Source organism: Scyliorhinus torazame, chromosome 17 (assembly GCF_047496885.1).
Source record: "Scyliorhinus torazame isolate Kashiwa2021f chromosome 17, sScyTor2.1, whole genome shotgun sequence".
Classification (NCBI taxonomy): domain Eukaryota; kingdom Metazoa; phylum Chordata; class Chondrichthyes; order Carcharhiniformes; family Scyliorhinidae; genus Scyliorhinus; species Scyliorhinus torazame.
This window is the reverse complement of record NC_092723.1, coordinates 159996834-160115745: the sequence shown is the minus strand read 5'-3', so window position 1 is coordinate 160115745 and position 118912 is coordinate 159996834. Positions and strand designations below refer to the sequence as shown.

The window sequence follows — 118912 nt, the reverse complement described above, 5'->3', positions numbered from 1 at the left end:
ACAGCCGGGACTGAGGCGATCACAGCGGAAGGTCAAAGCCCCCGACAGACTCGATCTCTAATTCAACCCGTCCACTTCACCCCCGCCGGACTCTTTTTTAACAGGGGGTGAATGTGGTAAACCACTGTATTATATTGTACTTACTGTTCTTACTTATTATACTTACTGTTCTTACTGTTTGTTACATGTCTGGGTTTGTCCCTGCTGGGGCTCCGCCCCTTGGGCTCAAGTATAAAGGTAGCTAACCCCCAGCCCTGCCCTCATTCTGGGACCGGCTGCCAGCAGGTATCTTTTAGCTGATTAAAGCCACAGTTTACTCTTCCAACTCTCATCTGTTGTTATTGATGGTACATCAGGTCACGAGTTTGGAAGATGCTGTCAAAGGAGCGACTTTGTCTATTGGCTGCAGTGCTATTGTGGGGTTAAAATTTCCCCTAGAAAGTCATCTTGATTTTTCAGGCAACATTCATATAAGCTTCTTTTGGTGCCTTGGTGTGGATCAGCACTTGTAAGAACTAGATGGAAGAATTCCACTTTCTCTTGACCAAGGAGAAAGTTCCAATGATTGGTTAATATGGTAATATTCAACACAAATGGCAAGATTTAAATAATTCAATAAATTCAGATTTAAAACAATAAAAATTTATTCTTACTAAATGCATCCAAATTACACATAAAAACTGTGCAAACCATCTCCATTTCATTAGTAAGTGCTTGCTGATTCGCAGGAGTGCACTGCAGTTATTATACAATCAATGGTGCCAAGCTAAGATTGTTAACATTAACAAACATGTTCTGTGAATTACATTGCTCTGAAGTATTATTTTTAAAATGATGACAGGTGAGAGAAGTGCCTCATGACATTACCATCAACCAATAACCCATGACTACATTTCAATCGGTTGTGCGTTAGTCATTGCCCCTTGAATAGGCTTTTCAATGGTTTAGTAAAGTTGTCATGCTTTTTTGGGAGAGGGTACTTCATGGCACTTGCACTCACAAAGCCAGGATCATGCAGAGATGAATACATTATTCTCACACTAGGCGGGCGTAGCGTGGGGCTACTTGGATAGGACAAAATACTTCCTCTTCAAGCAGTGGCCCTTGGACTTCTACAGCTATTGAAAATGGAATTGAGACCTCAGTGTCTTGCACAGCCCAGGAACTGGCACAAGTTGCCTTGACCACCTTTGTTATATTGCATCACTGCTGAAGGGCTGAAGGCCTAGGATGGGACCCGTTTGCTGTTGGGTGACAATCTTCAGATGGATTGGTAGACTGAGGTCTATGCCTGCCTGTTGCTAAAGATCCTCTGGCACCTTTTGAAAGGCCAACATTCCTTCCTTAACCAATAGCACCAAAGTTAATGAGACACAACCTTACCACAAAATGATCGTGTACATTACAATCATTGCACCTTAAAGTCATTCATAGGGCAGAATTTTCCCAAATTTGTCAAGAGTGTCAAGTTATGACTGAAAACTGTGTTTCCAGAAACACAGCTGAGTTTTCAGACTAGATTTTCTGGCAGTTAGTTCCCAGAAAATCTGGGGGTGTGGTTTACGCCATTCCTCAGGCAAGGCCAGCCTCACATAAAGTGGGACACCATCTTTAACAGGCTGCATTTGAAATAAGTTCCCCAACCCCCGCATGGATACCGAGGACCACCCCACAGTAGTATTGGAGGGGGAGGGGGGCTATCAGGCTCCCACCCCCCCTCCCAGGCAGTCTCCAGTTGGCACTGCTTCATCAGTAGCCTATTGGCACAGCCAGGGTGTCTGGGGCAATGCCCTCAACCCCAGGCCTCTCCACACCCCCGGTTTGGTCATTACGACTGGTTTCCACTTTTGAAAATCAGTAGTGACGTCACACTGCCAGGTCGGGGGGGAGGATCCATCGTGGGCGGAGGCTATGACGAGAAGCCATTTAGTATATTTAAATCTATTTAAATGATTGGAAGTCAGGTTCTGGGCGTGAACCTGATCACGTCACCAGCGGGGGGCCAAGGATTATCTCAGACAGAGATCACGCTGGCACAAAACCCGTTTTGGCCCCATCGAGATTTAGCAGTCATAGATGCTTTGATACATTATGGTACTATAGATATATAAATATTCGCATCATAGGGATGTGTGAAGGGTCAGTAACATCCATCATGGACCTTGTAACCTCTCTGCTCTGCAGCCAGGAGGCACTAGAGGCATCTGTAAACTAGCGACACGATGCTGCTATTCAATCAGATGTGTCACTGTGTTGTGCATTTATAAGCAAACCCAATTTGATAAATTTGTTTTTGCAATCACAGTGCCCCTTTAGCTTGTAACTGCCCAGCACACATTTGCCCACACCCTCGATCTTTGTAAACATAACTGAAATATCTGAGTATGCTGCACTGCTGTCTCCTTTTGGTGAAGAATGAGAGGTGCTTTGTAAAAAAAAAACTCACCATAAAAGGGCAGAATCAGATGCGATCAATAATCATAAAATTCCACTTTCTCTACAAATAGCCCTAACCTTCTCAAAGAATATAAAAAGTGCTGTCAAAGTCAGCTACGTGCCTGCAATAATATTACCGCAGACAGCTGATACAGATTAACACAGACCCACTACATTACAAGAATCATAGAAGTACAGCATAGAAGGAGGCTGTTCAGCCAGAGTTTGCACTAGTTCTGATCATTCACAACGCACTCAAAGCAATGATGAAAATACAGAAGAAGAAATTCCAAGCATCCTGCACAGGCACAAAAGGAAGACATTTGACATTTAGTAAACTATAACTGTTTTCCCCCCCCCCCCCAAAATGACATTAACAAGTAACAAAGGTTTATTCTTCCATCATGGCCCAAGCTTCCTCTGCCCGCTCGTAGTACTGATTGGCGAGTCTTCCCTTCATGTCTGCCATTGCTGAATCTGCTGCTTCTGTGAAAAGGTCACCTGAATAGAACAGCATGCAAAGCACAAAAGTTAAACAATGTAAGAGGTAAAACATTGACTTAGTGAATTTAATTGATGAGCAGGATAAGTGGCTGGCTCCGTGGGCCCGGCTAATTTTTGTCACCATCAGTTGTTTCCTAATAAAAGCGGTACCTGTTAAGGATGTTCGTGACTGAAGCGGTACCTGTTAAGGACGTTTCTGACTGAAGCGGTACCTGTTAAGGACGTTTCTGATTGAAGCGGTACCCGTTAAAGGAACGTTCCTGATTGAAGCGGTACCTGTTAAGGACGCTCCTGATTGAAGCGGTACCTGTTAAGGATGTTCTGATTGAAGCGGTACCTGTTAAGGACGTTCCAGATTGAAACGATACCTATTAAGAACATTCCCGACTGAAGCGGTACCTGTTGAGGACGCTCCTGATTGAAGCGGTACCTGTTAAGGATGCTCCTGACTGAAGCGGTACCTGTTAAGGTCGTTCCTGACTGAAGCGGTACCTGTTAAGAGCATTCCTGATTGAAGCGGTACCTGTTAAGGATGTTCCTGACTGAAGCGGTACCTGTTAAGAGCATTCCTGATTGAAGCGGTACCTGTTAAGGACGTTCCTGACTGAAGCGGTACCTGTTAAGAGCATTCCTGATTGAAGCGGTACCTGTTAAGGACGTTCCTGACTGAAGCGGTACCTGTTAAGAGCATTCCTGATTGAAGCGGTACCTGTTAAGGACGTTCCTGACTGAAGCGGTACCTGTTAAGAACGTTCCTGATTGAAGCGGTACCTGTTAAGGATGTTCTGATTGAAGCGGTACCTGTTAAAGATGTTCTGATTGAAGCGGTACCTGTTAAGGACGTTCCTGGCTGAAGTGGTACCTGTTAAGGATGTTCTGATTGAAGTGGTACCTGTTAAGGACGTTCCAGATTGAAACGATACCTATTAAGAACATTCCCGACTGAAGCGGTACCTGTTAAGGACGTTCCTGATTGAAGCGGTACCTGTTAAGAGCATTCCTGATTGAAGCGGTACCTGTTAAGGACGTTCCTGACTGAAGCGGTACCGGTTAAGAACGCTCCTGATTGAAGTGGTACCTGTTAAGGACGTTCCTGACTGAAGCGGTACCTGTTAAGGATGTTTCGGATTGAAGCGGTACCTGTTAAGGACGTTCCTGACTGAAGCGGTACCTGTTAAGGACGCTCCTGATTGAAGCGGTACCTATTAAGGACGTTCCTGACTGAAGCGGTACCTGTTAAGGACGTTCCTGATTGAAGCGGTACCTGTTAAGGATGCTCCTGATTGAAGCGGTACCTGTTGCGGACGCTCCTGATTGAAGCGGTACCTGTTGCGGACGCTCCTGATTGAAGCGGTACCTGTTAAGGACGTTCCTGACTGAAGCGGTACCTGTTAAGGACGTTCCTGACTGAAGCGGTACCTGTTAAGAAGGTTCCTGACTGAAGCGGTACCTGTTAAGGACGTTCCTGATTGAAGCGGTACCTGTTAAGAACGTTCCTGACTGAAGCGGTACCTGTTAAGGACGTTCCTGACTGAAGCGGTACCTGTTAAGGACGTTCCTGACTGAAGCGGTACCTGTTAAGGACGTTCCTGATTGAAGCGGTACATGTTAAGAACGTTCCTGACTGAAGTGGTACCTGTTAAGGACGTTCCTGACTGAAGCGGTACCTGTTGAGGACGCTCCTGATTGAAGCGGTACCTGTTAAGGACGTTCCTGACTGAAGCGGTACCTGTTAAGAACGTTCCTGATTGAAGCGGTACCTGTTAAGGACGTTCCTGATTGAAGCGGTACCTGTTAAGGACGTTCCTGATTGAAGCGGTACCTGTTAAGGACGTTCCTGATTGAAGCGGTACCTGTTAAGGACGTTCCTGATTGAAGCGGTACCTGTTAAGGATGCTCCTGATTGAAGCGGTACCTGTTAAGGACGCTCCTGACTGAAGCGGTACCTGTTAAGAACGCTCCTGACTGAAGCGGTACCTGTTAATGACGCTCCTGATTGAAGCGGTACCTGTTAAGAACGTTCCTGACTGAAGCAGTACCTGTTAAGGATGCTCCTGATTGAAGCGGTACCTGTTAAGGACGTTCCTGACTGAAGCGGTACCTGTTGCGGACGCTCCTGATTGAAGCGGTACCTGTTAAGAACGTTCCTGACTGAAGCGGTACCTGTTAAAGGACGTTTCTGATTGAAGCGGTACCTGTTAAGGAACGTTCCTGATTGAAGCGGTACCTGTTAAGGACGTTCCTGACTGAAGCGGTACCTGTTAAGAACGCTCCTGATTGAAGCGGTACCTGTTAAGGACGCTCCTGACTGAAGCGGTACCTGTTAAGAACATTCCCGACTGAAGCGGTACCTGTTGAGGACGCTCCTGATTGAAGCGGTACCTGTTAAGGACGCTCCTGACTGAAGCGGTACCTGTTAAGGACGTTCCTGATTGAAGCGGTACCTGTTAAGAACGTTCCTGACAGAAGCGGTACCTGTTAAGAACGTTCCTGATTGAAGCGGTACCTGTTAAGAGCATTCCTGATTGATGCGGTACCTGTTAAGGACGTTCCTGACTGAAGCGGTACCTGTTAAGAGCATTCCTGATTGAAGCGGTACCTGTTAAGAACGTTCCTGATTGAAGCAGTACCTGTTAAGGACGCTCCTGATTGAAGCGGGACCTGTTAAGAACGTTCCTGACTGAAGCGGTACCTGTTAAGAACGTTCCTGATTGAAGCGGTACCTGTTAAGGACGTTCCTGACTGAAGCGGTACCTGTTAAGAACGTTCCTGACTGAAGTGGTACCTGTTAAGGATGTTCTGATTGAAGCGGTACCTGTTAAGGACGTTCCTGACTGAAGCGGTACCTGTTAAGAACGTTCCTGACTGAAGTGGTACCTGTTAAGGATGTTCTGATTGAAGTGGTACCTGTTCAGGACGTTCCTGACTGAAGCGGTACCTGTTAAGAACGTTCCTGACTGAAGCGGTACCTGTTAAGGACAGTCCTGACTGAAGCGGTACCTGTTGAGGACGCTCCTGATTGAAGCGGTACCTGTTAAGAACGTTCCTGATTGAAGCGGTACCTGTTAAGGACAGTCCTGACTGAAGCGGTACCTGTTAAGGACATTCCTGATTGAAGCGGTACCTGTTAAGAACGTTCCTGACTGAAGCGGTACCTGTTAAGAACGTTCCTGATTGAAGCGGTACCTGTTAAGGACGTTCCTGACTGAAGCGGTACCTGTTAAGAACGTTCCTGACTGAAGTGGTACCTGTTAAGGATGTTCTGATTGAAGCGGTACCTGTTAAGGACGTTCCTGACTGAAGCGGTACCTGTTAAGAACGTTCCTGACTGAAGTGGTACCTGTTAAGGATGTTCTGATTGAAGTGGTACCTGTTCAGGACGTTCCAGATTGAAACGATACCTATTAAGAACATTCCCGACTGAAGCGGTACCTGTTGAGGACGCTCCTGATTGAAGCGGTACCTGTTGAGGACGCTCCTGATTGAAGCGGTACCTGTTAAGAACGTTCCTGACTGAAGCGGTACCTGTTAAGAACGTTCCTGACTGAAGCGGTACCTGTTAAGGACAGTCCTGACTGAAGCGGTACCTGTTGAGGACGCTCCTGATTGAAGCGGTACCTGTTAAGAACGTTCCTGATTGAAGCGGTACCTGTTAAGGACAGTCCTGACTGAAGCGGTACCTGTTAAGGACATTCCTGATTGAAGCGGTACCTGTTAAGAACGTTCCTGACTGAAGCGGTACCTGTTAAGGACGTTCCTGACTGAAGCGGTACCTGTTAAGGACGTTCCTGACTGAAGCGGTACCTGTTAAGGATGCTCCTGATTGAAGCGGTACCTGTTAAGAACGTTCCTGATTGAAGCGGTACCTGTTAAGGACGTTCCTGATTGAAGCGGTACCTGTTAAGAACGTTCCTGATTGAAGCGGTACCTGTTAAGGACGTTCCTGATTGAAGCGGTACCTGTTAAGGACATTCCTCACTGAAGCGGTACCTGTTAAGAACGTTCCTGATTGAAACGGTACCTGTTAAGGACGCTCCTGATTGAAGCGGTACCTGTTAAGGACATTCCTCACTGAAGCGGTACCTGTTAAGGACGCTCCTGATTGAAGCGGTATCTGTTAAGGACGTTCCTGACTGAAGCGGTACCTGTTAAGGACGTTCCTGACTGAAGCGGTACCTGTTAAGAACGCTCCTGATTGAAGCGGTACCTGTTAAGAACGTTCTTGATTGAAGCGGTACCTGTTAAGGACGCACCTGATTGAAGCGGTACCTGTTAAGGACGTTCCTGACTGAAGCGGTACCTGTTAAGGACGTTCCTGATTGAAGTGGTACCTGTTAAGAACGTCCCTGATTGAAGTGGTACCTGTTAAAGACGTTCCTGATTGAAGCAGTACCTGTTAAGGATGGATCAGTGTCAGCTGTCATGTCCTCCCTGCTGGTTTCTTTACTTGTCTCTCTATCACCCTCTTTTGTCTTGCACCAACATCATTTTTGTCATTTTTGTCACTTGTGCCTCCCTCTCAGACACTCCCCCTTTTGCTCTTTCTCTATCCGGTACTTGTCCAAAAGCTGTTCATCTCTAGCATCTTCTAGTTCAGGTGAAAATGCATCAACATGAAATGTAAACTCTTGTTTCTCTCTTCACAGAAGCAGTTACGATACAATTAGTTTGTGGCTGGAGGCAAACAAGACCATCTACCTCAGACTTCGTCAAACGTACATGCAACAGGAACCTCGGGCAGCTTATGGGACCACGCTGAGGCAGCACAGTGGTTAGCACTGTTGCTTCACAACGTCAAGGTCCTGGTTTCGATTCCCGCCTTGGGTCACTGTCTGTGCGGAGTCTGCACGTTCTTCCCATGTCTGCGTGGGTTCCCTCCGGGTGCTCCGGTTTCCTCCCACAAGTCCCGAAAGACGTGCTTGTTAGATGAATTGGACATTGTGAATTCTCCCTGTGTACCCGAACAGGCGCCAGAATGTGGCGACGAGGGGCTTTTCACAGTAACTTCATTTCAGTGTTGATGTAAGCCTATTTGTGACGATAAAGATTATGAGATTCCATGAGAGGGAAGTGGCAGAAGAGCAGAACAACCCTCATGATTTAGCTAGCTCTTCAAACTTCTCTTCTGTCAGTTATTGATTGTGAACACTTTTACATATCTGTAGCCTGACTGTTGATAAAGCCTCTAGAAAACCAAAACACTTTCACATTTATGCGATGAATGTAGGAATTTCAGATATATTATGTGGCGTATTTGGTGCAGTATGGGTTAAAAGTTTGGGACTTCCGGTGGCGACATGTAGGTGGAGGTTGCACGTTAGGTGGTGGAAAGAAGGGGGTGAGCGAAAGTCCGCTGACGAGTGAGGCTATGAGTCCTGCAGGAAGAAAGGGTTGGGTCGATGGGTGGGGCCGCTCCACTCATGGTGGAAACTCTGACCGAGGTGATGTTGGTAGAGTTCGAGAAGCGGTTTGCCAAGCATATGGAGAGAGATGGTGACTGCAATGAAAGTGTGGGTGGAGGAGGCAATTGCCCCGGTAAAGGCGGCAGTGATGAAGATGTCAGTCGAGGTGCTGGAGCAAGGGGAGAAGTAGAAGGGGGTGGAGGAGGCATTGTCACAACACAGTGACCAGTTCACCTTGATGGGCGAGGAGTTGCGGAGGTCAACAAAGGGCTCAGAGCTAATGTGGAGGACCTGGAGAACAGGACAAGGAGGCAAAAATCTGAGAATCATGGTTCTGCCCGAGAGGGTGGAGGGCCGAGGCCGACCAACTTTGCAAAGATGTTTGCGGAGTTGATGGGGGAGGGGGAAGATCCCTCCCGCTACTTGGGCAAGGCACATCGGTTGCTCAGGCCGAAGCCTAAAGCAAATGAGCCAACAAGGGCGGTTTTAATCTGCTTTCACAGGTTCCATGTAAAGGAGCTGGGCGAAACAGAGATAAGAGGTGAAGTGGGAAGGCATTGGTATACGAATGTACCAGGACCTGATGGCAGAGCTGGCAGGAAGGCAGGCGGTCTTTGGATGGGTGAAGGCGGCATTGTATGGCAGCGGAGTGAGAGTTGAAATGGTCGACCCTTTGAAGTTGAGAGTGAAGCACAATTCAAGGGATTTTCATTTCAAGGCGGCAGAGGTGTTCGTTATGGCTGAAGAACTGGGACTGAGATGAGGGTTGGGATTTGGACGGTTGGTGGGGACAGCGATTGTTTCTCTTATGGAGAGTTTTTTAAAATTTCATTGGGGTTTTGTTTCCTGAATGAGGGGGTTTTGTTTACATGTGTTTTGGTTTTTTTTCTCGATGGGTGCGGTTCTGTATTGTTCCTTGGTTTAAAGGACATGGGTTTGGGGGATTGGGTTGCAGAGAAGGAGATGGGGAGGAGGGGAGGCTCTGGCAGAGGCCACAGGTTGGCTGGTGAACAGGAGTATGGTGGCGGTCGTTGGAACCTGGTCAAGCAGGTTTTGATGGACCTGGGAGGTGTGAATGAGGGTGGGGTGGGGAGAGAATCGATACTGGGGGAGATGTTTGCAAGAGGAGTGGATTGTGGGGGGGTGAGAGAATCGATACTGGGGGAGATGTTTGCAAGAGGAGTGGATTGGGGGGGGGGGGAAAGAGAATCGATACTGGGGGAGATGTTTGCAAGAGGAGTGGATTGGGGGGGTGGGGGGGGGGGGGAGAAAGAGTGAGAATCGATACTGGGGGAGATGTTTGCAAGAGGAGTGGATGGGGGGGGGGGGTGAGAGAATCGATACTGGGGGAGATGTTTGCAAGAGGAGTGGATTGGGTGGGGGGGGGGGGAAAGAGAGAGAGCGCGCGAGCGAGAGAGAGAGCGCGCGAGAGAGAGAGCGCGAGAGAGAGAGCGCGAGAAACGAAAGGATGGGGTGGGCCTGGCCAGATGGACAGAGCTGGGGTAATGGTGTTGGCAGATAGGAGGGGTTGGGAGATCTTCAGTCAGAATGGCAACATGGAACATTAGGGGATTGGTGAAGAGAGTTTTCATGCATTTGAAGAGTTTCAAAGCTGATATGGTGATGCTGCAGGAGACCCATTTGAGCGTGAAGGATCAGGTGAGGCTTAGGAAGGGTTGGCTAAGTCAGGTGTTTCATTCGGGGTTCAATAGTAGGGCTCAGGGGGTGGCGATCTTGGTGGGCAAGAGGGTGAGGTTTCAGATGGAGAAGGTGGTGGTGGACCGGGGGAATGTACGTGATAGTGATAGGTGCTTTGTGGAGGGGAGGTTCGTGGCGTTGGCAAGCTTATATGACCCCAATTGGGGTGATGCAGGGTTTGTGAAGAGAGCATTGGGAGCCATCCTGTATCTGGATACCCACGAGTTGATAGTAGGGGTGGGGATTGGAACATAGCATTGGAACCGAAAGTGGACAGGTCCCAGCCACGCTTGTTGACCAGGGGATTGGACCCGTGGACATTTTTATACCAAAGGAATCGTGAATATTCATTTTCTCCCTGGTCCACAAGGTGTTTTCGAGGATTTACTTTTTTGTGGTGGGAAAGGTGCTGTTGGCTGGGGTTAAGAGGTCGGAGTACTTGGCAATTGTGATCTCGGATCACGTTCTGCATTGGATGGATGTGGTTTTGGAGAAGGGGGCAGCCCAGAGGCCGGGGTGGAGAATGTATGTGGGGTTGATGGCGGGCCGGAGCTTCTGGGACAAGGTAGGGAAGGTGATTGAGGAGTATGTGGGGTTTAATTGCACCCGGGGGGGGGGGGGGGGGGGGGTCTCATGGTCGGTGGGCTGGGAGGCTCTGAAAGCAGTGGTGAGGTGATCTCGTTTAAGGCGGATAGGGATGAGCCGGCTGTTCAAAGGGTTGGAGGATGTCTGTGAACGATGTGGGAGGGGCCCCGCAAATCATGTTCATATGTTTTTTATAATAATCTTTGTCACGAGTAGGCTTACATTAACACTGCAATGAAGTTACTGTGAAAAGCCCCTAGTCGCCACACTCCGGCGCCTGTTCAAGTACACAGAGGAAGAATTCAGAATGTCCAATTCACCTAACAGCACGTCTTTTGGGACTTGTGGAAGGAAACTGGATACAATTTGGAGAACGGTGTTTAGCGCCATTTTGGGGATTCTACATGTGGATGTGGCGCTTTTCCCCTAGGAGCCATACTCCAGTTGTCGGACCGGCCAGAGTTGCAGGCAGGTGTGGGGTAGATGTTTTAGCCTTTGCCTCGCTGATTGCTCGTAGGCAGGTCTTGTTGGGGTGGAGGTCAGCTTCTCCATCCTGTGCCTCAGTGTGGCAAGGGGACCTGCTGGAATTTCTGACCCTGGAAAAGGTGAGGTTTGCTCTGAGGGGGGCGAGTGATGGGTTCTACAATTGTTGGGGTTCGTTCTTCATGCATTTTTGGGAGTTGGTTATCATTAGCTGTTGGGGGTGGGGGGTGTTTGGGTGGCCTGGTGATTTTGTGGGATTCTTTTGTATTGTAAAACTGTTGAAAATTTGTAGAATAAAAATACTTTAAAAAAGGTTAAAAGCCTGGGTCAGGGCGTGTATGACTGCTGCGGTCATGTTTTTAAAAATCTTGTTTTACAAAAGCAGCAGACACTTTCGCTACAGAGGTGCAATTAAAGCATCGTAAAAATGAAAATATCATACAAAGTTGGCTAATGGAATTTTGTTTCTATAAAAGAAGGTTCCCTGGTGAGTAGAGACATTGGGCACGATTCAGCCACCGTGTTGCGCTCGGCAACACCCGGGATGGGTCAATCCCGGGAGAGGCCCAAATTGGACTTCATACGAGGCTGATTGTAAATCACGTGACTCGCTATACATGGCGCGATCTGGATCATGCCCTCGCCATACTTAAATGGGCCATTTGGATCATTAAAATATATGCAACGATCACAACGCCGCTGTCACCGGTGCCCGGGAGTCACCGGCCACACTGGTGAGGCCTCAACCTGGCGCCAAGTGTACTGGTCCAAGTGGAGACCAGTTGTGATTGCCACTCGGGGGTCTCAGAGGCCATTGGAGCCCCCCAGGTGGTTGGGGACAGGGCAGGATAGTACCCTGGCACCTGGGCAGTGCCAATCGGGTATCCTGGCAGTGCTAACCGGTCACTGTCCAGGTGCCCAATGGCACTGACCAGGTGATGGGCTGACATTGTCAAGGTGCCAGGTTGGCACTGCCAAGGGTTGTGGCCTTATGGGGGCCATGCCCAAGAAAGGGGGACCCTCAGCGACCCCAAAGCACGGCGCCGTCACTTGGTTTGGGGGGGGGGGGGGTGTGTAATGTCCATGCCTATGAGGGTTAGGGGCATTTCTCATGGGTGGGGCCCCTCAAACTCACTGAGAGACCGGGACACCCTTTCAAAACGGTGTCCCGATATCTAAGGAGCCGGTCTCACCAGCGAGTTCAGCTTCCCACTGCAGAAACAATTTCTGGACCGGGGTGAAACTCCCTAAGGCCCCAAAAATTAAGTGGGTGAATACCAGTGTGAATCTCACCCAAAAGGCCAGCGGGAAACACCCGACAAACCCGCCCAAAATTACACTTCAAAATATTCTGGTTGAATCACGCCCAGTGTGTTTAACTTTGTATGCTGATATATAGTTCATTGGAGGAGCCAGGGGTTGAAGCAGTCATGTGCTGAGTTTTAGAGTTCAGTTTTGATTTGTCGGTTTCTCTCAAAGTAGTTCAGTTAAAAAAGATTTTGCCTTTGAACATAACTGTCGTTTCTGGAAAGGTTGGCAGGTCAAATAGTAGTTTGACACAGGTAAGAATCTGCAAGCTGGTTCCTGAATGATCTCTCTCAAAGCAGTTTATCCGAAACATCTCTTTACAGCAAGTTTTCCTGTCTGCTAACTGTATTTAAAAGTGGATTTTGACCTGACATGGGTTTTGCTTGAGTGGAGATAAAAGATAACAGTTGGAAATTAGTGTTCCATTTCATTGCTTTGTTTTTTAAATTTAGAGTATCCAATTCAATTTTTTCCAATTAGCATAGCCAATTCACCTACCCTGCACATCTTTGGGTTGTGGGGGCGAAACCCACGCAAACACTGGGAGATCATTTCATTGTTAAGCATTGTTTAACTGGCAGATCTAAGCTATTTTCTTTATTATGTTAATGTTAGTTTATAACTATTAGTAATAACATCTGTTTTAATACATCATAACCCTATTTGTGCATGGAATCACTCCAGGAGTAAAGTATCCTGTTCTCACAGTCTTACAAATTAAATTAAACATTGGAGTTTCTGTCCGGTATCTTAACAACTGTTGGGGTCTGGTCCGGGATCGTAACGTTCACAAGAACGTTGAACAAAGATATGTCAAATATCAAAACAGCAACAAATACTGGAAACACTGGCAATTCACAGCAGGTCAGATGGCATCTGTGAAGTGAGTGGAGAAGGATTACTTTAGTGTAGACTCTGCTTCAGAACTCAGACCAGTGCTGAAGACAGATCTACACCCAATCCCCTACTGCCACCTCAGATTCTGTGGCAATTCTAAATTGTGTAGCTATTTTTGTCAAATAGGTATTACACAGCATAAATTTCCAACAGGCTCCAAATTTAACAGCACACATTTATATAGCATCTTTCACGTAGTAATACTAGGACAGGTGTGCAGAACCTTGATCAAAAAGGTAGGTTTAAGGGAGCACCTGAAAAACATTCACCTGAGGAAGGAGTTGTGCTCCGAAAGCTGGTGATTCGAAACAAACCTGTTGGACTTTAACCTGGTGTAAGACTTCTTACAAAAAGAGAGAGACAGAGAAATTTAGGAGGAGAATCTCAGAACTTGGGGCCTAGGAAGCCAAAGACATGGGAACTAATTGTTAGGTGAAGGAAATTGTAGATGTATCAAAGGCCATAGCTGGAGAAGTGCAGAGTTCTCAGAGAAGTGTAGGGCTCTAAGAGGTTAGTAATCGAAGTTTAAGAAAAGCTTACTTCAGAGTAGAAAAATAGCAGTTGTATAGACTTACACATCTGATTTTGTGACATAGTGGTACGGTAATGTCATCAGACTAGTAACCCAGGGACCAAGCTAATGCCCTGGGTGCATGGGTTCAAATTCCACTATGGCGGCTGGTAGAATTATTTTTCTTAAATATGGAAATAAAGCGAGTCTCAGTAACAGTGACCATGAAATTATCAATGATCGTGGTAAAAACCCATCTGGTTCACTATTGCCATTCAGAGAAGGAAATCTGTCATCCTCAGGTTTGGCTGACATGTGACTCAAGGTCCATAGAAATGTGTTTGACTCTTAATGACCCTGAAATGACCCAGCAAGCCATTCAGTTCAAGGTCAATTAGGGATGGGCAACAAGTGCTGCCCTTGCCAGCGGCACCCACATCCCATTAAAAAAAGAAACCTGATGTCAGACAGTGGCCATTTTAGTTTATTTCCTGCTCACTTTGGTAAATGTCGATATATTCATTTTACCTGCTTTCTGTGGGTCTGGCTCCACACCAAACCCTCCTGTCATGTGGATCTCTGCTTTTCGAGCAAGGAGACAATACTTAGGTTCATCTCCTGTGCCATCATACTCTCCACCTTCATCATAATCGCTCATGTTTAGAGCAGCAGTGTACCAATGTAAAGCTTGCTTCCAGTCTTGAGTTCTGCAATGCCAATGGAAAAAAGCTGCCACATTTACACATGGATAAGGAGGCTGCGATAAATGAAGACCCCAGTGTGGCACTGACCCAAAGGCCAGAATTATTCTTGTTCCAATTAAGGGGCAATTTAGCATGGCTGATAGAATCTACCTTTTTGGTATATAACTACCTTTTTAAACAAGTTTAAAGGAATAAATGACCCAAGATTTAAAATGGCTTCTTAAAATGGTTTGTTAAAAAACCACATTTCAAGCATGACAGTAAAAAAACTGCTGAATCCCATGAGAAACATCAAGATAATGAGGCCAGACAGACCAAGGACTTTAAGTGTCTGGGCTATATTGCCAGAAACATTTTCATGACAACGGAGAAGGCTTCATGAGAGAGACGTATTTCAATCACCCCATATTAAAATTTGATGGATAGACATCTCAATCGAATTGAATTAACTGTGTAATTACTTTAACCCAAACACAGCCAGAAAGGGGAAAGACATTGGTGATAACAATAACCTTAAAAAGTACGTGCCGGTTTTGAACAATTAATTTCGGAATCATCTTACTTAATTTCTGAAGCTACTTTCTGCACTTCCGCTGTGAACTGCCATTTTGTTTATTTTCTTTTTTTTAAAAAAATAAACATTTTATTGAGGTATTTATGGTTTTATAACAATAACAGAAGAAAAAATGTACATACAAATATAAACATAGTGCAAAAGCCGTCTTCCTCCCTCACAGGTCCCACCTTTTCTAATCCCCTACTCTAAACTAAACCAAACCCCTAAGCCTAACCCTAACCCTAGCTGCTGACGGTTCATTTTCCCTAAAGAAATCGACAAACGGCTGCCACCTCCGGACAAACCCTGACGTTGACCCTCTCGGGGGGAACTTGATTTCTCCAGACAGAGAGAGCTAGCCCTGTCAGTTAACCAGGTCTCCGACTTCAGGGCCTGGAGTCCCTCCAAGCTAATAATATCCGTCTCCGGGCTACCAGAGAGGCAAAGGCCAGAACGTCTGCCTCTTTCTCCTCCTGGAATCCCGGATCTTCCGACACTCCGAAAATCGCCACCTCTAGACTCAGTGCCACCCTTGTTTTTAACACCTTGGACATGACATCCGCAAACCCCTGCCAGAATCCCCTAAGCTTCGGGCATGCCCAGAACATATGGACACGGTTCGCTGGTCCTCCCGCACACCTTGCGCACCTATCTTCTACCCCAAAGAACCTGCTCATCCGGGCCACTGTCATGTGAGCCCGGTGAACGACCTTAAATTGCATCAGGCTGAGCCTGGCACATGTGGACGCGTTAAATCTGCTCAATGCGTCCGCCCAGAGACCATCGTCTATCTCTCCTCCTAACTCCTCTTCCCATTTGTGTTTCAGCTCCTCGGTCTGCGAGACCCTTGCAGACCCAAGGAGAATGAACTCCACACTGACAGTGACCCAGGGCCAGGATTCGAATCTGGGTCCTCAGCGCCGTGAGGCCTTTATTAGGTCTCCAAGTAAACATGTCTCCTCGAAGGAGAACAATCCCAGATTATCAACGGCTTGATCCCTAATTTGTGCTGACCCTCCATGGCCTCACTCCTCCCCATCTCTGTAACCTTCTTCAGCCTCTGTGATCTCTGCACTTCTCAAACTCTGATTGTGTTAATCTCCCACTTCCTTTGCCTCATTATTGGCAACGGTGTCTTTATCCATCCAGGCCCAAGCTCTTGAATTCCCTCCGAGTCACAGACAGACTCTCGGCGGTTGTGGCAAGGACTAAACAGCATAACGTGCTACAAAGCGAAGTCGAACAGTATCTCTGGCAGCAGCGCACCCCTCCCCGATGAACTCAATGCATTCTATGCTCGGTTCGAGCAGGTAACCAACAAACCGCTGGCGAGTGCCCCAGCAGCCCATAATTCACTCATACCCACCATCACAGCTTCTGAAGTCAGATTGGCCTTCCTGAAAGTGAACCCTCGGAAGGCGACGGACCCAGACGGGATCCCTGGTCGTGCACTCAGAGCATGCGCGGACCAGCTGGCAGATGTGTTCGCGGACATCTTTAACCTGTCCCTACTCCACTCCGAGGTCCCCACCTGCTTCAAGAAGACCACCATCATACCGGTACCAAAGAAGAACCAGGCAACGTGCCTCAATGACTACCGTCCAGTGGCCCTGACTTCAGTCGTAATGAAGCGTTTCGAGAGGTTGATCATGAAGCGCATCACCTCCATACTCCCAGAATACCTTGATCCACTGCAATTCGCATACCGCTGCAACCGATCCACATCAGACGCCATTTCCCTGGCTCTACACTCATCCTTAGAGCATCTCGAAAACAAGGACTCCTACATCAGACTCCTATTTATTGACTACAGCTCCGCCTTCAACACCATAATCCCACCCAAGCTCATATCAAAGCTCCAAAACCTAGGACTTGACTCCCCACTCTGCAACTGGATCTTCGATTTTCTGACCAACAGACCACAATCAGTAAGAATGAACAACAACACCTCCTCCACAATAGTCCTCAACACCGGGGCCCCGCAAGGCTGCGTACTTAGCCCCCTACTCTACTCCCTCCACACACGACTGCGTGGCAAAACTTGGTCCCAACTCCATCTACAAGTTTGCTGACGATACGACCATAGTGGACCGGATCTCGAATAACGACGAGTCAGAATACAGGCAGGAGATAGAGAACCTAGTGGAGTGGTGTAGCGACAACAATCTCTCCCTCAATGCCAGCAAAACTAAAGAGCTGGTCATTGACTTCAGGAAGCAAAGTACTGTACAAACCCCTGTCAGCATCAACAGGGCAGAGGTGGGGATGGTTAGCAGTTTCAAATTCCTAGGGGTGCACATCTCCAAAAATCTGTCCTGGTCCACCCACGTCGACGCTACCACCAAGAAAGCACAACAGCGCCTATACTTCTTCAGGAAACTAAGGAAATTTGGCATGTCCACATTAACCCTTACCAACTTTTACAGATGCACCATAGAAAGCATCCCATCTGGCTGCATCACAGCCTGGTATGACAACTGCTCGGCCCAGGACCGCAAGAAACTTCAGAGAGTCGTGAACACCGCCCAGTCCATCACATGAACCTGCCTCCCATCCATTGACTCCATCTACACCTCCCACTGCCTGGGGAAAGCGGGCAGCATAATCAAAGATCCCTCCCACCCGGCTTACTCACTCTTCCAACTTCTTCCATCGGGCAGGAGATACAGAAGTCTGAGAACACACATGAACAGACTCAAAAACAGCTTCTTCCCCACTGTCACCAGACTCCTAAATGACCCTCTTATGGACTGACCTCATTAACACTACCCCCTGTATGCTTCATCCGATGCCAGTGCTTATGTAGTTACATTGTATATCTTGTGTTGCCCTATTATCTATTTTCTTTTATTCCCTTTTTTTCCCATGTATTTAATGTGGGCCGAAGGGCCTGTACTGCGCTGTAATGTTCTATGTTCTATCTGTTGAGCTGCTCGCAGAAAAATACTTTTCACTGTACCTCGGTACACGTGACAATAAACAAATCCAATCCAATCCAATCTGGAGCCTCTTGGTTTCTTCCCTCCTTCAAAATGCTCTTTAAAATCCACAATTTTAACCATTTTGTCACCCTTTTGGTTTATTATCCTTTTTATTGCCATTACGTTTGGGACGTTAGACACTAAATAAAGCAGCAGGCGGCGCAGTGGTTGGCATTGCTGCTTCACAGCGCTGAGGATCTAGGTTTGATTCCGTCCCCGGGTCACTGACATGTGGAGTTTGCTCGTGTTTGCATGGGTCTCACCACCACAACCCAAAGATGTACAGGGTAGGTGGATTGGCCATGCTAAATTCCCCCTCAATTGTTTAAAAAAAGAATTGGGTCATTTAAATTTATTTTTAAAAAAGAAAAAAAGGCACTAAAAAAAGTAAGGCAATCTATCATTGGGTAATTTGATCTCAGCTGAGCCTGTAGTTAATAGTCATGAATTGTTGCAATGGCTCTGGGCTAGGGGATGGGTAAAACATAATCAGCCTAGATTCATGCCTTTGATTGATGCTAAGCAGACTCAGCTGACAAGTACACAGACATTGGGAGAGACAAAGCATTGAGTTTTCCAGCCGGGTTTCAAGGTTCAAATAGCCTGTCAACTCAACGTTCTGTCTTAGGGCAGCACAGTGGCACAGTGGTTAGCACATCTTCCTCACGTTGCTGAGGATCCGGATTCGATCCCGGCTCCCTGTCCGTGTGGAGTTTGCACATTTGCCTGCAACAGTTCTGGACTCGCCAACATTAAGGGCATTTAAATGGTCATTGGATAAAAATATGGATGATAAATGGAATACTGTAGAAAGGCTTTAGATTGGTTTCACAGGTCGGCGCAACATTGAGGGCCGAAGGGCCTGTACTGCGCTGTAATGTTCTATGTTCCCCGAGTCTGTCTGGGTCTCATCCCCCACATCCCCCAAAAAATAGATGTGCAGGGTAGGTGAATTGGCCATGCTAAATTGCCCCTTAATTGGGAAAATAAATAAATGTTTAAAAAACTTGGATGTTCTGTCCCACAGATAGCAATACCAAAGGTTAATCAGCCTTGCCAATTCCCTTAAAACACCTGGTTGGGTTGGGTTGTTGGGGGGGGGGGGGGGGGGGGGGGGGGGGCAGGAGAGAAGTAGGTCATGTCCCAATTGTTTCTTTTACATAAATAGAAAATCAGTTACAGTGGAGGAAGTGTGTGAACTGTATGTCCTAAAACCGTACAACTTATAAATAGATTCTCCTTATTTAGTTTAGTCAGGCACCCTACCAAAACACAGTTTATAGTCCAGATGATTTTGTTTATGTACATTTGTCCCAATAGTATAATACAAGGACCGGGAATAATCTTGAAGCTGCCTAAACTACACCGACTATGGGCAGCACGGTGGCGCAGTGGATTAGTCCTGTTGCCTCACGGCGCCGAGGTCCCAGGTTCGATCCCGGCTCTGGGTCACTGTCCGTGTGGAGTTTGCACATTCTCCCAGTGTTTGCATGGGTTTCGCCCCCACAACCCAAAGATGTGCAGGGTAGGTGGATTGGCCACGCTAAATTGACTCTTAATTGGAAACAAATGAATTGGGTACTCTAGATTTTTTTTAAAAACTACACCGACTGTACAGCAGCAACTAGTTCACACAATTCTACACATATGTAGGGCTTCCACCGCACTTCCAATAAAGTTATGGCAATGAAGCAACGCGAAGGAAATTCGCAGCCCAGCCGCATGAAGAGTGTTCAATGCTCCTTGCTGACTACAGCACTTTATAGAATTCCTCACTTTACCGCATACCTCTCTCATTCTAACCGACTGATTGATACATGTTTTAAGGAAAGGTCTGTTTGATCAGGTCTTCATTTGTTAATGTTAAATGAACAAACCTCCTCCCTCTGTACTCTCCACTTTGTTTCTTGTTTCGCCAAATGCCATCAGTTACCGTCTTTCCCTTTCATCCATTTATTCAGAGAATTTTGGTTTCACCTCTCTCCCCCCAAACCCCCCAGCCACCCAGCTTTCTCCTTTCCGGCAGTTTCAGAAGCACTGTACCCTCTCAGGTACCTCGCTCAAGAGACCAGTTTTCATGTGCAATTTCAGATGGTGAGTGCTGGCAAATTATGTGACCATATCCTGCTTATCCAGTTAGTGATCCGATGCCTAGACTTTCAAGCAAATATATATACATAATTTAGTTATATTCAAACAGAGCATATGAATATTAATTAAACTCCACACTAATCTTTTTCAGAGTCGCTCAACATGAGGAAAAAATAGGACTCATTCATTCTCTGCAAAGCTTCGCAATGTTTCTGGACCCCCCCCCCCCCCCCACCCCCTCTCCCTGCATTCTGTTCCAATTAAACAGGTTTTTGCAACAAAATGACACTGTTTTCAGTAATAAAACATGGATAGAAAAAAAGAGGTGCTGTACCTGTTGGGACTCAGACTGATGCCAGTATCAAAGGCTCGAGCTGATAGAATCATGGATGGACGATCTCCTGCTTCGGCACCCATCAATAAGTAGTCAAAGCCACACTGCCGATTCTGTTGAGTATCCTATTCATAGAATTATAAATTTGTTTTAATTGATCTTTACAAATTTACATGGAGTTACTTCAATTCTAAAGCACAGAAACAGGCCACCTGGTCCAAAATGTCCATGCTGGCTCCACTTGGAACAATGCTCAGACAACAACCCCCCTTCCCCTTCTCTCCAACCCCCTCTCTCTCTCTCTCCCCCCCCCTCTCTCTCTCGATCCACCCCCCCCCCCCCTCTCTCTCCCACTCTTCTTTCTCCTCCCGTCAACCCCATACTGTTTATCTCTCCCTCTAAAATCACTATGCAGAATCCTATCGGACTGATGTCAGGATAGTCAGCAGTGAGAAGGAATGGGTGTCAGGGAAGGTGAGCCAGGGAGTGGGGTGTGTGTGTGTGTGTGTGTGTGTGTGTGTGTGTGTGGGTGGGGGTGGGTGGGGTGAAGAGATTGTGTGGAAGGGCGATTGTGAGATTCAACCACATTGCTATGGATCTGGAGTTATGCGCAGATTTCCTTCCCCTAAAGGGGATTAGTGAACCAGATGGGTTGTAACAATCTACAATGGTTTCATCAGAATTTTAATTCCAGAATTTTATGGAATTCAAATTTTACTATCTGTCATGGTGGGATTCAAAGCCGAGTCCCCAGATTTGATCTGGATCTCTAGATTACTAGTTCAGTGAAAATACCACGACAGCACCACCTCCCCTTGTTGTTCCACACAATTAGGGCTCATGGGACTAGGGTACTATATTAGCATTGGGGTGATTAACCAACAGAAAAGTGTCATTTTCAGAATGGCACTTCATAATAATCTATTCTTCTTCTTTAGTGTCACAAGTAGGCTTACATTGTTAACACTGCAATGGGGTTACTGTGAAAATCCCCTAGTCGCCACACTACACCACTTGTTCGGGTACACTGAGGGGGGGATACAGAATGTCCAATTCACTAACAAGCACGTCTTTTGGGACTTGTGGGAGGAAACCGGAGCACCCGGAGGAAACCCACACAGACACAGGGAGAACGTGCAGACTCCGCACAGACAATGACCCAAGCCGGGAATCGAACCCGGGTCCCTGACACTGACGGAACAGTGCTAACCACTGTGCCGCCCTACTTTGTAATTAGTACAATACTTAAAGGATCAGTGTTTTGATCACAGCAATTTATAATCTATATCAATAAACCAGACTAAGGGTGTAATAAAACCAGGTTTGTTGATGGTGCAAAGTTAGGTATAAAAGCAATCGTGAGGAGGACACCAAGAGGCTCAAAAGGAATATGAACCAATTAAGTGATTGGGCACGAAGTTGGCAAATGTAGGATAATGTGGAGAAGTGTGAAATCGTCCCAATTTGATGGGAAGAAAGGAGGACTTTTTTTTTTTTTAATGTGAAAGATGAATAAAATGTTGGAACCCAAAGGGATCTGGATGTCCTAGTACACAAAATATAAAGTTAAATAGCATTTAGTGGGCTATTAGGAAGACAAATTGTATGTTAATCTTTAGCAGAACTTTCCCAAACTGTGGATTGCAACCCCCAGTGGGATCATGAGACGAGATTTTGGAAACTCCTTGGCATCAGTGACTGTCGTGGAGCTCAGACCGAGTGCTAACGGCTGCAAGGGTCCATTAAATACTCTGTTTTCTTTCTATTTGTAGGCATGGTTTTAACAGACTGACATTTGAGGCCCGATTGCTGCTGCAAAGAAAGTCAGGTTTTCTTTTACCACCCATCCTCCTGCGAACAGCTGAAGACCACCACCCACTATTCAAAAACTCTTGTACCTCCCAAAATCTAGGGTCATGCAAAATCTGGGGCATTAAAACAGGGTCACATTGAGAAAAAGTTCCGGATGCATTGCTTTACTGCAAGGGGTTTGCAGTGCAAAAGAGGAAGGAAGTCTTGCATTGCAGTTACAGCTGGAATACAGTGTACAATTTTGGCAGTACAATGGCGAGCTCTGTTGTCTCAGTGCCAGGGACCTGGGTTCGATTCCAGGCTTTGTGACTGTGTGGAATTTGCATTCCAAAGATGTGCAGGTTAGGTGGATTGGCCATGCTAAAACCACCCCATAGTGTCCAAAGATCTGTAGGTTAGGTGGGGTTACAGGGATAGCACGGGGGAGTGGGCCTAGGTAGGGTGCTCTTTCAGAGGGTCACTGCAGACTCGATATGCTGAATGGCCTCCTTCTGCACTGTAGAAATTTTATGGATTTTTATCTAATGACGATATACCTGCCTTAGTGGAGGTGCAACAAAGGTTTATTACATTGATTCCTGGGATGAGAAGGTTAACCTACAAACTTCAATTCTTTAAGAGTTTATGAAAAACAATCTCATTGAAACATATAAAATTGTTAGAGGACTTAACCGGGTAGATGCTGATTCCCCAGGCAGAGAGTCTAGAAATAGAAGCTGGTCTCAGGATAAGGAGACAATCATTTTGGTGGGAGATAAGGAAAAAATCTTCAAAGAGTTTGAATCTTTGGAATACTCTACCCCAGAGAGCTGTGGATGCTCAAGACATAAATAGATCAACTTTTGGATGCTAAAAGAATCAAGGGATAGGGCAGGAAAGTGACGTTTATTCAAATGATCGGCCATCATCTTGCTGAATGGCGTGTTCGAAGGGATTGCATCATCTATTTCTGTTACTATTTTTTACGTTGCTAAATTCTTTTCCCACTCATGTTATCCCTTAAATCATGCACTATTAATTTCACCCTCTCCTTGGCGTAACGTGCTCCACATTCTAACCTCTCTGGATTTTTTTTTTATTTTTTTTATAAATGTTTTATTGAAATTTTTTTCCCAAACAACAATTTTTCCCCTCTTACAAAGCAAACGCAACAATAACAATACAGAAATTTTAAACAATACACAAGTAACAAAACCCCTTTATCTTTGACCTAAACTAAACCCCCCCTCCCCCCCCCCCCCCCCCCTCCCCCTGGGTTGCTGCTGCTGGTCATCTGTCTTCCCTCTAACGTTCCCCTAGGTAGTCGAGAAATGGCTGCCACCGCCTGGTGAACCCTTGAGCCGATCCTCTCAGGGCAAACTTTATCTGCTCCAGTTTAATGAACCCCGCCATATCATTTACCCAGGCCTCCAGTCCGGGGGGTTTCGCCTCCTTCCACATGAGTAGGATCCTGCGCCGGGCTACTAGGGACGCAAAGGCCACAACGTCGGCCTCTTTCGCCTCCTGCACTCCCGGCTCTTCCGCAACTCCAAATAGAGCTAACCCCCAGCCTGGTTTGACCCGGGCCTTCACCACCCGCGAAATCACTCCCGTCACTCCCTTCCAATACCCTTCCAGTGCCGGGCATGCCCAAAACATATGTGCGTGGTTTGCCGGGCTCCCGCCACACCTCCCACATTTGTCCTCCACTCCAAAGAACCTGCTCAATCTTGCTCCCGTTATGTGTGCTCTATGTAGCACCTTAAATTGAATCAGGCTAAGCCTGGCGCATGAGGAAGAGGAATTTACCCTGCTTAGGGCATCAGCCCACATACCCTCCTCTATCTCCTCCCCTAGTTCTTCTTCCCACTTTCCTTTTAGTTCGCCCACCGACTCCTCCCCCTCTTCCCTCATCTCTCGGTAAATCTCTGACACCTTGCCCTCTCCGACCCACACCACTGAAAGCACCCTGTCCTGTATCCCCTGTGTCGGGAGCAATGGAAATTCCCTCACCTGTTGTCTAGTAAATGCCCTCACCTGCATATATCTCAAGAAATTTCCCCGGGGCAACTTATACTTTTCCTCCAATGCTCCCAAGCTCGCAAAAGTCCCATCTATAAATAAATCTCCCACCCTCCTAATTCCCAACTGGAACCAGCTCTGAAATCCTCCATCCATTCTTCCTGGGGCGAACCTATGGTTGTTCCTGATTGGGGACCCCACCAGGGCTCCCCGCACCCCTCTCTGTCGCCTCCACTGTCCCCAGATATTCACCTCTCTGGATTTTTAAGAAAAACTTTTCTTGAATGGTCAGAAAGAATAATCCTCTACGGTATGGAAAGACCCAGCAGTCAATATTCCATTTTTTTTTTAAAACAATGCTCGTGACCAGAGGAGAGTCCTCCATTTCAGCAGATAATGCCATGCATAACTCTGCTTTACAGGTATCTTGTTGTTGATAGAGTAACAAACATACCTCCACAGTGACATCTGTTAAGATTTGATGAGGCAACTGCAGATAGATTAGGCCAAGTGCAACAATTGCTTCCAGTTCCCCACAAAGTGCAGCATGTTCAAGATGGAAGATAGCAGACTTGCGATCCCATTCTTCCAGTTTATCACAGAGTCGACCAGCCTCATGATAACGTACCATAGCCAAATGAACCTGTATGGGAAATGTAATTAATTAGCTTGTGATTTACAGCAAGACAGAAGACAAACAAGGAAAGGCAAGGGTGTATGGATTGTTCCAGCAAACAGCTGTTATAATTGTTCCAAACACACAAGTTAAAGTTATAACAATTTATTTATTTATAAATTTAGCATACCCAATTCATTTTTTCCAATTAAGGTGCAATTTAGTGTGGCCAATCCACCTACCCTGCACATCTTTGGGTTGTGGGGGCGAAACCCACACAAACATGGGGAGAATGTGCAAACTCCACGTGGACAGTGACCCAGAGCCGGGATCGAACCCGGGACCTCGGTGCCATCAGGCAGCAGTGCTAACCACTGCGCCACCATGCTGTCCTATGATAACAATAAGGAAGGAAAAGTCATCCGAGTCAAGTTGAACTGTATGATTGAGGACAGTGACTGGGTGATCATAATCTAACTCTGTACACTGTAGCAGAGAGAAACGATTGAAGAAAATTGTGCAAACTTGAGGTTAATCACATCCACTTTCATAACTCTTCAGTTAGACATGGAGATTGATATGGTAGTTGACCTATAATCCCCAACCTCCCCAATATAGTGCTATGGAAATGAGGTAAAGTTAAGGGTGAGAATGCAAAGAAAAAGTGACTTCATCCAGGCCCGCAACAAGAGGAGGAGCAGCCAACAAGGTCCCAATACTGTACCACTGTATCATCTGGCCTCTAAGAAACACATAATCGGGGTATATTGTATCTACTTCCACTCATCGAGCTCCTTGCACACAATGTTGTGCTTTATATTGGTGGTCTGGACTCTTAAATAGTCTGTACCAATAACCAACAATATTGCAACTTGCGTTGCCTAAATACCATTTATCATACTGAACGGTGCAAAATAGACTCCTCAATCTTTCGACCAGAAGATTCCCTGTTGGAATTACCTTGCCCAGTATTGACTTCCCTATTTTCTTTTCCTGCTTGATGGCATTTAGTCGCTCCACCTCAACTGCGACACAGGAAGGCCGATGCATGTAAGCCCTGGACGTGTGGTATTGATTCCATTTGTCTTCGTTGTGGTGATCCTGAATGATAAGAATTACACTCTACGTAAATGCAGTGGCTTTGAATTTCTGTCAACAAAATAGATCAGCCTGCACATTGTCAATCTGCATATAGTGAAGCATTCATTCATCAGGTTTAGGAAATAGATTGCTTGTTTTACAAGTTGTATCCTGTGCACTGCAGACCTTTATTGCAATCACATTTACAAACTCAATCACAGCGTAAAATCATTTAATTTTCAATTGTCTAAGCCAGCTATTCCATACCCATGACATTAAATGAACCTTCTGCTTTCACAGATTCAAGTCAAAGCCCTACAAGCTCCAGAGCGAGTCCAATAGCCAGGCTAGAATAAGCAAGTGTAATTTCAGGGAATTATTTGGATTATAACTATTTTCATTAATTTTCTTCCTCCCTCTTTTGCAGGAGCCAGCTGTGGCTGTGACACAGTCACATAAATATCAATAACTCAGGGCAGCACGGTGGCGCAGTAGTTAGCACTGCTGCCTCATGGCGCCGAGGATCCGGGTTCAATACCGGCCGTGGGTCACTGTCCGTGTGGAGTTTGCACATTCTCCATGTGCCTGCGTGGGTCTTACCCCCACAACCTAAAGATATGCAAGGTAGGTGGATTGGCCATGCTAAATTGCCCCTACATTGGAAAGTTTAAAAAAATAAAATATAAATATAAATATCAACTCCTGGTAACTCCACATTTGAACGTGGAAGTGGACATTAGTAGGCTACTTGAGAAAATAAGTCCTGTACTCACATAGCATCTACTCACAAGCAATTCTTACGAACCACTGGCTGTTTACCCCTTCCCTGACGAGTGGAAACAGTTGTACCACTTCCAACTCCAGCTAAAAATTGGAAACTCAGAACAGACCAGGGATCAAATCTCAAACCTGCACCTTCTTGGCCTGCATCGTTTACACCTGGTGCTGCTTATACCTAGTGGGCAAATGGGGGAAACCTTCCGCGCCATATCTGTATAAATCATGCATTATTATTAAAATGCACACAACACAATAAAATGCAAGAACCAAGCAATCATGCATGATCACCGGCTGAATCCTATGACTGCGCCTGAGGACCGTTAAGGGTTGTTACATATTGGGGTTTGCATTTTTTTTTTTTTTTTTAAGGTAAAGAAACATAATTAAATAAAAAGGAAACTTTCAACAAAAACATACATATCTAATGCATCAAAGGGACATATTGTACACTGGAAGAGAACTGAAAGTCACAACAGATGTTGATGAACGAACCCTTCGGGTGACATACAGCACTACATACCCTTCGAAGACTGTCTTCATCGGATTCGCAATACCTTCGCATATTTGCATCAATCTAAACAAAATTGTAAAAAAAAAAAAGATCACACACAGCAGTGGCAGAGGCTTCTACAAATACATTTGGTTGCAATTAATATTGAACATATTCTCTAACAATATAAGGTGTGTACTATAACACTTCTTAATCTACAACATGTAGGTCAGCACTTGTTAACTCTTTGTGCAAGAAACGCTTGTTTTAAAATGGAAGTTATTAATTATGACCACAGCAAGTGCTTCATTTAGGAGCTGTTATCCCAAAGTTATATAATTATGCGTAACTAATAAATCAATGGATTCTTGATGTTTGGAACAGGAGGACACCATTCAGCACCTCTAACCTGTTTCACCATTCAATTTGATTGGTATAACCTAGCAGCTCTGTTTCCATAACCCTCAATCTTCTTGCCTCACTAAAGTCTATCAAATCTCAGGGTTGAAGATTTTAATTTAAACCAGAGCCTCAACAGCTTTTTTGGGACAGCTTTACTGTAATTCATTTGTTGTTGCAGTTTTGAAATTCTGCAGCATAGTCATTATAAAGGTGGGATCTGGGAGACCCTGTTGAAACAGCAGACAATGTGGATTTGAAAGGGATGATATTGTTATACAAAAGGGGCAGTGTGGTGGTGCAGTGGTTAGCACTGCTGCCTCACAGCAATGAGGACCCGGGTCACTGTCCGTGTGGAGTTTGCACTTTCTCCCCCACAACCCAAAGATGTGCACAGTAGGTGGATTGGCCATGCTAAAATTGCCCCTTAATTGGAACAAAAAAAATGTGGTACTCTAATTTTATTTTATTTTTTTAAATATAGTTGCACAAAGTCCATAGCACAGGAATAAGCTATTCAGTCCAGCGAACCTGTGCTAGTGCTTGCACTCCACACAATCCTCCACTCACTACTCTTCCTCTCACCCTATCAGCATAACGTTCTACCTCTTTCTCCCTTGCATATTTATTTAGCTTTCCCTTAAATACATCTATGCCATTTTCCCCAGCCGCTCCCTGTGGTATGTTCCACATTCTCACCACTCTCTAGGTAAAGAAATTTCTCCTGAATTCCCCATTGGATATATTGGCCGGACCTTTCTGGCCTTCATGCCGGTGGGATCTCTGGTCCCGCTAGCAGTGCACCCAAACCGCGGGTTTCCCAGCGGCATAGGGTGCATTCAACGGGAAACCCCATTGATAAAGGTGGGACCAGAAGATCCTGCCGCTGGCCAATGCGGACCATCCTTCGTGGCTGATTGTGTGGAAATCCCGCCCATTGTGACCATCTTATATTTATGCCCCCTAATTGTGGACATCCACACCACTGGGAACACATTCTCTACATTTATTCTATCTAACCTTCTCATTATCGTTTATTATGGTAAGTTGCTCATTACCCGATCTCCAGGTTCCCCTTCCAGTTCACTCCTCCGCTCACTGGGGCATCCACTATCACCACCGTTTTCAGACATCTGACAGCAGAACAGGAGAACTGTTACAAAGCAGGCTCAGGTAGTCTCCAAAACTATGCACTGAAATGGTTATGTAACAAAGCAAGGCAGGCGGTCAAAAAGGAAGTTAAACTTTATTTTGAGATAGTACAAAAGGCTGCTTTTGCTGCCACAGCCGTGCTTTCAGAGTTATATGCTGATGGCAGGCCCAGGTTAACATTTACCATTTTATAGACGGCAATGTGCAGCAGAGTGCATGTGCGCTTATCATTGTCCCTGGCTGCAGGAAGAGGGAATGGTGTTAATTTCTATCCTGGACTGACAGTAATGGCTTTTGGAAACTCCTTTACAGGGATAGAAGGATTTGCAGGCGGGGAAAATAAGACAGTTTCCTTGTGGGATATTTTACTGCAGTTCTATTGGCCAGTGTTTCAAACTCTGTCTCACTATGTAACGCAAGACTTTTGTGTTTATGGAGGCTGCGCCTTCCCTCACTCAGCTTCCTGGAGCCGCGCCACACACACAGTAATGTAAATGGATTGTGAATTACTGCGAATGTTAGACCATATTGCCTCTCCTCATTCTTCCTCCTTCTCCCATTCAGAGTTCCAGGCTGCAGGCTCCAACAGTGACATCATTGGATTTCTGCGCATGCGCAGACCAATGAGAATGCATAGATGGGTATCAGTGGCCATATTGCATTGGCAGGAGACACTTGAGCACAAAACGTGGATGTACAAAAACATCTCCTTAGAGAAAAGTACTAGCAACAGTTAAATATAAACCTGGTTTTAAAAAACTAATTTGTGAGGAACAGGACAAGGTAGACATTAGTTTTATCATTCCACAGCACCAACTGAATGTGAATAAAATGTCTGACTGGAACCAATATATTTTGGCCATTTACTTTCCTTTGATTCCACAGAATTCCTTTTGATTCTATATCAAATGGATAATGTATGGTTGTGAATGAATATACCATAACATAGAATTAATTAAGATTGCAGATAAGTTGCACATTCTCCCAGTGTTTCACCCCCACAATCCAAGCATGTGCAGTGTAGGTGGATTGGCCACACTAAATTGCCCCTTAATTGGAAATAAAAATTGGGTACTCTAAATTTATTAAAAAAAGATTGCAGATAAGTAAAAGAAATTGAAAGGCTGAAGCAGAGGCCATGTTAATCGCATACATTACAGAGATACCTGAAGTTGTTTCTAAAAAAGAGATTACATGCAAAACTACATATTAGAACAACCCCAATTTATATATGATCTTACCCTTCTCTCAGCCAATGAATCACTGTGCTCATCACCCAGATTATCAACTTCATTAAATAATGTCCAACCTAGAAGAAAGAAGGAACCGAATGTTACATTATTTGAAGCATCTTGACCTAGTCATAGAAAACAGACTATGGAATGTAACCCTCCCAACGGTTAAAAAAGTCCAGTAAACCCATGCACTAAAAATAAAGTGCCTGAATATGTCAAATTCTAAGCAACTGCCGAGCAAGGAGATGGGGCGAGGGGAGGAAGGCAAAATTGGAGGAAAAAAAGATCAAAGCCCATAGACAATTCCTTAAATTGTACATTATTGAAAGAACACACTCCTACCAACTCAATTCTTCCTCCCTTGAATAAGGATTTTGAAAGAGCAATGGTCACTTCCAATGTGATGCAATATAAAAATAATGTTAACAATCTCCTGCCTGTTGGCATCTATCCCCATTCTAAATATGAAATGCGCAAGCATAATCCTCGGCCAGGCAGCCCCTTTAGCCTATTTTGTCAGTCAATCAGGTCATGACTGATTTGTGCCCCAAATTCATTTACCTGCATTTTACTCCATATTCCTCAATATCCTTACCCAACCGAATTAGCCCAAACCACCCATGCTATGCTCTAACAAAGTCAACGGACGAAAATGGATTTTACCCATTGGAGATTTTCCGAAATAGCTTTCTTTCAGGTTCCACCAAGATGATGGGGAGCAGGGGAGCGAGTCAAACATGCTATCGCTCATATTTTCATCGGCAGAGGTCTCGGAGAGTCGTGTCAGAATTGGAGGTCTTGAGCCTGAGATGGTCCTCACTCGAGGGCTCCCACAAACTTCCTCCGTGCCTCGAATGACGGTTTTGGCTGTTTTCTGATTCAAGGAAGGCAGAAACTTACTTATTCAAAGAGGAACACCCATTTGCACATAAATGAGGAATAAAACAAATGTACATCAAGAGGGTTGAAGAGCATTTTCCTGATCAGAGTTCGAGTGCCCAGTATTACTTCATGCAATGCGTATTTTCTTACTTCGTTAAGTTCAATCATTTGCAGGTTAACTTTCTCACCCAGACAGCTGTTGACACCATAGCATCGCCTGTCTCCAATCCTGACATATTTGCTGTAAAATCCATCATCCATTTCTGTCATTTCCAGACTCAAACTATTCAAATACTCTTCTGGTCAACCTCATATCTTCCACCCTCCACAAAACCTAGATCAACCAAAATTCTGCTTCTCTAACCTACACACCACCAACACTTACCCCTTTAACTCACCCAGCATTATGTCCCAGCTGACTCCATTTGGCCTCCTTCACCTTGCCCCACTCTTCCCCCTCAACAAACACTTCCAATTTAAAATATTCATGCTTCTGTGCAGATCCTTCTGTAGCCTCAGCTCACTCCCTGCCTCTTTTCCTCCTTCAGCCCTACAAATTCCTCTCCCCAGAAGTTTCCATTCTTACGATTCTGAAATCTAGTGCACACACCTCCTTTGTCCTATTTCTGGTGGCCATCTAGGTCCACCAACATTTTCTTCTTTCAGGATAAAACCCCCATCAATTTGATACTGAACAAAGCCCCATCAATTTGAGACTGAACAATACAGAAGGTCTCATTTTCACGGTGGGCTGATTTAGATTATTTAGAAGCATTCAGTAGAATGTTACAGTTTCTCTCAGTGTGGGGCTGTCTGGTTGTGGTGCCCTCTATGTTTGATGCTCACATGCAGAAAAGAGTCACTTGGTCAGATTCCACAGCTGCCATCCAGCAAGAGCCATTGCCTTCCAGGCATGAATTGAGACACACAAACAGACTACACAGTTATTATATAAAGCGCTAACCAGTAGGTTCTGTGCATGTTCCAATGTTTCCTTTTCTTTAGGAGATAAATCAAATGGTGTAAGTCCCATTTTCTTACAAATACTGTTGCAAGCATGAGAATGGAAAAACAAGGCCATCCCTCGCACACCTGTAATGAAAAGTGCAGGATCAGTATACCGATTTCCAAAAATGAACACACTGTTGTTTACCCTCAGGATATCGCATTGTGGGCTGTCTTATGGTCCAATGGGGCAGTGCACCATGTAGTGTAGTGCTGAGCTAAACCAACCAGAAAAGACTCCGGTTCAGTCCCTCAATCTGTGTTGAGTTAAATCACTCCACTGGGGCAGTGAAAGCATTTCAATTGGCCTCAGTGCCCATGGGACGAGCACACCATTATTCACTGTCCAGGAATCACACGTGGATGAGGTATCAGAGGGTCATGAGCCAAAATTTTGAACACTTCAGTCAAATCTCCCTTTAAGTTTCACTGTTCTATGAATGACTACATCAGCATCTCTAGTCTTTCCATTTAACTGAAATCCCTCATCTCTGGTATCATTATTTTGTTGAATGGCAGATTAGGTTTGCAAGGCCAAACAGCCTACTTCTGCTCTTATGAAGTACATCCTTAATATCTGGTACATCTCCTCTGTACTCTCTCCAAGTACTTGACATTGTTCCTGAAGTGCGATGCCCACAATTAAACACAATACACTAACGGTGGGCAAATCTGTGCTTTGTAGAAGGTTTAGCTAGTTTATAAAGAAACATTACCCAAATTGCCATCTCCAAAGTCTGTGCCACCAAACGTATGAATCTGAGGATCGGTGTACAAATCTCCCACTCCCTGGATGTCAACAACAATCAACTGGTGTGCGGAGCGTTCAAAGGTGAAATGGCTAAATGCCTGTAATTGTATGACAAGGTTAAAGGAAGGACTAGTTAATGGGTTTGATTTTAGTCGACGAGTATTTCACAATTCAAAGTAAACATGCTTATTCACAGGCATTGAGATAGTATTTGCCCATAGATTTTGCAGACAGAAAACACATTGCACAACAAGACTCCTTTTTTAAAACTATGATCTTAAATTTAAGGCAATAATTTTCTTTCATTCAATCCCATGGGACTTCAAAAATATCTTTGAAAATAGTGCAATCCTACACACACAGACCTCTTTTCTGGTTGGGAAATTTCAAGCTTCAGTAAGGCAGTACAAATAAAGTTCTATCTGGTTGGAACAGATGATCTAGAAATGTATGATACGGGCACTGATCTATTCTGCATTATCCCCAATCTATTACTTACCTGTGGAGTAAGGCGAAAATTTTCGTCCCTTACAAAGCCAGAGTTGGAATTGTATTTGATGTATTTACCCTCGATATAATGTTCCAAATGGTACAGAGGCTTTCCAGGCCTGGCTTTCATCTCCAAAATACACATCTGCATAATGTCAACCTGTTATGAAGGACAAAATAAATAAGCACTTAAAATGTGTAGTACATTCTTTCTAAACAACTTCAAGAGTGATTATTTTTACATTTGCAGTATTTTTTGTTAGATATGCTGCCTGCGTCTATGCTGCCCCATCCCAAACATCTCCTGGAAACACTGGCTCACCCTGGAGCATGCATTTGGTTATCAATCCTTCCTGTGCAAAATGAAAGGCCTGAAGTTAAATACCACCTTTCACAATTTCAGATATCTCAAAGAGCTTAACAAGCAATGAAGCAACTTTGAAATGTTTGCAGGAAATGTGGCAGACAATTTGCACACAGCAAGGTCCCACACACAACACTGAGATACATTTGCAGATAAGTCAGTTTTAGTGGCAGTGGCTGAAGGATAAATATTGACCTTGGCGCCTGGAGAACACTCCTGGTCTTCTTCAAAACAACGTAGTGGGATCTTTCACATCTACTCAAGGGGGAAACAGGGGCCTCAGTTTAACATCTCATCGAAAAGATGGCACCTCTAATAGTACAGCACTCACTCAGTACTGCACTTGGTGTGTGGGCCAAGATCTTGTGTTTAGATAATGGAACCTGAACCCACAGCTTTCAGCTTCAATGGCGAGCATGCTATCCATTGAGCCATGGTTAACATGGTGGAAAACTATACAATGAGTGTTAACAGGCCACTTGAACCTCTGAGCAAGGGCATAACAACCAAACATGATCACGCCTTCACAATAAGAGTTAATGAGGAGAGAACATGTACCAAAAATACATGTTCCAGCAGAATGAAGACAATGCCAACTTTTATTGGATGTTGCTCTGATCTGCTCTGATTTTAAGGCACCAGATTTTAACACCAATCTGGAGATTTTGACAAGCAATAACCTCTACAGTTCTTCTGACGGCAGTGAACTGAGCCATCGAGGTTAGGTTTGATCAGGCTAGGTTGTCAATGGCGAGTCATTTGGTCGCAGCCAGGGTAGCAATGAGCACAATTGTTAGTTGGACAAGGAACCAGAATATAGTCAGTGTCCATGGAACATATACGTTAAGAGGCAGCATATATAGAAGGCTAGGAATGGTGGTTGAATGGCAGAGAGGAAAGTGACTTCTGTAGTGTCTCTGACTGGGCTGTTGTCAATTTCAAAAACAATTTATTTTGTAATACAGATCCCACACCACTATTGTGTCTTCATCAGATTGTACAATAGTAATTTGATACCAGTATGACTTCATCAACAGCACACACAATAAGGGGACATAAATAAAGGCAGAATACTGCTGATACTTGAAATCTGAAATAAAAACAAAGGATGGTTTAGCACAAGGCTAAATAGCTGGCTTTTAAAGCAGACCAATGCAGGCCAGCAGCGCGGGTTCAATTCCCGTACCAGCCTCCTCGAACAGGTGCCGGAATGTGGCGACTAGGAGCTTTTCACAGTAACTTCATTTGAAGCCTACTTGTGACAATAAGCGATTTTCATTCATTTCATTTTCAAATACTCAGTAGGTCTAGCAACCTCTGTGGGGGAAAAACAATTAACATTTCAGGTCGAATACGACTTCTTCAGAACTGAAATAAGGCTGAAATGGAATGGGTTTTCATAGAATCCCAGTGCATTCGGCCCATCGAGTCTGCACCGACCCTCCGAAAGAACATCCCACCTATGCCACTCTCCCGCCCTATCCCCATAAGTCCACCTAACCTGCACATCCCTGGAGACTAAGGGGCAATCCACCTAACCTGCACATCTTTTGGACTGTGGGAGGAAACAGAAGCACATGGAGGAAACCCACACAGACACAGGGAGAGTCACACAAGGCTAGAATTGAACCTGGGTTCCTGGCGCTGTGAGGCAGCAGTGCTAACCACTGTGCCACTTTTTTATGTCAGGGGGACATCCCACTTACATGACTAAAACATCAGCACACTGTCACTCCAGTGTTTCTTGAAAACATTCCTATCCACAAATTATTCTTTATTGGTATAGTGCTGAATTTGATTTAAATTCAATTATTGCAATTACATACGAGGTGCTAATCCTGCAGTGCAATCAGTATCATGCAGTCAAGCAGTAGCCACTGTCAGTACAAAAACAGATGTAAAGTTGAATAAAACACAGTCATAATGTGATTAGCATTCTGATGACTGTATTTATATTTCATGATTTGAACTTCCACTCCCAATTAGCTTCCTGTCCTGTAATTGTTTGTTACGGATTCATTACTGTTGACAATTTGCAATTGTGTATGGACCCTAAACCATAAGAGTTTCGAGATGACCAAGGTGATAGATTTTGTTATGCAAGGTTAATAAGGATTACAGAACCAAGACAGATTGATAAGAGTTAAGACAACGATGAGCCATGATCAAATTGAATGGTGGAACAGGCTACAGAAGCTGAATGGTTTGCTCCCTATTCCCATGTTCAGAATTCACAATTAAGGGATCTGAATTTGCTGATTAGTGGTCCCAATATCTATTATTTCACCTGTTTTGGAGGTTTGTGCCGGTTGTACTCTTCACCCCAGAGCTTTGCTTCCATTTGAAGTCGTACATCCTCAAAATACACATCACGATCCACAGAATCTAAGTAGCGCTTTGCCACATAATTGGAGGCGGTTTTCCACTGCTGGTGACGTGTGAAATTTGAAAGCTTCTTCCTGATTAAAAAAAGCAAAGCAACAAAATGTAGCCTCTGATAACTAATTTGCAATTATGACAACTTTGCACATTACTTTTCTACATTGATTTCTCAGGAGCAATTTCCTGAATATGCACTGCAGGTACCTTTTTACCACTTTCTAGTGTTGGTTCCCCTCTTCCCCATATTCCCCATAACCAATTTTCACTAATTTCCTCCACACCCCTGCAACGTTACTGAAACTGTTGACCTCTCTGTAAGGCATGATTCAACAGATGATGATGATGCTCCAGTATCTGGTTCAAGTGAGTCTCAACAATGTGTCATCAGAGTGAAAACAAAATTTCCTTCCCCAACAACCACATAAATATTCCCAGCGACAACACTCAAACCTTACGTATGAATAAAGACAATTAGGGCGGCACTTTGCTACTTCTAATGCTCAGTATAATCTACGCCCAGTTATAAAACAAAACAGAGACAGTACATGCAACGCTCTACTGCACAGTTATTTAAAAATAATTCAACCCAAATAAACAAAAGGCCAAAATTTCAGTTCATATAGTGCGGAAATGACGGCAAAATGGAGTTTGCCTACATGTTTCTACGGTTGGTTTTGAAGCAGGTAGTGTCACAGCGCTATGAGCTGACTGTAAATTAATACTGCATGCACACAAAGACACTAATTTAGAGAAATGTCCTGCCTCATGTCTGCAAATTTCAAAACATCAGCAACTCATTTAATTTACTAACAAGGGAGAAATCCCAGATACCACACAGCTATACTAATCTAAAATAAATCCTCATCGACTGTATTTTAAAATAAACATGATTAAAAAGGCACATATAATAGTATCCAGGGAAATGCCAGAGTAAGGAGACAGTGCAGAATTATTTCAGGTAGAAAACTTCTCCTGGAGTAATGGGTGAAATTCCCTCTTCCTATGCTGTTGAATTCTTGATGTGGAGATGCCGACGTAGGACTGGGGTAAGCACAGTAAGAAGTCTTACAACACCAGGTTAAAGTCCAACAGGTTTGTTTCAAACACTAGCTTACGGAGCTCCAAAAGCTAGTGTTTGAAACAAACCTGTTGGACTTTAACCTGGTGTTGTAAGACTTCTTACTGTTAAATTCTTGGAATCTTAGGGCAGCACGGTGGCACAGTGGGTTAGCCCTGCTGCCTCATGGCGTCGAGGTCACAGGTTCGATCCCGGCTCTGGGTCACTGTCCATGTGGAGTTTGCACATTCTCCCAGTGTTTGCGTGGGTTTCGCCCCCACAACCCAAAGGTGGATTGGCCACACTAAATTACCCCTTAATTGGAAAAAATGAATTGGAATGAAATGAATAAAAAAAATAGAAATGAATTTTAAAAAATAGAAATGTTTTTTTTTTAATTCTTGGAATCTTGAATGAGGAAAATTTTCTTAATAATCTAAGTAATCAGTTACTACATCCACCAACTGTTAACGGGTTTCTCAATACTTCCTGTATCCCAACTCCCTCAGCTTCACTGGTTGGTAATCAAGTGGAGAGGGAGTAAGCAACAATAAACCAGAGTTCTGGCCACCTCGTGTATTCTACTAGCCTGGGAAAATTATTTTGACTGTAATAGCCACGCCACCATCCCAGCTTTGATTTGTCAGCAAACTGGAGTTTACCTGGCCTGCGTAATTCAGTGCCAGACTAGCTGATGACCAAGTAATAGAAGTCACTGTTACCAAAACTCTCTTTTATTTCCAGATTTAAAAAAATATATTTAGAGTACCCAATTATTTCTTTTTCCAATTAAGGGGCAATATAGTGTGGCCAAGAGCAGCACAGTGGCTCAGTGCGTTAGCCCTGCTCACAGCGCCGAGGTCCCAGGTTCGATCCCGGCTCTGGGTCACTGTCCGTGGGGAGTTTGCACATTCTCCCAATGTTTGCGTGGGTTTCGCCCCCACAAGGTAGGTGGACTGAACATGCTAAATTGCCCCTTACTTGGAAAAAAATGAATTGGGTACACTAAATTAAAAAATATATATAGTGTGGCCAATCCATTTAACCTACACCTCTTTGGGTTGTGGGGGTAAAACCCACAGACACGGGGAGAATGTGCAAACTCCACACAGACAGTGACCCGGGGCCGGGATCGAACCCGGGTCCTCAGTGCCGTAGGCAGCAGTGATAACCACTGTGCCACCAATTTCCAGATTTTATTAATTGAATCTTAACCCATGTCTCCAAAACGTTAGCCTGGGCCTCTGGATTACTACTCTAAATGACATTACCACTGTGCCACCATCTCCCCCTAGCATATGATAAATGTACATCCAGAGCAAACAGAAGTGAGCAACAGTGAGAAATGTACAGCTTCACTTCACTCAGAATTCCCAGACCTCTGTGCCTATTCTCACCTACATTAAATATTCAATGGCACAGCAAATATATTTAAAAAAAACTTACGTTCTGTAACATTCCCGCATTGCGCCACGACCAAAAGGCTGAAAGGGAAACATGAATCTTACTTATGCAATTTCTGTAAAACTTTCTGAAAAGGAGAAGGAAGTACAATGAATGTCAAGCACTTATTTCTAGAGAAGCTTTCACAAGCTTTTCCTTTACTTTAAAAATCATAAAACCAGCATTCAAATTAAGTTAAGGAACGTGGTAACCAGCAGTGCACACACCACAGCTATTTGAAGGTATATCCCAAGCAAGAAGAATCACTGCCACGAGAGAAGGACGATGCACCTAGTTTCTCACAGTAAGTCAAAACAGGTTGAAAGTTGCTTTTGTATTGAACAGAAATGGCAACAAACACTAAAGATGAGGCTAATTTGTGCCTTAATTAAAAGTGAAGAATCTTTCTCCATTAAGTCCTCACTTTAAGTCACCCGTTCAACATTATTTTACTTAAACACGGTTTAACCTTGAGGATCTTTTTCCATTTCGGATCTAGGTAGTCTGCACTCGGGCCAACCCCCCACCACATGCACTGTAATCTGGGCCGTCCGCCACCCTAGTCACGGAGGTCAAGGCTGTGGGAAAAGAGTAAGGCCCAAGGTTCTGGAGCACAGGGCAGAGACAGGAAGCTGCCGGCCACCGGCCAGGTAATGAAGTGCGAGTAACATATGACCATGGAGCGGCCCCCACCACTCCCAGCTCCATCAACAGCCCAGGAAAGAGGAATGGCCCCTGCAGACTGTCAGTAAGCGATCCAGACTTTTCTTTTGGGGGGGGGGGGGGAGAGAGAGAGAGAGAGAGAGAGAGAGAGAGAGAGAGAGAGAGAGAGAGAGAGAGAGAGAGAGAGAGAGAGAGAGAGAGAGTGTGAAAGAGAGAGAGTGTGTGAAAGAGAGAGAGAGAGAGAGAGAGAGAGAGAGAGAGAGAGAGAGAGAGAGAGAGAGAGAGAGAGAGAGAGAGAGAGAGAGAGAGGAGGAGAGACAGAGCGGGAAGGGAGGCAGGCAGCAGAGTGGGAAAGTGGGGGCGAGAGAGAGAGAGAGACAGGCAGAGTGGGAAAGGAGGAGTGGGGTAAGGAGAGAGAGGATGAGAGAGAGCGCGTGAGCGAGCACAAGCAAAAAGTTGGGCTGAGTTTCAGGAGTGCTGTGGGTGAGACTCAGAAGCTGTGCTTCTCAAAGCTTGTTTGGGTGATTTAATGTTATCTAGTTTCAATGTTATTTCTGTTGTATTCAGTGATTTATTTGATTTTTCAAGCTATTGAACTAGGAATGCACAGTGCTACACATGAAAGAAATATTTCAACTTGTACATTAGTTTTTCCAGGCATGAAATGTCTGATGGAACTGATTGATTCCTATGGGAACCCATTATTCACTTAAAGAGACCTCAATTAAAGTTGTGGTTGCGTTCCTGAAAATCACAACTTTAATAAAAATAGTAATTTTTATTATTGTCACAAGGATGCTTATATTAACACTGCACTGAAGTTATTGTGAAAATCCCTTGGTCGACACACTCCAGCGCCTGTTCGGGTAAACAGAGGGGGAATTCAGAATGTCCATTTCACCTAACAAGCACATCTCTCAGGACTTGTGGGAGAAATCGGGGCAGCCGGAGGAAGCCCACGCAGGCACAGGGAGAACGTGCAGACTCCACACAGCCAGTGACCCAAGCCGGGAATCAAACCCGGGTCCCTGGAGAACTTGCTGTACATGACAGTACATGCGTAGTCTACACTTCATTAATGTTCACTCTGCAGCTTGAGGAGCAAACCACACTTCTCTAAAGCATATATTATAAATATATTCTATGTCTTACCATTAAAAAAATCAAATTTGCATTTATGCAATGTAAATTATAATATCAGGATGTTCAAAGTAGTTTAGCACCAAATGAATACTTTTGAAATGCAGTCACCATTGTAATGTAGTGGAATACGACAGTGAATTTGCAAACAGCAAGGCCTCACAATGACAAATCTGTTTTTTAGTGATGTTAGTTGAGGGATACCAGAGAGAGAACTCCCTCCTGCTCTTCTTTGAATACTGCTCTGGGATCAGTGTGCAGATGGGGCCTTGGTTTAACATCACATCCAATCCACCTCCAACAATATGGTTTCCCCCTGTATTAACCTTCCAGCAATGCAGTGCTCCCTCAGTACTGCAGAGGTATCTCCCTTTCTGGAGTGAAGCATATGACCATAAGGCTGAACAAGAAAATGCATTTCTACACGTCTCAGATATACAGATTGCTTGGCAGGTTATTGATGTGTGTTTTTTCCTTTTTAGTGTTTACCGGACTCACTGATAGGTAAAGAGCTGCTCATAGCAGATTAATTCAACTTTTCTAACCCAGCTGTGAACTGGCAATGGCAAAGGACTGGGACTTTGCTTATTGCCTACATTCTGACTGGATTAATGATACAGTAAGATGATAGCAGGCAAGCAAAATACTTAACAGCAAGATTCAAAACAATAATTGCTGCATGAAATAGTTTTTTAAAAAAATTTTTTAACACAATAAATTGTGGTATTACCTGTTTTGCCATTTTCATGAATACTTCATCTTCTACCCATTTTCCTGAAATAGCATTGTACCTATCAAGACAGAAAAATCAAGCGAGAGATTATTTGAATTCTGAATCATTTCTCCACACCCACTTGCACCTTCGCCCAATTGGAAACAGCAAACCCGAAATAAAATACAAAGAAAACCTGCATTTGAATTGCACCTTTTAGGGTCTCTCAACGTGTAGTCACTCTAATGTAGGAAAGCCAAGTCAATGCTTGGGACCATCTGATTAGCTGTAAAATTCAACAATTGGAACTATGTTGCCAAAAATGGCTCTAATAAAGAATCCAATCATTAGTTTTTTGACACAAAGAGGTGCTGGGACAATCCTCTAACTAAATTGATACCATGTTTCCTACATTGAGGATTTGCCCACATTATCCAATATGATGGCGTAACTCATTTTAGTCAGTTTCAGAACTGAATCAGACTAAGGACCGCTCTGCAAATAGTCAGCTCGTTCTCAAATTAAGCTTCCCTATGCCCCACCTAACTTTCTTAAAATACCTTAGCAACTGACCTTGAACTTATGGATCGTTTATGGTTTCTCTGAACAGGAGGTCTGGTATGGTGACCATTGATATGTTTCCTGTCCAGGAAGTGGCCAGTGAATCTGCCAATTGTATTTAGATTCCTACCAGCCAACCCCATGCTGCGTAAATGGAACATCGTTTCTCACTCCATAATGTCAATGAATACCCACTGGAAGGATCTGAAACAAGACAACAAATTATCTGTTGTTTCAGATTGCCATAGATATGTTTCAATGTCTCGACTGCACCCAAGTGCTTCAATAAAATCCATAGAATCGTAACAGAGCAGAAGGGACTATTTGGCCCATCAAGTCTGCACCAATCCTCTGAAAGAGCATCCTACCTAGGCCACTCCCCCGCTCTATCCCCGAAACCCCACCTAACCTTTGGAGGCTACGGGACAATTTGGCTACGGGACAATTTAGCAAGGCCAATCCACCTAACCCGCACAAATCTGGACTGTGGGAAGAAACCAGAGCACCTAGAAGAAACCCATGCAGACACTGGGAGAATGTGCAAACTCCACACATAGTCACCCACGGTCAGAATCGAATCCGGGTACCTGGCGCTGCAAGGCAGCAGTGCTAACTGCTGTGACACCGTCTCTCTATCAAAGTGTCCAAAAGAAAGTTGGACTCGCGAACATAAAATTCCTGAAACCAGTTGGTACCAGGAACATATTACAACTCAATCCAAAAAATTTATGTCAAGTAGCTGATAGCCCTCATCTCTGGGTGTGTTCTTAGATGGGCGGCACGGTAGCACAGTGGTTAGCACTGTTGCTTCACAGCGCCAGAGACCCGAGTTTGATTCCCGGCTTGGGCCACTGTCTGTGCGGATTCTGCACGTTCTCCCTGTGTCTGCGTGGGTTTCCTCCCACAAGTCCCGAAAGATGTGCTTGTTAGGTAATTTGGACATTCTGAATTCTCCCTCAGTGTACCCGAACAGGTGTGGCAACTAGGGTATTTTCACAGTACTTCATTGCAGTGTTAATGTAAGCTTACTTGTGACACTAATAAAGATTATAAATGTCGTCAATAGGAGATTAAGGCTGATCATGGTAGATATCCGGAATCAAACTGTCAGCCAACACTGACATGGAAATATTACAGGAACAGAGGAGGGCAAAATTAAAGAAGCTATATCCTAAATTGAGAAATGTATTTCATTCTGCAGTTTTCACCTGGTGTGATAATGAGGCATCCAAATCAGAAATTCCTACTTACAGTATTGATCAATGTTAAATTAACAGATCTCAGTTTAGCCAGATGTAGGGAGTGCTACAATCGGCCTGAGCATTTCTGGACTGGAAAGGAAAAGTAGCCAGGGTTCCTAACATTGATTACTACGCAGTGACTCCCAGTTGGAAATGGCACACTTGTTGGATGTCAGACGAGAATAGGGTCAGGTTTTGTTGGGATGTCCTTCATGAATCACCTATAGACATTCACTGTCTAAATGCAGACACTTTGTGTATAATACTGGAGAAAATAAAGTAATTGACTTTAGGGAGGGAGGGAGGGGGGGGGGGAGATCTCAATTGTCCAATAAAACGACATTCCCTCCCAAAAGAAATACCTCCATTATTTGCAGACTATATTTACAGCCTGGGAAAGTAACAGCTGCTATCAAAATAGAAATCCAGGCTCACCCCATACACACTTCTGTCTATGACATTATATACTGACAAAACAGCTTATTGCTAAATATTGCATACAATTTTACCCACAGTACATCCTATATAACTCCATGAGCAAAGCAGCAAAAGCACAGTTGTCTTTTTGACAACCAAATCCATAGATTATTATTTTTTCATTAAAAATGTTTTAAAGTATTTTACAACCATGCATACTGGAACTTCTATTTCCAGCAGAGACTGACTGGTCTATTTTTGGCTTACACTTAGGAAAAAAGTCATTCATAGCAGTCACATACTTTAGTCTGCCACATATCTCATTACCATTACTGTGAGGCTGTGTACCAATAATATTCTGGCATTATTCATTAAAAACAAAGTCATTACCGGATGCTTTAATTAAAAGGGTGCATACCCTCAGATACAAACACGACTGCTGAGTTCCCAGAGGGTTTTCCATGAACTGCGATGTTGAAAGTTTGATTAAACTGGCTAGACGCCAAGTTCAATAATAAATCTAGAACGTACTGCAATACTGTAGCTTTGCAAAAGTCAGCTCGTGTTACTGATGCTTGTTTATAATATTCCTTTTTAAAGGTTGCCCTCTCATACACTAGACTTTTCAGCATGGTTTTTAATCAGCAAAGAACAACAAAGAACAAAGAACAAAGAGAACCAAACAAGGTTTTAAAACAGCAGAGGAACTTCAAATATACAAAACACCAAACAGGAAATAAATATTGCACAATATTTATGAAAAATAGTTAATTTCTCATAAAAGCTTTATTTCTATTCTGTAAACATCAAGACTTTAGAACGGTGCAGGAGGGGATTTACTAGAGCAGAGAAGTTTAAGGAGAGTTCTAAAAGAATTGTTCAAAATCATGAAGGGCTTTTACAAAATAAATATAAAGAATCTGTTCCCACTGGCAGGGAGGAAGGTCAGTAACCCGAGGACACAGATGAAAAATAATTTGCAAAAAGGGTCTGACGGGGGAGAAAAATAATATATTAGGCAATAATTTGCTATGATTTGGAATGCGCTGCCTGAAAGAGCGGCAGAAGCAGATTCAGTAGTTACTTTCAAAAAGAAAATTAGATCAATACTTGAAAAGAAAAAAAACTACAGGGTTAAGGGGAAGGAACAGCGCGTGTGGGTCTAATTAGATAGCTCTTTCAAAGAACTGGCACAGGTACAATGAGCTGAATATCCTTCATATACATTGTATGATTTTATAATAGCTATGACCCATTCTGGAGTACAGTTCCTTTTTTTTTTCCCAATTAAAGGAGCAATTTAGTGTGGCCAATCCACCTACCCTACACATCCTTGGGTTGAACCATGCAGACACAGGGGGGCTGTGCAAACTCCACATGGACAGTGACCCGGGCCGGGATCGAACCCGGGTCCTCGGCGCCGAGATGCAGCAGTGCTAACCACTGCACCACCCCCCACCCTCTGGAGTACAATTTCACAACCACTGGTTGGCTCTGGTACTTTGACCCAAGTGATCATTTTTCGTGCAATAGCCTATAGTGAACTGGTAGGTTACTGGCCTCACCCACCTCACTGGATAATGGACTGAAAATTCTGCCTGATGTTTCTGCTCCCTAGCCAAACACTAAGGACAACTGTAGTATCTCAAATGGTTCAATTCTCAAACAAAGAGTGTGACTAAGTCTACAAAAGTCTGACTTCGAAAAGCAACTGATTGAGGGAGAACACTCCCTAAGTTTGGTTGATGTCAAACCACTTCAGGAGAGTTGCTTATGATCTCAAACAGACCACAACATTAATCCTCCTCTACTTTAAAAAATACTTTGTCCAAGGAAGAACAAAGACTTTGCCCTTTGTATAGGAAATTCCTTCCCCTTTGGCTTTATCTCAGTACAGCAGTTGAGAAACGCTATGGATATTAGTACAGTGAATTGATGGCACAGGTTAATGGTACCACATTTAGAAAAAATATTTAGGTAGATTCCTGTTGATCCTTAACTTCAACAGAACCCAATTCTGTTCTGAATTATGTTTACTGTGTGTTAAATTCTGTTCCTCACAAGGTATTTTATTTTTACATCCAAGACACATATTTTAGACTCTAAGGAATCAAATGATGAAACTAAAGCTACAAGAAATATAGACCTGTAACGAGTTGCTGTCTCAGTCTCAATTTCTTCCAGATGGAATTCTGCCCAAGGATCAGGTACGTGTTTGGCTTTTTCAAATGCGTGTCTCCAAGCATCCTGTGAAACAGACAAAACAATTCAAGTTTCTTTACCAAAGGTCTGGTGCTAATTCTCCATTTCATTTGTAGAAGCAATCTACATAGGCTATTCTAATTAGACCACTTTCGCATTTGTAAACCAGTGATCTATATCAAAGCCACAGATGGCATCCAAGATAGTTGCTCCAATGGTACTTGGTACAAGGGCTCATTTTATAACAGGAGAGCAAAGGTCCACTTAGAGCATGGTGTTAAAAAGCAAATACACAGCCATGAATAATCATGGCACATGTTTACAATAGTCTAATCATGCTCCTTTTTCTTATGTTCTTCTATGGACACACAATTGATTGCAGTGTAACAAGAAACCTAAAGGAGATTGGAGAAGATTATTAAGTGTAGAAAGGAAAATATTATTTCAGCTTGTTCCAAACTGAATTTCAGAATTCAATTTACAAAGCACAATATTAGTTAAAATAGTAAAAGGTTAGTGTTTGGATTTTTTTTCACTTATTGGTTTCCACTGTTGTATTTTATGAAAAGGAGACAAACTCTTTCAATTTTTACGAGAAAAATCTAGATACTTTTACCATTAATGGAATGGTACAATGGATGTGAATTTGCTTCATGTATTTATTATGGGCAATGCAAAAGGAACCTGTATTTTTCAAATGCCCCACGTCTGTTACACCAAACTATTTATTCCATTCACCCAGCTATTAAAATAAGTACAACAGACAGGTCAATAATCTACCACGCCATTTGCACCAGAGTAAAAACTCTTCCAAATATGCAGAACTGCAAAGTTTCAACAGAAACAGCGCACTACCCTTCACAAGGACCCAACAATTTGAGCAAGTTTCTGGTGTGTTGTTTTCATGCAGAGTATTCAGGCACATGGTCAATTAGGTGCAATATTTGCTTTTATATGTTAAGTTTCCACCACAACTGATTTTAGCAGAAATAAGAAAGCAGCACCAGGTAACTAGCCAAGAGCAAAATTCTGATGAAAGCTCCTCAACCATGAAACATTAACTCGGTTTGTCTGTCCACAGATGCTGCCTGACCAGAGTATTTTGAGTATTTTCTGTTACTAATCTTCCCTTTGGTCACAATATACAAATTACAATAAACTTTTAATCTCAATCACCAAAATTGAAAAAGCTGGGGCGAAATTCTCCCCCAACGGCGGGATGTCCGCCGACTGGCGCCAAAGCCGGCGCCAATCAGACGGGCATCGCGCCGGCCCAAAGATGCGGAAGGCTCCGCATCTTTGGCGGCCTAGCCCCAACATTGAGGGGCTAGGCCGACGCCGGAGGGATTTCCGCCCCGCCAGCTGCCGGAAATGGCGTTTGTTTCCCCGCCAGCTGGCGCGGAAATGCGGTGCATGCGCGGGAGCGTCAGCGGCCGCTGTCAGTTTCCCAGCGCATGCGCGGGGGCGTCAGCGGCCGCTGTCAGTTTCCCGCGCATGCGCAGTGGGGAGAGTCTCTTCCGCCTCCGCCATGGTGGAGGCCGTAGCGGAGGCGGAAGGGAAAGAGTGCCCCCACGGCACAGGCCCGCCCGCAGATCGCTGGGCCCCCATCGCGGGCCAGGCCACCGTGGGGGCACCCCCCGGGGTCAGATCGCCCCGCGCCCCCCCCCCCCCAGGACCCCGGAGCCCGCCCACGCCGCCTGGTCCCGCCGGTAAATACCAGGTTTGATTTACGTCGGCGGGACAGGCAATTCCTGGGCGGGACTTCGGCCCATCCGGGCCGGAGAATCCAGCGGGGGGGTCCCGCCAACCGGCGCGGCCTGATTCCCGCCCCCGCCCAATCTCCGGGAGCGGAGACTTCGGCGGGGGCGGGATTCACGGCGGCCAACGGCCATTCTCCGACCCGGCGGGGGGTCGGAGAATGACGCCCCTGCTTCTGCAAATTCCACACATATAGAGACAGTTTGTTAGACCTCTTTGTGGTACATTGTCCACTTATCGAGACATGGTAGCAATATATGTTCTCGATCACTTGGATTTTCTGAGTTGATCTATGCTGCACTTCAGATCGACCCAAAAATGCTCATTTAAATACACTTGCAAGAGGTCAAATAGCAACCGTAAGGATAGTTGTTAAAGTTTATAATTGTTGAACTTGTAGATTGCATTTATATTTCTTCTAAAGACTACATTGTCCAGTTATGATTTTTTGAAAAATTTTGCTTATTCTATTGTATTCTAAATAATTTCTTTTTTTTAAAGAAATTTAGAGTACCCAATATTTATTTCCCCAATTAAGGGGCAATTTAGCATGGCCAATCCACCTACCCTGCACATTTTTTGGGTTGCGGGGGTGAGACCCATGCAGACACGGAGAGAACATGCAAAGTCCACACAAACAGTGACCCGGAGCAAAATCTAAACAATTTTAATTTAAACTTTGTTTGAACATTTTAAGCCCTATTGTCAACAAAAAACAAAGAAAGTACAGCACAGGAACAGGCCCTTCGGCCCTCCAAGCCTGCACCGACCATGCTGCCCGTCCAAACTAAAATCTTCTACACTTCCGGGGTCCGTATCCCTCTATTCATGTATTTGTCAAGATGCCCCTTAAATGTCACTATCGTCCCTGCTTCCACCACCTCCTCCGGCAGCGAGTTCCAGGCACCCATTACCCTCGGTGTAAAATACTTGCCTCGTACATCTCCTCTAAATCTTGCCCCTTGCATCTTAAACCTATGCCCCCTAGTAATTGACCCCTCTACCCTGGGAAAAAGTCTCTGACTATCCACCCTGTCTATGCCCCTCATAATATTGTAGACCTCTATCAGGTCGCCCCTCAACCTCCGTCGTTCCAGTGAGAACAAACCAAGTTTATTCAACCTCTCCTGTCATGGGAAAATAGCCAGCCAATCTGAAATATTAAACAGTGGAAAAAATACAATACATAATTAAATCTCTGGGGGCCATAGATAGACAAATGGAACAAATAGATACAGTTGTACAGATTTCAAAGTTGGGAGAACTTGATAGAAGAAGGAAGCTGCATGGGTGAATGCTTTTAGGATGTCCCAAAGAGCAAACAAGCTCCGCTAAGGCCTCAAGGCAAGGAACTATAACCACAGAAAACAAAAGATGCTGGAAATACTCAGCAGGTCTAACAGCATCTGTGGGCAAACCGAGTTAACATTACAGATCTATAACCCTCGAATACCCTTCATCAGTTCTGACAAAGGATCATCAACCTGACATGCTAATTCTGTTTTTCTCTCCACATGTGCTGCCAGCCTGCTGAGTATTTCTAGTATCTATAGTATTTTGCTGTTATACCATACAAAATGGATCAAGTTAGAGCAAGAGAAGCAAAGACACGATCAGGGGAGGTAGTACAGGAGAAGACATGGCCATCTCTGGCTAATAACAGTGCAACTTAAAGAAAAAAAAGAAGAGAAAGCAGGAAATTACATTTATGTAACCCTTTACACATCCCCCAAAACTTCACAAAGACCTTTACAGCCAATAAGGTACTTTTGAAGCGTAGCCACTGTTATCATGTCAGAAATGTAGCAGCCAATTTGCATATGGCAAGTTCCCTCAAACAGCAACAAGATAAATAACCGGATAATGATCTGTTTTAGTGATGTTTGTTGAGGACTGAATATCAGCCTGGGGAGAACTCCCCAATTCTTCTATGAACAGTGACACCGGGTCTTTACCATCCAGCTGAGAGGACAGATAGAATCTCAATTTAACATCTCACCTAGAAGACGGTGGCACAATGGCTAGCACTGCTGCCTCCCAGCACAAGGGACCAGGGTTCGATCCTGACCTTGGTTGACTGTGTTGAGTTTGTATAATGTCTCCATGTCTGTGTGAGTTTCCTCCAGGTGCTCCGATTTCCTCCCACAGTCCAAAGATGTGAAGGTTATATGGATTGGCCATGCTAAATTGCCCCTTAAATGTCCAAAGGGTTAGGTGGGGTTACGAAGAAGGGGTTGGGGCACGAGCCTAGGAAGGGTGCTCTTTCGGAGGATCGGTGTAATCTCAATGGGCCAAATGGCTTTCTTCTTCACTATAGGGATTCTTCTATGATTCTTCTTTTATGAAGGCAGTGCCTCTGCACTCCCAGTGTACTGCACTGAACTGAAGTGCTAGTTTAGATTAGGGTTCTCAAATTCTGGACTCAAGACCTTCTGAGAGGCAAGAGTACTACCAATGTGTTACAGAATGAGTGAGGAAGATCTGGAACCAGACAAAAATCAGGGTAACCTGGAAGCCTGGCAGGAAAAAGATGATGTGAATTGAAGGAACAAAAGAAGGTGAAAGGAAACGAGTGTCAGAGCAGCAGATAGCATAGGACTGTCTCAGAGTTGGCATTTTGATTGCTTTGAAATGAAATTGTGTGTGGGTTTTTTGTGATCTTCTCCCATTAGCATTGATGCCCTTTCACAATAGCAACATTTATTTAAATAGCACCGTTAATGCAATGAAACATCCCGAATTGCTTCACAGGAGAATTAGAAAACAAAGCATGACACCATGCCACATAAAGAGATATTAGATCAGATGACCAGAAGTCTGGTCAAAGAGGAAGGTTTTTAAAAGTGTCTTAAAGGAGGAATGTGTGGTCGAGAGGCAGAGAATTCCAGAGCTTGGGGCCTAGGCAATTAAAGGCACGACCACCAATGATGAAGCAATTATAGCTGGCAATGCACAAGAGGCTAGAATTAGAGGAGTGCAGATATCAGAAAGTTGTGAAGATTACAAAGATAGGGAGGGGCGAGGCCATGGAGTTAAGACACAGGCACCCGAGATTTGGGTGACCTCGAGTTTGTGGTGGGTAGCTTGTGGGAAATCAGCCAAGAGTGTATTGGAATAGTCAAATCTGGAAGTAACAAAAGTCATGAATTAGGGTTTTAGCACCAGATGAACAGAAACAGGGGCGAAGTTGGATGATACTACAGCGGTGGAAACGGGTGGTCTTAGTAATGGCATGAATAGGAGGTCAGAAGCTAATCTTAGAAACAAATATGACACCAAGGTTGTGAACAAACTGGCTTAATCTCAGACAGTTGTCAAGGAGAAGAACAGAGTTGGTAGCTAAGGAATGGAGTTTGGAGGAGAGAGAGAAAAAAATGGATGGGATTTTCCGATCGAAGCCCCCCTCCCCTAAAAAAAAAACCGGGGCTGAAAATTCCCACCCGAGCTCAATGAACTTTTCAATGATCTGTGAAGTTGTCCGTTCCGCCTGCAACGATTTATGCGGCAGATGGGAGCAGCAGATTTACCCCAATAGCTTTAGTCTTCCAAATGTTCAATGGCAGGAAATTCCTGCTGATCGAGCACAGGATGTCAAACACATAATCTAGTATTACAGCAACAGCTGAGGAGTCCGGAGAGGTGGTGGTGAGGTAGAACTGGATGTTGTCAGCATACATGTGAAAATTAACACTGTACCTTCACCATTGTTCTCAGCTTCTAAATGCTTGCATATGTTTCTGGTTGCCGACAAGCAAGCTTGCATCTCGATACAGATAAGCATGTAGATGCATCAAACTAACTCAATTCCAGTGCAAAATGTAAAAAGTTCATTCACGATATTGATTCACTAGAAATGTCAACCTTTATTGTTCAACCCTAACTGCTTTTGAGAAAGTGGTGGGAAGCCACCTTCTTGAACCACTGCAGTCCTTGTCCTGTTTTGAGGGAATTCCACAGCTTTAGACAAGTGACAAGTGAAGAAATGGCAATATAGCCAATTTAGAACTTAGGCCATGTTCCTATGCATCTCCAGCCCTTCTCCTTCAAAGGTGATGGAGGTCGCAAATTTGGAAAATTATGTTGAAGTCTCTGTACCACGATTCAGCACAGGGAGAGCAGTGCCACAGCAAGTGGTATAGCAACTGCATCTCTGCTCAGTGATCAGATCAATAAGCCTTTACACCAATTCAGTAGGTTGCAGTGCACATACCTCCAGCTGGTACATCAATTTACTCTGCTTAAACAGAGTTCTCAGCTCACCCATAATGACACAGTGGTGTGCTGCTGAGACTGCTGACCTCTATGGGTCTCGCTCCAGCAATGGGGTGTCTCTGCTTCCACATGGTAAAGTAACGAGTGTGATTCCATTGCACGTACTGTTGCTCTGACTTTGCAGAACCCATTTGGCAATATAAACAGAATTAATTTGACATCACAGGAACATTCTGAGAACACGCACGAACAGACTCAAAAACAGCTTCTTCCCCACTGTCACCAGACTCCTAAATGACCCTCTTATGGACTGATTTCATTAACACTACACCCTGTATGCTTCATCCGATGCCAGTGCTTTTGTAGTTACATTGTATACCTTGTGTTGCCCTATTATGTATTTTCTTTTATTCCCTTTTCTTCTCATGTACTTAATGATCTATTGAGCTGCTCGCAGAAAAATACTTTTCACTGTACCTCGGTACACGTGACAATAAACAAATCCAATCCAATCCAATCCAATCCAACTGGATAATAATGCAGGACTGTTTCTAGATAGAAACAGGTCATCAGACTCCTCAATTACCTGCTGCAAAACATTGTGACGTAGTAACATTTCAGATAAACTGTCCTCAAAGTGAAATTAGAGATTTTTTAAAAGAACACTGCAGTTGCTACATTGCAGTGTACACTGCAGAGATGCAGGGCAGCACGGTAGCACAAGTGATTAGCACTGTGGCTTCACAGCGCCAGGGTCCCAGGTTCGATTCCCCGCTGGGTCACTGTCTGTGCGGAGTTTGCACGTTCTCCCCGTGTCCGCGTGGGTTTCCTCCGGGTGCTCCGGTTTCCTCCCACAGTCCAAAGACGTGCAGGTTAGGTGGATTGGCCATGATAAATTACCCGTAGTGTCCATAAGGGTTGGGAGGGGTTATTGGGTTGCGGGGATAAGGTGGAAGTGAGGGATTAATGTGGGTCAGTGCAGACTCGATGGGCCGAATGGCCTCCTTCTGCACTGTATGTTCTATGTAATTCTATGTAATAAACTCCCGTTTCACCTTTATAAGCTCTCCAAAAACATGACTGAAAAGGTTAACAGAAACTGTATATCTGCCCATGTATAACGAGATTAAACAGCCAAAGAACTACACTAAATGTACCCTGTGCTGCTACCTCAGGGTTTTTTTAAAAAGCCACTGAAATCAATCTTGTGCTTTCTACTTTTATTGTACACAATAGTGGGGTGGGGTACTGAGTTCATACATTCCAGATTTTTTTCTCTTGCTTTTATTTCCCCCTCCACATTTACTGAATGTAGCAACTGCAGTGTTCTTTTAAAAAATCTCTAATTTCACTTTGAGGACAGTTAATATTGTGCACTTCCAGCAGTGTTATGTCAATCTATTTTGTTTTTAAACAGGCAGACTAAAAGTGAAGCCCCAGCTGGCTCCAACTGTGTTCTGGAGCCATCGTAATCATACTCTGTACCATTGGCACCATTTCAAATTAAGTAGTACAGCACATCCTTCACACTAACATGCTATCTGCAACACTGTAACGTTCAATCCCTATATGTGATCTCTTAACTGTACTTTGTGGTGTGAACAAACTCACAAAATATACAGTCCTATTCGAGTTCCTGCTCGTCTACCACACCCAAAATACATACAGTAAACACTGGCTTCAGACAGGGTTTATAAAAATATTTAACTGCTGCCAACAGTTGCTGCTACGACCAAGAGACAATAATTTTTTATTTGACAATCTATGTGAAATCAGGAACCAGTGATAGGCGATGTCAAGTTTGGATATCTAATCTTGAAAATAATAATGTGTATTTATACAAAGCAAAACATCGCAGAGTATTAAATAAAATTTTCACCAAGCCACATAAGGTGATATTAGAACAGGTAACAAAAACTTAGTTAGAAAGGAAGGTTTTAAACAGAATCTTGAAGGAGGAGAGAAATGTTGGGGTTAAAGGAAGGAAAGGCTCAAGAGAAGCAAAAGGTCCTTTACAGTGTTGAGCTGCAGGAAAAGAATGGGAAGTGTCTTTGATTCAATCAGGGAGGGAATGAAGAGCAGAATTAAATGAGTAATTAAAGAAAATTTACAAGGACATGCAAGAAAACGTACACCACAAGATAAAACGGTTTGGAGCAGGGCAGTGTAACTGCAGAATACGCAGTAAAATGATTACAGATATAAGACCTACCCGACCTCTGTCAGTTAATGAGCCAAACTTAGGAGGGGCCTGGTGGTTCTGAAGAATACATGAAAGATAATTTAGAAATACAATAATTTACTAAAAAAAAAAATTACAGTCAATTCTTGCTTGAAACAAAAGCAGCGCTAGTCAGTGCTATCTCTGATTTTGTTTCAATATTTCATTACGTTTCTGATTATGAGAGAACATCCCCATCCATATCTTTTGTTCATCCATCCTATACCATTAAAAGATTATTCTTATTTTCAAATGATCCTTTACCACAGAAATGAATACTGGACAAAATGCTATAATTTTTGTCAAGTTATTTTTCTGAGCTCATGGTGATTAAAAAATGAAATACAAATATATATGTAAAAACACAAATATAAATGTAAAAACAACTGATAGATGTTTTCTGCATTAAAAAACATTCTAATATTTTAGGATTAAAATCTTCTAAAATGTTTCTGGCAAATTGGGTGGTTTCAACACTGGCTCCTCTTTGTTTACAGACCTTGGTCTTTCTCATCTCACCACAACAGGTAACAAGAAGTCTTACGTAATCCCCAAGACAACAATCAACTGACATAAACATGACGGGTGCATCAATAAAACTTCCCTAATGCAGAAATGTACAAGATGTAAAATAGGTGTCAAGGCTGCAGAGATTAAGGTGTCTGCAGACCTAGTGCTGGTAGTGTTCAAGAAAAATTGCATTATTCAGATATTGGGGCTGCCCAAGGAATGGTATTATTGCAAGAACAAAGCATTGTTCTAATTTCCCCTAAAATAACCACAGCTGGAAACAAATTTTTGAAGGAAATATGCATTATATTGAAAAGTCTCTTACAAATAACCTGTTATTTCAATGTGTAAATAAGACCACGTCCCATTTGACAACATGGATCCTTATTCATTTTGTTTACAATGGACCTGCTCGGAGTGGCAATTAGAATTGGATTATCACTCCACTCCTAGTTTATTACCTCAAATATTTTTCTTTTTTCTTATATATCTAGAGTACCCAATTATTCTTTTCCAATTAAGGGGAAATTTAGTGTGGCCGATCCACCTATCCTGCACATCTTTGGGTTGTGGGGGTGAGACCCATGCAGACATGGGGAGAATGTGCAAACTCCACACGGACAGTGACCGGGGGCCGGGATCGAACCTAGGTCCTCAGTGCCGTAGTCAAATATTTTTCAATGCTATCTTGGCTGACTTTCCAACTCAGGCCGGGAGAGATCCGGGCAGTACAGCGCATCCCCAGGATCCAGCATCAAATGCCACTCTGTTGGATGCAACGAGGCCCTAGTCCCTTTCTTCAGCACTAGCTGGGAGAGTGGGGGAGGGAGACCCTGTGAGGGTAGGGAAATCCCATGCCCCCCCACACACTCCCCCGGGTACTCCCTAATATGATGGAGGTCAGAAGTTACGGCTCAATTTGAGGGAAACAATCCAAAATTCTCATGCATTTTATTTTAAAACAGCAGATGGGTCTTCCCACTGCTTAATTTCTAAAAACAAAGAAGTCTAAAAAACTATATTGTGGTTTTCACACAGCACACATTCTCACCCCCCTGCCCTCACCATTGCCAAATCCTCAAGCCCAAAACAAATTGATCTGGCATACATGTTGAAATCCCACTGCGTGATATTAGTAACAAAAGCTAACATTCCATTGAATAGTGAAATTCTTTTGCTATTAACTTACTAATTTACTTCAAATATGTTGGGGTCTTTTTCAAAACCAAAGGCGTTTTGTCCAAATGTTTCTTAATATCCCAGAGTGCAATTTCTTACTAAGGGTACAGTACGACTAAACCCACTAATCCCAACAAGAAAACAATTTTTTTTGTTCTTGATCGGAGTTTGGGCGTCACTGGCTGAACTGGTTGGTTTGCTAAGCCATTTCAGAGAGCAGTTAAGAGTCAACAGCTTTGCTGTGGGTCTGGAATTGCTCAGTCTTGGTGAGGATGGCAGATTTCCTTCCCTAAAAGGACTTAGTGAACAAGATGGATTTTTGCAACAATAGTTGCCATGATTATCATGACTGATAACACGGTAGGGCAGCACGGTAGCATTGTGGATAGCACAATTGCTTCACAGCTCCAGGGTCCCAGGTTCGATTCCGGCTTGGGTCACTGTCTGTGCGGAGTCTGCACGTCCTCCCCGTGTCTGCGCGGGTTTCCTCCGGGTGCTCCGGTTTCCTCCCACAGTCCAAAGATGTGCAGGGTAGGTGGATTGGCCATGATAAATTGCCCTTAGTGTCCAAAATTGCCCTTGGTGTTGGGTGGAGGTGTTGAGTTTGGGTGGGGTGCTCTTTCCAAGAGCCAGTGCAGACTCAGGGGGCCGAATGGCCTCCTTCTGCACTGTAAATTCAACGATAATCTATGATTAATCTAGGACAAAGGTTTGGCACAACATCGTGGGCTGAAGGGCCTGTTCTGTGCTGTATTTTCTATGTTCTATGTTCTATGAAACTAGCTTTATATTCCAAATTTTTACTGAATTTAAATTCCGCCAACTACCAGAGTGCGATTTAAACCCGAATCCCCAAAGCATTAGCCTAGTCCAGTCCTCCTACTGGTCCAGTGACATTACCACCATGTCACTGTCTCCCCCAATTACTGGCAGGCTAAACATCTAAACCTGGATATCAGGCTCATGAAATGAACGTTCTCTAACCTCGGTAATCGAAAGGAGGCAAAGTGACCATCATGTGTGGTGGATACAATAAATGCTGGGTTTTAGAGAAATAATTTGCAAAAGCTATGTCACTAAAACACACTGTTTTAAATGAAAGCATAGAACCATCAATAAGATACGGCGTAGAAAGAGACCATTCAGCCCTTCAGGTCTGCACCAACCAGGAAAGAGAAAAAACTAGCAGCTTGTTTTAATCCCACTTTCCAGCACCTGGTGTGTAGCCTTGCAGGTTACAGCATGGTTGTTTACCGTGGTATAAACCGTTGCAAATGCTCAAAGAAGGCTCTCATTGATTGCAGTAAGTGCTGTTTAATACCACAAGTAATGTTTGTTAGTAATCGTGCGTACAATGTACCAGTTAAGGGCGAAGAGAAAAAAAAACAAAAATAAGGAATCAACAGGCCATACCTTAGCATTAAAAGACTTTCTTGGGGAGCTGGAGGTTTCACAAAATTTGTTCTTCATAAAATTGTGGTTGCAGATCGTACTTGGTTTATTAAGGTCATCATAATCCGTAATGGAGCAAATAAGGTAATGCTCATCATCATCGTCACTTTCCTCTCTGGAGTCTCTATTTCCATCGCCAACTCCTTCTATGGCAAAGATCAGTTCGTCCTCTGCCATGCTTAAGATGTTAATATTCCCAGTCCTAGGGCTCTGTTTCGCAAAGTAGGTTCACCTGTTAAAAAGTAAACAGTTTGTCTGAGCATTTGTTTGCGACATAGTCGATTTTGCTTCATACCAGGACTTAACTAGAAAGTACACTGTTAAGTGCGATAATTTTCCTTAAAAGTTTCAGTGAGTGTTTGTATATTTTGTTTAAAGTTTGCATTAAGTTAATTCCAGATCCATCTGTTAATGTAACAAACACCCCTTCCTCTGAATATTCCTTTATTTTTACCTTCCCTCGCCTGCAGCTCTCTACTCCTCCCAGAAGGGCAGGGCAGTTCAGATTGCTGAATAATCAAAAATTGTTAACTGAAACCAGTGAGGTTGGGTGACAGCTGGCACACGCCTCCATACGTGACTGAGGAAGTAAAGAGGTGGAGCTATAAATCGCTAAAGTACATTAAGAACCTAATGATGCTGCAACATGGAAGTGTCCCAAGCAGAGAGCACATATTCAGTTTCTGGAGCATCGCATTACAGAATGCAGCACTCAGCTGCTGTAAGTAAACTTTAAAGATGTTTCTTGAAGCCACTTCCTGGACACAATGTTTCAACTAGCCCTGGGAATGATCAGCAGACAGTGGTGTTATCAAGCACATTAAAAGACTAACCAAATTAAACTGACAAGCGGCGCATGAGAGACTGGGTACACGTATGTATTTAGAATGTAAGCCAGCTGCTCCACAAATGCTACAAACTAAGTGATTTCCAGAGCTTGACCGTAATATTTCCACAGCACGGTAACAAAATCATTCCCAAAGCATCAGATTTTACACAAAAGACACTCATCTATGAAAATCTTTACGTTTAAAATATAATTTATTTCTTAGAATCAAACTAAAGAGGACACCATTTGACCAAAGAATCATACCAAAGGGGACACCATTTGACCAAAGAATCATACCAAAGGGGACACCATTTGACCAAAGAATCATACCAAAGGCGACACCATTTGGCCCATCCACCTGTGCTGGTTCTTAGATAGCTATTTTTTAAAAATTTAGAGTACCCAATTCTTTTTTTCCAATTCAGGGGCAATTTTGTGTGGCTAATTCACCTACCCTGCACATCTTTGGTTGTGGGGGTGAGAACTATGTAAACATGGGATCGAAACCGGGTCCTCAGTGCTGTGACTTTGATAGCTATTTAATTAGGCCCACTGCACTACCCCAAAACCTTTAAATGTCTTCTCTCCCTCATTTAACACGCAATGTGTTCCTGAGAAATGGATGGCCAAACAAAAATCAAATTTCAAAGGAAACCACGTTAATAAGGGTGGGTCACAAGACTGATCTTCAATTTTTAGATATAATTGGGCTGAACTCTCCACTCCTGCCACCGGCAGCAAGAATTGCGATTTGTGCCCAGCGCTGATTCCGATGCCATGCTGGCAGCGCTAAGTGAAGTTCACACCCCACGTCGGTGAGCCTATGCAAAACCGTCAATTACATGGATTGAAATCTCATTAGCAGATTGGACACTGCATGCTCCGGCCCTCTGTGACGTACTCTCAGGCGGACGTCACGCATGTGCAAATTGGTGCAAGTATTTACAAGCGGGGCCTGGGCACCATGGCTGTTGAGAGGTTATAAAAACTATCAACGCTTGTCGGTTTACTGGCCGGTGGCTGCTTGGGCCCAGGAGGGTGAGGGTGGTGGTAGACATGATGACGACAACTTGATGTCAAGTCTGTGGACTCTAGGTGCCCCCCCTCAGGATCGGGATGGCCTGCCTCAGAACACCATTCCTGCACTATGTGATTTACAAGCACTCCTCGGTGCTACTTACAGACTCCTGGCTGTTCACACTGCTCACTGTGTCTTGTAAATGCTCAGAGAGCCTTTGGTGATGCGAGTCCATAGGCCGCCCCTCTGAAAACTCTCATTCTCCAGAATCATCATTAAAGGGATGGGCGTGGCCAAGCTCAATCACTGGCCCACCAGGTGCTGCCATTCCTCAGTGCACTCCTCAGAAGCACAGCCCCCCTTCAGAGGACGCAGGGGATTAGCAGAGCTCATCCCAACCAAAGGACACCAGCACCGTGGCCTTTGGAACCCTCCCTGGCACACTGGCCCTCTCAGAACAGTGACAACCACCCGTCAGGATTATGAGCTGTCTCCTCCTGATGAGGTTTGCAGCACTGACTGCCTCTTCCACCTCCTCCCAGGCACTGCTCAGGAAACTGGACTCGAGTCTGTGGCCTAACCTGGGGAAGAGAGTGTCCCTCCTCTCCTCTTTGACATCGGGCAGTGGGTCCACTTCAAACTTCGGATATCGGGGTAGGGTCTTCTCTGAGCCATCTTGCATGGTGAGCGGAGCTATTATAAGCAGCTCCAGCCTGTCAGGCTCTTTAGCATGGATTCCGGCCCCAGCGGCTACACCGCCTGCCGGGATGGGAATTGCTTCCGATTCACACTGGCAGAGTGCTGACCCATTTGCCTGTCCAGAATTTTGGAACAAATAGCACCCCCAACAGGAACGTGGATTGCACGTTATTCAGTTCCGGTGGGAACACAGTCTCCCAAACAGAGAATCCAGCCCGTTATATATTAATCTAATGTATTTTATACAGCGGCTAGATGCCAAATTTTCAATGAACATTAAATAAAAAGTACTTGTCAAAGCAGTTCACAGAACTTTACTCAGTGCTTTGTTGCAAACCTTGTTCTCGGTACATGAGCAGTGAAGTGTCAGCAACAATGTCTACATGCGCAGTAATCACACTAAAGCCTATTTGTGTCAAGAAGTGATTTTCATTCATTTCATTTCATTTCATGTATTATTTTTTTAAATTGTTGAAGGGATGTGCGTATCATTGGCTAGGTCAACATTTGTTGTCCATCCCTAATTGCCCTTGAGACGGTGGTGGTGCATTGCCTTCTTTAACCGCTGCAGTCCATGTGGTGCAGGTTCATCCACAATGCTGTTAGGAAGCACGTTCCAGGATTTTGACCCAGCGAAAGGAACAATACATTCCGATATCAGGATGCTGTATGACTTGGAGGGGAATTTGCAGGTAGTGATGTTCACATGCATCTGCTGCCCTTGTTTTTCCAGACGGTAGAGATCATGAGTTTAGACGGTGCTGCCTAATAATAGTCTTTGTATCTGTGTGGAGTTTGGACATTCTCCCTGTGTTTGCGTGGGTTTCGCCCCCACAACCCAAAGATGTGCAGGCTAGGTGGATTGGCCACGCTAAATTGCCCCTTAATTGGAAAAAATGAACTGGGTACTCTATAAATTTATTTTTTTAAATAATCTTTGTCACAAGTAGGTTTACGTTAACACTGCAATGAAGTTACTGTGAAACGCCCCAAGTCGCCACATTCCGGCACCTGTTCGGGTACACAGGAGGGAGAATTTAGAATGTCCAAGCTACCAAACAGCATGTCTTTCAGGACTTGTGGGACTAAACCGGAGCACCCGGAGGAAACCCACGCAGACATGGGGAGAATGTGCAGACTCCGCACAGACAGTGACCCAAGCCGGGAATCAAACCTGGGACCCTGGCGCTGTGAAGCAACAGAGCTGATCACTGTGCTGTCGAAGGTGGTATGACGAAGTTGCTAGAGTGCAATGTGGTATGACGAAGTTGCTACTGTGCAACATTGTTGGAGGAAGTGAATGTTTATGGTAGTGGATGGGGTGATAGAGGGGTTGCTTTAACCTGGATGGTATGGAGTTCATCTATTATACATTTCATTTCATTTTCAGATGGTTAGTTTCCTTCTTCATCATTGTAAGGCACTTGTGTGGTGCAAATGTTACTTGCCACATGTCAGCCCAAGCCTGAACGTTTTCCAGGTCTTGCTGCATGCAGGCGCAGACTGATTCAGTCCCTGAGGAGTGGCAAATGGTGCCGAACATTGTGCAATCAGTGAACATCTCCACTCCTGACATTATGATGGAGGAAAGGGCATCGATGGAGCAGCTAAAGTTGGTTGGGCCTCGGACACTAATCTGAGCAAATCCTGCAGTGATGTCCTAGGGTTCACTTGTTTGGTCTCCATCAACCACAACCATCTTCCTTAGTCCTAGTTATGACTCACAACCAGTAGGGAGTCGTTCACCCTCCCCGATACCACAATCAGCCAATTGCCACTTCTCACCTCAGCTCTGGGATTCAGCTCTATTGTCCATGTTTGAACCAAGCTATAATCAGATCTACAGCCAAATTCCCCTGGCGGAACCTAAACTAAGCATCAATGAACAGGTTATTGCTGACTAGGTGTTGCTTGATAGCACTGTCAATTACACTTTCTATTACTTTGCTGATGATCAAGAGAAGATTAATCGCGCAACAATTGGCTGGATTGGATATATCCTGCTGTTTGTGTACAAGACAATTTCCACCATGTCAGGTAGAGGCCAGTCTTGTAGCTGTACTGCAACATTCATTCCCCTTTTGAAAGTTACCACTGGACCTATTTCCATAACCCTCTAATGCTGTGTATTCCAGATTTCACTAACTTGCTGGATTTTTAAAAAATATTTGTCTTCCCTCTTCTTTTGCCAATCACCTTACATCTGGTTACTGACCCTCCTGCCACTGTAAACAGGATGGAACTATCTAATCTATCAAAACCTTGATTTTAAACATCAACATTACTATTCCCCACAATCTTCTCTGTTCAAAGAACAATTCTAGCTTCTACTGTCTCTCCACAGAAATGAAGTCCCTCAACCTCAATATCATGCCAGCAAATTTAGCAAGACATAAATTTATATTTTTATTCTCATCCCTCTTTGCAAACCTTACTCCCCAACCCCACCCCATTACAATTGTCTTACCTCGTCCCCTAAAGTCATTGCTAAAAAAAAATATTTTTAAAGATTAGTCTCCTACTGAAGGCACTGCCACTTACTGGGGTAGTTTCACAAGCATTTAGTGCTGCTTAGTATACCACCTATGTTCCCATTCTTCACATAAGTCTGGCGGTGAGAGAGTGGACAGGCAGTGCCTTTGTGGGGAATCACAACCAAGTCAAATCACATCCTCTCCTAGCACTTTGTGACCCATCTGTAGACAATCCAAGGTAACTAGGAGCTCCATGAATCAGGAATTGAAAGTCAACTCTGCGTGCTTTGCTGATGCACTACATCAAAACACAAACATTATATAGTTTACTAAAAGTGCATTTTTTGTTCTTGACATTTGGAGCTTGTGTAGGGTTTCTTACAAAAAGGCTCAGGCCTACCTCTCCAACACAGTATAGACAGTATGTGGCCAGCAGAACCTGAAATATCACTTATGTTGTGAAGCAGTTCTCCAGATCCTCTGGTCAAGTAAAGCCAATTTGCATGTTCTGATAATAAAATTCATTATTTTACCTGTTAGTGAAAAGGTCTATTGTTTCCTGCATTATATCTGTCCCACCTCAAAAGTATATTGGCACTATGTTTGCCTATTTCCCATAGTCTAGAACATTATTGGAACCAGCTATTCTCTTATGACAGGATACAGTACCTCACAAATTGTCTCCATGGTGCTGTTCCAAAAAGCGGGGGAGTCAGGAATGCTTCAACAGTAGCACTCTTACTGCAGTCAGGAAGTTGTGTTCAAGCCCCACTCCAGTGATTGAGCATGTAATCTAAACCGACACTACAGTGCAGACTGAGTGCTCTTCCTTCCGAGGCAGTGTCCTTCATAAGATCCCATGTACCCTCTCAGGTGGATGTTAAAGATTGTATGTCATCATTTGAGCAGGAGCACCCCCCTCCCCCATGGCTTGATCACCATTTATCCCTCAACCACCTTTATCAAAAACAGATTATTTAGTTAATTATATGATGGACGTTTGTGGGATTTAGCTATATGTAAACTGGCTGCTGCAGCTTACACAGTTAGGGCTGCAAACAACTTTGAGGGCTTTGAGGTAATGAAAGTTGTTACAGGAATACAATTTATTTCGGATTTCCCTCAGCACGTGAGGATATATACATTCAGGCCCTGGGGTTAACTCATCAACAGATGTTCCTGCAACATTAACTTCAAAATTCTCCAAGGATATTGGTCAATGCAACAGAAGCCAGACAACAACTTAGTTGCCTTTAGTATTGAATACTCACATTTTGGCCGGAGGCAAGTTCCAGGCTTCCCTCTCCTCCCTCCAAGGGGACTACAGGATAAGGTGATGTCTAGAACAGGGGTTGGGATGGGAAGGATTTCGGAAATATAGAAGGAACTGATGGGGGGTGGGGGGGTCCCAATCAGGAAGGTGGAAGTCGGGCTATGGGAGAAGGCCCTGAGGAGAGTCAATGCATCCTCATCATGTGCCAGGCTCAACCTGATCCAGTTCAAAGTGGTCAACAGGGCTCATTTGACTGTGGCCCGGATGAGTAGGTTTTTTGAGGAGGTGGGGGACAGGTGGAGGAGGTGTTTTGGGCTTGTCCGAAGCCGAGGGGATTTTGGCAGAGATTCTCAGATGTCACGACAGAGGTACTGGAGGGGAGGGTGACTCCGAGTTCAGAGGTGGCAATATTTGGAGTGTCGGAGTTTTGGCCTTTGCCTCCCTGGTGGCCCGGTTACGGATTTTACTGGGATGGAGGGACTCGGAGCCTCCAAAGTCGGGGGTGTGGGTCAGTGACATGTCAGGGTTTCTTCGGCTAGAGAAGATTAACTTCGCCTTAAGGGGTTTAATACAGGGGTTTGCTCGGAGGTGGCAGCCGTTCATTGACTTCTTTAAGGAAAACTGACCGTCAGCAGGCAGGGGAGGGAAGTCAAAAGATTGGGAAGGCTACAAAAACAAACAGAGGATAACAAAGAGAGAAATAAGGAAAGAGAGGATCAAATATGAAGGTAGGCTAGCCAATAACATTAGGAATGATAGTAAAAGTTTCTTTAAATACATTAAAAACAAACGGGAGGCAAAAGTTGACATTGGGCCACTCCAAAATGACGCTGGTAATTTTGTGATGGGAGACAAGGAAATAGCTGAGGAACTAAATAAGTACTTTGCGTCAGTCTTCACAGTAGTAGACATGAGTAATATCCCACCAATTCCGGAGAGTCAGGGGGCAGAGTTGAATATGGTAGCCATCACAAAGGAGAAAGTGCTAGAGAAACTAAGAGGTCTAAAAATTGATAAATCTCCGGGCCCAGATGGACTCCATCCTAGAGTTCTAAAGGAGATAGCTGAAGAAATAGTGGAGGCGTTAGTTATGATCTTTGAAAAGTCACTGGAGTCCGGGAAAGTCCCAGAGGATTGGAAAATCGCTGTTGTAACCCCCCTGTTCAAGAAGGGAACAAGGAAAAAGATGGAAAATTATAGGCCAATTAGCCTAACCTCGGTTGTTGGCAAGATTCTAGAATCCATTGTTAAGGATGAGATTTCTAAATTCTTGGAAGTGCAGGGTCAGATTAGGACAAGTCAGCATGGATTTAGTAAGGGGAGGTCATGCCTGACAAACCTGTTAGAGTTCTTTGAAGAGATAACAAATAGGTTAGACCAAGGAGAGCCAATGGATGTTATCTATCTTGACTTCCAAAAGGCCTTTGATAAGGTGCCTCACGGGAGACTGCTGAGTAAAATAAGGGCCCATGGTATTCGAGGCAAGGTACTAACATGGATTGACGATTGGCTGTCAGGCAGAAGGCAGAGAGTTGGGATAAAAGGTTCTTTTTCGGAATGGCAACCGGTGACGAGTGGTGTCCCGCAGGGTTCAGTATTGGGGCCACAGCTGTTCTCTTTATATATTAACGATCTAGATGACGGTACTGGGGGCATTCTGGCTAAGTTTGCCGATGATACAAAGATAGGTGGAGGAGGTGGGGAGGCTGCAGAAAGATTTAGACAGTTTAGGAGAGTGGTCCAAGAAATGGCTGATGAAATTCAACGTGGGCAAGTGCGAGGTCTTGCACTTTGGAAAAAAGAATAGAGGCATGGACTATTTTCTAAACGGTGACAAAATTCATAATGCTGACGTGCAAAGGGACTTGGGAGTCCTAGTCCAGGATTCTCTAAAGGTAAACTTGCAGGTTGAGTCCGTAATTAAGAAAGCAAATGCAATGTTGTCATTCATCTCAAGAGGCTTGGAATATAAAAGCAGGGATGTACTTCTGAAGCTTTATAAAGCATTAGTTAGGCCCCATTTAGAATACTGTGAGCAATTTTGGGCCCCACACCTCAGGAAGGACATACTGGCACTGGAGCGGGTCCAGCAGAGATTCACACGGATGATCCCAGGAATGGTAGGCCTAACATACGATGAACGTCTGAGGATCCTGGGATTATATTCAGGGGTTGAGGGGAGATCTAATAGAAACTTACAAGATAATGAACGGCTTAGATAGGGTGGATGTAGGGAAGTTGTTTCCATTAGCAGGGGAGACTAGGACCCGGGGGCACAGCCTTAGAATAAAAGGGAGTCACTTTAGAACAGAGATGAGGAGAAATTTCTTCAGCCAGAGAGTGGTGGGTCTGTGGAATTCATTGCCACAGAGGGCGGTGGAGGCCGGGACATTGAGTGTCTTTAAGACAGAAGTTGATAAATTCTTGATTTCTCGAGGAATTAAGGGCTATGGAGAGAGAGCGGGTAAATGGAGTTGAAATCAGCCATGATTGAATGGCGGAGTGGACTCGATGGGCCGAATGGCCTTACTTCCGCTCCTATGTCTTATGGTCTTATGGGAGGGGGGAGGCATGGAAATGAAGAATAAGGGCAGGGAATCTAATAAATGGGTAGCTAGGAGTTAGGGTGGGGGGGAAGTTGGGTATGTTATTATGGGGTTTTTGCGTGTGATGGACCGTTCTATTGTTTAGAATGTTAAAATGTTTAAATTATAAATGCCTCAATAAAATATTTTCTTTAAAAAAGTATCGAATAGTCACTTCATAATTGAATAATATAGATGAAATAGGCAAATGTCAGCAACTCCTTTCTCACTGGAGTTAATCAAAAACACTGTATTCCAGATAAGTACATCTCTTTGGCACAGAAACAGAAAATGTTGGACAATATCAGCAAATCTGACAGCATCTGTGAAGAGAGAATAGAAATAACCTTTCGAGTCTGTGTGAATCTTCGTCAGAGCTTGGGCGGTGGGAAATCTACTTGCCACCCTCCCTGCGAGGTTACCAGTTTTGTGTGCACACGCTCTAGTTTTATACTGACTATTGGAATGAGGTAACCTGTTTACAACCACACTGCCGTCCCAAAGGAGCTGAATCGAGGCTACTCTCAACTTCATTTTGGCAAACTAAATCCCCCTGCATAACTAGTAACTAGTATTGAAACGCAACATAAAAACAGACTGCAAAAGTATTTGTAATATCATACTTACACACAAGTGACAAGTACCATCCCTGATTTTAACATTGGCAACAGTATTTAAACGCCGTCAAAGATTGCTGCCCGTTTGAAATATTTCTATACTTCCTATTTTTTAAATAAAATTTTGCATCAGTGGTACTATCGGCCTGTGCAAAGAAACTGTGAGTTTGCATATCATGTTCTTTTGCATAGCTAATACCCAGAGATTATCTCTGCATAGACATAGCAGACAGAGATAATACCCAAAGCTGTTTACGCGTTGCACGCTGGATTGCGTACATGTAATATCCTCGCTTAATACACAGCTCCCAAAGGCAGCTGCAATCGACAAAAAAAACCGCAAATAATAAATTGATACAAAAGCGGCCGTCAACGTGGCTGCAGACTCGAAAAGGACAACCACTTACCGCGACTTGCAATCTGATAAGCAAATACGGCGCAGGCAAGCGACTGAGCATTTTATTAAATCCCACATACCTGAACGCCTACTGTCAATGCGGGTCTGCTTGCAGGCTGACTGGGGGTGGGGAGGAAGCATGGAAGACATCCAGATGGCCCCTCCCCGCTCACGTGGCTGCTGACCCGCCCACCGAGGGCTTGGCTTCGGCAAGTGTGCTCCACAGCACAGCACTGCACGTACACACCTTCCCACAGTCAACCTGTGTCTGACATTGGAGGGACATTAATCTGAGGCAACCCAGCAAAAAACAAAACTGCCTCCAGTGCTGTTGAGTTACACTTCACATCTAAAAACCTGTGCCAGAAGATCCTGCATTGCGTACTATTACTGCTGCCCCAAGTCACATACACTGTTGGCAGCACGTTAATGGAACTTGATTGCCAAGAAACGTTTTCAACACCCCCCTTCCCACGACCATGCTAATTATATCATAGTTTAAATTAAACTCATCAAACAAAGACTTGACAAAATGCATTTCCGTCAAACCAAGGCTCCTTTAAAATACAGTTAAAGCGAATTATCACAACTTTTTTTGCCAACTGCTTTATTGCCACTGCCAGAAGGGCTTCCTATACTATTAAAATGTTTGAATTTAGATAGCACCTTTCACAATCTCCCAGGACATCATTTTACCGCCATTTTACTTTTGAGGTATAAACCATAGAATTCCTACAATGCAGAAGGAGGCTTTTTGGCCCATCAAGTCTGCACCAATCCTCTGAAAGAACAACCTTCCCAGGCCCATTCCCTCACCCTGGGCGGGATTCTCCAATCCCGTGGCAGAGTGTCCACGCCGTTGTAAACACCGTCGCGTTTTATGACAGCGTGAATGGGCCACTCCCACGTTTAATTCTGGCCCATACAAGGAGCCAGCACGGCGCTGGAGCGGTTCGTGCCGCTCCAGCTGCAGATCCCGGCGCGAACTGGGCGCCGGGGGATCCGCGCATGCGCAGTAGCACCGACACCAATGAGGACATGCGCAGCGGCCTCCTTCAACGCGCCAGCCCCGACGCAACAAGGTGCAGGGCTACAGGGGCCGGCGAGTAGGAAAGGAGGCCCCCAGCCACAGAGGCTGGCCCGCCGATCGGTGGGGCCCGATCGCAGGCCAGACCACATCGGAGGCCCCCCCGGGGTCGGACCCCCCATCCTCCCCACAGGCCGCCACCCGAGCCTTACACGCCGAGGACCCGCCAGCTCAGAGCAGGTTAGAACAGCACCTGCGGGACTCGGCTCTTTTCCTACGGCCGGGCCGGAGAATCGGCAGGCCGGCCGCGTAGAGCGGCCCGCAACAGGCACCACGCCAACCACGCCGGTGCCAATGGCGCCGATTCTCCGCACTGCAGAGAATTGCGTGCCAGCGTCGGGGCGGCATAGCCCGTTCGTGGGGCTTCTCCAGCATGGCGTGGGGCTGGGTGAATCCCGCCCCCTATTCCCGTAATCCCATAACCCCACCTAACCTGCACATCTTTGGACTGTGGTGGAATCCGGAGCACTGAGGAAACCAACACAGACATGGGGAGAACGTGCAAACTCCACCCAAGGCCAGATTTGAATCTGGGTCCCTGGCACTGTGAGGCAGCAGTGTTTTTTTTTAAAATAATATTTTATTGAAAATTTTTGGTCAACCAACACAGTACATTGTGCATCCTTTACACAACATTGTAACAATACAGATAATAATGACCTTTTTTAAATTTAAACAAAAACAACAACAAATAAATAAATATTAAATAACAAAAAATAAAAACTAGCCCTAATTGGCAACTGCCTTGTCTCAGGCCACACCCCCCCCCATCCCCCCCATCCCTCCCCCCCCCCCCCCCCCCCCCCCAAGTCCTGGGCCGCCGCTGCTGCCTTCTTTGTTCTCTCCTATCTATCTTTCCGCAAGATATTCGACGAACGGTTGCCACCGCCTAGTAAACCCTTGAGCCGACCCCCTTAGGACGAACTTAATCCGCTCTAACTTTATGAACCCCGCCATATCATTTATCCAGGTCTCCACCCCCGGGGGCTTGGCTTCTTTCCACATTAGCAATATTCTGCGCCGGGCTACTAGGGACGCAAAGGCCAAAACATCGGCCTCTTTCGCCTCCTGCACTCCCGGCTCTTGTGCAACCCCAAATATAGCCAACCCCCAGCTTGGTTCGACCCGGACTCCTACTACTTTCGAAAGCACCTTTGTCACCCCCATCCAAAACCCCTGTAGTGCCGGGCATGACCAAAACATATGGGTATGATTCGCTGGGCTTCTCGAGCACCTCGCACACCTATCCTCCACCCCAAAAAATTTACTGAGCCGTGTTCCAGTCATATGTGCCCTGTGTAATACCTTAAACTGAATCAGGCTTAGCCTGGCGCACGAGGACGACGAGTTTACCCTGTTTAGGGCATCTGCCCACAACCCCTCCTCAATCTCCTCCCCTAGCTCTTCTTCCCATTTCCCTTTTAGTTCGTCCATCATAGTCTCCCCTTCGTCTCTCATTTCCCTATATATATCCGACACCTGACCGTCCCCCACCCATTTCTTTGAGATGACTCTGTCCTGCACCTCTTGTGTCGGGAGCTGCGGGAATTCCCTCACCTGCTGCCTCGCAAAAGCCCTCAATTGCATGTACCTGAATGCATTCCCTTGGGGCAACCCATATTTCTCGGTCAGCGCTCCCAGACTCGCAAACTTCCCATCCACAAATAGATCTTTCAATTGCGTTATACCTGCTCTTTGCCACATTCCATATCCCCCATCCATTCCCCCGGGGCAAACCTATGGTTGTTTCTTATCGGGGACCCCCCCAGTGCTCCGGTCTTTCCCCTATGTCGTCTCCACTGTCCCCAAATCTTCAGTGTAGCTACCACCACTGGACTCGTGGTATAGTTCCTTGGTGAGAACGGCAATGGGGCTGTCACCATAGCCTGCAGGCTGGTCCCCCTACAGGACGCCCTCTCTAATCTCTTCCACGCCGCTCCTTCCTCCTCTCCCATCCACTTACTCACCATTGAAATATTAGCGGCCCAATAATACTCACTTAGGCTCGGTAGTGCCAGCCCCCCCTATCCCTACTACGCTGTAAGAATCCCTTCCTCACTCTCGGAGTCTTCCCGGCCCAAACAAAACCCATGATACTCTTTTCTATCCTTTTGAAAAAAGCCTTCGTGATCACCACCGGGAGACACTGAAACACAAAAAGGAATCTCGGGAGGACCACCATCTTAACTGCCTGCACCCTCCCTGCCATTGACAATGCTACCATATCCCATCTCTTGAAATCTTCCTCCATCTGTTCCACCAACCGCGTCAAATTTAGCCTGTGCAATGTGCCCCAATTCTTAGCTATCTGGATCCCCAGGTAACGAAAGTCTCTTGTTACCTTCCTCAACGGTAGGTCTTCTATTTCTCTACTCTGCTCCCCTGGATGCACCACAAACAGCTCACTCTTTCCCATGTTCAATTTATACCCTGAAAAATCCCCAAACTCCCCAAGTAGCCGCATTATTTCTGGCATCCCCTCCGCTGGATCCGCCACATATAGTAGCAGATCATCCGCATATAAAGATACCCGGTGTTCTTCTCCTCCCCTAAGTATTCCCCTCCATCCCTTGGAACCTCTCAGCGCTATCGCCAGGGGCTCAATCGCCAGTGCAAACAGTAATGGGGACAGAGGACATCCCTGCCTTGTCCCTCTATGGAGCCGAAAATATGCCGATCCCCGTCCATTCGTGACCACACTCGCCACTGGGGCCCTATACAACAGCTGCACCCATCTAACATACCCCTCTCCGAACCCAAATCTCCTCAACACCTCCCACAGATAATCCCACTCCACTCTATCAAATGCTTTCTCGGCATCCATCGCCACTACTATCTCCGTTTCACCTTCTGGTGGGGCCATCATCATTACCCCTAACAACCTCCGTATGTTCGTGTTCAGCTGTCTCCCCTTCACAAACCCAGTTTGGTCCTCATGAACCACCCCCGGGACACATTCCTCTATTCTCATTGCCATTACCTTGGCCAAGACCTTGGCATCTACATTGAGGAGGGAGATTGGTCTGTAGGACCCGCATTGTAGCGGATCCTTTTCCTTCTGTAAAAGAAGCGATATCGTTGCTTCTGACATAGTCGGGGGCAGTTGTCCCCTTTCCTTTGCCTCGTTGAAGGTCCTCGTCAGTAGCGGGGCGAGCAAGTCCAAATATTTTCTGTAAAATTCAACTGGGAATCCGTCCGGTCCCGGGGCCTTTCCCGTCTGCATGTTCCTAATTCCTTTCACCACTTCTTCTACCGTGATCTGTGCTCCCAATCCCATCCTTTCCTGCTCTTCCACCTTGGGAATTTCCAGCCGATCCAAAAACTCCATCATTCTCTCCCTCCCATCCGGGGGTTGAGCTTCATACAATTTTTTATAAAATGTCTTAAACACTTCATTCACTCTCTCCGCTCCCCGCTCCGTCTCTCCATCTTCGTCTCTCACCCCCCCTATTTCCCTCGCTGCTCCCCTTTTCCTCAATTGGTGTGCCAGCAATCTGCTCGCCTTCTCTCCATATTCATACTGTACACCCTGCGCCTTCCTCCATTGTGCCTCTGCAGTGCCTGTGGTCAGCAAGTCAAATTCCACATGCAGCCTTTGCCTTTCCCTATACAGTCCCTCCTCCGGTGCTTCCGCATACTGTCTGTCCACCCTCAAAAGTTCTTGCAACAACCGCTCCCGTTCCTTACTCTCCTGCTTCCCTTTATGTGTCCTTATTGATATCAGCTCCCCCCTAACCACCGCCTTCAACGCCTCCCAGACCACTCCCACCTGAACCTCCCCATTGTCATTGAGTTCCAAGTACTTTTCAATGCATCCCCTCACCCTTAAGCACACCCCCTCATCCGCCATTAGTCCCATATCCATTCTCCAGGGTGGACGCCCTCTTGTTTCCTCCCCTATCTCCAAGTCTACCCAGTGTGGGGCATGATCCGAAATGGCTATAGCCGTATATTCCGTTCCCCTCACCCTCGGGATCAATGCCCTACCCAACACAAAAAAGTCTATGCGTGAATAGACTTTATGGACATAGGAGAAAAACGAGAACTCCTTACTCCTAGGTCTACTGAATCTCCACGGGTCCACCCCTCCCATCTGCTCCATAAAATCCTTAAGCACCTTGGCTGCTGCCGGCCTCCTACCAGTCCTGGACTTCGACCTATCCAGCCTTGGTTCCAACACCGTGTTAAAGTCTCCCCCCATTATCAGCTTTCCGGTCTCTAGGTCTGGGATGCGTCCTAGCATTCGCCTCATAAAATTGGCATCGTCCCAATTCGGGGCATACACGTTTACCAACACCACCATCTCTCCCTGTAATTTGCCACTCACCATCACGTATCTGCCCCCGTTATCCGCCACTATAGTCTTTGCCTCGAACATTACCCGCTTCCCCAATAATATAGCCACCCCCCTGTTTTTCGCATCCAGCCCCGAATGGAACACCTGCCCTACCCATCCTTTGCGCAACCTAACCTGATCTATCAGTTTCAGGTGCGTTTCCTGTAACATGACCACATCTGCTTTAAGTTTCTTAAGGTGTGCGAGTACTCGTGCCCTCTTTATCGGCCCGTTAAGCCCCCTCACGTTCCACGTGATCAGCCGAGTTGGGGGGCTTCCCACCCCCCCCCCCCCCCCCCCATGCCGGTTAGCCATCATCTTTTTCCAGCTTCTCGCCCAGTTCCCACGCGGCTGTCTTTCTCCCAGACGGTGCCCCCCCCCGCCCATCCTTTCCCGCACCCACTCCCCCCTTTCCCCAGCAGGAGCAACCCAGTAATTCCCCCTCCCCCCCCCCCCCCGCTAGACCCCCCGCTAGCGTAATTACTCCCCCCATGTTGCTCCCAGAAGTCAGCAAACTCTGGCTGACCTCGGCTTCCCCCCGTGATCACGGCTCGCCCCGTGCGGCGCCCCTTCCTTCCTGCTTCTCTATTCCCGCCATAATTATCATAGCGCGGGAACCAAGCCCGCGCCTCTCCCTCGGCCCCGCCTCCCATGGCCAACGCCCCATCTCCTCTCCCTCCCCACCTCCCCCCATCACCACCTGTGGGAGAAAGAAAAGTTACCATACCGCAGGATTAATCATACAATCCCTCTCCGCCCCCGCCCCCCCCCCCACTCGTCCCACCACTTTGTCCAAACGTTCATTTTCGTAGTCCAATCATTCCAATTTTTCTTCTACAATAAAAGTCCACGCTTCATCCGCCGTCTCAAAGTAGTGGTGCCTCCCTTGATATGTGACCCATAGTCTTGCCGGTTGCAGCATTCCAAACTTTATCTTTTTTTTGTGAAGTACCGCTTTGGCCCGATTAAAGCTCGCCCTCCTTCTCGCCACCTCCGCACTCCAATCTTGATAGACGCGGATCACCGCGTTCTCCCATTTACTACACCGAGTTTTCTTCGCCCATCTAAGGACCATTTCTCTATCCTTAAAACGGAGAAATCTCACCACTATGGCTCTGGGAGCTTCTCCTGCTCTCGGTCCTCGCACCATAACTCGGTATGCTCCCTCCACCTCCAACGGACCCGTCGGGGCCTCCACTCCCATTAACGAGTGCAGCATCGTGCTCACATATGCCCCGACGTCCGCCCCCTCCACACCTTCAGGAAGGCCAAGAATCCTCAAGTTGTTCCTCCTTGCGTTATTTTCCAGTGCCTCCAACCTCTCCACAGATCGTTTCTGGTGTGCCTCCTGTATCTCCGACTTCACCACCAGGTCCTGTATGTCGTTTTCATTCTCTGCTGCTTTCGCCTTCACGACCCGAAGCTCCTGCTCCTGGGTCTTTTGTTCCTCTTTCAGCCCTTCAATCGCCTGTAATATCGGGGCCAACAACTCTTTCTTCATTTCCTTTTTTATCTCCTCCACGCAGCGTTTCAAAAACTCTTGTTGTTCAGGGCCCCATATGAAACTGCCACCTTCCGACGCCATCTTTGTTTCTGCTTGCCTTCCTTGCCGTTGTTCCAAAGGATCCGCTGCAATCCGGCCACTTTCTCCTCCTTTTTCCATCCGTGTCCAGGGGGAACACCCTTCTGGTTTACCGCACGGTGTTTTCAGCCGTTAAAATTGCCGTTGGGGCTCCTATCAAGAGCCCAAAAGTCCGTTTCACAGGGAGCTGCCGAAACGTGCGACTCAGCTGGTCATCGCCGCACCCGGAAGTCGTGAGGCAGCAGTGTTAATAACCACTGTGCCACAGTGCTGCCTGACATTGTTGACCCAGTCTTTTGGGTGAGGGGATTGAACCCAGGCTCTGACTGCTCTCTCAGGTGTGCATCACAGATTCTTACTATCACACAATTTCCAGGGAGACCAGTTATTTCTCAATCAACATCATAAAAACTGATAATCCAGATTGTATGTTGCTCTTTTGGGATCTTGCTGTCCACAAGTTAGCTGCCCTGCTTTCCTACGATGACTGCATTGGCTGTAAAGGGCATCCTGAAGTTGTGAAATCACTGAACACACAAAAATTGACCATGTAGTTGTTAGTGAAGAGGATAGCTGTTGACTCTAGAATTACATCAATGGTTTTATTGAGTGGGCAAAGAAGTGGCAAATGCAATTTAGTCTGGAAAAGTGTGAAGTAATACATTTGCGGAGGGTAAACAAAGATAAGGAATATTCAATAAATGGCAAGATACTGAGAGGGCCTCAGGAAGTGAGAATTTGGCAGTGCATATCACATGTCCTTGAAGGTGGCAGGACAAGTGGACAATGTAATCAAGAAAGTCTATGGAATGCTTTCTTTTACTGGGTGAGGTATTGAATACAGAAGCAGGGATGTAATGCTGGAACTGTATAAACCGCTGGTTGGAACACAGCTGGAGTTTTGTGTACATTTCTGGTCACCACCTTACAGGAAGGACATAATTGTTCTGAAGAGAGTGCAGAGACGTTTTACAAGAATGTTGCCAGGGCTTGAAAATCGCAGCTATGAGGAGATTGGATAGATTTGGGGTGTCTTCCTTCAGAGGACAAAAGTATGAGGGCCTAGACAGGGTAGACAGGAAAGACTTCTTTTCTATAGCTGACGGGTCAATTACCAGGGGGCATAGATTTAAGGTGCTTGGTAGAAGAACTAGAGGGGACATGAGGAAAACCGTTTTCACCCGGAGGGTGGTGGGGTCTGGAATTCACTGCCTAAGTTGGTATATGAGGCAGAAAAGCTCAACTAATTTAAGAGGTATCTAGATGATTAGGTGGATTGGTCATGCTAACTTGCCCCTTAGTGTCCAAAGATATGCAGGTTAGGTGAATTGACCACAGTCAACATGTGGGGTCACGGGGATAGGTGGGGGAGTAGGCCAAGATAGAGTGCTCATTCGGAGGATCAGTGGATACCTGATGGGCCAAATGGCCTCTTCCCACTGCAGGGATTCTATGGATTGATCGGCATTTGAAGTGCTGTCATCTGCAAGGTTACGGACTAGGTGCTGGAAATTGGAATTAAAATGAGCAGCTAATTTATTTTTTCTCTTTTTTGGCTGGCACACCCAAGGTGGGCTGAATGGCCGCTTTCTGCACCATCACCTTTCTACGGTTCTACAGTGCTGTGTACAGTTTTGGTCTGCTTATTTGAAAGATGATATAATTGCATTAGGAGTAGTTCAGTGAAGGTTCATTCAACTCATTCCTGGGATGAAGGGCTTATCTTATGAAAAAAGCTGGACAGATTGGTTCTATACCCACTGAAGTTTAGAAGAATGATAGATGACCATACTGAAACATACAAGATCCTAAGAGGGCTTGATAGAGTGGATACCAGGCAGATGTTTCCTCTTATGGAGGAGACTAGAACTAGAGGGGGGACAATGATAGGTCTCACTTTTAAGACAAAGATGAAGAGAAATATTTTCTGAGGTTCATTGGTCTGTGGAATTCTCTTAAACAGAAAGCAGTGGAGGCTGGGTCATTGAATTTACTTAAGACTGAGTTAGAGTTTTGAAGGGAGTCAAGGATTATGGGTGGAAGACAGGAAAGTGGAGTTGAGACCACAACAGATCAGTCATGACCTCATCGAATGGTGGAGCAGGCTCGAAGGGTTGAGTGGCCTCATCCTGCTCCTAAATTCTGCGTTCCTAAGCATTTCTATATTTTTAAATGTCTGTGAGTCTGCTGCAATTCACCCACAGAGGACTGTGGTACTCCGCATTGTATATACAGTTATCAGGCAGTGTGACTTTAGAAATACATTTCTAAAGGTAAGGCATAAGAAACTGATTGTCACTATTTTTAGGAATACACCCTGATGTATTAAAACCTCAATCTTAAAATGTTCATCCTGTTTTTCAAATCCCTCTATAGTCTTGTTCTTCCCCATCTCTGCTAGCCCTACATGCCTTTGAGGTCTCTGCATTGCTCCAATTTCAAGCCTCTTGTGCATCCCAGATTTCCATCAACCACCATTAGCAGCTGTGCCACGAACTGCCTGGGTCCTTACCCCTGGAACCCCCTCCTTAAATCTCCCCATTGCTCTTTCTTCCTTTACCACTCCCTGAAAACCTACCTCACTAACCAATCTGTCTTAATTTCTGCTTGCATGGCTTGGTGATAAATTTTGTTTGATCATGCTCCTTTAGTAAGTGCAGTCTAATGTTTTACTACTTACCATAAGGCACTATGTAAATACAAATTGTTGTTAGTGTGAATAGCCCCTTCACTTAAGAAAAATCAGCAAATCTGCTCCCATTCCCTGCCTGCTATTCTAAATTATGCGCAAGGTAAAATCTTTGTCAGGCTAAATGGTGCCACATTCAAAGCCAAAACCCCCTACTTTGTACAATCTCTAGAATGTAACTCTTAACCCATGTAGTGAACTTGAGTTTGGAAATGTCTATTTATTTAGCTGCATTCACTATTCTTAATGGTCTCGGCATAAGGGCGAATGCTACAGCACGAGGCAAGCAGTTCAAATGTCACAGCTGCACACAATGTTCAGATAACACCAAACCAGAATCTGTGGCCTCTTGGAGAATATGTTTCAAATGTCAAACATTAATGTGCTTAAAAGTGTGCTGTAGTTGTTGCTAAACCGCCACCCCAAAAAATAAAAATAAAGGGGGCGATTCTCTGAGCCCCGCGTCGGGCCGGTGAAACACTGCAACCGTGCCACGACACCCCGACGCCAGCGCACGATTCTCTGAGGTGTGGAGAATCAGCGCCATTTGCGCCAGCGCGCTTGAAGCGGCACCAGCCGCGGGCCGCTGGAATCGGCGGGGCCGCCAATTCTCCGGCCCAAATGGGCCGAGTGGACGCGTGGATACGACAGAGTTCCGCCAGCGCCATTCACCCCTGGTCGCTGCCGGCGGGAACTCTGCGCGAAGGGTCGGGGGGCGGCCTGTGGGGCGGGGAAAACGATCCTTCACCGGGGGGGGGGGGGGCCTCCAATGGGGTTGGCGTGGCTGAACTGCGCATGCACGGGTTGGCGTGGCGCCCATTTGGCGCCGGGAAAGGAGGCTGGAGCGGAGTGAACCACTCCTTCGCCGTGCTAGACCCCTGTGGGGGCCAGAATCGGTCATCCCCGTGCCCGTTTCACGTCGTCGTGAAACGCGGCGGTGTTCACTACGGCGCAAACACTTGGTCTCCATTTTGGAGAATCGCCCCCAAAGACTTGAATGGGACTTGCTTTGTGAATAAAATTAAACCAAACGGCCAACAGCAAATACAACTCTCAAATTATACCAGTTTCAAACTGTGGCCAAGCCAAACTCATCAAAGGCATTGAAAACAGAAAACACAGGAAATACTAGCAGGTCAGAAAGAAACAGAATGAATGTTTCAGCTCAGACAGAAACAAAAGGCAGTAAGGGGGAAAGTGTAAGGCAGAGAAGCCATAGTGAAAAATCAAAAAGGGCGACAGTACAAGGTACAGTGACTGAGGGGAGCTCAGTGAAGAGGCCCAGTAATACTAAATGGAATAAAATGGGAAGTAAAAACATTAATGCTAAGAGACGGGACTGTTCCATGAAGATATGGGTTCAACGACAAGGAAAATTAGGAGAAAAGTTAAGAGGAAATATAACTTAGGAGAGCTTACTGATCGAGGTGTTAAGGTTCAAAACAGAGGTAGAAAAGCCAACATAAGTGTACTTTACCTTAATGCTCGTAGTATTCGGAATAATGTAAATGAGTTTATGGCATAAATCAGCGTGAATGACTATAATTTGGTGGCTATTACTGAAACATGGTTAAAGGATGGTCACGTCTGGGAGTTAAATATCCGAGGGTATCAAACTATTTGGAAGGACAGAGTGGATGGTAAAGGAGGTGGTGTAGCTCTGTTATTTAAGGATGACATTCGGGCAATAGTAAGGGATGACATCGGTGCTATGGAGGATAAGGTTGAATCCATTTGGGTGAAAATCAGGAATAGGAAGGCGAAAAAGTCACTGATAGGAGTAGTCTATAGGCCACCAAATAGTAACATGATGGTGGGGCAGGCAATAAACAAAGAAATAACTGATGCATGTAGAAATGGTACAGCAGTAATCATGGGGGATTTTTATCTACATGTCGATTGGTTTAACCAGGTCGGTCAAGGCAGCCTTGAGGAGGAGTTTATAGAATGTATCCACAACAGTTTCCTAGAACAGTCTGTAATGGAACCTACGAGGAAACAAGCGGTCCTAGATCTGGTCCTGTGTAATGAGACAGGATTGATTCATGATCTCATAGGTAGGGATCCTCTCGGAAGGAGCGATCACAATATGGTGGAATTTTAAATACAGATGGAGGGTGAGAAGGTAAAATCAAACACTAGTGTGTTGTGTTTAAACAAAGGAGATTACAATGGGATGAGAGAAGAGCCAGCTAAGGTAGACTGGGAGCAAAGACTTTATGGTGAAACAGTTGAGGAACATTGGAGAACCTTCCAAGCGATTTTTCACAGTGCTCAGCAAAGGTTTATACCAACAAAAAGAGGGAAAATCGACCGTGGATATCTAAGGAAATAAGGGAGAGTATCAAATTGAAGGAAAAAGCATACAAAGTGGCAAAGATTAGTGGGAGACTAGAGGACTGGGAAATCTTTAGGGGGCAACAGAAAGCTACTAAAAAAGCTATAAAGAAGAGTAAGATAGATTATGAGAGTAAATTTGCTCAGAATATAAAAACAGACAGTAAAAGTTTCTACAAATATATAAAACAAAAAAGAGTGGCTAAGGTAAATATTGGTCCTTTAGAGGATGAGAAGGAAGATTTAATAATCATAGAATTTACAGTGCAGAAGGAGGCCATTCAGCCCATCGAGTCTGCACCGGCTCTTGGAAAGAGCACCCTACCCAAGGTCAACACCGCCACCCCAACCCCACAACCCAGTAACCCCACCCAACACTAAGGGCAATTTTGGACACTAAGGGCAATTTATCATGGCCAATCCACCTAACCCGCACATCTTTGGACTGTGGGAGGAAAACGGAGCACCCGGAGGAAACCCACGCACACACGGGGAGGATGTGCAGATCCGCACAGACAGTGACCCAAGCCACAATCGAACCTGGGACCCTGGAGCTGTGAAGCAATTGTGCTATCCACAAGGCTACCGTGCTTGGTAATGGGAGATGAGGAAATGGCTGAGGAACTGAACAGGTTTTTTGGGTCGGTCTTCACAGTGGAAGACACAAATAACATGCCAGTGACTGGTAGCAATGAGGCTATGACAGGTGAGGACCTTGAGAGGATTGTTATCACTAAGGAGGTAGTGATGGGCAAGCTAATGGGGCTAAAGGTAGACAAGTCTCCTGGCCCTGATGGAATGCATCCCAGGGTGCTAAAAGAGATGGCTAGAGAAATTGCAAATGCACTAGTGATAATTTACCAAAATTCACTAGACTCTGGGGTGGTCCCGGCGGATTGGAAATTAGCAAACGTGACACCACTGTTTAAAAAAGGAGGTAGGCAGAAAGCGGGTAATTATAGGCCAGTGAGCTTAACTTCGATAGTAGGGAAGATGCTGGAATCTATCATCAAGGAAGAAATAGCGAAGCATCTGGATGGAAATTGTCCCATTGGGCAGACGCAGCATGGGTTCATAAAGGGCAGGTCATGCCTAACTAATTTAGTGGAATGTTTTGAGGACATTACCAGTGCGGTAGATAACGGGGAGTCAATGGATGTGGTAGATCTGGATTTCCAGAAAGCCTTTGACAAGGTGCCACACAAAAGGTTGCTGCATAAGATAAAGATGCATGGCATTAAGGGTAAAGTAGTAGCATGGAGAGAGGATTGGTTAATTAATAGAAAGAAAGAGTGGGGAATTAATGGGTGTTTCTCTGGTTGGCAGTCAGTAGCTGGTGGTGTCCTTCAGGGATCAGTGTTGGGCCCACAATTGTTCACAATTTACATAGATGATTTGGAGTTGGGGACCAAGGGCAATGTGTCCAAGTTTGCAGACAACACTAAGATGAGTGGTAAAGCAAAAAGTGCAGAGGATACTGGAAGTCTGCAGAGGGATTTGGATAGGTTAAGTGAATGGGCTAGGGTCTGGTAGATGGAATACAATGTTGACAAATGTGAGGTTATCCATTTTGGTAGGAATAACAGCAAAAGGGATCATTATTTAAATGATAAAATATTAAAACATGCTGCTGTGCAGAGAGACCTGGGTGTGCCAGTGCATGAGTCGCAAAAAGTTGGTTTACAGGTGACTAAGGAAGCAAATGGAATTTTGTCCTTCATTGCTAGAGGGATGGAGTTTAAGACTAGGGAGGTTATGCTGCAATTGTATAAGGTGATAGTGAGGCCACACCTGGAGTAGTGTGTTCAGTTTTGGTCTCCTTTCTTGAGAAAGGACGTACTGGCACTGGAGGGTTTGCAGAGGAGATTCACTAGGTTAATCCCAGAGCTGATGGGGTTGGATTACAAGGAGAGGTTGAGTAGACTGGAACTGTACTCGTTGGAATTTAGAAGGATGAGGGGGGATCTTATAGAAACATATAAAATTATGAAGGGAATAGATAGGATAGATGCAGGCAGGTTGTTTCCACTGGCGGGTGAAAGCAGATCTAGGGGGCATAGCCTCAAAATAAGGGGATGTAGATTTAGGACTGAGTTTAGGAGGAACTTCTTCACCCAAAGGGTTGTGAATCTATGGAATTCCTTGCTCAGTGAAGCAGTAGAGGCTCCTTTATTAAATGTTTTTAAGATAAAGATAGATAGTTTTTTGAAGAATAAAGGGATTAAGGGTTATGGTGTTCGGGCCGGAAAGTGGAGCTGAGTCCACAAAAGATCAGCCATGATCTCATTGAATGGCGGAGCAGGCTTGAAGGGCCAGATGGCCTGCTCCTGCTCCTAGTTCTTATGTTCTTATGTTCTCAGTGACCTTTCATCAATCTAATTCTGTTTCTCTCTCCAGAGAAGCCATCTGACCTGCTGAGTATTTCCAAAATTTCTGTTTTCATTATATTTCCAGCACCTGTATTATTTTGCTTTTGGCGACAAATTAACGCGTGGAATTATATCACAGAAACAGGGCATTCGGCCCAACTGGTCTAGGTCAGAGATTTTGCTCCATACAAGCCAGTTCCATTGGTTATTAGAACAGAGCATAGTCAAACTCACAACAGCAGTGACTGCACAGATCCCAGGAAGCCTTCGACAAGCAGCTCACAATGGCCAGACATCAACACGAGCAAATTGGGAAGCTGAAGCAACTCTGTGGGCATCACCAAAAATCATTGATTCCTGCTACTTAAGTGGAAACAAGCTACTGAACTGTAAAAAAAAAACCCACAAAATCCTTGGGTAGATGGTGTAGCCAATATTCTTCAGGTTATCAACATGAAACATTAACCCTGTTTCTCTCACCACAGATGCTGCCTGCCTTGCTGAGTATTTTCTGTTTATATTTCTCTGGATGGAGATTTACTTCAACTATTATTGGTGCTAAAAACTCAAGTTTCAAACAGCTGCAATGCACAAAATTGAATCAAAGAACAAAGAAAAGTACAGCACATGAACAGGCCCTTCGGCCCTCCAAGCCTGTGCCGACCATGCTGCCCGACTAAACTACAATCTTCTACACTTTCTGGGTCCGTATCCCTCTATTCCCATCCTATTCATGTATTTGTCAAGATGCCCCTTAAATGTCACTATAGTCCCTGCTTCCACCACCTCCTCCGGTAGCGAGTTCCAGGCACCCACTACCCTCTGTGTAAAAAAACTTGCCTCGTACATCTACTCTAAACCTTGCCCCTCTCACCTTAAACCTGTGCCCCCTAGTAATTGACCCCTCTACCCTGGGGAAAAGGCTCTGACTATCCACTCTGTCTATGCCCCTCATAATTTTGTAGACCTCTATCAGGGCGCCCCTCAACCTCCGTTGTTCCAGTGAGAACAAACCGAGTTTATTCAACCGCTCCTCATAGCTAATGCCCTCCATACCAGGCAACATTCTGGTAAATCTCTTCTGCACCCTCTCTAAAGCCTCCACATCCTTCTGGTAGTGTGGCGACCAGAATTGAACACTATACTCCAAGTGTGGCCTAACTAAGGTTCTATACAGCTGCAACATGACTTGCCAATTCTTATACTCAATGCCCCAGCCAATGAAGGCAAGCATGCCGTATGCCTTCTTGACTACCTTCTCCACCTGTGTTACCCCTTTCAGTGACCTGTGGACCTGTACTCCTAGATCTCTCTGACTTTCAATACTCTTGAGGGTTCTACCATTCACTGTATATTCCCTACCTGCATTAGACCTTCCAAAATGATCATACAAGATCCTAGGGGGTCTTGACAAGGTAGATGTGGAGAGGAATTTTCCTCTTGTGGGAGAGTCTAGTCACTGTTTAAAAATAAGGAGTTGCCTATTTAGGACAGCAATAATGAGACATTTTCTCAGAGGGTTGTGAGTCTTTGGAACTCTCTTCCTCAAAAGACTGTGGAAGCAGAGTCTTTGAATATTTTTATACTGAACTAGATAGATTCTCGATAAGCAAGGGGCTGAAAGGTTATCGGGGGTAGGTGGTAGGTTGCAATCAGATCAGTCATGAATGGCAGAGGAGCAGGTTCAAGGGGCTGAGCAGCCGAGTCCTCTTCTTAATTCCTAGATGTTAGTATAAAATGCGACACCATTCCTCACTCTGCTCTGTAACCATATTTAGTCCTTTTGACTACAAGAATTAACCCAGCCAAAGGAACACACTCCTATTGTGAACAGAGAGGACAAAAGTATTTCTGGACCCTACCACTGCCACAAATCAGCATTCCGTATCATTTGGATACAGTAAAAGTATTGTTCTGCGTACAGTCCAGACAAATCATTCCATACATTTAAAAATACAGGACATACGATGGATGCGCAATGTATGTACATAGACGCAGACATCAGGTGAAACATATGGAGTGCAGTACGACTCAGTAGACAAGATGTGTGGAGAGATCAGTTCAGTCCATAAGAGGGTCATTCAGGAGTCTGGTAACAGCGGGGAAGAAGCTGTTTTTGAATCTGTTAGTGTGTGTTCAGACTTTTGTATCTCATGCCGATGGAAGAGTGTGGAAGAGAGAATAATCCCGGTGGAAGGGGTCTTTGATTATGCTGCCCGCCTTCCCAAGGCAACGGGGGGTGTAGACAGAGTCAATGGATGGGAGGTGGGTTTGCATGATGGACTGGGCTGTGTTCACAACTCTCTGTAGTTTTGTACGGTCTTAGGCAGAGCAGTTGCCATCTGTTTCATACCACAATTACCAAGATGGTCGCTATTTCTTTAACCGCCTCCAGCCTTAAAACCCTTCAAGGTCTCTGTATCCCTTCAATTCTAGCCTATTGCATTCCTGATTTTCATTGATCTATGGTCAGCCGTGCCTTCAGCTGCCTCAGCTTTAAACTCTGGAATTCCCTCCTTAAAGGTTTCCCTTTCCTCATTTAAGATGCTACTTAAAACCTATCCCTTTGACCCAAGCTTTTGGTCACCTGTACCTAGTACCGCTTCACAGGACTGGGTGTCGACTAATGATCCTGCAAAGTGTCTTGGCACCTTTAGCATAGTAAACCTCCCATATAAATGCAAGTTATGCTTTAGTTACAAGATCCTAAATGTGAATTATTGCTTTCCTACCCGTTTAGCAATGAGTAGGATAGTTCTAGTCCTGGCAATAGCACAAACAAAAATGCAATACTGAATATTTTCTCATCTGACATTGTATCAAATTTGTTGATTTTACAGCATACACTAAGCTATTAAGGATCCATAGCTGCTGAATGAACGGCTGCCACAGGCATCATTAACACTGAGTAAACAGTTACTTAAGAATCCACTCTTTCCCCACAACAACACTGGAGGGGACTAGGAGTTAAAGGAAACACTTTGCGCAAGACCTTTGCAGGGAGTATGAAACTAGGAGGAACAGGGTTTTTTAAAAAGAGTATATGTCCTTTTTAATCAAGATATACTTGCAAGTTTCTTTGTTTCACACCATTCTCAAATGAGAACCCTCGCTGCCTACGTTCTTCACATTTGTATTTTTGTCTTGATATCGATATACATTTGCTATCATGCCCAGGATAACAAATATCAAAATTTTCTTCAAATTGTTTTAGCTACTGATTCTATTCTGTGGATCACAGATTCCTCTTGAACTTGGAAGCAGCAGTAAAATGACTCCCTGACACTTGCTGAAGCTGCCAAACACCAGTAATGAACAGTAAGTGACCATCAAAGTTAATTTAAAATGTATACGTATTTAGAAATGATCTGGCATATACAGTGCCTTTCAACAAAAAAGGTTACAAAGAGTTCTGATGATAGGTCACAAATCCAAAACATTAACTCTGTTTCTCTCTCCACAGATGCTGCCAGACTGGTGAGTATTTACCAGCATTTTCTGTTTTTATTTAAGGTTATGAGGAGATTTGATGGAGCTGTTCAAAAGCATGAATAATTTTGAATAAATAAAGTGAATCCCTTTCCACTGGCAGATAAGTCCATCACCAAAGGACGCAGATTTGAAGTTATTGGCAAATGAATCAGAAGCAACATGCAGAAACGTTTTTTTAAACACAGCAAATTGTTGATATCTAGAATGTACTGCCTGAAAGGGAGGTGGAAGCAGATTCAATAATAGCTTTCAAAAGGAAACTGGATATATACTTTGAAGGAAAAATTTTACTAGGCTATGGAAAAACAGGGGAGAGCAACTCATTGTATAGCTCTTTCTGAGAGATAGCACTGGCATAATTACCAATTTACCTCCTCTGTGCTGTATCATTCTGTAGTTCTCTGATTATTCCAATGGGTCTTCTTTATCTCAATCAGAATAGAAGGAATGGTAATTCGTAGAGAAAATACTTTCCCATTAATTCTCAGGGTCTCACTTCTTATATGATCACAAATATTGAATGAGTTTAAGATTCTCAACCTATCTGAAGGGTCATTCCAAGTGTCAATCTTTGGGTGAATTCTTCTTGACATTTGTCTTGACTCTTGGATTTTCTTTTCACCAGTGTTAGCCTACGGTCCCTTGTTTCTGACGCGCCGTACCTTATTTGGAATGTCTCTTTTCTCAGTCCTGGTGAAGATAACTACAATTATGGAAAAGAAAGGACATTTAGCCTATGTTATAGTGGCCCTGTTCATAACACTTCTGTCTCCAGGAGTAGTGGATTCAAGATCCCTCCAGGGCTTGGATACAAAAAAAAGTCCAAGTTGATACTGAGGGGGTGTTGCACTGTCAGAAGTGCCATCTTTCAGATGAGATATTAAACCGAGGCCCCCTCTCAGGTCAACTCAAACCTCAACTCAAAATATCCCATGGCACTATTTTGAAGCCATGATGTGGAGATGCCAGCGTTGGACTGGGGCGGGCACAGTTAAGAAATCTTACAGCACCAGGTTAAGGCCGAACAGATTTGTTTGGAATCACTCGCTTTTGGAGCATAGCTCCTTCACCAGGAGAGCCTCCTGATGAAGGAGCTACTCTCCAAAAGCTAGTGATTCTAAACAAACCTGTTGGACTTTAATTGGTGTTGTAAGACTTCTTACTATTTTGAAGAATAGGGGGAGTCCTATTGAACAAGGTCAATATTCGACCCTCAATCAACGGGGTAATTATAAGGTTGCTGATTGTGGGAGTTTGCTGCGTGCAAATTGGCAGCTATTTTTCCTACCTGACAGCAGTGAGGACACTTCAAAAGTACCTCATTGTACTAAAACGCGCGTTGGGGTGTCCTGGGGTTGTGAGGGGCGCCACATAAATGCATAACATATTAACTAATCCGTCGGGAACATCTGGCCCCTGGTGTGTCCGGAGTATTTTCCCTGAATTGTTTGTGGGTTTTGGCTGCCACCAGTTCATTCTCCACCAAGAGGCACCTACCTCCCGCTACCAACCCTAATGGCACCTTTAACCCACACCCACTCCCACCTTTCAGGCTGCCTCCCCTTTGCCTGGCCGGGTCCCGAGCCGGTCATTCTCGCCGAATGTTCTGGAACCGCCTCCGGGGGGGGGGGGGGGGGCGGCGGCGAAAGGAAGCGGACAGCCAAACATCAGCCCTGCCTTACCCGGGGTGAGGCGCCAAAGGTCCAGTGCCGGGCCCAGGCCCGGGCCGCAGACGAACAGCTCCCCTACCGCCTGCGCCGAGCCAAGCCGGGGAACGAGGCGAGCTGAAGAGCCCAGGCGGGAAGCAGTACGGCTGCGCGGACACGGGGAAATAGCGGCCGGGAAGCGCCTTTCGCACCGCGGTAGCGTGGCCGAGTGGTCTAAGGCGCTGGATTTAGGCTCCAGTCATTTCGATGGCGTGGGTTCGAATCCCACCGCTGCCAAGGTGTTTTTTTTTGCACAACTACCCTTCAAAGAATGAAAGAATTCACCGTAAGGTTTCTTTATATATGTAAAGAGCTGCCTACTCAGCCAGTTATCTTCAATTTTACACTTGAATGCAAGTGCATGGAAATAATGGAAATTTTACACCTAATGCAAGTGCATAGAATGATTACAAATATTTGTTTGGTAGGACAGAACTTGGGTATTGCTCAAATAATACATTTTGTCAAAGTTTTCCATCTTGCACTTATCTTGCCATTGTCCTAATGAGCTGCAAGACAAAATGCTTCGACAAAATTGAGCAGTACTCAAAAATGATTCTGGCACAGAGAGGCTCATTGAGCCTGTGCATGCTCTCTGCAAGAGCAATTTATCGAGTCCCAAACTCCAACCCTTTCCTCATAGCCCAGTAATTTATTTCCTTTTTATCCATATCCCATTTGAAGGCCCCCGCCCCCAGCAAGCCCAACAGCTTTTGAGGCTTTTGCTGAGTTTCTTCAGCCTCGTGTACCCCCTTCACAGCCATGGCGCCCAGTCCCTGCTTGTAAATATTTGCACTAACCTTGTTAGCACTGTTGATTCACAGCACCAGGGTCCCAGGTTCGATTCCCGCTTGGGTCACTGTCGGTGTGGAGTCTGCACATTCTCCCCGTGTCTGCGTGGGTTTCCTCCCACAAGTCCCGAAAGACATGCTGTTAGTTGAATTGGACATTCTTTCTGAATTCTCCCTCCGAGTACCCAAACAGGTGCGGAAGTGTGGTGACTGTGGGATTTTCACAGTAACTTCATTGCAGTGTTAATGTAAGCCTACTTGTGACAATAAGGGGGTGGGGGGGATGCAAGGATCCCAAAGAAGGTTTTACAGAAAACAAAATCCGGGGGGGGGACTAGCCCTCCCAAACCTGCAGTAGTACCACTGGGCAGCGACAGTAGAAAGAATAAAGGAGCCAGAAGCTGAGTGGGTGCTTGCGGAGGAGGACTCCTGCAAGGGGACTTCCCTCTGGGCCCTAGCCACGGCGGCACTCCCATCCCCACCCAAGAAGCATTCAACCAGCCCAGTGGTGATGGCAACACTCCAGTCGTGGAACCAGCCGCGACAACATTTTGGCCTAACCAAAATGTCCGATAAGGCCCCCATCTGTAACAACCACAGGTTCGCAGCAGCGCTCACAGACACCTCCTTTAAAAGGTGGAGGCAGGATGGGGGGACACTGACAGTTAGGGATCTGTACACGGACGGTAGGGTTACAACACTGGACAAACCGACGTAAAGATTTCAACTAACGGGGGCAACAAATTCAGGTACCTGCAGCTCTAAAACTTCATATGGAAAGAAACAAGGACATACCCACGACCTCCGCGACAGTCACTACTAGAAGAACTACTAGACACAGACATTTTAGGCAGAGGGAACTGTCGCGACATGTACAGACGACTGATAGAGAGAACCGACGCCAAACTGGACGTGACAAGGGAGAAGTAGGAGGAGGACTTGGGGTTCGAGATAGGGTGGGGACTTTGGAGCGAAGCACTGCACAGGGTCAAATCCACCTCCAAATGCAGAAGACTCAACCTAACGCAACTAAAAGTGGTACATAGAACCCACTTGACCAGAACCCGAATGGGTAGGTTCTTCCCGGAGGTGGAGGACAGATGTGAACGGTGCCAAGGAGATCCGGCCAACCATGCCCACATGTTCTGGTCTTGCCCCAGACTTGCTGGGTACTGGACAGCCTTCTGGTGCTCTATTTCTTTATCTCAGTGAATCACAAGCCTTTCCCTTATATCGATCAAATGACCACACAGCCAGTTAGTTAGTTCAAAAGATGGTTTATTTGCATACACAAGAGTTATCTCAACATGCAAACACAATATCTACTACGAGTTAAACTACACCTATCAGCTACAATAACCTATACTAAACTTCAGGGCGATGGGCACTGTGCAAATGGAGAAAGGCCTTTATCTGGATTTCACTTGGCTGGTTCGAAGAAAGTGGCTCTGTCTCTGCTGGGCTCATCCGCCAGGTAGCAATAGTTGGTCTTGAACTTAGCTGGCTGTTCCTGCTGCAATTGGGTGGCACAGGCCGGATCCAAGAGAGACAGAACACATGGCTGTGCTCTCTTTTATCCCCCTGGGATTTCACGCTCTTGGGGGCGGTCCTTAACCTTGGACCCAATAGTTCGACAGAGCTCTGATCACTCTCTTCGATTTCAGCCAATAAAGGGGCGGGTCCTTAGCGGTCATTGACCTTGGCAGTTGTGCTTTCTGAGCAAGTGAGTGGCGCCGATCAGTCTGTGGCTGTACCGGTTGCTTGATTGGAGTTCTATTGTCCTGGGAAAATGAGCCATTGAAATGTAAACGAGCGGGGGTTTCGGTCAGTTCTGGTTACCTATGTTTTAGATACACATAGGCTGTGTATCTGTCGGAATCCTGGGTTGGCCATAATTCCCATGGTCCTTTGCAGGTGGCTGTCTTAGATGGCTACACTTCTTTGAGGCAATGTCCAAAGTGGTGGGGATGAGGGTAGAGCCATGCCCGAAAGTGGCAGTCTTTGGGCTATCAGACCAGCCAGAGCTCTTCATGGGGAGTGATGCACAATCAATACGCTTGAGACCACGAGGAGTCATATCGATTCAGCTTTAATCAGATAGAACTGTACCCAGCAGCGATGTTACAGAAGTGGAGGCTGCTGGGACGGCATTGGTTCTTATACCCCACCTCTCAGGGCGGGGCTATGTACATTGCCCAATGGTAGACCCTGCGGTCTAGCCAATGGTCATTCCTCTCTCAGGTACTACAATACCTGGTATTACCACATTCACCCCCTGTTAAAAAAGAGCCAGCGGGATGATGGCCAGTATTACTGTCGCCTTTTCATGGTAGGACCAGGTATTGCAGGTACCATGCTGTCGAGGGTTGCGGAGAAAGTTCTTTTGTTGTTTATTTTCTTCATGGTGCTGCAATCAGACGATCGGGCGGCCTGGTCGACCTACTGGAGCGTCTAAGTTTCGGCGGCGATCCTGGTGAGGGCCCCGGCGGTAGTGACTCCGGGAACGTGGTGTCTTCCTCCCAGGCAGTTTTGTCACCCCTAGGCGGCGCTGTAGGGTCGAAAAATGGGCAGAAGGAAGGGGTGCCTGTAGGGGGCGTCGGTGCCTGCTCGGCTCTGGGTCGGGGTTCTGGCGGCAGTACTGACCCTCCGGTCAGGTGCGGTGGGGGGGGGGGGGGGGGGAGACAGTGGCTCGGGCGCGCGTGGGGCTCCGGCGGGCGCCAGGTCCCGAAGGGAGACCGTATCTTGGCGTCCGTCGGGGAATGCTACGTAGGCATACTGGGGGTTGGCATGCAGCAGGTGGACCCTTTCGACCAGCGGGTCCGACTTGTGAGCCCTCGCATGTTTCCGCAGCAGGACGGTTCCGGGTGTCGCTAGCCAGGTTGGGAGCGAGGTCCCCGAGGAGGACTTCCTGGGGAAAACAAGGAGACGTTCATGAGGTGTCTGGTTCGTGGTAGTACATAGCAGTGACCGAATGGAGTGAAGGGCCACTGGGAGGACTTCTTGCCAGCGGGAGACTGGGAGATTCCTAGACCGAAGGGCCAGGACGGTCTTCCAGACCGTTCTGTTCTCCCTTTCTACCTGCCCGTTTCCCCGGGGGTTGTAGCTGGTCATCCTGCTCGAGGCGATGCCTTTGCTAAGCAGGAACTGGCGCAGCTCGTCGCTCATAAAGGAGGACCCCCTATCACAATGGATGTATGCGGGGAAACCGAACAGTGTAAAAATACTTTGGAGTGCCTTGATGACGGTGGTTGTGGTCATGTCTGGGCAGGGGATGGCGAATGGGAACCGGGAGTACTCATCAATCACGTTCAGGAAGTACGTGTTGCGGTCGGTGGAGGGGAGGGGGCCTTTGAAGTCCATGCTGAGGTGTTCAAAGGGACGGGAAGCCTTTATCAGATGCGCCCTCTCTGGTCGGTAGAAGTGCGGCTTGCACTCCGCGCAAATTCGGCAGTCCCTGGTGACTGTCCTGACCTCCTCGATGGAGTAAGACAGGTTTCGGGACTTAACAAAATGGAAGAACCGGGTGACTCCCGGGTGGCAGAGGTCCTTGTGGAGGGCTCGGAGGCGGTCTACTTGTGCGGTGGCACAAGTGCCGCGGGATAGGGCATCAGGAGGCTCGTTCAGCTTCCCGGGACGATACAAGATCTCGTAATTGAAGGTGGAGAGTTCGATCCTCCACCGCAAGATCGTGTCGTTTTTTATCTTGCCCCGCTGTGCATTATCGAACATGAAGGCCACCGACCGTTGGTCCGTGAGGAGAGTGAATCTCCTGCCAGCCAGGTAATGCCTCCAGTGCCGCACAGCTTCCACTATGGCCTGGGCCTCCTTTTCGACCGAGGAGTGACGAATTTCGGAAGCATGGAGAGTGCAGGAGAAGAAAGCCACGGGCCTGCCCGTTTGGTTGAGGGTGGCCGCCAGAGCTATGTCGGGCGCATCGCTCTCGACCTGGAAGGGGAGGGACTCGTCGATGGCGCGCATCGTGGCTTTTGCGATGTCCGCTTTGATGCGGCAGAAGGCCTGGCGGGCCTCCGTCGACAGGGGGAAGGTTGTGGATTGGATCAGGGGTCGAGCCTTGTCGGCGTAATTAGGGATCCATTGTGCATAATAGCTAAAAAAGCCGAGGCAGCACTTTAGTGCCTTGGGGCAGTGAGGGAGGGGGAACTCCATGAGGGGGCGTATGCGTTCAGGGTCGCGGCCTGTGACTCCATTTCGCACTACGTAGCCTAGGATGGCTAGACGGTCGGTGCTAAACACGCACTTCTCCTTATTGTAGGTCAGATTTAGGAGGTGCGCGGTCTGGAGAAATTCACGGAGGTTGGTGTCGTGGTCCTGCTGGTCATGGCCGCAGATGGTGACGTTGTCAAGACACGGAAACGTTGTGTGTAAGCCGTACCGGTCAACCATTCGGTCCATCTCACGCTGGAAGACCGAGACCCCGTTTGTGACACGGAAGGGAACCCTTAAAAAGTGGTAGAGCCGCCCATCTGCTTCGAAGGCAGTGTACTGGCGGTCACTATTACGGAGGAGTAGCTGGTGGTAGGCAGACTTGAGATCCACCGTGGAGAATACCTTGTATTGCACAATCCTGTTTACTAGGTCGGCAATACGGGAGAGAGGGTACGCGTCCAGTTACGTAAACCGGTTGATGGTCTGGCTATAGTCGATGACCATCCTATGTTTCTCCCCGGTCTTTACCACCACTACTTGAGCCCTCCAGGGGCTGTTGCTCGCTTCAATGACCCCTTCCTTCAGCAGCCTTTGGACCTCGGACCTGATGAAGGTCTGGTCCTGGGCGCTGTACTGTCTGCTCCTGGTGGCGACGGGTTTGCAATCCGGGGTGAGGTTCGCAAACAGGGAAGGCGGGTCGACCTTAAGGGTCGCGAGGCCGCAAACAGTAAGGGGGGGTATAGGGCCGCCAAATTTAAAAGTAAGGCTTTGTAGGTGGCACTAGAAATCCAGTCCCAGAAGGGTGGCTGCGCAGAGGTGCGGCAGCACGTATAGGCGGAAACTGCGGAATTCCCTGCCTTGGACGGTGAAGTTCGTGAGGCAGAACCCTTTTATCTGCACCGCGTGTGACCCGGAGGCCAGGGAGATCCTTTGTTGGGTGGGATAGGTGACCAGAGAACAGCGCCTTACCGTGTTGGGGTGGACGAAGCTCTCCATGCTCCCGTAGTCGATGAGGCATGACGTCACGTGGACGTTGATGGCGATCGTCATGGTGGCCTTTGCTAGCGTTCGGGGCCGACTCTGGTCCAGGGTAATGGAGACCAGCTGCAGCAAGGAGTTTAGATCGGGCAGCGCATCGTCAGCCGTGTTGGGGGCTTGAGGCCCCATCCAAGATGGCGCCGGCCATGGATCGCACATGGAGTCCGGGGACTCCGAAGGTGGCGGTGGGGAGGAACAAAATGGCGGCGAGGAGGGACAAAATGGCGGCGCACGCTGCTCCAGCGTGGCGGAGGCCAGCTGCAGCAAGGGGTTTTGGTCGGGCGGCGCGTAGCCAGCCGTGCTGGGGACTTGAGGCCCCATCCAAGATGGCGCCGGCCATGGATTGCCCATGGAGTTCGGGGACGGAGACCACGACGATTGGACCGGCGAGGGACAAAATGGCTGCGCGCACTCCTCCAGCATGGTTGCCGGGGGCAGAATAGCCGCGGCTGCAACGCTGCCTGGCGGGACAAAGGCTGCGGTGCGCGTTGGGCCGGCGGGGCTGGGAAAAAGGAGTGCGGCGGTGGGCCTTGGACGGTCGGGACTTGAAAGAATGGCTATGGTTGCACAGCGGGTGGCTGGAAGAATGGCTGAGGGTACTCATTGGATACCGCGTTCACCGCGCAGGCTAGGCAGACCGCGGCATAGTGGCCTTTCTTGCCGCACCCTTTGCAGGTGACGGTGCGGGCCGGGCAGCGCGCGGGTGATTCGCCTGGCCGCAGAAGAAGCAGCGTTGGCCGGCGGCGGTAACGGGACGCCTTGCCGCGCAGGCCTGTGGAGTTAGCGGGTAAGTCTGGGGGTTAAGCGGGTAAGTCTGGGGGGCTGCCGCGGCGGGGTGCCACGCAGCCCAGGGGGGCGCGGTTCGCACGGGGGCGTACGTAAGGGCGTTCTTGTACGCCACATCCATGGACCCAGCCAGGGCCCGGGCCTCGGTGAGGCCCAGCGTGTCCACTTCGAGGAGCCTTCGGCAGGTATGAGACCATACCTGCCACAAAAGCAAGTCGAATTAAAAGGTTGGTGTGCTCGTTCGCCGTCACCGCTGGGCAGCCGCAGTTTTGGCCCAGTAGAAATCTTCGAGCGTCTCATCTGGGCTCTGCCGTCTCGTTGCCAGCAGGTGACGGGTGTAGACCTGGTTCAGTAGACGAATGTAATGTCCTTCCAGCAGTTCCATGGCTTTATCATAGTTCGCCGCCCCTTCGATCAGGGGGTAGATCGCCGGGCTGACCCGCGAGCGTAGGAGGTGTATCTTCTGCCTTTCCGTGGGGGTGTCGGCAGCCGTATCGAGGTAGCTCTGGAAGCATGCCAGCCAATGCTTAAAAATCGCGGCAGAGTTTTCTGCGTGAGGGCTGAGCTGAAGGCACGCCGGCTTGATGCGGAGATCCATCCTTCAAAGTACTTATCTGATTAAATTGATGCACAATCAATACGCTTGAGACCACGAGGAGTCATATCGATTCAGCTTTAATCAGATAGAACTGTACCCAGCAGCGATGTTACAGAAGTGGAGGCTGCTGGGACGGCATTGGTTCTTATACCCCGCCTCTCAGGGCGGGGCTATGTACATTGCCCAATGGTAGACCCCGCGGTCTAGCCAATGGTCATTCCTCTCTCAGGTACTGCAATACCTGGTATTACCACAGGGAGGAGGGCGGACACCCTTGCCTTTGCTACCCCGATCGCCCGCCGTAGAATCCTGCTCAGCTGGCGGTCAGCAGCACCTCCTAAAGCTGCAGACTGGCTGTCCGCCCTCTCAGAATTTCTCCAAATGGAGAAAATCAAATTCGTCATCCGTGTGTCGGAAGAGGGCTTCCACAAAACATGGGAGCCATTCACCCGACCGTTCCAAGACCTGTTTGTAGCCTGCAACTAGGTAGCCAGGGATAAAGAGGAAGTAGCCAAGACACATAAGGAAAGAGATTGAGGGGGGGGGGGGGGGGAAGACCCGGGGAAACAAGAAAGCACAACCAAACCCAGCAGGAGAGCCGGGGGCCACAGGGAAGGGGTGTGGGGGGGGGTTAGGGAGGGGAAGGACGGGAACAATAACAGTGAGAGCCAGGAGGGAGAAAGGAGAGCAGTACACTGATGGGAAAGGAAACACAGGGGACCACAACGCCCACAGAAAACGCGGCAAGGAGAAAAAAAACAAAAGAGCGCCAATAAGAAATGATAAAATGAACCCATGTAATAGCAAAAAACGACCGTAATGTAAATAATATTAGGAGCACCTCCCAGGTGCCGCCCCTTCCAAATTTCTTATTGTTTTGTGTGTATTTATATTGCATTATGTATACCAAAATTATTATTACCCGCCTAAGAGGGGCAGAGCATCACAGGGAGCTGGGGCATGATACTTTATGCTTTTGCATCCGCCGCTGTGGGGCTCAAACTTCGCTATTGTCGCCAGTGGGGGACCGGAGCATGGTGCAGGAATCGGCGCAGAGTGCAAAACGGACTTTTTCCATTTCATGCGATTCTCCGCCGGATCCTGATTTCTGCTTCCGGCATCACGAAGCGGAGAATCCAGCCCATGACCACACCAGAAAAGATACAGATTCTGTTACCAGGAATGAAGAGTTTCAGCTGTGTGAAAAGATTTGAGAAACTGGAATTTTTTTTTTTGGACGAAAGGAGGCTGAGGGGAAATATAATTGAGGTGAATAAAATTATGAGGGGCTCAATAGAGTGGAGAGGAAGGACCGATTCCTTTCAGCAAAGTGGACAATAGCTAGGGGACATACATTTAAAATAATTGCTTGAAGGTTTAGAAGAGAGTTGAGAAGAGAAATCGGGGTGTGGGACTCACTGGGTGGGATTTTCTGCCCATTCACGCTAGCGGACGGTACTCCCCAGCCGCAGGTTTCAGGGCCGCGAGGGGTGTGTTCAACAGGAAACCCCATTGACAACAGCGGGGCTTGAAGATCCCGCCAAGGCCTCTGGCGAGCTGCCCTCTGCCGCTGCAGAACATGCGGCAGAAGAGGAAAATCCCGCCCACTCTCTGCAAAGGAGGCAGAGCCAGAGGCAGAGACCCTCATTGCATTTTAAAATACTTGGATATGCACCTGAAGTTGGTAACCTGCAGGGCAGTGGACCATGAGCTGCAAAGTGGGATTAAACTGGATAGCTTTTTTCCAGCCAGTGCGGAGATGATGGGCTGAATGGCCTCCTTCCTACTTTTCCATATCCAATTCTAAGGAAAGATTTCAGAAACAGCAGCTTTTTGCCTGGCTAGGAGGCAGATGATTTTACAGAGTCTTTAAGATGCTCGAGGTGATGCTCCAGAACGTAATCTCTAAATAAACTGCAAGTGTCGGTGCAAATTGATAAAAAGGAAATTGCCTGACAGCAGGAAAATCAGCAGGCGTGGACTGGCCATAAGGCAAATCAGGAGATGGAGGAGAGGGCAGATCTCATTATGTGGTAACAGCAGTAATTTGAGGAATGTTGTAAAAAAAACATACCTCTTCATTCTCCTGAGGAAGGAGCAGCGCTCCGAAAGCTAGTGACATCAAAACAAACCTGTTGGACTTTAACCTGGTGTTGTAAGACTTCTTACTGTAAAAAAAATTAGTTTGATCTTTTCACTGGCCTTTCTTCTCACAAACTTTGCTCTTTTCCTTTTGCCTATCCCTTTATTTTTAATTTAGAGTACCCAATTCATTTTTGCAATTAAGGGGCAATTTAGCGTGGCCAATTCACCTACCTTGCACATCTTTGGGTTGTGGGGTGAAACCCACGCAAACACGAGGAGAATGTGCAAACTCCACACGGACAGTGACCCAGAGCCGGGATTGAACCTGGGACCTCGGTGCCGTGAGGCAGCAGTGGTAACCACTGCACCTCCATGCTGCCCTTGCCTGTTCCATTAAACTCAAGCTCACTGACTACCTTCTTTGACTCCAGCAGAGGGCAATGTTGCCCACTCCCTGTCTGCTAATCCCATAGTCACGGAGATCCATCCATTACAATAATGTTCAAGCTGTAACATAACCTGCATCCCCAGCCCATTCTGACCTCTTCCCATTGCTTGCTGTACTTCTGGGCTGCCATCAAGTGAAAAAGAAAGTATTGCATTGTATATAGCTATGTGCACAACCTCAGCACTTCCCCCCAAAAATTAACAGCCAACTAATTATCTTTGAAGTGTAGCCACTTTTGTAATGTAGGAAACACAGCAGCCCATTTTCACATGGCAAGCTCGCACAAAGAGCAATGTGACAATTGCCAAATAATTTGCTCTTCTGGTGTTGGGTGAGAAATGAACATTTGTCCAGGACACCAGGAAGAACTCCCCTGTGGGATCTTTTCTGAGAATGCATGGGGCTTCAACGTAACATAAATAAAAACAGAAAGCGCTGTATGTATTCAACATCTGTTGAGAGAGAAAAACAGAGTTAACGCTTCGAGTCCGTTTACCCTTCTGCAGAACCGAAAAGGGATAGAAGTGTAATGAATTATGTACGGGGGGGTCTGTTGCAGAATAGAATTTAAGTGATTGGTTGGAGCCATGGAGAGATTGGCAAAGATATCATGGGCATTGATTTGGATTTGGATTTGTTTATTGTCATGTGTACCGAGGTACAGTGAAAAGTATTTTTCTGCGAGCAGCTCAACAGGTCATTAAGTACATGGGAAGAAAAGGGAAGAAAAGAAAATACATAACAGGGCAACACAAGGTACACAATGTAACTACATTACACCGGCATCGGATGAAGCATACAGGGGTGTAGTGTTAATGAGGTCAGTCCATAAGAGGGTCATTTAGGAGTCTGGTAACAGCGGGGAAGAAGCTGTTTTTGAGTCTGTTCATGCGTGTTCTCAGACTTCTGTATCTGCTGCCCGATGGAAGAAGTGGAAGAGTGAGTAAGCCGGGTGGGAGGGGTGTTTGATTATGCTGCCCGCTTTCCCCAGGCAGCGGGAGGTGTAGATGGAGTCAATGGATGGGAGGCAGGTTCGTGTAATGGACTGGGTGGTGTTCACGACTCTCTGAAGTTTCTTGCGGTCCTGGGCCTAGCAGTTGCCATACCAGGCTGTGATGCCGCCAGATAGGATGCTTTCTATGGTGCATCTGTAAAAGTTGGTAAGGGTTAATGTGGACATGCCAAATTTCCTTAGTTTCCTGAGGAAGTATAGGCGCTGTTGTGCTTTCTTGGTGGTAGCATCGACGTGGGTGGACCAAGACAAATTTTTGGAGATGTGCACCCCTAGGAATTTGAAACTGCTAACCATCTCCACCTCTGCCCCGTTGATGCTGACAGGGGTGTGTACAGTACTTTGCTTTCTGAAGTCAATGACCAGCTCTTTAGTTTTGCTGGCATTGAGGGAGAGATTGTTGTCGCTGCACCACTCCACTAGGTTCTCTATCTCCCTCCTGTGTTCTGACTCGTCGTTATTCGAGATCCGGCCCACTATGGTCGAAACATCAGCAAACTTGCAGGTGGAGTTGGAACCAAATATTTCCATGCAGTCGTGTTTGTACAGGGAGTATCGTAGGGGGCTAAGTACGCAGCCTTGTGGGGCCCCGGTGTTGAGGACTATTGTGGAGGAGGTGTTGTTGTTCATTCTTACTGATTGTGGTCTGTTGGTCAGAAAATCGAGGATCCAGTTGCAGAGTGGAGAGCCAAGTCCTAGGTTTTGGAGCTTTGATATGAGCTTGGCTGGGATTATGGTGTTCAAGGTGGAGCTATAGTCAATAATTAGGAGTCTGATGTAGGAGTCTTTGTTGTCGAGATGCTCTAGGGATGAGTGTAGGGCCAGGGAAATGGTGTCTGATGTGGACCGGTTGCAGCGGTATGCGAATTGCAGTGGATCAAGGCGTTCTGGGACTATGGAGGTGATGTGCTTCATGATCAACCTCTCGAAGCACTTCATTATGACTGAAGTCAGGGCCACCGTACGGTAGTCATTGAGGCACATTGCCTGGTTCTTCTTTGGCACCGGTATGATGGTGGTCTTCTTGAAGCAGGTGGGGATCTCGGAGTGGAGTAGGGCCGGGTTTCGTCATCGGGACATGAGACAAAGGAGCTGTTAATGGTGTCATTAGGGACGGAAGAGTGTTAATAGTGGCAAAGGTAAATTTGCAGGTTGTGTTTATAGGAATAGAAAACTAGAGGTTAGTGCTTAGTAGGGGCAAAACTGAACAACAATGGACAAGTGGCCATGTGGGGGAGGAGTGGGTAGTGTTGTGACAAGTCAGGGAAAGTGAATGCAGAAATCAAAAGAGGGGAGTAAAGATGGAGGGGAATGTTCACAGCCTAAAGTTGTTAAAATCGCATCCAAAAGATAGCACTTCTGACAGTGTAGGTCTCCCAAGTACGTTCCACCCGCCAATAGTGCAGGATTCCCTCACTGCCCCCCATCCCAACAGTGCAGTGTTGTTCCCTCAGTACTCACCCTCCTACAGTGAGGAGGTTCCTCAGTACAGGCCTCCCGACAGTTTAGTATCCCTCAGTACTGACCTTCCAACATGCAGCACTCCCTCAATACTGACCCTCCGCCAGTGCAGCATTCCCTCAATACTGACCCTCCGCCAGTGCAGCACTCCCTCAATACTGACCCTCCGCCAGTGCAGCACTCCCTCAATACTGACCCTCCGCCAGTGCAGCATTCCCTCAATACTGACCCTCCGCCAGTGCAGCACTCCCTCAATACTGACCCTCCGCCAGTGCAGCACTCCCTCAATACTGACCCTCCGCCAGTGCAGCACTCCCTCAATACTGACCCTCTGCCAGTGCAGCACTCCCTCAATTTTGGATTCACTGACAGTGCTGCACTCCCTCACTACTGACACTCCAACAATGCTGCACTCCCTCAATACTGACTGACAGTGCAGCACACCCTCAGTATTGGATCCACTGACAGTGCAGCACTCCCTCAGTATTGGATCCACTGACAGTGCTGCACTCCCTCAGTATTGGATCCACTGACAGTGCAGCACTCCCTCAGTGTTGGATCCACTGACAGTGCAGCACTCTCTCAGTATTGGACCCACTGACAGTGCAGCACTCCCTCAGTATTGGACCCACTGACAGTGCAGCACTCCCTTAGTATTGGACCCACTGACAGTGCAGCGCTCCCTCAGTATTGGACCCACTAAGAGTACAGCACTCCTTCAGTATTGGACCCACTGACAGTGCTGCACTCTCTCAGTATTGGACCCACAGACAGTGCAGCACTCTCTCAGTATTAGACCCACTGACAGTGCTGCAATCTCTCAGTATTGGACCCACTGACAGTGCTGCACTCTCTCAGTATTGAATCCACTGACAGTGCAGCGCTCTCTCAGTATTAGACCCACTGACAGTGCTGCAATCTCTCAGTATTGGACCCACTGACAGTGTTGCACTCCCTCAGTATTGGATCCACTGACAGTGCTCGCTCTCTCAGTATTAGACCCACTGACAGTGCTGCACTCTCTCAGTATTAGACCTACTGACAGTGCTGCACTCCTTCAGTATTGGACCCACTGACAGTGCTGCACTCTCTCAGTATTGGACCCACAGCCAGTGCAGCACTCTCTCAGTATTGGACCCACTGACAGTGCTGCACTCTCTCAGTATTGGACCCACTGACAGTGCTGCACTCTCTCACTATTGGACCCACTAACAGTGCAGCGCTCCCTCAGTATTGGATCCACTGACAGTGCTGCACTCCCTCAGTATTGGATCCACTGACAGTGCTGCAATCCCTCAGTATTGGATCCGCTGTCAGTGCAGCACTCCCTCAGTATTGGACCCTCTGACAGTGCAGCACTCCCTCAGTATTGGATCCACTGACAGTGCTGCACTCTCTCAGTATTAGACCCACTGACAGTGCTGCATTCTCTCAGTATTGGACCCACTGACAGTGCAGCACTCCCTCAGTATTGGACCCACTGACAGTGCAGCACTCCCTCAGTATTGGACCCACTGACAGTGCTGCATTCTCTCAGTATTGGACCCACTGACAGTGCAGCACTCCCTCAGTATTGGACCCACTGACAGTGCTGCACTCTCTCAGTATTGGATCCACTGACAGTGCAGCACTCCCTCAGTATTGGACCCACTGACAGTGCAGCACTCCCTCAGTATTGGACCCACTGACAGTGCTGCACTCTCTCAGTATTGGATCCACTGACAGTGCAGCACTCCCTCAGTATTGGATCCACTGACAGTGCAGCACTCCCTCAGTATTGGATCCACTGACAGTGCAGCACTCCCTCAGTATTGGACCCACTGACAGTGCTGCACTCTCTCAGTATTGGATCCACTGACAGTGCAGCACTCCCTCAGTATTGGATCCACTGACAGTGCAGCACTCCCTCAGTATTGGACCCACTGACAGTGCTGCATTCTCTCAGTATTGGACCCACTGACAGCGCTGCACTCTCTCAGTATTGGATCCACTGACAGTGCTGCAATCCCTCAGTATTGGATCTGCTGTCAGTGCAGCACTCCCTCAGTATTGGACCCACTGACAGTGCAGCACTCCTTCAGTATTGGATCCACTGACAGTGCTGCACTCCCTCAGTATTGGATCCACTGACAGTGCTGCACTCCCTCAGTATTGGACCCTCTGACAGTGCAGCACTACCTCAGTATTGGATCCACTGACAGTGCTGCACTCCCTCAGTATTGGATCCACTGACAGTGCTGCACTCCCTCAGTATTGGATCCACTGACAGTGCTGCACTCCCTCAGTATTGGACCCTCTGACAGTGCAGCACTACCTCAGTATTGGATCCACTGACAGTGCTGCACTCCCTCAGTATTGGATCCACTGACAGTGCTGCACTCCCTCAGTATTGGATCCACTGACAGTGCTGCACTCCCTCAGTATTGGACTCTCTGACAGTGCAGCACTACCTCAGTATTGGATCCACTGACTGTGCTGCACTCCCTCAGTATTGGATCCACTGACAGTGCTGCACTACCTCAGTAATGGACCCTCTGACAGTGCTGCATTCCCTCAGTATTGGACCCACTGACAGTGCTGCACTCGCTCAGTATTGGACCCACTGACAGTGCTGCACTCCCTCAGTATTGGATCTACTGACAGTGGTGCACTCCCTCAGTATTGGATCCACTGACAGTGCTGCACTCCTTCAGTATTGGACCCACTGACAGTGCTGCATTCCCTCAGTCTTGGACCCTCTGACAGTGCTGCACTCCCTCAGTATTGGATCCACTGACAGTGCTGCACTCCCTCAGTATTGGACCCACTGACAGTGCTGCACTCTCTCAGTATTGGATCCACTGACAGTGCAGCAGTCCCTCAGTATTGGACCCACTGACAGCGCTGCACTCTCTCAGTATTGGACCCTCTGACAGTGCAGCACTCCCTCAGTATTGGATCCACTGACAGTGCTGCACTCTCTCAGTATTAGACCCACTGACAGTGCTGCATTCTCTCAGTATTGGACCCACTGACAGTGCAGCACTCCCTCAGTATTGGACCCACTGACAGTGCAGCACTCTCTCAGTATTGGACCCACTGACAGTGCAGCACTCCCTCAGTATTGGACCCACTGACAGTGCTGCATTCTCTCAGTATTGGACCCACTGACAGTGCAGCACTCCCTCAGTATTGGACCCACTGACAGTGCTGCACTCTCTCAGTATTGGATCCACTGACAGTGCAGCACTCCCTCAGTATTGGACCCACTGACAGTGCAGCACTCCCTCAGTATTGGACCCACTGACAGTGCTGCACTCTCTCAGTATTGGATCCACTGACAGTGCAGCACTCCCTCAGTATTGGATCCACTGACAGTGCAGCACTCCCTCAGTATTGGATCCACTGACAGTGCAGCACTCCCTCAGTATTGGACCCACTGACAGTGCTGCACTCTCTCAGTATTGGATCCACTGACAGTGCAGCACTCCCTCAGTATTGGATCCACTGACAGTGCAGCACTCCCTCAGTATTGGACCCACTGACAGTGCTGCATTCTCTCAGTATTGGACCCACTGACAGCGCTGCACTCTCTCAGTATTGGATCCACTGACAGTGCTGCAATCCCTCAGTATTGGATCTGCTGTCAGTGCAGCACTCCCTCAGTATTGGACCCACTGACAGTGCAGCACTCCTTCAGTATTGGATCCACTGACAGTGCTGCACTCCCTCAGTATTGGATCCACTGACAGTGCTGCACTCCCTCAGTATTGGACCCTCTGACAGTGCAGCACTACCTCAGTATTGGATCCACTGACAGTGCTGCACTCCCTCAGTATTGGATCCACTGACAGTGCTGCACTCCCTCAGTATTGGATCCACTGACAGTGCTGCACTCCCTCAGTATTGGACCCTCTGACAGTGCAGCACTACCTCAGTATTGGATCCACTGACAGTGCTGCACTCCCTCAGTATTGGATCCACTGACAGTGCTGCACTCCCTCAGTATTGGATCCACTGACAGTGCTGCACTCCCTCAGTATTGGACCCTCTGACAGTGCAGCACTACCTCAGTATTGGATCCACTGACTGTGCTGCACTCCCTCAGTATTGGATCCACTGACAGTGCTGCACTCCCTCAGTATTGGATCCACTGACAGTGCTGCACTACCTCAGTAATGGACCCTCTGACAGTGCTGCATTCCCTCAGTATTGGACCCTCTGACAGTGCTGCACTCGCTCAGTATTGGATCTACTGACAGTGCTGCACTACCTCAGTATTGGACCCTCTGACAATGCTGCACTCCCTCAGTATTGGACCCTCTGACAGTGCTGCACTCGCTCAGTATTGGATCTACTGACAGTGCTGCATTCCCTCAGTCTTGGACCCTCTGACAGTGCTGCACTCCCTCAGTATTGGATCCACTGACAGTGCTGCACTCCCTCAGTATTGGACCCACTGACAGTGCTGCACTCTCTCAGTATTGGATCCACTGACAGTGCTGCACTCCCTCAGTATTGGATCCACTGACAGTGCTGCACTCCCTCAGTATTGGACTCACTGACAGTGCTGCACTCTCTCAGTATTGGATCCACTGACAGTGCTGCACTCCCTCAGTATTGGATCCACTGACAGTGCTGCACTCCCTCAGTATTGGATCCACTGACAGTGCTGCACTCCCACAGGATTGGACCCACTGACAGTGCTGCACTCTCTCAGTATTGGATCCACTGACAGTGCTGCAATCTCTCAGCATTGGATCCACTGACAGTGCAGCGCTCCCTCAGTATTGGACCCACTGACAGTGCTGCACTCCCTCAGTATTGGATCTACTGACAGTGGTGCACTCCCTCAGTATTGGATCCACTGACAGTGCTGCACTCCTTCAGTATTGGACCCACTGACAGTGCAGCACTCCCTCAGTATTGGATCCACTGACAGTGCTGCATTCCCTCAGTCTTGGACCCTCTGACAGTGCTGCACTCTCTCAGTATTGGATCCACTGACAGTGCTGCACTCTCTCAGTATTGGACCCACTGACAGTGCTGCACTCCCTCAGTATTGGACCCACTGACAGTGCTGCACTCCCTCAGTATTGGATCCACTGACAGTGCTGCACTCTCTCAGTATTGGACCCACTGACAGTGCTGCACTCCCTCAGTATTGGATCCACTGACAGTGCTGCACTCTCTCAGTATTGGACCCACTGACAGTGCAGCACTCCTTCAGTATTGGACCCACTGACAGTGCTGCACTCCCTCAGTATTGGACCCACTGTCAGTGCTGCACTCCCTCAGTATTGGATCCACTGACAGTGCTGCACTCTCTCAGTATTGGATCCACTGACAGTGCTGCACTCCCTCAGTATTGGACCCACTGACAGTGCTGCACTCCCATAGTATTGGACCCACTGACAGTGCTGCACTCTCTCAGTATTGGACCCACTGACAGTGCTGCACTCGCTCAGTATTGGATCCACTGGCAGTGGTGCACTCCCTCAGTATTGGACCCACTGACAGTGCTGCACTCTCAGTATTGGATCCACTGACAGTGCAGCACTCTCATAGTATTGGACCCACTGACAGTGCTGCACTCTCTCAGTGTTGGACCCACTGACAGTGCTGCACTCTCTCAGTATTGGACCCACTGACAGTGCTGCACTCTCTCAGTATTGGACCCACTGACAGTGCTGCACTCCCATAGTATTGGACCCACTGACAGTGCTGCACTCTCTCAGTATTGGACCCACTGACAGTGCTGCACTCTCTCAGTATTGGACCCACTGACAGTGCTGCACTCTCTCAGTATTGGACCCACTGACAGTGCTGCACTCTCTCAGTATTGGATCCACTGACAGTGCAGCACTCCCTCAGTATTGGACCCACTGACAGCGCTGCACTCTCTCAGTATTGGACCCACTGACAGTGCAGCAGTCCCTCAGTATTGGACCCACTGACAGTGCAGCACTCCTTCAGTATTGGACCCACTGACAGTGCTGCATTCCCTCAGTCTTGGACCCTCTGACAGTGCTGCACTCTCTCAGTATTGGACCCACTGACAGTGCAGCGCTCCCTCAGTATTGGACCCACTGACAGTGCAGCGCTCCCTCAGTATTGGACCCACTGACAGTGCAGCGCTCCCTCAGTATTGGACCCACTGACAGTGCAGCACTCCTTCAGTATTGGACCCACTGACAGTGCTGCACTCTCTCACTATTGGACCCACTGACAGTGCTGCACTCTCTCAGTATTGGACCCACTGACAGTGCTGCACTCCCTCAGTATTGGACCCACTGACAGTGCTGCACTCTCTCAGTATTGGACCCACTGACAGTGCTGCACTCTCTCAGTATTGGACCCACTGACAGTGCTGCACTCCCTCAGTATTAGACCCACTGACAGTGCTGCAATCTCTCAGTATTGGACCCACTGACAGTGCTGCACTCCCTCAGTATTGGACCCACTGACAGTGCAGCACTCCTTCAGTATTGAACCCACTGACAGTGCTGCACTCTCTCAGTATTGGACCCACTGACAGTGCAGCACTCCTTCAGTATTGAACCCACTGACAGTGCTGCACTCTCTCAGTATTGGACCCACTGACAGTGCTGCACTCTCTCAGTATTGGACCCACTGACAGTGCTGCACTCTCTCAGTATTGGACCCACTGACAGTGCTGCACTCCCTCAGTATTAGACCCACTGACAGTGCTGCAATCTCTCAGTATTGAACCCACTGACAGTGCTGCAATCTCTCAGTATTGGACCCACTGACAGTGCTGCACTCCCTCAGTATTGGACCCACTGACAGTGCAGCACTCCTTCAGTATTGAACCCACTGACAGTGGTGCACTCCCTCAGTATTGGATCCACTGACAGTGCAGCACTCCCTCAGTATTGGACCCACTGACAGTGCTGCACTCTCTCAGTATTGGACCCACTGACAGTGTTGCACTCCCTCAGTATTGGACCCACTGACAGTGCAGCACTCCTTCAGTATTGAACCCACTGACAGTGCTGCACTCTCTCAGTATTGGACCCACTGACAGTGCTGCACTCTCTCAGTATTGGACCCACTGACAGTGCTGCACTCTCTCAGTATTGGACCCACTGACAGTGCTGCACTCCCTCAGTATTGGACCCACTGACAGTGCAGCACTCCTTCAGTATTGAACCCACTGACAGTGCTGCACTCTCTCAGTATTGGACCCACTGACAGTGCTGCACTCCCTCAGTATTGGACCCACTGACAGTGCTGCACTCTCTCAGTATTAGACCCACTGACAGTGCTGCACTCTCTCAGTATTGGATCCACTGACAGTGCGGCACTCCCTCAGTATTGGACCCACTGACAGTGCAGCACTCCTTCAGTATTGAACCCACTGACAGCGCTGCACTCTCTCAGTATTGAACCCACTGACAGTGCTGCACTCTCTCAGTATTGGATCCACTGACAGTGCAGCACTCCCTCAGTATTGGATCCACTGACAGTGCGGCACTCCCTCAGTATTGGACCCACTGACAGTGCAGCACTCCTTCAGTATTGAACCCACTGACAGCGCTGCACTCTCTCAGTATTGAACCCACTGACAGCGCTGCACTCTCTCAGTATTGGACCCACTGACAGTGCAGCACTCCCTCAGTATTGGACCCACTGACAGTGCTGCACTCCCTCAGTATTGGACCCACTGACAGTGCAGCACTCGCTCAGTATTGGATCCACTGACAGTGCTGCACTCCCTTAGTATTGGACCCACTGACAGTGCTGCACTCTCTCAGTATTGGACCCACTGACAGTGCTGCACTCTCTCAGTATTGGATCCACTGACAGTGCAGCACTCCCTCAGTATTGGACCCACTGACAGTGCAGCAGTCCCTCAGTATTGGACCCACTGACAGTGCTGCACTCTCTCAGTATTGGACCCACTGACAGTGCTGCACTCCTTCAGTATTGGACCCACTGACAGTGCTGCACTCTCTCAGTATTGGACCCACTGACAGTGCTGCACTCTCTCAGTATTGGACCCACTGACAGTGCAGCACTCCCTCAGTATTGGACCCACTGACAGTGCAGCAGTCCCTCAGTATTGGACCCACTGACAGTGCTGCACTCTCTCAGTATTGGACCCACTGACAGTGCTGCACTCCTTCAGTATTGGACCCACTGACAGTGCTGCACTCTCTCAGTATTGGACCCACTGACAGTGCAGCAGTCCCTCAGTATTGGACCCACTGACAGTGCTGCACTCTCTCAGTATTGGACCCACTGACAGTGCTGCACTCTCTCAGTATTGGACCCTCTGACAGTGCTGCATTCCCTCAGTCTTGGACCCTCTGACAGTGCTGCACTCCCTCAGTATTGGACCCACTGACAGTGCTGCACTCCCTCAGTATTGGATCCACTGACAGTGCTGCACTCTCTCAGTATTGGATCCACTGACAGTGCTGCACTCCCTCAGTATTGGACCCACTGACAGTGCAGCACTCCTTCAGTATTGGATCCACTGACAGTGCAGCACTCCTTCAGTATTGGACCCACTGACAGTGCTGCACTCCCTCAGTATTGGTCCCTCTGACAGTGCTGCACTCGCTCAGTATTGGATCCACTGGCAGTGGTGCACTCCCTCAGTATTGGACCCACTGACAGTGCTGCACTCTCAGTATTGGATCCACTGACAGTGCAGCACTCTCATAGTATTGGACCCACAGCCAGTGCAGCACTCTCTCAGTATTGAACCCACTGACAGTGCAGCACTCTCTCAGTATTGGACCCACTGACAGTGCTGCACTCTCTCAGTATTGGACCCACTGACAGTGCTGCACTCCCATAGTATTGGACCCACTGACAGTGCTGCACTCTCTCAGTATTGGACCCACTGACAGTGCTGCACTCTCTCAGTATTGGACCCACTGACAGTGCTGCACTCTCTCAGTATTGGACCCACTGACAGTGCTGCACTCCTTCAGTATTGGACCCACTGACAGTGCTGCACTCTCTCAGTATTGGACCCACTGACAGTGCTGCACTCTCTCAGTATTGGACCCACTGACAGTGCAGCACTCCCTCAGTATTGGACCCACTGACAGTGCAGCAGTCCCTCAGTATTGGACCCACTGACAGTGCTGCACTCTCTCAGTATTGGACCCACTGACAGTGCTGCACTCCTTCAGTATTGGACCCACTGACAGTGCTGCACTCTCTCAGTATTGGACCCACTGACAGTGCAGCAGTCCCTCAGTATTGGACCCACTGACAGTGCTGCACTCTCTCAGTATTGGACCCACTGACAGTGCTGCACTCTCTCAGTATTGGACCCTCTGACAGTGCTGCATTCCCTCAGTCTTGGACCCTCTGACAGTGCTGCACTCCCTCAGTATTGGACCCACTGACAGTGCTGCACTCCCTCAGTATTGGATCCACTGACAGTGCTGCACTCTCTCAGTATTGGATCCACTGACAGTGCTGCACTCCCTCAGTATTGGACCCACTGACAGTGCAGCACTCCTTCAGTATTGGATCCACTGACAGTGCAGCACTCCTTCAGTATTGGACCCACTGACAGTGCTGCACTCCCTCAGTATTGGTCCCTCTGACAGTGCTGCACTCGCTCAGTATTGGATCCACTGGCAGTGGTGCACTCCCTCAGTATTGGACCCACTGACAGTGCTGCACTCTCAGTATTGGATCCACTGACAGTGCAGCACTCTCATAGTATTGGACCCACAGCCAGTGCAGCACTCTCTCAGTATTGAACCCACTGACAGTGCAGCACTCTCTCAGTATTGGACCCACTGACAGTGCTGCACTCTCTCAGTATTGGACCCACTGACAGTGCTGCACTCCCATAGTATTGGACCCACTGACAGTGCTGCACTCTCTCAGTATTGGACCCACTGACAGTGCTGCACTCTCTCAGTATTGGACCCACTGACAGTGCTGCACTCTCTCAGTATTGGATCCACTGACAGTGCAGCACTCCCTCAGTATTGGACCCACTGACAGTGCAGCAGTCCCTCAGTATTGGACCCACTGACAGTGCTGCACTCTCTCAGTATTGGACCCACTGACAGTGCAGCGCTCCCTCAGTATTGGATCCACTGACAGTGCTGCATTCCCTCAGTATTGGATCCACTGACAGTGCTGCACTCTCTCAGTATTGGACCCACTGACAGTGCAGCACTCCTTCAGTATTGGACCCACTGACAGTGCTGCACTCCCTCAGTATTGGACCCACTGACAGTGCTGCACTCCCTCAGTATTGGATCCACTGACAGTGCTGCACTCCCTCAGTATTGGATCCACTGACAGTGCTGCACTCTCTCAGTATTGGATCCACTGACAGTGCTGCACTCCCTCAGTATTGGACCCACTGACAGTGCAGCACTCCTTCAGTATTGGATCCACTGACAGTGCAGCACTCCTTCAGTATTGGACCCACTGACAGTGCTGCACTCCCTCAGTATTGGTCCCTCTGACAGTGCTGCACTCGCTCAGTATTGGATCCACTGGCAGTGGTGCACTCCCTCAGTATTGGACCCACTGACAGTGCTGCACTCTCAGTATTGGATCCACTGACAGTGCAGCACTCTCATAGTATTGGACCCACAGCCAGTGCAGCACTCTCTCAGTATTGAACCCACTGACAGTGCAGCACTCTCTCAGTATTGGACCCACTGACAGTGCTGCACTCTCTCAGTATTGGACCCACTGACAGTGCTGCACTCCCATAGTATTGGACCCACTGACAGTGCTGCACTCTCTCAGTATTGGACCCACTGACAGTGCTGCACTCTCTCAGTATTGGACCCACTGACAGTGCTGCACTCTCTCAGTATTGGATCCACTGACAGTGCAGCACTCCCTCAGTATTGGACCCACTGACAGTGCAGCAGTCCCTCAGTATTGGACCCACTGACAGTGCTGCACTCTCTCAGTATTGGACCCACTGACAGTGCAGCGCTCCCTCAGTATTGGATCCACTGACAGTGCTGCATTCCCTCAGTATTGGATCCACTGACAGTGCTGCACTCTCTCAGTATTGGACCCACTGACAGTGCAGCACTCCTTCAGTATTGGACCCACTGACAGTGCTGCACTCCCTCAGTATTGGACCCACTGACAGTGCTGCACTCCCTCAGTATTGGATCCACTGACAGTGCTGCACTCTCTCAGTATTGGATCCACTGACAGTGCTGCACTCCCTCAGTATTGGACCCACTGACAGTGCTGCACTCTCTCAGTATTGGACCCACTGACAGTGCTGCACTCTCTCAGTATTGGATCCACTGACAGTGCAGCACTCCCTCAGTATTGGACCCACTGACAGTGCTGCACTCCCTCAGTATTGGACCCACTGACAGTGCTGCACTCCCTCAGTATTGGATCCACTGACAGTGCTGCACTCTCTCAGTATTGGATCCACTGACAGTGCTGCACTCCCTCAGTATTGGACCCACTGACAGTGCAGCACTCCTTCAGTATTGGATCCACTGACAGTGCAGCACTCCTTCAGTATTGGACCCACTGACAGTGCTGCACTCCCTCAGTATTGGTCCCTCTGACAGTGCTGCACTCGCTCAGTATTGGATCCACTGGCAGTGGTGCACTCCCTCAGTATTGGACCCACTGACAGTGCTGCACTCTCAGTATTGGATCCACTGACAGTGCAGCACTCTCATAGTATTGGACCCACAGCCAGTGCAGCACTCTCTCAGTATTGAACCCACTGACAGTGCAGCACTCTCTCAGTATTGGACCCACTGACAGTGCTGCACTCTCTCAGTATTGGACCCACTGACAGTGCTGCACTCCCATAGTATTGGACCCACTGACAGTGCTGCACTCTCTCAGTATTGGACCCACTGACAGTGCTGCACTCTCTCAGTATTGGACCCACTGACAGTGCTGCACTCTCTCAGTATTGGATCCACTGACAGTGCAGCACTCCCTCAGTATTGGACCCACTGACAGTGCAGCAGTCCCTCAGTATTGGACCCACTGACAGTGCTGCACTCTCTCAGTATTGGACCCACTGACAGTGCAGCGCTCCCTCAGTATTGGATCCACTGACAGTGCTGCATTCCCTCAGTATTGGATCCACTGACAGTGCTGCACTCTCTCAGTATTGGACCCACTGACAGTGCAGCACTCCTTCAGTATTGGACCCACTGACAGTGCTGCACTCCCTCAGTATTGGACCCACTGACAGTGCTGCACTCCCTCAGTATTGGATCCACTGACAGTGCAGCGCTCCCTCAGTATTGGACCCACTGACAGTGCTGCACTCGCTCAGTATTGGACCCACTGACAGTGCTGCACTCTCAGTATTGGATCCACTGACAGTGCTGCACTCTCAGTATTGGACCCACTGACAGTGCTGCACTCTCAGTATTGGATCCACTGACAGTGCAGCACTCTCATAGTATTGGACCCACTGACAGTGCTGCACTCTCTCAGTATTGAACCCACTGACAGTGCAGCACTCCTTCAGTATTGGACCCACTGACAGTGCTGCACTCTCTCAGTATTGGACCCACTGACAGTGCTGCACTCACATAGTATTGGACCCACTGACAGTGCTGCACTCTCTCAGTATTGGACCCACTGACAGTGCTGCACTCTCTCAGTATTGGACCCACTGACAGTGCTGCACTCTCTCAGTATTGGATCCACTGACAGTGCAGCACTCCCTCAGTATTGGACCCACTGACAGTGCAGCAGTCCCTCAGTATTGGACCCACTGACAGCGCTGCACTCTCTCAGTATTGGACCCACTGACAGTGCTGCACTCCCTCAGTATTGGACCCACTGACAGTGCAGCACTCCCTCAGTATTGGATCCACTGACAGTGGTGCACTCCCTCAGTGTTGGATCCACTGACAGTGCTGCACTCTCTCAGTATTGGACCCACTGACAGTGCTGCACTCTCTCAGTATTGGATCCACTGACAGTGCAGCACTCCCTCAGTATTGGACCCACTGACAGTGCAGCAGTCCCTCAGTATTGGACCCACTGACAGCGCTGCACTCTCTCAGTATTGGACCCACTGACAGTGCTGCACTCCCTCAGTATTGGACCCACTGACAGTGCAGCACTCCCTCAGTATTGGATCCACTGACAGTGGTGCACTCCCTCAGTGTTGGATCCACTGACAGTGCAGCACTCTCTCAGTATTGGACCCACTAACAGTGCAGCGCTCCCTCAGTATTGGATCCACTGACAGTGCTGCATTCTCTCAGTATTGGACCCACTGACAGTGCTGCACTCTCTCAGTATTGGATCCACTGGCAGTGCAGCGCTCCCTTAGTATTGGACCCACTGACAGTGCTGCACTCCCTCAGTATTGGACCCACTGACATTGCTGCACTCACTCAGCCCTGCATTTGGAGTGTCCATGTGGAGAAGTACCTGGTGTGGGTATTTAAACCTTGTGCAGTTTGATGTTTCTGGGCACAGTTCTCCGACGTGACCAGAAAAGTGGTGACTGGTTGTTTATTTTGTTTGCTGAAACACTTTCTTCTCCTCGATGAAGATGACCTTTATCACTTGTCACCAAAGGTGATGATTGGTATGTGATTTGTGCAATGTCGTGAATGTGAAATTGACACAAGAATTGTGGATCCCAGTCACCATCCTCTGAGAGCTGAAATATCCGATGTTGTTAACCAAACACAGATAGAACCTGATCAGAGTTCATTTGCTCAGTTTGAATTCTCTTGCAAATTAAAGGCTTCTGGAAGGAATCATACACCAAAGCAGAACAAAATGATGCCATTCATCCCATCGTGTCAGTACCAGCTCTTTGAAAGAGCTGTCCATTATGCCCCCTATTTCCCCAGAGCCCTGCAGCTTCCTCCCCATCAGGTATCTATCCAATTCCCTTTTGAAAGTTATTGTTGAATCTGCTTCCCTTTCTGGCAGCACATTCTAGATCATAACAATGCTCTGTGTAGAAATATCTCTCTCCTCATCTTCCCATCAGTCTGACTTCCACAAAGCAAGATGGCGCCAGAGCGTGGCGACTCTCTGCGAGCTCTCCCAAACAGATCCTCTTTTTACATCTCTTATAATCGTACTAATCTTTTAACATTTAATTCCAACACTAACACGATTACTAACCTTTCCCTTTTATTTTATTTTCATGTACTCAATGATCCGTTTGAGCTGCTCGCAGAAAAATCCTTTTCACTGTACCTACGGTACACGTGACAATAAACAAATCCAATCCAATCCAATCCTCCATGAAGCTGGGCTGCTAAAGGCAGTCAGAGAGCATAGACATTCTCAATCCTGGGGCAAGGGATATTGATTGATTGATTGATTGATTTATTGTCACATGTACTGAAGTACAGTGAAAAGTATTTTTCTGCGGCCAAGGGAACATACACAGTACGTACACTGTCCACAAAAAGAATAATGGACAGAGTACATCGACAAATAGTACATCGACAAATAATGATTGGTTACTGTGCAGAACAAGGGCCAAACAAAGCAAATACATGAGCAAGAGCAGCATAGGGCATCGTGAATAGTGTTCTTACAGGGAACAGGTCAGTCCGAGGGAGAGTCGTTGAGGAGTCTAGATATTCTTTGTTGTTGGCATATTGGTTCTCTGTATACACACATATGTCTCAGCAGGGATCACTGGATTCTGATCGAGAGCAGGAATGTTTTATTAAATCTATTCCAGGGACATTAAGAATAACTGTAAAACCCCAACTCAATGGTACAATGAACTGGGGGACTCAATGGGTGCGATTCTCCGCTCCCGCGCCGGTTGGGACAATCGCCGGCGCCGCCGGTCCGACGCCCTCCCGCGATTCTCCCAAGCGGCGAGAACGGCCCCGTCGAGTTCCACGCGGCGCAGGCTGGAGAATCGCCCGGGACACCCAAAATGGCGATTCTCCGGCACCCCTGCTTTTCTCAGGTCCGGATGGACCGAGCGGCCATTCAAAACGGTGGGTTCCCCACGGCGCCGTCCATACCCGGTCGCTGCCGGCGGGAACAGCGCGGGAACGCTGGGGGTGGGCGGCCTGCGGGGGGGATCCTGCACCGGGGGGGGGCCTCAAATGGGATATGGCCCGCGATCGGTGCCCACCAATCGTTGGGCCGTCCTCTCTGAAGGAGGACCTCCTTTGTTCCACAGCCCCGCAAGATCCGTCTGACATCTTCTTGCGGGGCGGACTCGGAGAGGACGGCAACCATGCATGCGCGGGTTGGCGCCGGCCAACCCGCGCATGCGTGGGTGATGCCAGTTATGTGGCACCGGCCACGTCATGTATGCGCCGCCGCCTTGACACGCATAAATGACGCAGCGCCGCTCCTAGCCCATTATCGGGCTCTGAATCGGTCGGAATAGGGGCCGTTTCGCGCCGTCGTGAATCTCAACGGCGTTCACGACGGCACAAACACTTTGCCTCCATTTCGGAGAATCCCGCCCCATATCTGCCACCTCCTGGAATGTATCCTACACCCTTAAAAATGCCGACACATTCGATCATTGAAGAAACTCAGGAATATCTTTGTATTATTAGCAAGGAGGGATGATGTAGAAGTATTCATGAAGATTAAAAGAGTCAATAAATTAAACACAAAGAAACCTGGGGAGGGGGGTGGGAATGTCAGGAAGCACCTCGACACAAGGTTGTGGAAATCTAAAACTCTATTCCCCCCCCCCCCCCCCTCCTGCCCAAGGCTGCTGAGGCTGGGTGGGGGTGAGGCTAGATGGAGCTCTACAGATCAGTGATTAATTGAGTGGCAGACCAAGCGGCTGAATGAACTCCTCCTGTTCCAATGAATTAAGAATGCCTAAATTATTGACCCATTTCTTATTCCACTTTAAATTCTTCATAAAATGGGCATTGTAAACCCCTGGATGGTTTTAGTATTGATATCTGTAAGGGTGTGTGCCAAGAAATGGTAATCATTTACATTATTTGCAATTACGTCAATCACATGGGCACATTCCTCCACACCATCCATGATGATAAATATTGTCTTGAGCAATTAAAAACATTCTGGGATATTTTTTATTTAAATGCATGGCGCTGTACAGGCTCAATGGTTTAAGAAGCAGACTTTGCTGCGGACTGTTTAACTCAGGCAACACTTTTATAACAGGCACCGGCACCAAGCTCGAGTAGATTTATACAGTGAGCAGGTGGTGTTACTGCACCTCTTTGCATTAATTTAATTCGATTCACATTCTGAGTAATCGCTGCTCTTTCTATTGGTGAGCCGTGCATCCCATCTCTTTATCCAACGTGTCCGGATTCTTGGGGAATCCTCCTCCATTATTTTCCAGCACTGAATTTAACCTTACCCCAGTAAGACTGACTTTTAAATAAAGTTTATGTACGATGTATATTTTCTTTGCAAAGAAAAAAAGCCGCTTTGAGTTTATTGTAACCGCTCGCTGGGTGAGAAGTGGGAGGTGTCATCAGAACTTCAGCTATCAGAGAATTTGTACGGATGCAATTTCACAACTGGATCTTGAGAAATGTTGAAGGTTGCGAGATTTTCAGAACGTTATGTCCAAAATACTGACTTCACACAGCAATCCGACTAAGATAAGCGCCAACGACAGAAAATCAGGTCAAAGTATAGGAATCAGAGGAAGGTCTATATAGATGTAAGGCTGTTTGTTTTATTAACTAGGATATCTATGATATTTGACCGGGATTGTATTTAACATCCACCAGGGTTGCTATTGGCCCAAACCCGGATAAAGTGTGTCCAACATGCTCTTAAGAGGATTTCTGAGCATAAACACCACACATCACATCCAGGATACTCGCAGTGTGTTTGGTTGTCCTCAATCGCCTTGCTGTGCTCTCTACAAAGATTATATTCTGTTTTTACAGAGGGAGAATGGACACGAGAATCAGGCCATTTCTATAACGGGCGACTGATTAGTAACATCCACAGTGAGTAATTCCCTGGAGAAGGGGTGCTGACAGCAAGGGATCTCAACACAGCCTGTCGAGTAGCAATCCTGGGCACTCGGGTGACGGGGATGTGCTGACACAAGTCGAACACCAGGTGGCTCTCCTCCCACGAACCTGGAAGATAGGCACTTTTTGCCCGAAAAACGCCCGCCAATAACACAAATCATCCCAAGACGACTAACAAAGCACAGAAGGAGGAAAAGATGCCAAACAACAGCCAGTCCAGAGGACAAGTGGAGACCAGAAGTGGAAAAAGCCTGGACAAACATCAAACGACGCAGGAGGCGACAAAACTCGGACTTGGCCAGAGCGAGTGGGACCAATCCGCTGCTCTGGCGACCATGCAGGTGGCCCTGGACAAAGCCCAACAGCGACTGGAAGCCCAGGGGGCAACAATTAAAGAACTGGAAAGGGCCACAATTGACCAGGACAACCGGATCATCGCCCTGGAGAAGGGCCAAGGCTAGTCGCGACACAAGACAACCCGAGAGGAAAGCTCAAGGACCAGGAGAACTGGGCGAGGCAGCAAAACCTACGCATCGTGGGCCTACCGGAGGGGATCGAAGGGAGGAACCCCACAGACTATGTGGCCCAAACGATGAGTAACCTGGTGGGAAGGGAAAGCTTCCCCAACCCACCAGAAATCGACAGAGCGGACCAGTCACTCCGACCAAAGCCCAAAACCGAGGAACAGCCGAGGGTGATAATTGCAAAGGTGCACCCGTACCAAGACTGGGAAAGAATTCCTGCTTTGGGCCAGGCAGTCCAAAAACTGCAGCTGGGAAGGTCACAAGATCTGGACATTGGGGCTGGCCTAGCCAAGCGCCGGACCGAATTTAACAAAGTGAAGGTTGTGCTGTACAGAAACGGTACGAGATTCGGAATGCTGCACCCAGCTGAGCTCTGGGTCATGTACCAAAGCAGGGAACACTTTTTCATGGTCCCTGCGGATGTGGACAGGTTCGTCGCAGAGAACGGACTCGAGGAGTGGCAGCAGGGGCAGTGATGAAGAGCCCGCAGAATGAGACTCTTACAGTACAGCCAACATCCATTGCCACAGCAATCGCTTTACGCGGGAGAACACGGCCTCGTTTTGGAGGCGAGAGCGGTAAGAGAGGGAAGGATGAGCGAGTGCAGCAAAGCACAAGGGAATGTGAGGGGAATGGCAAACAGGAAGCCCAGAGATCGGGCAACGGGAGAATGTGCAACAAGCCCCGGGAGGGGGGCCACCACACTAGCAAGGTAGCTAATACCGGGATTCATGCAGGAGAGCAAGGACACGGCGCGTCCCCCACAAGGGGGAAAGCGCTGGCGGGTGGGGGGGGCAGACAATGGGTACAGAGGGATAACTAGGGGTAAAAACAGGGGGAAAGGGGAAGGTGGATTAGCTACAGGGTGGGGGGGGGATGAGAAGAAGATACCAATAGGAAGATATAGGTGAAGAAGGTTGGAGTGCATTAAGCTGGCTACAACAGGCCAGGCCATCCCCATCTAACAAATATTTAATGAGCCCAGTGGTGGTGGTAGTAATACTCCAGGCGTGGAATCAACTGCAACAGCATTTCAGGGTAACCAAAATGTCGACAAAGTCCCCATCTGCAACAACCACAGGTTCATGCCAGCGACTATGGACGCCACCTTCAAAAGGTGGAGGCAGGACTGAGGGACGCTGACAGTTAGGGACTTTTACACCAACAACAGGCTAACAATTCTCGAAGAACTGACAGAAAGATTCCAGCTGACGGGTGCAACAACTCAGGTTCCTACAAATCAAAAATCTCCTACGAAGGGAAACTAGGAGATACCCGCAACCACCGCGACAATCACTGCTAGAGGACCTGCTGGACATGGACATCTTAGGGAAAGGGAACTGTGGCGACATGTACGGGCGACTGCTAAGGGGAGCTAACACACAATTGGACAAGACGTGGGAGGAGGACTTGGGGTTTGAAATAAGGTAGGGACTCTGGAGCAAAGCACTGCTCAGGGTCAACTCCACCTCCACATTCACAAGGCTAAGCCTAATGCAGTTAAAAGAGCTACACAGAGCCCACTTAACTAGAACCCAAATTAGTCTTCCCAGAGGTGGCGGAAAGATGCAAACGGTGCCAAGGCAGCTTGGCCAACCACGGCCACATGTTCTGGTCCTGCCCCAGACTTGCTGGGTTCTGGACAGCCTTCTTCGAGGCAATGTCCAAAGTAGTGGGGATGAGGGTGAATCCTTGCCCGAAAGTGGAGGCCTTCGGGCTATCATACCAGTCAGATCTCTTCATGGGGAGGAGGGCCGATGCCCTTGCCTTTGCCTGCCTAATCGCCCACAGTAGACTCCTGCTCGGCTGGTGGTCAGCAGCACCATCCAAAGCTGCAGACTGGCTGTCCGACCTGTCGGAATTTTTCCAAATGGAGAAAATTAAATTTGCCATCCGTGGGTCGAAAGAGGGCTTCCACAAAACATGGGAGCCATTCACTCGGTTGTCCAAGACCTGTTTGTAGCCAACAACTAGGAAGCCAAAGAACCGGAGGGGGTAGCCGCGACACAGGAAGGAAGGAGGGAGGAGGTTAGGAGGGCCAGGGAAACATGGAGGTCAACCAGGCCCAACAAGAGAAACATGAGACACAAGGGGGAAGGGGAGGGGGCAGCAGGTGCAACAACCTGAGCCAAAGGGGGAGGAAAGAAGTAGGAAAAAGCCGGTGGGAAGCGAAATGCAGGGACCACAATTGCCACTGCAAATACTGTAAGGAGGAAAAAGAAAGGAAACTGCGATGTACGTATGTAAATAGTTGAAGCCGATCTATGTGTAGTTTCAGTTTTACTTTTTCTCTTTGTTCTCTCTTTTTTCTCTTCTCCTATTGTTTGTACATATTTATATTTGTTTTGTACACCAAAAACTCAATAAAAACAATTCTTTAAAAAAAAGTAGAGCAGCAACCCTGGGGTAACTACTTAAGGGAACGAGCTCCGGTACGTAGAATTACGAGACTTCCTCCACAAGGACGCCGCAATGTTCCCCCAGCTACCCAGATACACCCTATTGGACAGACTGATGGCGCAGAACGAATTAGGAGGCGGACATATATGGATGTCTGTTAGAGGAGGCAAGGACCCCACTATTGGAGACAAAACAAAGATGGGAGAAGGGACTGGGCATTGAGATCGGGGGAGGACTCTGGAGCGAGGTACTGTACAGGGCGAATTCCACCTCCGCATGCGCAGGGCTGAACCAACGCTGCTAAAAGTGGTACACGGGGCGCCCTGTCCAGGACACGCGTGGGTGGGTTCTCCCCGGAGGTGGAGGACAAGTGCAAACAGTGTCAGGGACGTCCGGCCAACCACTCTCACATGTTCTGAGCCTCTCCCGAGCTGAGCAGGTCTGGACCACCTTTTTCAAAGCCATGTCCAAAATCGTGGGGGTGA

General features: G+C 46.9%; 1 protein-coding gene and 1 non-coding gene across 8 annotated transcripts; one reads left to right on the top strand and one right to left on the bottom strand.

Moving 5' to 3' along the window:
• Nucleotides 1-626: 626 nt before the first annotated feature.
• eef2k (eukaryotic elongation factor 2 kinase) lies at nt 627-86312 on the bottom strand. 7 transcript variants are annotated; one of them, XM_072481478.1, is made up of 19 exons: nt 86163-86312; nt 56658-56928; nt 53547-53594; nt 45309-45409; nt 40962-41022; nt 38432-38469; nt 35834-36005; nt 33193-33342; nt 32659-32791; nt 31902-32029; nt 30719-30929; nt 30062-30129; nt 28727-28801; nt 27300-27353; nt 25880-26020; nt 24758-24946; nt 20491-20615; nt 14353-14531; nt 627-2937 (listed from the first exon to the last, which is right to left on the bottom strand). In XM_072481478.1, the coding sequence occupies exons 2-19, from the start codon at nt 56871-56873 to the stop codon at nt 2828-2830; spliced, it is 2199 nt and encodes a 732-aa protein (XP_072337579.1). In that variant the 5' UTR covers nt 56874-56928; nt 86163-86312; the 3' UTR covers nt 627-2827. The 7 variants fall into 7 exon arrangements, with proteins under 7 accessions (XP_072337579.1, XP_072337581.1, XP_072337584.1 ...); XM_072481480.1 differs by lacking the exon at nt 86163-86312 and adding an exon at nt 86026-86111; XM_072481483.1 differs by lacking the exon at nt 86163-86312 and adding an exon at nt 85143-85161.
• A 29-nt stretch (nt 86313-86341) lies between these two features.
• trnal-uag (transfer RNA leucine (anticodon UAG)) lies at nt 86342-86423 on the top strand. The gene has a single exon. It is a non-coding gene; the product is annotated as a tRNA-Leu (tRNA).
• The last annotated feature ends 32489 nt before the right edge of the window (nt 86424-118912 follow it).

Bases quoted from the DNA above. Each gene is read 5' to 3' on its own strand.
- eef2k (XM_072481478.1), bottom strand. From the start codon at position 56,873: ATGGCAGAGGACGAACTGATCTTTGCCATAGAAGGAGTTGGCGATGGA. The intron at 41,023-45,308 runs GTCTATATTTCT...CTGTCTTGATAG, and splicing joins GAGACAGCAACTCGTTACAG to GTACAATGCTATTTCAGGAA. The intron at 14,532-20,490 runs GTACAGCACCTC...TTGGCATTGCAG, and splicing joins ATCAGTCTGAGTCCCAACAG to AACTCAAGACTGGAAGCAAG.